Below are 144179 nucleotides of genomic sequence, written 5' to 3' on the forward strand. Positions count from 1 at the left end.
TGGCTCATTGGTAGCGCACTTGCCTAGCAAGTGTGAGGCACTGGGTTAGATTCTTGGCACTGCATATAAATAAATAAAATAAATTGCCCAGGCTGGCCTTGAACTTTTAATCCTTCTGCCTCAGCCTCTCAATAGCTAAGATTACAGGCGTGCATTACTGAACCTAGCTCCAGTGTTGAAAAATTGACAGGCAAAAGAATGGCATCTCATGGTTTAAATTCATATTTTTAATTAGAAAAATGTAAGATTTTTCACATATTTGTGGGACATTAGTATTTCTTCTTCTGGAACCAGGCCATTCACATTCTTTGTTAGTTGTCTTCTGTATTAAGCTTTTCTAAATGATTTATAGATACTCTTTGTATATTGTGAACATTAATCCTTTGTAATGTATTTTCTCTGTCATTTGTCTTTTAATTTTGTTGTATGATTTCACAATGTCCCATGGGTGTCTCTTCCTTTGACTTCTGTGTTTCATGTTATACTTAGGATTTATCTGAGAGATGATTCAGCTGCTGCTTAGACATTCTGAGAAAAAATGGCCACAACACTTCCAGTGGCAGAAAAACATGCTATTCAAAAGAAATTATTTATTTAAGCCAGGTTCAGTGGAGCATGCCTGTAATCCCAGTGGCTTGGGAGGCTGAGACAGAATCATAAGTTCAAAGCCAGCCTTAGCAATGGCGAGGTGCTAAGCAACTCGGTGAGATCCTGTCTCTAAATAAAATACAAAATAGGGCCGGGGATGTGGCTCAGTGGTTGAGCACCCCTGAGTTCACTCTCCAATTAAAAAAAAAAAAAATTATTCAAAAAATAAGAATGATCTCCCCTAAGCATTTATTTAAATATTAATATATAAGTAAAAATTTCAAAATGGCATAATAAGACTAACAGCTCTATATTCACAGATGGTCAGATGCTGACAAACAAGATCTATGTACATCAAGACTTGGTTGTTATGAGAATGCATATGAAGGCCTAAGAAATGGTCTATTTATAGGCTTTGGTGGCGCCATAATTCCCAATTTTCTTCTGGCCCCTGATGTTGCCTGAGAACCATGCAAGGCTGAACTGGATCCCATTATGTTGGCAGATTTACCTTTAGAAGATATCTTTCTGCATGTGGTAGTCCCCCTAAAAATGTGACAAAGGAAAAAAAAAAAAAAAAAAGAAGAAGAAAAAAAAAAGAAAATTAAAATGGTAAACAAAAACAAAAATGAACAGTCTTTTTCTTAACCTGCTTGGGGCCATGATCCATGATTTTCCTTGGCTTCATGTCTCTGTAACCCTGGGTAAGGTAAATTTCCTTTATTAAATATACAGAAAATTGAGGATGTGTTTTTACTACTACCGTAGCTAGGAGTAAAAACACATCCTCAATTTCTTGAAGGAAGAAAGGACCACTGCCCATCATATAAATTTATCCTAAATTTGTCCTTCTAAATGTCAAGGATTCTTTTTTAATTCTGTGATTTGTGACCAGGCCTCAGACCCTCTCTCTGCCTACTCCTTCTTCTGCCTACAATCAGAGCCCCTCTGCAGAGAACAGAGGTGAGATCCATACACCCAGATCTATTCTGATCAAATAAAAGAAATCTTTTTTTTTTTTTTTTTGGTGGTGGTACCCGATCCCAGGGGTGGTCTATCACTGAGCCACATCCCCTAGCCCTTTTTATTTATTTTTTTAAAAAATAATTTTTTAGGGGCTGGGATTGTGGCTCAGTGGTTGAACGCTCACCTAGCACCTGCAAGGCCCTGGGTTCGATCTTCAGCACTACGTAAAAATAAGTAAATAAAATAAAGATACTGTGTCCAGTTACAACTAAAGAATAAATGTTAAAAAAATATATATTTTTTAGTTGTTGATGGGCCTTTATTTTAATCACTTATTTATATGTGGTGCTGAGAATTGAACCCAGTGCCTCACACATTCGAGGCAAGTGCTCTACCACAGAGCTACAACCCCAGCCCGTGCTTTTTATTTTTTGAGACAGGGTCTCAATACGTTACCAGGCTAGCTTTGAATCTCTGATCCTCCTGCTTCAGCCTCCACAACAGCAGCTGGGATTATAGGTGTGGGCCACCATGCCTTGCACACAAAAATACTTTTAAAATCCCTGACCAAGAGATATCCTGGAATTATCATACTTGTTCAGTCTTGACCAAGGCAGCTTTGTGGGCAAGTAGAGATGAAGCAGAGCTGGGCTCCTGTTCATGGTCCTGCTACCACAGCCCCTTGGTTGGCCAGGAGAAGCAGGGATAAGCCTCTTCTCACCAGACTTAGCCCAGAGGAAGGCTGAAGATGTGGTTCCCTGGGGAGGGGCAAGCATCGCCTCACCCAGTGGTGTCTGCCAGGACCACATAAACCAGAAGCCACCTTGCTTACACTTAAAGATCTGCCAGTCTCTCCTCCTACTCCACTGCCCCTTAAAACCAGGGAAGAAGCCCCTGAAATAGCCTATTACAAAGTCCTTCCACCACATTGCTTCTCTTGCTGATAACAACTTTCTTTCCCCCAAATAAAATCCAAACCAAACAACTATGAGGTGAGGCCTGCATATTAACAGTGCAACACAAGCAGCATTACCTAGAGAAGCCCTTCCTGCTGCTCGGCAACCCACCCAAGTGCCAAGTTAGGCCCACCACTACTTCCGTGGCACCAGGGCAGGCGGTAGCCTCCCAGCTCTGATTTGGCGGCCAAGAATCAGGGCCACAGCCTCTAAGGGATGACATTCTCGTGGGGCTGGATGAAAAATGGTTTTTCAACATTTTAACTCTTGCTCTAGGGCAATTTTACTGCAGATCTGGCAAAGATCTGCTAAGGCAGCAGAGAGCAGCCTGAAGTTTTCCTATGCTGATTTCCTGCTGAGAAATTAAGCCCGGAGCGAAAACCTGCTGTTTATGTTGATTTACAGAATGAATCTGCCAACAGCAGCCTCCATTTCACTGGGGCCATCCATTTTCCTCCCACTCAGACATCCAGGAACACAACTGGCTCATTGTGTGTTATCCTGGAGATGTAAGACTTGGAGGGCAGGGTGGAGAGCTAAGGTCTCTGGCAAGGAGCCAAGTTTATTCTCTCTCTGTGCAGGGAGGGACTCTCAACCAGGTGAGCAGACTGGGAGCTGGGAAACCACCTCTCAGAGAAGCCAGTAGAAACCAGGAGAGTGGAGTGCAGATACAAAGAGGCGATGGCAAGGGGGAAGAGAGTTACAAAACGCACTGGTGTCAGCCAGTGCGGATTACAAAGAATCCCATCTTAAACACACAGGCTAATTAGAACCTAGCATGGAAACTGGAACTGGCTTTTGGACAAGTGTGAGTTTGACTACTTATTAAGTTAGGTTTGAGGTGACAGAGTAAAATGCTTCACTCTAAGAAACAAACATTGTGAAAATTAATTAAGGGAGTCAGCAGTGGTGAATAATATAACAGGGTTTTGCTTTGTAATAAGTAAAATAAGTAAAAAATAAGTAAAATTGAGAGACGAGATCATGCATGTTTTTGAGGAATGTCCATAGACTAAGTGCAGAAATGAAAGTCCTCTAGGCTGGCCTGGTCCTACTTCTGAAACTGAGACCTGGCTGGGCCTGCCTCAGGCAAACCCTCCCCACGTCAGCCAGGCCACAGCTTCCCTACCATAAACCCGCTGGGGTTGGACCAGAGGCCTTTTAAGGTCTTCTGTTCTGTGTGAATGAGGAAATGAGTATTTCCCAAGGCAGAGGAATAAATGAAGGAAATAAGAAAATGCCCTCAGTAAAGGATATCTGCCGGTCATTTGCGCATTAAAAACCACAAAATTAAACTAACATTTACTAATTCCTTCAATTTCTGTACTCTGGCAGAAGGATTAGCACATACAAGATGTTTGTTTATGAACTTAACAAGAAATGACAATTTGGTAACGTTTGCCTTCCTTTCTCTTCCCCCATTCCACTTTTGTTTTTTATTATCCAGAAGGAAAAGAGGTAGAAAAACCACAAAAGCAAACACAACAGATTGCAAAAGTTGACTGCAGACTGGTTGCCCTCTCTCTCGGCAAGCAATTCTGTTACAATATACAGTCATTTTGGAGTCACAATCAGCCAGACTGATTGGGAATGTTCATCCTGCCAGACCTTACCTACAAGGCAGAAGGTGGAGGTGCCCTGGCAGAAGTCAGGAAAGATGCTACTAAAAACTATGCATTATAAGCACGCTGTCAAGATATGACCATACTAGCTTTTGTTCTTTGCTTGGTATACAGACAGCCCCCAGAGAAGACACATCCCAGCAGAGCAAAGTGGGAAAGGAAGATAGAAGTCATTTATGTGGCCCCCCCCCAGACGCCTGGCTTGCTTGACCTTTTGGTTTCCCCACTGTGGTCTCTTCTCTGCAACTCTTGCAGTGGCTCATTGAATGGCAGTTAATGAATAGTAGGGAGCACCTGCATATCTCCAGGTGGAGGTTCACAGAGTTCTGCTGCCATGAAAAGCAGTGTAACAAGTAATGGCAGAAACATAAAAGCCAGAAGGGCACAAAACCCTTTTCTATTTATTTAACCAGAACAAGATTTATGGTACTTTTGGTGGAAAAATCTCTTAAGAAGCGCAATTATCCAAAAACAAAAAAGGTTTCTAAGGCAAGGTCAAAATTGGAGAAATTTTGTTGGGCACAGTGGTACAGACTTGTAACCCCAGCTGCTTGGGAGGCTGAGGCAGGAGGCCAGTCTGGGCAACTTAGTAAGCCCCTGTCTCAAAAAATAAAAAGGGCTAGGGGGCTGGGGTTGTGGCTCAGTGGTAGGGCACCTGCCGCCCATGTGTGAGGCCCTGGGTTCCATCCTCAGTACCACATGAAAATAAATAAAAATATTGTGTGTTCATCTACCACTAAAAAAAAAAAAAAAAAAAAAAAAAAAAAAAAAAAAGGCTAAGGATGTGGCTCACTGGTAGAGTTTCCCTGGGTTCAATCAAACAAAACAAACAAATTGGAGGAGCTGGATGGGAGGGAAAGGGAGGGTGCAGGGGATTAGCAAGGATGGTGGAATGTGATGGACATCATTATCCAAAGTACATGTATGAAGACACGCATTGGGTGTCGACATACTTTATATACAAACAGAGATATGAAAAATTGTGCTGTATATGTGTAATAAGAATTGTAATGCATTCCACTGTCATTTATTTAAAAATAAATAAATAAATTAGAAAACATTAGTCATAATCAATTTAGGAGTAGATGGTTTAAAAAGTCTGGAATTATGTTTTTGTTTTGGATCAGACCTTAACCCTCAGTTCATTAGCTGAAAAGGCAACATTTAACAATGGCTAATTTTAATAAATGCTTCAAAGCATTTATATATACTTGTCCTTTTCTCCCTTATACTCTATGCTGTAAAAGACATCAAAGAACATACCCCTTTGGCTTGAAACCACCGTAACTACTTTTTCTCCTCTTAGACTTTTGGGAGATTGGCATCTTCTTCCTCTTTCTTTCATTTCTGGTTTTATTTGTAAAGTAGTGAGAAGACACAGGTTCTTCCTCATTGAGTTCCTCGGGATCATTCTTTCTGGGGCCTCTGTTGCCTGGAAGGCTTACCCCTGGAGAACTGTCCTTGGCTACAAACGGGAAATGCAGACATTTACAGGTGATATGGAGCTGGCCCATGTGTTCTACTGTCTGTATGAAGATACACAGCTTCACAGTTCAGACACACAGATACACAGTTCAGTCAATCCCCAGCTGCTTTCCTGGTACCTTCCTGCCATATTGATTCAACAATTCAATCAGGTTTAGCTCATATTCTACCTTTTGCAGCCTGCACTCCTGTGATGAACTGGGCAGTTAATCCTGCTATAAATGTTAAACAATTTTATCTATGATTTTAAACATGCTGAAAAAATAAGCCCAACAAAAGGGAAACATAAATTATATTTTGCCTTGGCTTTGAACAATAGTTTCTTAATAAATGGGTATCAGAAAATTCTAAACCATATTTCTTCATAGACAAAAGCTACTTCTTTGCATAATTGTTGTGAATATTTCACATCTTCTGCAGGAAAAGGGCCTGTATGAAAGCACACATTTGCAAAGAATACCTATGGTAGTTTCTATAGGTATCTATATTTGAGTGCAAGGCATCCTTAAAGGAAGCTGCTCTGGTGTGCCCTCCAGGCCACCCTGCTGCCTGGTCGATGGGTAGCATGGAGGGCTTGGGATTCCAACCCTGGTTCATATGGGAAACAGATACAGTGCAGGGAAAGAGCACGTCATACTAGTTGTGTGACTCTGGAAAAATGAAAAGTTTCACTCTCCTCATCTGTAAAATGGGGGTTGTAAGGATGAGATGGTATAAGACAGGTGAAGCTCTTGTCACAAAGTGCTTAAGAAGAGGGAGTAATAGTCACCATGCTGTTGGGATGTTTCCCTGAAGCAGCCCAGTCTGTATGCACAAAAGCCCCTTCCAAACTAGTTATGACATGAAACAAATGTGATCATCAAATATAATTAGAGCATGGCTTTTATTTTATTTTTTTGTGGGGATGGAATCCAGGGCCTCACACATGTTAGGCCGGTGCTGTACCAATGAGCTACATCCCTGGCCCCAGAGTGTGGCTTTTAATGAAATAATTATCATATAAAGGAATTTATGAGGAACCTACTTTTTAGTACTTTGTTAATGGATAAAAAACATTGTGAAGTGAAAGCTTAAAATACATGTTCATTTATTTCTCTTTCTGCTCACCATTTCATTAGCCTGGAGAAGATTTTCCTTTGCTTATTACAGAAAAAGGAAAATGTTGAACTTGGCTGGTCTGTGAGGTCTTATTGAATGGCAATATGTTAGCGGAGGGCAGACATCTGCCCTTTTACTATTTCCTGCAACAAAATATTTCCTTGTTCTCTGTTTTTTTTTTTCAGTCAGTACATTCCACAGCCAGTGATGAGGCCCTACAGGACATGCCTAAAGCGACTTTTGGGAGCATCTGTTAATGATGCCCTCACTAGGGCATGTTCTTTCAATGACTAACAGTAGCATTCTGAAGATTTGTTCATTTTTTCCAAAACATTTGAACCTCTACATTTTATCTCTAGATATACTTGTTAGATAACATGTTCCTTCCTCAAATAAGGACACTGAAGCACAAAGAGGTTGCTGGTAGTTTGCCAAGGATCACAGAGTAAGATAGTGACAGATATGAGATGGGCACCCAGGGCTGCTATTTCTTGGTACTCACTTTACCAGAACCAGCAATGACTGGGCCTAACGTTCCCTTTTGGGCCCTATTAGCAAGTTTAATAACTGGCTAAACACTAGCGTCCTCTCAGAAGTGCCTCTATACCACTGGGGCTGTTCTGAGGACTTGAACTTCAGTGTAACAAGGTGTAAGAATCATTTACACAACTCAGAAACCACATAATTCTAATCCAGAGAGATGTATCGCTTAACATTAAAACAGGCTTTTATAAAACACACATTTGCTGAATACCGAACCTGGCAATGTCCACTCAGAGTATTTCTGTAATATTGGAATCACTTCTGCACCATATTTTTCCAGCTTGTCTTCAGTAACACCATCAATTTGAAGTAAAACCTCAGGATCAGAAGATAAAGATTCTGTGCATGGGTACAAAATTAGGAATTTAAATTACCACCCATAGAAAATCCACTGAATTCATGCTCATTCACTCTTTCAGTTCATGTCTGCTAAATGCCAGCTAATTGCAGAGCACTGGGCACATGGGCCGATTTTCTGTTTTCTTGCTGTGGTGCTGGATATTGAACTCAGGGCCTATGCATGCTAGGCAAGCACTCTACCAACTGAGTGATATCCCCAGCCCACACAGGCCGCTTTAGGCAAAGTTAGTACCACAGAGGCAGCAGACAGGCCCAAAGGGCAGAAGCCATCATCCAATTCCAGCAGGGAGGACACATAAACCAGGGCAGTGAGTGGGAGAGGGCCATGGGCTTGGGGGAAGCTGGAGGGTAGGATCTGGGCAATGTACTCAGACTTTAAACAGATTCTGCTCTTGCCACTGTTCCCACTGCCAAGATTTGCCCAGCTGCAAGACTGATGTCCCCTGTATTTGCTGAGAACACCCACATTTCTATTTCCAGCTCTGACTTCTTTCTGTCACTCCAGACTTGTACACCCTGCCCAAGAGACCTAACCAAATGCTACTGCCCCCAGCCCAAATTTGTTCTTCATCCAGTCTTTCCCATGTGGGATGGAGCAATGAGCAGGCAGTTCAAAATCCTCTACAGAGAGACAGCACATCCATCTTGCAACTGGACAAGTCTGTCATTTTAAAGGTCACTCTGGCTGCTGTATGGAAAATAGACTGTGAGGGAAAGATGGAAACTAGGAGCCTGGTGGGAGTCAGTGCATGAACAAGTAATGATAGAACAATCTAGAATGTAGGAGTGGAGTCAGAGAGGAGAGACTTGGTTAAGTTTTGGAGGCTGTCTATAGCGTCTATTGTTGTGTGGCTATGGGGAGTAAGGGAGTAATAATTCCTGTTTATCTGACTTGACCAAAGGATGGATTTCAGATCCTTTCCAATCTGTGATTTTCACATCATTCCTATGTTTAGAGGAAAAGCGATAGACTGTGGGACAGAACAGAAGGTTTATGAAGGGGGCTAGTGGAAGATGAAGTGGGAAAGGCAAGTAAAATGTAGACCCTTGATAGAATTTATATTTTATCTGTAAAGCTGTTGTAGTTTTAGTGGTTTTTGGAAAGATTAAGATGTACATAGTGCTCACATCTGGACATAAGGAGACCAGTTGAGAAACTACACTAATAATCTTGGGAAAAAATGCTGTTCTTCATTGATTCTAAGTCATATATTTTTTCACATAGTAGCATTCCGGAAGTCAAGATGCATCCTACAATTGCTGATGGCCATTGGCAGCTATCTTTTGGTTGTTGCTGGTCCAGGTAACTTGGTCCCAGCTATTAATACTGTTGGCAGGTTAACAAAGTCACTCTATTATTGGTATCTTACATATATAACTTTGCTACATAACATCTTCAAAAAGATTGTACTGTGATTAGCATTAAAAAAGCAACTATTAAAAAAAAACTATGAATGCAGAAAAGCTGGAGACACAGTAATGGGGAATAAATTTGGCATTAATTTACTGAGTCTTTGAGGAAATGACCACAATTTCAGTTTCTTTCAATTTTTTTATGTGGCCTAAAAAAAGAAGATGCCTAAGGGTTGGGGTTGTGGCTCAGACGAAGAGTGCTTGCCTAGCATGTGTGAGGCACTCATCACCACATGAAAAGAAAATAAAGGTACTGTGTTCACCTACAACTAAAAATAAATGATAAAAAAAAAAGAAAAAGAAAAAAAATGCCTAGAGTAGACGAAGTAGTATGACATTTTTGTTTCCAGGAGATGTGCAACCTTTTGTTGATACCTTCTGGTGGGCTGGGGTGTAGCTCAGTGGTTGAGCAGGTGTTTAGTATGGACAAGACCCTGGGTACAACCCCCAGTACTATAGCACACAACAAAACAAACCAGAATGAGAAACATTAGGACCTGGACACCTGACTGAAAGAGTGATTTGGCAGTAGGGGTAAGAATGGAAGAGAGAGGTGATGATTAAGAAACTCAATGCAGGAAGAAATGTGCACCAGTCAATTATATGAACAACTTACTTTTCAGAGACTTTACTACTGAAATTCTAGGTTGATCTATTTCAATCCATGGAAACAATCAGTAAGTACTTCTTAACTAAAGACACATCAGTATGCTAGATCCAGATTCAAAGAAACATAAAGCATGATTTCTTTTTATAAAAAACTTAGCTCTTCACAACACTGACTTTTGCACATGGAAATGAAGCTAAACATTATAAGGCAGGTAAATAATCAGCACAAATAATTGACACCTGACTTTACATAATACAATTAACCTCATCTTTTAACATCTAGCATTAGAGCAAAATATAAATTTAAAATCATACCACACACAATATGATATTTATATCAAAACACACACACACACACACATTTTTTTTGGCAGTGCCGTGGGTAGAATCTGACCACTAAGCTATCCCCTAGTCCTTAAAACTCTATTTTGTGTGTGTGTGTAAATCCAGGGTTTTTTAAAAAAACCACTAAGCTACATCCTCAGTCCTTTTTATACTTTTTGAGACAAGGTTTTGCTAAGTTGCTGAGGCTGTCCCCAAACTTATTATCCTCCTGCCTCAGCCTCATGGGTCCCTAGGATCACAGATATGCACCACTACACCTGGTAGAACTGTTTATGTCTTCAAGAATTATGATTTTATCTCAAGAATGAGTTTAAATGGTTAAAGAGCTTTCAAAACAGAGATTAAATAAAATAATTAAATAGACTGGACATATTTATCACTCAAGAAGTTCCTTAGTAAGGTGAATTTTACCTTATTAATCTGTGCCATATAATGAAAGGTACACATGCACCTACCTGCAAGCTTCTTGAGAGTAGCAGTATTAAAAATATTGAAGTAATGGACACCAAAAACTTTCCCCAGAGATTTGCAGACTTCTGTAAGTTCTCCAAGACATTTCTTAACCATCTCTTCCCTCTCAGATACTTTTGCCACTAAAGCTTTTTGTTTTTTCAAATTGCTGAAATTTTCCATTTCCATAAAATCTACCTTTGTGAGAAAGAAATCATAGGAGTAGATAAATGAACACTTGCTCCCAAATAGGGGCTTTATTCAATGATTAACTGCATTTATTTATTTATTTATTTTGTATTATTGTTCTTCTAAGTAGACAATAAGCCCCTTTGGAATAGGGGCTATGCATTCTCCATTTTTCTGTCTCCAGGATCTGGTATAGCATAGTTTCTTAAAAAATGCTTATTAAATGATTATAGGAAGATTTAGTGACCCCAAAACCCATTAAATTCATTTTGACAGATGTCAAATAACTTGAATTCAATTTTAAGCTCTTTCCAATTAAGAAGTTCAGAATATGTTCCTATAGGACAGCATCTAGAAATGTGGTATTGGTAAGCCTTGGGAGAGACACTGCAGTTTGCAGTAGTATACTTTGGTCCACTCACTGTGAGATAATAAAATAAAACAAACATTTAAAATGGCTTACCTTTAAATGCCCATTTAGTACACTCTGGGCTTTTGTTCCCAGCATTATATAGGCAATTGGTTGGTCATTGGCATTGATATATAAGTCTTCATCCAAAATCTTCTCAAGTATTAGCTTTTTAAAAAGTCTTTCAGCGTTGTGACGTGAATAAGCAGATCCCTTTCCAAATATACCTGACTGAATTTTTGCACTCTTACTTCCTAAAGGCAGAAGAAGTTAGATGAGTAAATATAGGTATACCAACACGCTTATAAGAAGCTTAAAAAGTCATTCATGAACATGTTTGACCAATAGATCATCTATTTCACAGGAAAGTCTGTGGTACAAATCAACACTCATTTCTGTATAAGAATATCTGAGTGAAATTCTAAAATTTCTGTGGTTGCATGTACTTTTTATTTTTGGTGCCAGGAATGGAACCCAGGGCCTTGCACATTCTAGGAAAGTGCTCTGCTACTGAACTACACCACTAGTTCTTTTTATTTTGAGACAGGGACTTGCTAAGTGGTAGAGGCTGACCTCAAACTTGCAATCTTCCTGCCTCAGCCTCCCAGGAACTGGAATTACAGGCATATGACATTGTGCTTGGCAGCTATCACTTAAAATGTTTTTATTTTCAGCCAGGGTCACCATTTGAAATTTATCTACTGAATCCCCACTATGAAAGACCATTTATGTTATTCCCTTCACTTTCTCCTTCCCCAAAATTTGTTAGTTATATCCTATTTATTGGTTCATCTTTTTTATTTGGTACCAGGGCTTGAACCCAGGGGCACTAAATTGCTGAGGCTGGCTTTGATCTTGTGATTCTCCGGCCTCGACCTCCCAAGTCACTGGGTTTAGAGGCATGCATACCTGGACATCTATTGATCGGTTATTTCTGTACCTTTAGAAAGAACTCCCCACAAACATCCTCCCCTCTATAAGAGGTTATGTGCACACGAAGCCCTTCCATACTCCTTTTATCCTACTTTTATTTTAACACGTTGAGATTAGCATTTACATGCTGGCCTGTCTGTAACCATGGTTAAGTCTATATGTGGATTCTAATTACTTATTTTATGACAAGTTTCTTCCATATTTGGAACAATGTCCTGGCTCTTATACAATCCAAAGGAAAATGTTTACTTCATCCATGTCAAATGGATTATTTTTTATAAGTTTTATCAATTATTCAAAATCAAGTTATGATTTCTTTTGTTTTATATCTGATCTTGGCTCTTATATAATCTCTCCCTTGGAGTTTCCAAACCCTTCTCTTTTGTTGGTCAAGAAGTAATGTTTGTGTTAATCACTATAAACAATAAAAAAAAAAATTGTTTTTTTATTCTTTCTATATACTGATGGAGACTCGTTATTCTTGACCTTCTGTTACAATTTGTACAGATTGCTACTGGCCCTATAGCATAGCCGTTATGATGGGATTTCTTCTCAGTGGACTCACAGGTCCGTGCCACTATCTAATGTCTTGTGATGTGTGATCATTTTGTTTAGTTTCCATGATTGCTGATAATTAATCTGACGTTAGTCTGGTTTTAGTTCCTGTTTTTTTTTTCGAAAGCTTAAGATTGTCTTTGACGAGGTCTAGAATATGCCACGGTGGCATAAAAATTATTTTGAGCAGAAGGCATTTGAGTTCCTGAAATCTTTTATCTGCTAAAAAGAGTCTGTCCAAAGAACCCGAAAGAACTCACTTGTTATCAATTCCCTCCCTGGGAAAAACCAGAGAAGGTTGATCTTATAAGCAAAGATGAGAAGTCTGTACACCATACTTAAATAGACATGGCCACAAAAAATGTCCTATTTCCCATCTAATCTCTGAAGGGCCCATTTACCTACCTTCCTTCCTTTGTACTAGGGTCTGAACCCAGGGGTGCTTAACCATTGAGTCATATACCCAGCCTTTTTTATTTTTTGGGACAGGGTCTCACTAAGTTCCTTAGTGCTTCACTAAGTTGCTGAGGCTGGCTTTGAACTTGCTATATCCTCCTGCCTCAGCCTATGGAGCTGCTGGGATTAAAGGTGTGTGCCACTGGTCCATTTACCTCTCCTTTTTAATTTTTTTACATTTTTTATTAGTTGCTGATATTTATTTCTTTATTTATATGAGGTGCTGAGAATCAAACTCAGTGCTTCACACTAGTATGGCAAGTGCTCTACCACTGAGCTACAACCTCAGCCCTCAGTTTTCCAATCATTTTGCTTGGATCTTAGAAGATTTTCTTGACTTTATTTTCCAACCTTTCTTTTAAATTTACTTTGTCAATTCTGTTAAGTGTTTAACAGCTCTTTCTTATTCTTTCTTTTCCATAATATTAAATTGCTATTTAAATCTTTGTGGTAATATTAATTTGGAATCTTCCCTTCTCTCTCCTTAAATTACTGCCTATTTTCTAAATTATCTCTATCTCCCAGGGAGAACTATTTTGCTTATTTATTTCCTTCTTCCTTCCTTCTCTCCCTCTCTCTCTCTTCTGTACTGGGGATTGAACCCAGAGCTACTCTACCACTGAGATACATCCCAGCCTTTTTAATTTTGACAGGCATCACTAAATTGCTGAGGCTCGCCTCAAACTTTCAATCCTCCTGCCTCAGTCTCCAAATCACTGGGATTATAGATGTGCACCACTAGGCCCATCTGAATTTTTTAGATGTTTAATTTCAATTAACTAAAAAAAATAAAACAGATGACTTACCCAGGAAAATATCAACCAGCATGTTCATAGTAAATCTTCCAGAAGGACCTACATGTTTTATATTTCTTGTTCCTTGTGATGAACTATATTCTTGAACAAAACTTACAATATTTTTCACATCATCAGTCACATCTCTTGTTTTATAATCCTATGAATAAAAAGATTACCTTCAACTATAGTTAATATAATGACAGATAGATTACTACAGTTTAATATTAACTGTGGTAGACTCGTAACTCATTTCTAGACCAAAACTAAGACTAAAAATTAAGGAAGTTTCAAATGTTTCTTCTTGCCAAAGTTCTAGTACAATTAGTATTTTATCTACTTTATTACTGTTTCACAGACATATCTTGTCTTTCAACTACCTGCCAGCACTCTGTGGGTAAGAAAAAATATGTAAATATATAAAATCCTTCATACCTCCTGAAACAGTGCTCTATTATTTCCCATCAGTTCACTGTCTCATTTCCCTCACATGCCCCAACCTTGCCCACTTTTTGAGTCCCCATTACTGATGGTCTTTCACTTCCACTTATCCTAGTTTTTCTATACTAGCAATACTCAGCACACTTGTAATTCTGAAAATCTACACTACTGTGTCTTTGGATACATGACTTCATGCATGCTCTAGGCAAGCACTGTACCATTGAGCTAGGCCCTAGTCCTCTCACTCCCTTTAACCCTTGTTCACTTGCCACTTTCTGACAACCTGAAGTTGAACAAGTTTCTTGTGTTACATCAACAATCAGTAGTCTTTCTAAGGTCCCATCCAGAAAAGTCCAGAGAAACCCCTCACTCTAATATCATCCCTGCCTTAATTCTTGGTGACTTCAGTATGCAACTTCTGGCCGTAGGTATCTGGATTTCCTCTGCTCCAATGATTCTGTCTTCCAACTACATCAGCCACTTGCTCTCATGTCACACCAATAATGGCAACTATTCATTCTCAGACTATCTATCCTATCTTTTAACTCATGCCATCTAGCATTCTGACTCCAACAAGCCACTGGGGCTGCCTAGCCAATGATCCTTCACCTCAGATGTCCTCCAAACTCAGCTTAAATTTCATAGCAGTTCTTATTATCATTACCTCATGTGCCATCCACCTGCTGTTTGGTCAGTTCATGGCATTACTTGGCAAAACACGTTAGGTCCAACACACCTGTACCTGTGTCTGAACTTAGCTGGACAAACACATAAATTATGTAGAATATCTTTATTTTCATATATGGCCACAAATCTCAATTGGACCTTTAATGTTGTAGGTAATTATTATATATCCCTAGTGTATTATTCCTCAATTTTTTTTTTCTTTTCTTTTTTTCCTTTGGTACTGGGTATTGACCCCAGGGGCACTCAACCACTGAGCCACATCCCCAGGCCTATTTTGTATTTTATTTAGAGACAGGCTCTCTCTGAGTTGGATAGGGTTTCACTATGTTGCTGAGGCTGGCTTTGAATTTTCGATCCTCCTGTCTCATCCTCCTGTGTACCACCATGCCTGGAGCTCCATTTTTTTTTTTTTAATATTTTTTTTGTTATACATGGTCACAGTATCTTTATTTTTATGTGGTGCTGAGGATTGAACCCAGTGCCTCACGCTTGACAGGTGAGCACTCTACTTCTGAGCCACATCCCCAGCCCCTAATACTCTTTTTAATACCTTTATTTCATTTGTTTTATTTTTAATGTGGTGCTGGGGATCGGACTCAGTGCCTCACGCATGCTAGGAAAGTACTCTATCACTGAGCCACAACTCCAGCCCAGACCTCCATTTTTTTAAACCATAGAAACCCACAAACTATGGCATATCATCTAGGTGTGTGTGTGTGTGTGTGTGTTTTGTTTTTTTTAAAATTTTTTGGTAGTTGTGGATGGACAGCATGCATTTATTTTATTTGTTTATTTTTATGTGGTGCTAAGGATCGAACCCAGTGCCTCACATATACAAGTGCTCTGCCACTGAGCCACATCCCAACCCCTGGATGTGTTTTTAAAAATAAAATTTAACTGGCACAGTCACAGACCATGACTGGAAAATTGATATATTTATTACAGATGCTTTTGGGTTACAATGGCAGAGTTGAATAGTTCTAGCAGAAATCAGGTAGTCATAAAGTCTGAAGTATTTTACTTTCTGTCCCTTAATATAAGTTTGCTATTGGCCGTGGTGGTGCACACCTGTAATCCCAGCTACTCAGAGATCCTGTCTCAAAAAAAATTTTTTTTAAAGTTCTGGGGATATAGCTCAGTGGTAGAGCACACCTGGGTTCAATCCTCAGAACAGGGGATAGGAGGTCACTTGGAGAGTTGTCTATATTCAGTCTCCAATTTTTGCCTCATTTTACTGAAAACGGTCAAGTCAAGATCATTAAGATTTCTGCAATGCTAAACCCTATGCTGAATTCTCAGTCCTTCCTGTACTTGACTTAGCAGCAGCACTTGACATGATTAGCACTTCCTCCTTCTTGAAACACTTCCTGTACTTGGTTTCCTTGGTTTTCCTCTTACTGCTGCTCTTTCTTGGTTTCCTTTCATAGTTCTTCCTCTTTTCCTCAACCTCTTAGGAGCCATGGTAAGTCTTTGGTTTTCTTATGTTCTGCCTATTTTTTTTAGTGCTGAGGATTGAACCCAGGGGCACTCTACCACTGAGCTACATTCCTAGCCCTTTTTTATTTTGAGACAGGGTCTCACTAAGTCACCTAGATTGGCCTCAAACTTGTGATCCTCCTCCTTCAGTTTACCGAGTAGCTGGGATTACAGGTGTGTGTCATTTTGCCTGGCCCTTCTGCCTAAGTTTATACTCATGAAGATATTAGCTGGTCTCGTGGCTTTAAGTATCATCTATTAATTAATGCCAACCACTCCCAACTTTACATGTATCACCAACCACTTAATAAAATTCCTGAATCAAACAGACCTATGTCATTCATGTCCAAAACTGAACTCTTGATCTTCCTTGCCAAATAGCCTTCTGAATTTTGGCTAAAGGTAACTCCATTCTTGTAGTTCCTCCAGTCCTTTAGCCTTCATTTTGCTGTTCTGGCCCTCCATTATACCTCTTCCTGTCAGAGACTCTCAACCCTGCTCAGACATGGGGCTTCCTGCGGTCCCTCTAGTGCTCCAGGACTACTCTCCACCTCAGGGCCTTGGCTCTGGCTAATGCTTCTGCCAATATGCTCATATTCAGAGGGCTGCTCAGCTAACTTTCATTTCAAGTTTTTGCTCAAATGGGCCAACTTATCTAATACTGCATTTTGGACCCCACCCATTGTTCCTGTCTTCTTACTCTGCTGAACTTTTCACCAAAGTTCTTTTCCTTAACATATTCTTGTTGTGTATATTACTTGCTATCAGCCTTCCCCTACTAGAATGCAAGCTCTACAAGGGCAGGTATTTTTATTTATTTTGTTCAATAATGTGTCTTAAATTCTTAGAAAAGTGTCTGCTATAGAACAGGTCCTCAACAAATATCTATTGATAGAGTAAACTGATTAGTACTGTTTATAGGGTAGAGTGGGAAGAGACAGTTGTGAATCTGCAGATTCTACTCTGAGAGAGTAAACTCCCCTGTTTTGGTCAATGCTGCAAATCTCAATTGCAGCAATTACAATTATATGAACACATATGTCTCTCCCTTCCAGACTATGAACTGGTCTACAATGTGTGCATTTGAGTCTCCAACATTTTGTAAACATTTTAAAAGATATGAAATGTGAAAATATTCTATAACCAGTCTTGTAGATATTAAAACATAAAACTGCCATGATAGGTACAATACGTACCTAATGATTGAATTTAACAACCTCCCAAGGTTATTTGAGGACAGATCATACTGAACTCAGAAGCCACTGCCATTATTAGTATTATAATTTTTTTTTATTATAATTGTTTTTAGTACTGGGAATTAACTGGGGTGCTTTATCACAGAGTTACACCTTCAGTCCTTTTAAAAAAAAAATATATATATATATATTTTTTTTAGTTGTAGCTGGACATAATACTTTTAGTTTATTTGTTTTTATTTTTATGTGGTACCAGGGATGGAACCCAGTGTCTCATGCATGCTAGTCAAGCGCTCTACCATTGAGCCACAATTCCAGCCCCCAGTTATTTTTTATTTTGAGATAGGGTCTCATTAAATTGCTGAGACTGGATTTGAACTCGAGATTCTCCAGTCTTAGCCTCCTAAATCTCTAGGATTACAGGTGTGTGCTACTGTGCCAGTGCCATTCTTTGTAGGTTAAAAAAAAAAAAAAAAAAAGAGTAATTTAAAGTACTTGAGTATAAACACAGTACCTATTAATGCTACTCTTTCAAGTTGTTTTTTTTTTTTTTTAATTGTATTTTTTTGTGGACTGGAGGTTGAAACCAGGACCTCACACATGCTAGGCAAGTGCTCTACAACTATGCTATAGCCAGGTCCATTTTAAAATTTTATTTTGAGGCAGGGTCTCACTAAGTTGCCTGCCTCAGCCTCCCAAGTAGCTGGGATTACAGGTGTGTGTCTTCCAACTGACTGAGATCTTTAAATATAGGTTATAGTTGATTTAAAATATTCTACCTGCCCATGTTAGATCATTTGGCATGTTTATGAATTAATGATATTTCTAAAATATTCTGTAAATATCAGTGCACATATGTAACCTCAATATTTTGAACAGGTGGATGTCTAGTATATTTTCTTAATAGTCTTCTAATTCTAAAAAATGATATTCTATAAAATATTTTAAGAGGGCTGGGGTTGTGGCTCAGTGGTAGAGTGCTTGCCTAGCATGTGGGAGGCCCTGGGTACAATCCTTAGCACCACATAAAAATAAATAAATAAAATAAAGTTATTGTGTCCAATTACAACTAAAAAATATAATATAATATGTGTGTGTGTGTATATATATATGAAGAATTTTTCTATTCCTAATTATGATATGGAGGACAAGCCCTTTCTCTTGTCTTTTGTGGCCCATATTCTGGATTCTGGGATCTAACTTGTGTTTTCTTTTTTAAGTTTTAAGAGAAAAAAAAAAAAAAAAGCTGGCAATTTCCTTAATTATTAAAGAATTAAAAACGAAAGTAAACTAAACAATAACTCATTTTACCTTTGTTTTACAGCAATTATCACAAGAAACATCCGGGTATTTCTTACAAAAATCAGGGTTAAATCCATTTTCTCCGAAGTAAGCTAAAAGCTGTATTCTCCTGCATTCTGTTATATTTTCACAGTAATGTACCATGCTATACAAATTATTGAAATGAGTCTCTCTTGTATGATGGTTTCCATCTTTTTCCACTAAAAGGGATGAAAAGCATAGTAAAACATACTTATTACATTAGAAATTTAAAGAATAGCACAGAAATACTTAGAATTATAGAACTTTAATACTAAGTAAGAAAATTGCTATTATTGGCATTCTATTAGTATAACAATTTCTTATTATAATTAACTGGGATTTGTTTATCTCAAGATTTTAATTTAATTTTATAGAATTACATTTTAGATTTTTGTTTTCAAATTGAAAAATTTTTTTGGTGGTAGAGACTGAACACAGGGTGTCCGTGTTCTTACCACTGAACCATATCCTCAGACCCTGAAATGGAAAGATTTTTTTTTCAAATTTTCATTATTTCCAATGATGAAGGCTAGACTTATATTTCCTATATTATCAGATAGGCATGTACTGAAGTTAATATCCAAAGAAAGCATGGCATAGAACTATGGCAGTGGGTTGTACACCTTCCTGAGCCTGTGAGGTCTAAGCAATTAAGCCAGTGGCTCCACAACTATATGCCGAGGGCTAGAGGTGTAGTTCAATGGCAGAGCTCTGGCCCAGAGTGCACAAGGACCCAGGTTCAATTCCTAGCACCACATGTAACAAAACCATTGTGCAACGAAGCCTGGAGTGCTGTAGTGAACTCTTAGGTGTAGGTTATTTTAAATTTAAGGCAAACAACAATAACTGACATTGTCGAATACCACACAAACAATTTGAGGTACTTCATGGTTTTAACATTAGATTCTGCTTTGCTTTTTCCAATAACATCATTATCTTTGTGAAGCTAAAAATTTGACAGTTGCTCTAATAAAAACAAGTACCTCAAGAAAAATGAATGTTATCTTGTTTTTTTTTGTCTCCATGCTGGGCTGAGGACAGAACCAAGGGCCTTGTACATGCTAGGCAAATGTTCTGCCACTAAGTCAAATCCCTGACTCAAGAAAATGACTGTGAAACAGAGTGGTAGTGCTCAATTTGATTCTAAAGTTTAAAAACAGCAAGTACTTACTTTCCATTAGTAAGTGATATAGTTAAGAATAAAATAAAAATCTGACTTCTTGGGCTGGGGATGTGGCTCAAGTGGTAGTGTGCTCGCCTAGCAGGTGTGAGGCACTAGGTTAGATTCTCAGCACCACATAACACATTTAAAAAAAAAAAAAAAAAAGTGAAGATACTGTGTCCACCTAGAACTAAAAAATAAATATTAAAAAAATCTGATTTCTTCCAGTTTATTAGTATTATTCTTCAAATAATTTAATATTAAATAATATTTCAAATAATTTAAGTCCTAATTATGAGTCAAAATAATTACAATTTAAATATTTATACTAAACTATTTGGATTTAACAATATAGATGCTCCCTGACTTATGAAGAGGTCACATCTTGATAAACCCATTGTAAATAATTTATATAGCTTTCATACCATTACAAAATCGAAAAATTATCATTTAATCTATCACAAGTAGGAGACTGTACGGGTTTTGTCTAAAAATACAAGTGGGCAAACCAAGTGTAAACAAGGGATTTTTTTGGGTTAATACCCATTTTGGTATAGTGTAATAATCTTGAACTTTGGCATCAGATGAAATCGTGCTCAGTTAGGGTTCTGCATTTATTAGTTCTGTATCTCATTTTTCTTCTCTGTATAATGAGAAAATAGTCTTATCTTTTAAGGTTGTTGTGAGAAAAAAAAATGAATTGATATGTGTAAAGCATTTAAAATAGCATGTGGCAAATGCTAACAGTATATTATCTACAACAATTACCATCCCTGCACCACAGTCACTATTCCTACTGCTCCTACTATTTTGGCTACTGCCTCAGAGACCTTGGGGCAAGTCAAAAAATCTTTCTGAAGCTTGCTTTTCTCATGAGTAGCTCTACCTAAAAAGTTAGATGTTGCTTATAATCCCAGCAGTTCAGGAGGCCAAGGCAAGAGGATGACAAATTCAAGGACAGTCTCAGCAACTTAGCAAGGCCCTAAGCACCTTAGAGAGATCCTGCCTCAAAACAGAATATAAAAAGGGCTGGGGATGTAGCTCAGTGGTTAAGTACCCCTGGGTTAATCCCTGATACCAAAAAAAGCTAGTTGTTATGGGTAAATAAGGTAAGACGATATAGAGTTTGACACAGTGCATGGCATGTACCATGCTGAGTATCTCTGCCAGAGTGAGAAAGTGATCTTAAAAATAGATATTTATAAAATATATTCAATTATCACACCTGAGTACAAAGATGGGCCCAGGATATAATAAAATTCTAAAATATGTATTTACTTTGACCCAAGAAAGACTTGGTCTAGAAATATTTCCTACATAAATAACTGCAAAAATGCCTAAAGATATCAGTACAAGGGTATTCAATACTTCGTTGTTGGCAGCAGTAAAAAACAAGAAATAATCTAAATATCTAATAAGAGGGGACTGGCTTAATAAACATGAAATTACCAGATTATGGAATTCTATGTAGCTAATTTATTCATATTAATTCTAGGGATAATTACAATCTAGTATTGACTGAAAAAAAGGGTATATTTATATATATATCTTTATATATATACATACATATATGTGTGTGTGTGTGTGCGCGCACCTGAGAGAAAATGTATAATGTAATTCCATTTACATTTTAAAATACAAGCATCTGGGAAAGGTAAACACAAATACAAGATGTTGCCTGCCTTTAATGGGGGAGGAGGGATGAGACAGGAGAGGGATATCTAGGAGACTATTGGTTGTACTCCCCCCCCCCCCCTTTTTTTTGAGAGAATGTCTCACTATGTTGTGCAGGCTGGCCTCAACTCCTGAGCTCAAGTGATCCTCCTGCCTTGGCTTTCTTGGTAGCTGGGACTATAGTTACGTGCCACAATACTTGGTATTGTTTTATTTCTTAAACTGGATGGTAGTTCATGAGAGTTTATTATGTTCTCCTTTTTATCTTTCTTTGAAATATGTATTACATGCAAGTTTAAATGATAAAATTGGGTCTAGAAGGATACAAAAGAAATCAACAACTCAAGTTATTTCTTGAGACAAGACCACAGGCATGATTTAGCAATTTCCTGCCTTACACATGTCTGTGACATTTTACATAATAAGCATGTATTACTTTTACAATAAAAGTGAACTAAAATAAAATTTCAATTTATATAAATACCTCTATTTCTCCATGATTATTTAAGGAAAACTGGACCCAAAGTACCACAATAGTAGGAGTGATTAATCTCATGACATGACAGAACATGACAGAACGTCTCTAGTAGAGCTCAGCTTACTCATTATAAGCCTCTTCAGTCTGGTCACATCATGATAGGTATAGAAAAGCAGGCAGTGAGATATTTCTCCATCTCGTCCAGCTCTGCCGGATTCCTGGTAGTAACCTTCCACAGATTTAGGAAGAGATGCATGAATCACAAATCGAACATCAGGTTTGTCAATCCCCATTCCAAATGCAATTGTTGCACAGATAACCTGATGTAAAGCAAAGGCCCATTAGATTCATAATGCATTTAAAGGAACATTTTAATAATGGATATTTCTAAAAGCTCTATCCCTTATTTTACTTTAAAATGCACTCTACTTGACAAACTTATGTCTTAACTTGGTTCCACTATTTAGCATGACTAAGACAAGATTTTCATACTGATAACTTGCAATTTTATTAAGCCCATGAAGAGAAAGAGAAGCTTAGTGTGGTTGGCACTTTCTTATGTGAGTTGGTTTCACTACATGAGAGATTAATTGCACTCATTAGCCCTTCAATGTGTTGTCAGTGTTTGTTCTGTTTCTGATATGGAGATGTGTGGGGGTTCTATTCATATTGCCATGATATCCAGGCCTGTGTACATAAGTAATACTATCCTCAGGGGCTCCAGGCTGTTCACAGGACTCTGGCTCTCAGAGGTCATTGCTGCTAGCTCCTTGATGATTCAGGACAATAGTGCTCTCACCTGCTTCAGTTTTACTTGTGTCACCAGCTGAAACATATGTTGACTCTTTTTATTCATCAGTTGATTTCAAAGTCAAGGTTGTGAAATTTTAATTAAATCTCATATGGGTAAAAGTCAGAGCAGCTTATACAGGAGGGGAAAAAAGAAAAAGAAAAAAAAAAAAAAAGGCCAGGGTCTATGGCTCTTGGCCCATACAAATCACTTAGTGGAAGCAAGGTGATGGTTAAAAATCAGTTTTCAAGAATATCCATTTCAGTTGCAAATTTAGGACCTATTTAACCCAGACCAAAATGCTATATCTCCAGGCAAAATTACATTATACAAATAAAGCTGTAAGTCTTTTTTTTAGCACTTAAAAAAAAAATGAATTGCTACTGCAAGAACAGTATTTCAAAAGCAATGAAAATATCTGGCAGCCAGACTGAGGCTAATGACATGATTTCAGTAACCGTGAGTTCCAGAAAGGAACTGTAAGCTATGGGGTACGTGGACAGCAAATGGGCACATTTATCAACATTGGGAATGGCAGTGGCCTGCACTCCAGATTAGTCATCCATCTAATTTATGGTACTTTGATCAAAAGGAAATCTCCTCAAAAAGTGAAAATCTATTGTGTCCTCTAGTGACGGAGAGCAGGCGGGCAAGTTGCTCAGTGAGATGTGCCTGCCCAGAGCTCTGCAAATATCATCTACCTTGAAGCCTGGTGCTTCTCCCACTGCGAGGAGGGCACATGGCTATGAAGCACATCCTGAAGGCTCTGAGTGAGGCCACAGTGATGCTGACTCTTTCTGAAAGCTCTTATTTCTTTAACTAGGAAACTGGCTTTGACACATTACACTTCCTTCCTTATTTTGGTGTTGTTTTTAAACGTAGATGGACAAAATATCTTTATTTTATTTATTTATTTTTATGTGGTGCTGAGGATTGAACCCACTGCCTCACTCATGCAAGGCAAGCTCTCTACCACTGAGCTACAACCCCGCCCCAGGCTACATTCATTCTTTTAAAAGAAAAACACAAAATTTTATTTTTATTCTTTTTTCCTCTATATTGGGGATGAACCCAGTGGTGCTCTACCACATAGCTATATTCTCAGCTATTTTTTTTTATATTTATTTTTTTAGTTGGACACAATACCTTTATTCCATTCATTTATTTTTGTGTGGTGCTGAGGATCAAACCCAGGGCTCCGTGAGTGCTAGGCGAGCGCTCTACCTCTGAGCCATAATCCTAGCCGCCCTCAGCTATTTTTATTTATTTTTAAAAATTAGGGCTGGGGTTGTGGCTCAGTGGTAGAGTGTTTGCCTAGCACATGTGAGGTGCTGGATTTGATCCCCTGCTTTAGACAGAGTCTAAGTTGCCCAGTCTGCCCTTGAATTTGCAATCCTTCAGCCTCAGCCTCCTGAGTTGCTGGATTATAGAAGCGTGTCACCACTCCAGTATAGATCTCACCAATTTTTAATTCTTCCCTTGTCATTTATTGTTTGTTCAAATCTTTCAGTCTATTTATGGATTTCTGTTCCACTCATCTATATATAATGTACTACAAACCAGTAATGTGCTATTTTTTTTTCAAATTCTTTTAGTTTTTTTCATTTGACTGTCTTCCATGCAAACTTTAGAAAAAGTTTATACAAAGAAAAAAACTGAAATGTGTAATTATTTCAGTGAAGACAAACCAGTTTTTCTAAACTTTTTACATATCTGAAAATGCCTTTATTGTTTTCAACATATATGACAGTGAGCTGGGTATGAAATACTTTTGTCCAAGTCTTCCCCCGCTCCCCCCCAGTATTGGGGACTGAGCCCAACAGCGCTCTAGACTTTTATTCTATTTTTAATTTTTGACAGGGTCTCACTAAGTTGCCCATGCTGGTCTGAGTTTGCAACCCTCCAGACTCAGCCTCCCAAGAGATTAAAGGCATGAGCCACCATGCCCAGCTACTCTTCCCTCTTCTGATTCTGAAGACTGTCCTCCTGTTTTTGATATTTTTGATTTCTATTTCTCCCCCGCCACCTTTTTTTGTGGTACTGGGGTTTGAACCCAGAGGTACTTTACCACTGAGGTAAATCCCCTAGCCCTTTTATTTTTATTTTGAGATAGGGTCTCACTGAGTTGCTTAGGGCCCTGCTAAGTTGCTGAGGCTGACCTTGAACCTGTGATCTTCCTGCCTCAGTCTCCTGAGTCACCTTTATACTCTAAATCATCTTCATTATGTTGTTTGGTAAGATAGAACCACAGGAAGCCATGGTAGACAAAATAGGCCCAATTTCTAGCCAGTCAGGTTTGTCACTGGGTGGATCCTATATTTGGCATGCAGAACTCTGATGGTGCTGAAGGGCTGCAGCAGTATGGCTCTACATTTAATATTCTTAGGCTGGATCCCTATTCCTTGTTGCTAATACATCATTCCTTGTTGCTAATACATCACATTTAAAAATTTTTTCTGGGTTGGGGTTGTGGCTCAGTGGTAAAGCACTTGTCTAGCATGTGTGAGGCACTGGGTTCAATTCTCAACACCATATATAAATAAACAAATGAAATAAAGGTCCATCAACATCAAAAAAATATTTAAAAAAAAAAAAAATTTTTTTCTCCCTCAATTTTTGTCTTTTATTCCCTCTAACATTCTCAAGTTAAAGTTATTCACTATATCCCTGATTGCTTCTCAGTTTTTGGGTTTTTTTGTACCAGACATCGAACCCAGAGATTCTTAACCACTGGGCCATATCTGCAGCCCTATTTATTTATTTATTTATTGGTACCAGGGATTGAACTCAAGGGTGCTTAACCACTAAACCACTTCCCCAGCCCTTTTTTTTTTTTTTTAAATCTTTTTTTTTTTAAATTTATTTTTTAGTTCTCGGCGGACACAACATCTTTGTTTGTATGTGGTGCTGAGGATCGAACCCGGGCCACATGCATGCCAGGCGAGCGCGCTACCGCTTGAGCCACATCCCCAGCCCTTTCCTAGCCCTTTATAAATTTTTTTATTTTGAGACAGGGTCTCATTAGGTTGCTTACAACTTCACTAAGTTGCTGAGGCTGGCTTTGAACCTGCGACTCCCCTGCCTCAGCCTCCTGAGCTGCTGGGATTAGAGGTATGTGTCACCACGCCTGGCATCCTTTTTATTTTTATTTTGAGATAGGGTCACACAAAGTTGCTCAGAGCCTTGCTAAATTGCTGAGGCTGGCCTCAAACTTGTGATTCTCCTGCCTTAGCCTCTTGAGCCGCTGGGATTATAGGTGTGGGCCACCATGCCTGGCTCCTTCTCAGTCTTATTTTGATGTTTTCTATCTTTAAGATAAAAACAATTTGCATTCTACATGCACAAGTTTGCTAATATACCAGAAAAGATTATTCCTTTTGTTTGTTTATTTAAAAAAATGTTACCTGGCAGCCATCCTGATTAATCCACTTGTGTTGCACTTCATCTCTGGCAGAATCACTGAGGCCAGCATGATAAGCAAGAGCAGCAAGACCATTCTTCTGTAAAGTGTCAGCCATTGTGTCACATTCCCGCCTGGAGAGGCAGTAGATTATCCCTGAGTCATCTGTCAAGAAACCAAAACGGTAGTGAGAAGTGAGGACTTTTAACATAAATAACAATACCATTTACACTATGTTTTTAAAAATGTTAAGAAATATAAACAGATTTCTGTAGTGCACTTAGAACACAGGATGATCACACAGAATAACTCAGGAAAAAAATTCATACAAAGAAATAAGATGCGACTTAAAAAAAAAATTTTTTTTTAGTTGTAGATGGACACAATACCTTTATTTTCTTATTTTTTTTTTATGTGTGCTGAGGATTGAATCCAGTGCCTCACGCATGTTACACGAGCACTCTACGGACTGAGCCACAACCCCAGCCCAAAATGCAACTTTTAATTCTATCCCTGCTAATGCCTTATGAGATGAACCTGGACTAATCCTAGGCTCTATTTCACACTGGCTCTAAAATGGGAAAACTCCCTTATACAAGCTTATAGAAAACACATGACAATATTTATCAAAGAGTCTTAAAAATACCTCTGACCAGCAAACTACAGTGATGCAGCCACATGAATGTTTATAGCAGCACAATTCACAATAGCTAAATTGTGGAACCAACCTTCAATAGATGAATAGATAGGGCTGGGGTTGTGGCTCAGAGGTACAGCGCTCACCTACCACGTGTGAGGTCCTGGGTTCGATCCTCAGCACCACATAAAAAATAAATAAAATAAAGGTATTGTGTTCAATTACAACTAAAAAATAAATATAAAAAGATAGACAAATAGATAAAGAAATTGTGGTATATATACACAACTGAATATTACTTAGCATTAAAAGAGAATAAAATTAAGGCATTTGCAGGTAAATGGATAGAGTTGGAGAATATTATGCTAAGTGAAGTAAGCCAATCCCCAAAAACCAAAGGCCGAATGTTTTTTCTGATAAGTGGATGCTGATCCATAATGGCGGTGTGGGAAGAGACAGGAGGAATGGAGGAACTTTGGATAGGCTAAAGGAGAGGGAGGAAAAGGGAGGGGAAATGGGAGTAGGAAAGAAGGTAGAATGAGATGGACATTGTTACCCTAGGTACATGAAGACACAAATGATGTGATTCTATTGTGTGTACAACCAGAGAAATAAAAAACTGTGCTCCATTTGTATACGATGAATTGAAATGCACTCTGCTGTCATGTAGAACAAATTACAACAAATTAAAAAAAAAACAAAAAGATACACCTTTGACCCAGTTTCCTTCTAGGAAACTAACCTAGGAAATAAAGTGATATATGGACTCACACCAAAAGTTTTGTTTATAATTTAAAAATTAAAAAAGATTTTAATGGGAAACATTATGGGAATAAGGTTGTGAAATAAAATATACTGTATCAAGTGTTTTTTTTCTTTTATGTCAATATCTTTATTTATTAATTTAATTTTTACGTGGTGCTGAGGATCGAACCAGTGCTTCACACATGCGAGGCAAGTGCTCTGCCACTGAGCTACAGCCCCACTCCCCGTATCAAGTGTTTTCTAAGAAAAAAGATAAATTGACCTATAACATCTTTAAAAAAAGAAGTGTTTTCTGAGTTATAAAAGGCATGCAAAAATGCCTTTTATAACTTTTTTTTTTAAAGAGAGAGAGACAGAGAGAGAGAGAGGAGAGAGAGAGAGAGAGAGAGAGAATTTTTTAACATTTATTTTTTAGTTTTTGGCGGGCACAACATCTTTGTTTGTAGGTGGTTCTGAGGATCGAACCCGGGTCGCACGCATGCCAGGCGAGCGCGCTACCGCCTGAGCCACATCCCCAGCCCCGCCTTTTATAACTTAAAAAACAAAAATGGAGCAAACTGTTATGAACTTCAGAATCTCATTTTATTTAATATAACTCAAAGGCAAACACATTTGGGAGAAGGCACTACAATAAAGAGTTATATTCATACACTGATAGAAGCCATAGAAAGCACTGAAACCAAAATGATAATATAAGTGTGTAGGAGGAAATATTTAATATATTTTTTTGTTAAAGTTTATTGTTATCTAACCAAATGAGATTTTATAAATTCTAGAATTGAAAGAGTTACAATATTCTGGTCTATAAATAACAAGTTAAGTATCATCATTAAACAAAAAGAAATGTTTAATTTGCTATTTTATTTATTCTATTGTGGTACTAAAGAGACACCTATTACTTTTAGATATCACATAACTGTACTCACATGGGTGATGCTTTTGGATCCATTCTAAGCAATCAAATGCTACCTTTTTAGGTTTTTTTGGTAATACATAGTATTTCAGATTATGTCTGTTAAAGCTCATGCTGAACCTAAAAGAAATGCCAAACACAAAATTTAGTTATTATGAAAAATATAGATCTAGCCATTGGCATGAACTGAAAGTATACCTCAAAATCATTAACCCAGATGAGATGTTATTAGAAGATGGGGCATTTGGGAGAGAATTAGGTTATGAGGGTGAAACCATGAATGAGACGAGAGCCCTTATAAAAGTAGAGACCTCACTAGTTTTAGGTGTGGCTATAATGAGAAAAGTACCATCTGCAAACCAGAAAGAGGGACCACACCAGATGGGATCTGCTAGTACATTGATCCTGGACTCCCCAACCTACAGAGCAATGAGAAATAAATTTCTCTTATCTCAGCTACCTAGCCTATGATATTCTGTTCAGTTAGCATGAACAAAGGCCAACATCTTCAAAAATTAAATACTGATTTTCCACATTCCAAGCCTAATTATCAGTTTGTCTTAAGGTGAATACTACCACTGGCAGCTTATATAACAGAACACTGAAATGGAGGTTAGATTAAAGGTTAAAGAAAAGAATGGTTGGTGAGTGTGGTGGCACACACTTGCAATCCCAGCAATTCAGGAGAGTGAGGCAGGAGAGTCTCAAGTTCTAGGCCAGCCTGGGCAACTTAGTGAGATCACATCTCAAATAAAAAAAGGGTTAAGGATGTAGCTCAGTGGTAAAGTGCCCCGGATTTAATCTCTAGTACCAGGAGTAGGGAGAAAGAATAGTGATAAGGAGGGAAGCTCTATGGCATTAGATGATAAAAAATTAGGATTATAGAAGAGGAGTGTACCTCAGTGGTATAGCAAAGGCTTAGTATGCACAAAGCCCTCGGTTCAATCCCCCCACATGTGTACACGCACAAAGTCAGACACATGGAGAAACATCAGTCAGAAGCCCAGTCTCCAAGGTGAGGCTGACAAAAAATGGAGATGATAATTAAAAAAACATTGAAGTGGGGCTGGGATTGTGGCTCAGTGGTAGAGCGCTTGCCTAGCATGGGCGGGACCCAGGTTCCATCCTCAGCACCACATAAAAATAAAAGGTATTGTGTTGTGTCCATCTACACCTAAAAAATAAATATTAAATATTAAAAAAATATTGAAGTGATTAAGAAAATTACAGAGGAAATACACACTTTTAGGCTACCAATGTTCCTAAATTTTGACTCATGCTAAATAACCTTCATGCACTTATATGAAAAGTTAATTGCAGGGCAACAGAAGGAGCTCTGGATCCCAAAGGGAACATGGCTGGCTGACACCAGTGCTCCTTCTTTTCTGGCCTACCACCCTTGGCACCCCATTTCCTCCCTCATGCTTCCTTAGGGAGCTCATTCTTTCCATTACCTTCTCTCTTATATTTCTCCTTTTGCTTTTCTTCCTAAGGCAAATTTCTCAGAAGATACTTATATCTCCAACCAACTAACCATAAACTGAATTTCAATTCTCATCACTTTCATGCTGACTTTTCTTTCTTTCTTTTTTTGATAGCAGGGATTGAACCCAGAGGCACTTAACTACTGAGCCACATCCCTAGCTCTTTTTATTTTTTATTTTGAGACAGGCCTTGTTAAGTTGCTGAGGCTGGCTTTGGAACTTGCAATTCTCCTGCCTCAGCATCCTGAGTTGCTGGGATTATAGGTGGATGCCACTGTGCCTGGCCAGCAATACTTTTCCATGCGTTTGGCATTTGTAGGGGTTGCTTTAGACCTCATTCTCTCTGATCTCTCCTTACTCCACCTTGTTGGCTAGCCTTACAGAAAACCCTCTATTAGCACTCATGACTTCACCTTCTGTGGGAATTTCAACGCTTATGTCTCTGACTTCTCCATCTTCTTCTCCTTATGCTTACTCCTGAAGTGAGAATCACCTCCCACCCCGCAATGCCTGGCTCTCTTCTTTTTTGCAATATCTCTTTCAGCAGTCTATTTTAAACTGCACCCAAATATTATTTCAATGAGTCCCAACTCTTGCCCTCAACTTAGACCTCCTTTCAGAGTTCTGAACCATATTCCAATATGATTTTAGATCCGTGATCTAAAATTGAAGCATGCATTCTCCTAGGAGTACACAAAGACTTTCTAAGGGTAAATGAGCAAAGATAATTTTCTCTCTGTGGTGCTGAGGACTAAACCCTAGGGTGCCTCACATGTGTGAGGCAAGTTCTCTATCACTGAGCTACAGCCTCAGCCCTGGAGCCTCAGTTTTTACATGCAGTTAAGACTGATCTGAGAATGCTTTTCCAGACCAGACATCTTGCAGGCTCATCCTTTTCCAGTCTTCCCTTTTATAACTGTCCTCCCAATTCCAAAATACAAACCAACCAACCCCACTTTTTACTCATTCTAAATTTTACCACCATGACTTGTTTCAGGAGGTTAAAAACCTCCAGGACACCAAAGCAAAATGAAATATAGTACAGATGTGGGTGAAATTTTCTTTAATCAAAGCACCAGAAATCTGGTGAGTCTTCTGTCTTTACGTTTTACCTATTTCTGTTAAGGGTAAAGAATAACATTGGAGGGCTGGGGATGTGGCTCAAGCGGTAGCGTGCTCGCCTGGCATGCGTGCGACCCGGGTTCAATCCTCAGCACCACATACAAACGAAGATGTTGTGTCCGCCGAAAACTAGAAAATAAATATTGAAAAATTCTCTCTCTCTTAAAAAAAAAAAAAAAAAAGGGCTGGGGATGTGGCTCAAGTGGTAGCGCGCTCGCCTGGCGTGCGTGCGGCCCGGGTTCGATCCTCAGCACCACATACAAACAAAGATGTTGTGTCTGCCGAAAACTAAAAAAATAAAATAAATATTAAAAAAAAAAAAAAAAGAATAACATTGGAAATGAAGCATTTTGGCCCTCATTGGAGTTCTGATTTCAAATAGACCGAGAGTAAAGTAGTGAAGTAAAGATGATCTCCACCTTTGGATGCTGTTTTATCCCTGACCACTGTCACTTTGTGACTTGTGAAACTAACCGTTAAACAAAACCAGCTTTTATTTATATGTACAGAACAGCTGGAATTCTTTTAGTGTTTCAAATGATAGAAGATTATGTAGCAGACTGGCAAAAAAAAAGATGATAGATAAAAGAATGATACATCCATTGGCCATTTTTTTTTTTGTTCTGGGGATTAAACCCAGATCCTCAGGGATGCTAAGCATGTGTTCCACCATTGAGCTACATACACCCTCAGCTCCTTCTAGGACTATTTTCATTATTCTTAGGCAATTATTTACAGTTGTTATTACAGCAAAGGAAACTGCAGTCCAGATAAAATTATGGCATAAAAGACCTGCCTTACAACAAATACAAATGATGAAGAAAAATCTTAAAATTTATTTGAGCTGATTTGAACTATGGTGTACAAGTATTCCTGTCCATATGAATACTGAAGTGACGATGACTTTCTCTGCACTTAAAAATAGTTTTATCTCAGAAAAGTGTTTTATTTAGTAAAATATTAAAAATAGTTTGGGTCAAAAGGAGAGATGAAAACATGTTTAAGAGAGCCTACATCCTGGGAGCAAATCTTTACCTAGCACACATCAGATAGAGCACTAATCTCTAGGGTATATAAAGAACTCAAAAAGCTAAGCACCACATACAAAGATGCTGTGTCCGCCGAAAACTAAAAAATAAATATTAAAAATTCTCTCTCTCTTTAAAAAAATAAATAAATAAAAAAAGCTAAGCACCAAAAAAAATCCAATCAACAAACGGGCCAAGGACCTGAACAGACACTTCTCAGAAGAGGATATACAATCAATCAACAAATATATGAAAAACTGCTCATCATCTTTAGCAATCAGAGAAATGCAAATCAAAACTACTCTAAGATTTCATCTCCAGTCAGAATGGCAGCTATTATGAAGACAAACAACAATAAGTGTTGGCAAGGATGTGGGGGAAAAAGGCACACTCATACATTGCTGGTGGGACTGCAAATTGGTGCAGCCAATATGGAAAGCAGTATAAAGATTCCTTGGAAATCTGGAAAAGGAACTGCCATTTGACCCAGCTATCCCTCTCCTCAGACCATACCCAAAGGATTTAAAAACAGCATACTACCAGGACACAGCCACATCAATGTTTATAGCAGCACAATTCACAATAGCTAAACTGTGGAGCCAACCTAGATGCCCTTCAGTGGATGAATGGATAAAAAAAAAAATGTGGTATATATACACAATGGAATATTACTCAGCAATAAAAGAGAATAAAATCATGGCATTTGCAGGTAAATGGATGGCGCTGGAGAAGATAATGCTAAGTGAAGTTAGCCAATCTCAAAAAAAAACAAATGCCGAATGTTTTCTGATATAAAGAGGCTGACTCATAGTGGGGTAGGTAGGGGGAACATGGGAGGAAAATGAATTCTAGATAGGGAAGAGGGGAGGGAAGGAAAGGGAGGAGGCCAGGGATCAGCAAGGATGGTGGAATGTGATGGACATCATTATCCAAAGTACATGTATGAAGACACGAATTGGGTGTCAACCTACTTTATATATAAACAGAGATATGAAAAATTGTGATGTATGTGTAATAAGAATTACAATGCAAAAAACAAAAACAAAGTACATGTATAAAGACATGAACTGGTGTGAACATACTTTATATACAAAGATATGAAAAATTGTGCTCTTTATGTGTAATAAGAATTGTAATGCATTCCGTTGTCATGTATTTAAAAAATAAAATCAATAAAAATAAAAGTAAAGAAAACATATTTAGAAGGATGTGGAATCAGAATTCTCATACTCTGCTAATGGGAATGTAAAATGGTACAGGTGCTCTAGAAAACAGCATGGCAGTTTCTTTAACAGGTGAAACACACAGCCAGGCACAGTGGTGCATGCCTGTAATCTCAGTAACTTGGAAGGCTGAGGCAGGAGGACCACAAGTTCAAGGCCAGTGTCAGCAATTTAGTGAGACATTCAGCAGCTTTTCAAGATCCTATCTCAAAATAAAAAAAAACTAAATGAAAGACTGGGGATGCATCTCAGTGGTTTAAGATCCCTGGTTTTAATCCCCAGCAACAAACAAACAAACAAACAAAACAAAAAGGCAAAACTCAGAGTTATCATAGAACACAACAATTCCACTCCTGGATATAATATACCCAAGAGAAATGAAAACACATGTCTGCATAAGAACTTGTACATTTATGTTCATAACAGCATTATTCATTTTTTTTTAAATTTTTTTTATTGGTTGTTCAAAACATTATAAAGCTCTTGACATATCATATTTCATACATTAGATTCAAGTTGGTTATGAACTCCCAATTTTACCCCAAATACAGATTGCAGAATCACATCTGTTACACATCCACATTTTTACATAATGCCCTATTAGTAACTGTTGTATTCTGCTACCTTTCCTATCCTCTACCATCCCCCCTCCCTCCCCTCCCATCTTCTCTCTCTACCCCATCCACTGTAATTCATATCTCTCCTTGTTTATTTTCCCATTCCCCTCACAACCTCTTATATGTAATTTTGTATAACAATGAGGGTCTCCCTCCATTACCATGCAACTTCCCTTTTCTCTCCCTTTCCATCCCACCTCATGTATCTGTTTAATGTTAATCTTTTCTTCCTGCTCTTCCTCCTAGAAACAAACCTTGAAAATATTATGCCAAGTAAAAGAAGAAAGTCACAAAAGATGACATAGAGTGATTCTGTTTATAGAAACCATCTATCTCCCCATAGAAGGTAAATCAGTGGTTGTCCAAGACTGGTAGGGAGATGTGAGGGGTAAGGTTATTGGACTGCTATTGGATAATGGGTTTTTTTGTACCAGGGATTGAACACAAGGGTGATTAACCCAGCCCCTTTTTATTTTGGGACAGGTCTCAAAATAGTTGTGTAGGGCCTTGCTAAATTGCTGAGGCTGGCCTTGAACTTGCAATCCTACAAGTTCAATTTTTTCAGATAGGGTCTCACTAAGTTGCTTAGTGTCATGCTTAGTTGCTGAGGATGGCCTTGAATTTACAAAAAAAGTCTCAGCCTCCAGAGCAGCTGGGATTACAGGCATGTGCTACTGTGCCTGGTGGGTAACAGTGTTTTTGAGGGGTGACAGAATGTTTTAAAACTGTGGTGATGCTGCACAATTCCAAATATACCACATACTACTAGATTGATTGTAAACATGTGGATGGTAAGATATGTGCATTATATCTCAATAAAACCATTATTAAAAAAGATCTGGGGGGCTGGGGATGTGGCTCAAGTGGTAGCGCGCTTGCCTGGCATATGTGCGGCCCGGGTTCGATCCTCATGCACCACATACAAACAAAGATGTTGTGTCCGCCGATACTTGAAAAATAAATATTAAAAAATTAAAAAAAAAAAAAGATCTGGAACATAATTTGAATTTTTTTTCCATTTGTGACATAATTCAAAATACAATTTAGTTAATTTAGATCGTGGGGATGGGTGCAAAATTCTGTGAACATACAAAAAAATCCACTAAATTGTACCTTGTAAGTTGATGAATTTTATCATGTGTGAATTATATCACATTAAAGATTTTTTTAAAAACCATCTGTATTCCACTGTATCTTGACTAAGTTTGTATTGAATGTTGCAATTAAATATCATCAGGTCCAGAGTATCAAATTTGTGTCATTTGAAAGTGAGGTGTGAGAAAATGCAGTCAACTTGTGCTCAGCTGCTGTTGCTTTTGAAACTGAGACAGTTGTCATAGGGCTGTTTACTAAAGAGTTTATGTGAATTAAATTAAAAAATGTTTTTGGATAGTTGCAGATGGTCAGAATGCCTTTATTTGTTGTTTATTTTTATTTTTTAAAATATATTTTTTAGTTGTAGATGGAACACAATACCTTTATTTTATTTTTTTATGTGGTGCTAGGGGGAATGAACCCAGTACCTCATGCATGGTAGGCAAGTACTCAACTTAGAGAGACCCTATCTGAAAAAAAAAAAAAAAAAAAGAATGGGATGTGACTCAGTGGTTAAGTGCCAAGTGCCCCTGGGTTCAATCTCTAGTACCAAAAAATAAAAGCATATCATAGCTGGGGATGTGGCTCAGTGGTACAGCATTTACCTAGAAGATATAATGCCTTGGGTTCAGCCCCTAGAGCGTGCGCGCACACACACACATGCACACGCACACACACACACATAAAACAGCACATCAACCATTGTGTCACAAGGCACGGAGGCACATCATGTAATCTCAGTGACTTGGGAGGCTCAGGGAGGAAGATTCCAAGTTTGAGGCTAGCCTCAGCAACTTAGTGACACTCTGTCTCAATTTTTCAAAAGGGCTGGGAATACAGTTCAGTGGCAGAGTATCCCTGGGTTCAATCCCTAGTGAAGGGGAAGTTAAAAAAAAAAAAGCATTAAAAAAAAATTTTATAAGGTATACTGAAACCAACAGGATTTTGATTTCCCTCTTTCAAATATATTAGATATAAGGTAGAGGGTTTTTATTGAAAGATTGACAAAAATACTTAATAGCCATTAGATAGTTCCTAGTAAAGACTTTTTAAAGGGTATATTTCCTGGAAAAAGTAAAGTGAATAACTAATGATTTTGCTTATTTTGCCCAATAGCTTCCAACTTTTTGCCTCCCACGAAGTTTGACAGACCTAATTGAGTTGTCAGCTAAAAGATCATTAGAAATAATTTTTGATGACATCATGATGTGCTATCATAAAATGCCTTCCATTTCCATCCACATGTTTATGTAAGCAACATTTCTCAGTCTTATAAGAAATAAAAACTGATTCAATTCATCCATAGATATGTGAACTGAAAAATAAAAAATACTGTCTCATTAGGAAACATATTATCAATCAAACTTTATGCTTAAGATTTTTTTTTTTAGTTGTCATTAGACCTGTATTTTATTTATTTATATGTGGTGCTGAGAATCGAACCCAGTGTCTCACACATGCCAAGCAAGCACTCTACCACTGAGCCACAACCCCAGCCCTTAAGAACTGTTTTAAAAATATATTTAAGGGGGCTGGGGATGTGGCTCAAGCGGTAGCGCGCTCGCCTGGCATGTGTGCGGCCCGGGTTCGATCCTCAGCACCACATACAAAGATGTCGTGTCCGCCGAAAACTAAAAAATAAATATTAAAAAAAAAAAAAAAAAAAAATATATATATATATTTAAGTTATCCAATCAATTATGAATGATGAATGATTTTATTTTATTTTACCTCTAGGGACTGAACTTAGGGGTGCATTACAACTGAGCTATATCCTCAGTCCTTTTTATTTTGAGACAGGGTCGGGTAAATTGTCAAGGATGGCCTTGAACTTGCAAAATCCTCCTGCCTCAGCCTCTCAAGTCATTGAGATTACAGGTGTGTTCCATTATGTTCAGCATGACTAATGATTTTAATAATTCAAACCAGATGAAAATTCTGGTATAAAATTAGAAGACAAATATATATATATAATTTTTTTTTTTTTACAGTTAAGAATGACAGAGTAAGTAAAAATTCTGTGGGGGAAAATAAAAGGAAAATATGAGTTCAAAGAGAAAATTAGAAAAGTGTAAAATACCTGACAAATAAACGGCAAACTTTTTTTTTCTTCCCTATTTCTTCTTCTTTTCTCCCCCTTGTCCTATATAGCACTGAAAACTTGGTTTATGTAACTGATTAAAAATGAACAAAACAAAACAGGGTTGGGGATGTAGCTTAGTGGCACAGTACTTGCCTAAAATGCCCATGGCCCCCACAAAAAAGAAAACCCAGAGACTGCATTTGGCATAATCAGGTAGAAAGAGCTTAAAAATAGTGCCTGTTAGAAAAAGAAAAAAATGCCAGGTATGGTGGCATATACCTGTAATCCCAGCAACTCAGGAGGTTGAGGCAGGAGGACTGCAAGTTCAAAGCTAGCCTCAGTAATTTAGCAAGGCCCTAAACAACTTAGTGAGACTCTGTCTCAAAAAATAAACAAACAAAATATAAAAAGACTAGAGATGTGGCTCAGTGGTTAAGTGCCCCTGGGTTCAATCCTGTACAAAAAAAGAAAGAAAGAAAAAAAAAAAAAAAGAAAAGAAAAAATGTTATAGATCAGCGTAGAAAAAATTTCTAGCATATAGTCTAATAAAGAACCTCAACTATATCTTAAATATAGTCTATAATACATAGAAATTATGGGAGCAAAATACCCCTCCAAATTTTATACAAACACTTCTCTTCAAGTGAGAGTAAATTAAAATACTGAATTCCAAATTTTGTGATCACATACACACAATTCTGAGGACTCTAAAATTCTTGCCCTTCAGTATGATTATTAGTACTATATGTTTTAGGCTGGAACCAAACAACTTAAAGGCTGGAAGAAATCCAAATTGCTTTGGGACCTGTTTTTGATCAGATAATTTAGAAGCTGCCAGTTTAATCTGCAAAGGCCCTTGCAGGTATCTTAATCTCATGAACCACTTCATATCCTTCACATGGAACTTTCAGTTCTGCTCTTAACTCTGTAAGAGATATTGTTGTTATTTTTATTTCTTACACTATTGATAGAGCCAACTGGTCTGTCTTTTCTTTTTTTTTTTTTTTTTTTTTTTAAGAGAGAAGGTCTTGCTATGTTGCTCAGGTTGGCCCTGAATTCCTGGGCTTAAGCAATCCTCCTGCCTCAGTCTCTTTGAGTAGCAGTATGTCATCATATCAAAATGTTATACACTCACAACACACACACACATATATATTTTAGACACTGATTGACATTTATTTTATTCACTTATTTATATGTAGTGCTAAGAACTGAACCCAGTGCCTCACATATGCTAGGCAAACACTCTACCACTGAGCCACAACCACAGCCCCATCTTCTTTTTTGAAAAACAGGGTCTTGCTATGTTGCTCAGGTGAATCTCAAACTCACGACCCCAAGTGATCCTTTTGTCTTGGCTCCCTAAGGAGCTAAATTACAGATGTGTGCCACCATGTCCAGTTTGTGTATTTTCAAATGAACAAAAGCTGTTTTCTGTTTTGTCATTACCTCTTTTGGCATTCCACATTAATGTCTATACCTTACTGAAAGCAATGTTAACAAATTAGAAGGAAAAAATATTTAACACTTTTTTTCTTTTTGGTACCAGGGATTGAATCCAGAGTCACTTCCCACCGAGCCACATCCTCAACCCTTTTATTTTGTGATAGGGTCTCAGTAAGTTGCTTAGAGCCTTGCTAAGTTGCTCAGTCTGGCTTTGAACTTACGATCCTTCTGCCTCAGCCTCCTGAGCTGCTGGGATTCCAGGAGGGTGCCACTAAGCCCAGCACCACAAACACATTTTAAATAAAATATTTGCTGAGTGAATGAACCTAATGAAGAATGCATGACTCATCAAACTCAGGTAGAAGTACAAAATAATCCAGTACAACTTGAATCCACACACAGGAATAACTTAACTCCTGAGCCACATCCCCAGACCTTTTTACTTTGAGACCGAGTATTGCTAAGTTGTCTAGGCATCACTGAGGCTGGCCTCAAACTTGCAATCCTCCTGCCTCAGCCTCATAAATTGCTGGGATTACAGGCATACGCCACTCCTCCCTGCTGGAATAATTTTTATAGTGGTTTTGGTTATTAAATAATTATGGATTTGATGGCAACAAGAAGTATGTTGTGGGGCTGGGGATGTGACTCAAGCGGTAGCGCGCTGGCCTGGCATGCGTGCGGCCCGGGTTCGATCCTCAGCACCACATACAAACAAAGATGTTGTGTCTGCCGAAAACTAAAAAATAAATATTAAAAAATATTTAAAAAATTCTCTCTCTCTCTCACTCTCTCTAAAAAAAAAAAAAAGTATGTTGTGGCTCAGATGAAGACAAAGTTAAAGGTACTTTATTACTGGGAGTATACCAGGGTCCATAGGTGCAACATGCAAATTACCCCCATTTCCAGAGTTGGTGTTGGGATAGAGTTTTACTTTTGCTAAGTGAAGAAAAGCCCTTAGGCCCTAGTTGCCAAACTGTTGCACATCGGAATCAGTTGAGGATTAAACAAATGAACCAAAAAGCCCAAAATACAAACAAAACAAATCCCACCCTGGCTTCCAGAGCCAAATATTCTGATTTAGCTGGTCTAGGTACAACCTGGGTACTGAGACTTTGGGCTTCACAGGTGATTCTAATGTGCAGAAACTCTGCTAACCACTGCCCTAAGGTTTTAAAATATATGACTTTAAGTTGTTACTTACACCTGAGGCCTCACAATCTTCAGCTGAGTGAGGATATCTTTCTGTACTCTGGGATTCGCTGTGGCAGTAAGAGCCATTACTGGAACAGAAGGAAACTTCTGACGAAGCATATTCATTCTTTTGTAATCTTGACGAAAATCATGTCCCCACTAGTTGAAAAAAATACTGCTTTTCAGATTATTTAGCTTTTCTTTATATAAAAAGAACACTAGTGAATATAAAGAACCACTTTATTCTTCAATGAAACAGTACAACAGTTCACTCAATGTGGGGTTTTCTTCGATTCTGAAGATATACAAATATATACTATTGGTAGCACAAATTTAATGATTTTCTAAGACATAAAAACAGTATGTAAGCCAGGCACAGTGGTGCAGGCCGGTAATCCCAGCAGCTCAGGAGGCTGAGGCAGGAAGATCAAGAGTGCAAAGTCAGGGCTGGGGATGTGGCTCAAGCGGTAGCACGCTCGCCTGGCATGCGTGCGGCCCGGGTTCGATCCTCAGCACCACATACAAACAAAGATGTTGTGTCCACTGAAAACTAAAAAAATAAATAAATATTAAAAAAAAAAAAAAGAGTGCAAAGTCAGCCTCAGCAAAAACAAGGCACTAAGCAAATCAGTGAGATCCTATCTCTAAATAAATTATAAAAATAGTTCTGGGGATGTGGCTCAGTGATTGAGTGCCTGGAGTTCAATCCCTGGCACCCTCCTCCGGCAAAAACAAACAAACAAACAAACAAAAAACAGTATTTACCTGACTCACACAATGTGCTTCATCAATAACAAAACGTGCCAAGAGCTTCCTCTCATACAGATTCTCCAGAGTGGAAATCAGCCGGTTACTGGCACAGACCTGGCCCAGAAATACACGAGACATTTAAACACAGCACTTGAATAGTTTTGCTAAGTTCCATTACAGTTAAGCAGTATTAAAACCCTGACATAAAATTGGCTCTTATTTCAATTCATGAAGAGAACAGCAAAAGTAATAGAAAATAGCAAATCAGATATTTTAGACATTCATCCATGTTTAGCCAACAGTTTACTTATTAAGTTACATTTTTCTGCCTCAATACATGGTCCAACACATGTTTACACTGTTAATGGGGTTACAGATATGTGTTATGTTTGTGCATGTTGTTTGGGGAAAAAAATCACATGTGTGAATATATTGTACATATAGATATAAGTATGTATGTATTTTGTAGCTTTGTCCATGACAAGGCCTAGTAGAAATGACATCCCAGTAGCAACAAGCACATGTAGCACCCACATCTTGAAAGGGACACAGGAAGAGGACATAGAAGCCAGCTTGATGGAGCACTCTCACTGGTCAAATCTAGGACAAAGAGAATGTCAAAATACAGAATGATAATTGATTGTAACCCACTGAATAAATTAAGAATCCATGAATTCATACTGATAGAAATAAATACGTTCAATTAAAGGGAAAGCTTTTCCTTGTGATACGGTACCTACTATCTAAATCAAATGTTTGAGGAAAAAAAAAATAGAAAGAATGATAAAGTAATTAGAGTGAAATGTTTTCCTTTAGGGTTTCTGGGTGAAATGTTTACAGGCATTCTTTTTTTTTTTTTTTTAAAGAGAGAGAGAGAGAGAGAGAATTTTAATATTTTATTTTTTAATTTTCGGCGGACACAACATCTTTGTTTGTATGTGGTGCTGGGGATTGAACCCGGGCCGCATGCATGCCAGGCGAGTGCGCTACCACTTGAGCCACATCCCCAGCCCTACAGGAATTCTTTGCAATATACTATACATCAAAAATGATGTCAAAGTTTTAAAAATATATAATTCTAGTGGCTTTAAATATTATATTTAAAAATAATTATATAAATACACAAACCTTCTCTGGAGTAACATACAGAAGTTTTATAATTGGGTCTTTTTTTGATAATTGGAGATAAATACTTGTAGCTTCTGAGTCAGTCTTATCACCTGTCAGATATGTAGCTGGAATCTAAGTGTAAAAGTAACAAACATTTAAATTTTATACATTCATCTGACAAAAGTTTATTTACTTTTAGGTTTTATAAATATTTTACAAGTCATATCAGATCTATCAAAGGAAATGTATCTCACTACAATAACAAATAATGAGGACACACATTTTGGAAAAACCCTTATTAAGTATAACTTACAACAGCCTTCCCATTGCTTATTAACTTTTCTTTTTTTTAAATACTCATTTTTTTTTGAATTTTTTAATATTTATTTTTCAGTTCTCAGCAGACACAACATCTTTGTTTGTATGTGGTGCTGAGGATCGAACCCGGGCCGCACGCATGCCAGGCGAGCGCGCTACCACTTGAGCCACATCCCCAGCCCTTAAATACTCATTTTATAGTTGTAGTTGGACATAATACCATTATTTTATTTATTTATTTTTATGTGGTGCTGAGGATCAAACCCAGGGCCTCACAAATGCTAACTGAGTGCTCTACTGCTGAGACCCAGCCCCAGCCCCAGCCCTGCTTATTACCTTTTCTTTGATTTACTTTTCACATTTGTAAATAAGATAAATATGAATTTAGTGTCCAAGAGATTTGAGTCCTATGTATGGCTATATTAATATGAAGAATATAGTAGAATGTAGTCATATATTTCCGTCAACTGAGCCCTGAAGAAAAAGGATATATGTATGTGGGCATGCACATATGCATGCACTTCAAGACACACTGGAAAGAGAACCATGCTGATCCGGCCACCGTAAAAAGAGAAATCTCTTTATATTAGTAAAAAAAAAATATATATATATATATATACTAGAAAATATAGACTAAAAGCTCTTACTAAAATAATTCTCATAAAAGAATAAAAGATTGAATTTTACACACCATTACCTGTATCAGAATTTTCAAATGCTTGTTTGTGTTTAACTGTACAACTTAACTGTTATGCTTTATTATTATAATTCATGAATTATTTAATAAAAAAGTTATCTAGTACACTGAAACGTAATTCAGTAGAAGGTATACTTTTATTAGTATTCGTATGTTATAACTTACATCCAAGGAAGTCAGCTTTTGGACTTGATCTATTATTAGTGATCTCAAGGGAGAAATGACAATAGTGACCCCAGGAGAAACACAGGCAGGCAGCTGGTAACACAAACTTTTACCACCTCCTAAAAGAGAAACGAAAAAAAAAAAAATTTGTCAGCAAGACCATACTTTCAGGGGTCATTTCTATAGTTTGTTACTGGAGAAGTTTTTCTGATCATGTACAGTACCAATAAAATACATCCTATGCCATCATGCTACATATACATTGTTTCATAAAGTGTTTTAATATTAAAAAAAAATCTGTCAGCTTTTATCTTGAGAGAACGAAGGTAAAAGTTATAAGGGAAACCACATATAATAATCAAAATAGTTGATAGGATATCAAGTGATATTGTTCATGGTCCAATTTGCTGTACCCCTGAGCCAAACTATTCAAGCAGTTAATTAATTAATTAATTTTGGTGCTGGGACTGAAACCAGAGATGCTTTACCACTGAGCCACATCCTCATCCCTTTTTGTTTTTCTATTTGGAGACAGAGTCTCATTAAGTTGCTTAAGGCCTCACTCAGTTGCTGAGGCTGGCTTTGAATGAGCAATTTAAATAAAGCATAAAAATGTCTTTTAGGGCTTCTTATACAAGCACGTGCAACAGCAAAAGCATGAATCAGGGCAAAAATACTTAAATACAATGGAATTACTTAAAAGGTCTACCTGGGACACTTAAACATAGCAAGTTTTTTTATTTCTAGCAATATAAGAGATCTCTAAAAACCATGATCCTAGGATTAAAATAATTTCTTCTTAATTTATTTATTTTTAAATATTTTTTAGTTACAGATGGATATAAAAACTTCATATTTATTTATTTATTTATTGTGGTGCTGAGGATTGAACTCAGCGCCCCACATGTGCTAGGCAGGCACTCTACCACTGAGCCACAACCCCACCCCCATAAAATTTATTTATTTATTTTTAATAAACACACACGCACATTTAGTTGTAGTTGGATATGATACCTTTATTTTATTTATTTATTTTTACGTGGTGCTGAAGATTGAACCCAGAGCCCCACATATGCTAGGCGAGCGCTCTACCACTAAGCCACAATCCACCTCTAAAATTTATTTTTTAAGAACTAGAATATAATAAAATATACAAAACTGAAAATCAAAAACACATTGATCAGTATGTCTCTATGATCCAGAAGTCACTTTCAAGATCTCAGCTTTTTAAAATCATTATGGGCCTTCTGACACTGACTGTCATAGCTTGAACTCCCAGTACTCTCATCAGTAAGAACAGTCCCAATCTCACTTTGAAATAAAAGGAGAGACTACATTTGTAGGTATGAGCAGAAGTTGAAAAGAAATTTCAAAAGACCAAAACAATTGTTGCTATGTAACTCTCACTCAAATCAACAGGACAGTAAACCAAATTATGTTTTTGTTTTTGCTTGCTGTGCTGGAGATTATGATAACAAGGCATCTGCCCTAGGCAAGCATTCCAGCCCAAAGTACACATTTCAAGCTGACTAAAATGATTACGTAGCAATTAATTTTCAATTTTACCTATCTACTAATGGCAGAGGCTGTTTTAGGACCTTAGCTTTTTTCAAACTATATATTATATTTCTTCTTTTTCATATGAATTTCATTTTGGTATATATGTAGAAATGTCAAGGAAACAAAAGGATACTGAGAATAAAGAGACCTGCTTATTAGTTTATTAATAATCATAGTTGTATGTGTGTTCATAGTTGTAGGACTATGAGATGCTATTTAATCTTACTTGTCCTCCCTCAATTTTATCAACTATAAAATGTACTAGATCAGTACTTAAAAAAACTATTTTTGTCTAAAAGAAACCTTATCTGAAATGTGTGTGTGTGTGCACGCGCGCGTATGTGTGCACATGTACATGTAAGCGAAGAAGTTGAAATTAAGGAAGGACCTTAATTTACTTTGTTTTTTTTTTTTTTTGTTTTTGTTTTTGCAGTGCTAAGGGTCCAACCCAGGACCTTGCATGTGCTAGGCAAGCATTCCTCCACTGAGCTACACCTTCAGTCCACTTAGAGGACTTAAAAAACATCCCCTTAAAACCTTAAAGGACCATAAAAACCTCTGAGAATCAGTGGCTTATACCAGGGTCCTTTCCAGTAATAGAGTTTTTTTGTTTTGTTTTGTTTTTAATATTTATTTTTTAGTCCTCGGCGGACACAACATCTTTGTTTGTATGTGGTGCTGAGGATTGAACCCGGGCCGTGCTTGAGCCACATCCCCAGCCTTCCAGTAATAGAGTTTTCAAGTACTAAATTAAGAATAAAATAGAAGGTAGAGTGACAACATGTTAATAAAATTTGAAATGCTGATTACTAAGCTTATATCATTTAAATTTCATAAAACAAGGCAAGCAAACAACAGAGGACTACAAGTAGGGACTGAAACTCCAAATTCTCCCTACTTCCTAACCTAACATTTTATTTCATATTCTTATATATATGGCTACAAATCATAGGACAGCTGTTATAGCTTTACTAACATAACGAAAAGTCTTGGACTTTTTGAAACTGGAGCCAAGAAAAAACAGCATTCAACGCTTTACATTTAATCTTCATGACACTGTGAAGCAAGAACTTTATTATTTATCCCTATGGATACAAAGGAAATGGGTAAAGGGGGTGAAGTGTCTTGCCCATGGTCATGCTGTTCATAAGCAAGAGCTACACTTTAATCCCAGGCCACTATACCAAACCTGATGAAATAAATTCCCAAAATGGTTCTGATTTTTTTTTTTTTTAGTCATAGACAAACATAATATCTTTATTTTGTTTATTTTTATGTGGTGCTCAGGATCGAACCCAGTGACTCACACGTGCTAGGTAGGCAAACACTCTACCACTGAGCCACAACCCCAGCGCCTAGTTCTGGTATTTGACGGTGATTTTTTTTTTTTGGTTCACTTTTCAAGTCTTATTTAGATTAGAAAAAAAGAAAAATTCTAGATCAAGTCAAATACAATAAATTTTAAGTTAAAAATGGGCATGGTGACACAAGCGTATAATCCCAGTGATTTGGGAGGCTGAGGCAGGAGAACTGCAAGTTCAAGACTAGCTTGGGCAACTTAGTGAGATCCTGTCTTAATCAATCAATCAATACGAAAATAAATAAATAAATAAATAAATAAAAAGGGCTGGGGATGTAGCTAAGTGTTAGAGCACCCCTGGGTTCAATCTCCAGCACCCATCCTCCTACTCAGAAAGAAAAAAGATCTTAAAGAGCTATAAACTTTATCCTGTCAACAACTAGAATAGATAGGAGGTGAAACACTTTCTTACTATGGCATGGGAGGTTTAAGAGGTCCCTGAACAATAGAAATACTGTGTAGGTGTTCTTTTTATTTCTATTAAAGGGCTTTCATTTAACATCTGCCAATGGATTCCTGCCAATTTATATCTAAAAATACATACCAGTGGGCATTAGGATAAAGCAGTCTTCACCAAGCAGTGTAGCATTGATCGCCTCTAGCTGATTAGTTCTAAAATTATGCAGGCCAAATTTTTTATGAAAAATCTTCATCATTTCTTTTGTATGAGAAAAACTGAGACCTTGGAAACGCTCGTGTTTCAGATTTGTAGATGCTAAATTCTGCGCCAAGTTGTCTAGAAAAACAATGTTAAGAAAAATCAGTGCATTCAGGTAATAACACAGTTTTAGCATTTACCATTCCCCCTGCAGGATCACTGTGCACCTAGTTCTCTCCAGCACACCTTAACTGTTCACATGGTTTCCTTTCCAAAGAGTGTGAGAAAATCCCCTGACACCCCCGGGTGCTCCCCGGCTTTTTTTTTTTTTTTTTTTGGTACTGAGGATTTAACCAAGGGGTGCTTTACCAGTGAGCCACATCCCTAGCCCTCTTTTTTTATTTTTAATTTTTAAAAATAATTTTTAGTTGTTGATGTACCTTTATTTATTTATTTATTTATTTATATGTGGTGCAAAGGATTGAACCCAGTGCCTCATGCATGCTAGGCAAGCGCTTTGCCACTGAGCCACAACCCCAGCCCTGTTATGTTTTATTTTGAGACAGGGTCTCATTGAGTTGCTTAGGGCCTCTCTAAGTTGCTGAGGCTGGCTTTGAACTTGTGATCCTCTTGCCTCAGCCTCCCAAATCCTTGGGATTACAGGTATATGCTACCACACCTGGCTTTCAGAAAATTCTTAAGGGAACAAATCAATTCTTTTATTGACTTCTACAGTGTCTATCCCTACTATTTATTCTCTTTCTCTTCTTTCTTGACCTTTAAGGTAATCATGAGTTTTCTTCTTGCTTCATTTTTATGTTTTGTGGTCCTGGGGCGTAAACCCAGGGGTCATGTACACTAGGCTAACACTCTACCACTGAGCTACATTGCCAGTCCTCCGGCATGTTAGGCCACTCTCTTCAACTGAGTTATATACCTTGAGCCCCTCTACTGGATTTGCATTCCCTTTTCTGACTCTAATTTCTCTTCTTATCTCTTAAATTTGGAAGGCTTCCAGGTACCTGGAATTTTCCTAGTCCTGTGATCTTAAACATAACCTACATGCACAGAAAATGCCTGGATGTCTTCTGATACCCTACTAAGTTCCTATCCTGCACGCATTTCCACTCATCTGCAAGACATTTCTACCTGAATGACTTAACAACACTTTAAGGTCAACCAATCTTAAAAATAGCCGTCCTCAGCTTTTCTCCAACCTGACTCTGCTTCCTGATTCCCCTATTTCTGTGAATGGTGTCATAGTTTTCTCAGTCACTTCAGTCTTGAGGGTCTGAAACCTCAGAGTCATCTGAACTTCTCAGATTCTTCTTTCACAACGTCTCTCACATCCACTCCTGGCTCTTCATCCTCTCTGTGGCAACTCTGGCTCAGTAGTGAACAAAGGTACTCATGCCAGCTCTGGCAGCTACCCTCACCCCAACACTCAACTGTCTCAAAGATGATTGCAAACACCAAGTATGACACATTCTAACATACCAAAATAAATCCATTAATGACTATTTTAAAGCTCAATGGCGTAACTGCAAGTACAACCTCCGAGTATTAAGTCATCAATGGCAAAAATAGGAAAGCTGTAGTTTATAAAACTCTGCACATGTACACTTGGTTCAGTTAAAAAGCACTATGTAATAACTTTACAGGGCTGATGTAAAGTTTTAAAATTAATTTTGGCTTTATTCTGGATCTTTAAAGTGGCTAAATTCACTCCTCCAAAAACTCATTAAACTGTTAGCTCCAAGAGGGGAGGAAATATTTGTTATCTATCTTTAGAGTATTACCAGACCCAGCACAGTACATGGCACATTGTGAGCACTTAACACATATTTGTTGAATGAATGAATGAAAAAGATTCTAGGCTGAAAGAAGTAATCTGATGGCTTTAAGAAATTTCTGTGGGGGGATAGGAAGGATAGTAGAATGAAATAGACATTATTATTACTATGTGTATATATGTGACTGCATGACCAATATGATTCTGCAACCTGTACACTCAGAAAAATGAGAAATTATATACCATCTGATTCAAATTATGATATGTCAAGGTCATTATACTGTAATGTGTAACTAATTAAAACAAATAAAAAATTAAGATACACATACATTTTAACATATAAATTTTTTCTTTATGCCCATAAAACTTGACCTTCATAATGAGCTTTATTGTTTTAGGGACTAAAGATGTTAATTTAAAGGCAAAGCACATTTGTAAATGATTTTAGGGCTTTACTACAATAGGTTATAATTATACATTTTATAAAACTACAGCTGCTACAGAGACAAAAGAGCATCTTGCTTTTGAAATTTCGATTTGTAATGCATATTATCAGTAGAAATTTGCATAGAAACAATGTAGTTTTCAGGCAATGATGACTTTTGCTATGTTTTTTCTTATACAATTCCTATTTTGGACAGTTTTGTTTTCCTATAATATTTAAGCATTCAATTTATTTTAAACTTACCAGTGTGATTCTGAATTGATTCTGAAAAGCTTTTATTTTCAGCAGTAGATGCCACTGAAAGACAGATTGTCTTGGCTGAAGAAATCTTCTCTGATACTGATTTAATTGGTCTACCTTCCTTGATAGGATGATAGGCAGCTATGGAGGATTTGCTGGCTGTTAAATTATGCATTATATTTTCCCAGTCCTCATCATCATCGAAGTCATCTATGTCAAAATTATCAATATCATAGGAAGCCTGGATTTCTCCTTCTAAGTCATTCTTTGAAGCAATGTTTTTATTCTGATTTTTTATAGCCGTGCTTGTAAGAACATTTCTTTCATTTCTTTTTTCTATCCTTGGTGTTTCAGCCCAGTTGCCACTTACAAAGGACTTCTGTAAATGGGAAGTGAATAACGGTCTTTCAAAGAGATTCTTCAAGGTGTCTGAGGATTCTGTCTTCTCTGGGGTAGTGGTCAGTAAACATTTCCCAGTGGAAAGAGAATTTGAGGGAAGGTGTGGAAAGTTTAACTCCTTAACAGAATTCCCCCTTGGGCAGAAATCACCCTCCACTGGGTTATCAAGTGAAGCAGGCCTGTGTCTCCACACTGAACCAAAAAGACTGACATCATTTCCATTAAAATCTGCTTCAGCTAGGAGTTTCCTTCTGAAGAGAGAAAAGAAAACAACCCATTCAATGTAAGTAGTTTACTATGGTAGGTCACAAAATAATTTTTAGTTTTCAACCCAAACAGAAATTGTGGCAAAATATCTCATTTTTCCCAGTCTCAAAAATTTGAATACACATGCAAAAGGAACAGTTTGAAAAGCAAACAAATTTAAAACACACAGAAATATGACAATTATCCTTATGTAATTCCCAGGTCAGAAAGGCTGGCCTGGCCCTATCCTTTTTTTTTTTTTTTTTTTGGTACTGGGGATTGAACTCAGGGACACTCAATCACATCCCCAGCCCTATTGTTTTTTATTAGAGACAGTGTCTCACTGAGTTGCTTGGTGCCTCACTGTTGCTGAGGCTGGCTTTGAACCTGCAATTCTCTTGTTTCAGCCTCCCAAGCCACTGGGATTACAGGCATGTGCCACTACACCCGGCTTTTTTTTTTTTTTTTTTTTGATGAGTAGTGGAAATGAATTTGGTATTTTTCAGAATGAGAAAAATCAAGATACCTTATATTCCGCTGTTGAAGCAGCTCATTCCCACAATTCAAAGCTTTCAGATCATCAACAGGAATCATATCAACTAATTTGCAGATGTGGTCCATCACATGAATAAGCTGCTGCTTTAAATTTATCTGTCTAGCTATAAAACAATTATGTTATTAATATTTTTTCTTAAAAACAATAAAGACTTAAACTTTTAAGTCACACATGTAAAATGTGAAACCATAAACAGCTATATAGTGTTCTAATATCTGCCTGTGAATTGAGATCAGATTATCTCCAATGAGAGCTCATAACTGTTTTCATTTAATTTCATGATAATATTTCTCTTAGGGTAGCAAGGTCATTGGAAGATACAAATTTATCAATTCACTATGATTTTTTTGATTAATTACACATATAAATGTCATTATATGTAGGTAAGGGCTGGCAGGCAAGAGCCCCACTTGTTTTGGCCTGCCTGATTGGTCCAGGCTTTCCTTGAATGCTCATAGCACGATACCTGGACTTTTTTGGAGGCCTCCTCTGTCCTACTCCTTCAGTGGGCATCTGCTATAAGGTAGCCCAAGGAGAATGAGCTCTGGAAATCTTTCAACTTTCACTGAGAAAGAGCACCTCTTTTCAACAAGCCTGAAATGCTGATGGTGGCCATCTTTGCTACCATCCAGGAAGGACAAACAGCTTGAGAATAAAATCTGCATAAGGGGGCTGGGGATGTGGCTCAAGCGGTAGCGCGCTCGCCTGGCATGCGTGTGGCCCGGGTTCGATCCTCAGCACCACATACAAACAAAGATGTTGTGTCCGCTGAAAACTAAAGAAAATAAATATTTAAAAAAAAAAAAAAAAAAAAAAATCTGCATAAGGGAAAGCAGAAAATAAAGATGAATGAGATGAGATATGGCTGAGATGGAGAGATGTGACAGAAGAGTAGAAAGAAAAGGCAAGTAAGTGTATGGGAGAATAAATGATGATAATGTTTGGAATTCAACCAGCAAGCTCCATGCGCTTTGTTTTTTAAAAAATAAATTTCAATTTTTTTTATTAAGCCATATAACTAGGAATTAGAATTTCAAAGGAGTTAATGGAAGAAAACAAATAGTCTAGGGTAGCAATAAGAAGCAAAGAAGATGTCTGCTCCACCTCAAGAGCTTGTGATATGTAGGAGGAAAAAAAAATCAGTTTGGGGGCTTTAGGAGAAATGGTATTTTCAGGGTACGAGGAAAGAAAGAGATTAAATGTTCAAAGAGCATGAGGCCACAGAGGCTACAACCAACAGCAGAAGCTGTTGGTGAAGGCTTTAAAGGGCAGGAAGGAGAGGAGGAGAGGAAGAGAGAACAGGGGAGGACAGAATAGTGTGGGGACAACCATCTGCATGAGAATGAAGTGGGAAATTTGGGTTTCTACTGGTGACTGTGAGGAAGTAGGGATGTGAGGTATGAGATGATAAAAGAAGAACTGCTCAATTCCTATGTAACTTCTGTTTTCTATGCAAGGAGATTGTGTACTGGTCTGAAGATAGTGAAAGTCAAGAAAGGCTCAAAGATAGACACAAATACCTTCCCAGTTGGGAAAGAGCTCGGTCTGCCTAGTGGACACACTACACCTCAGACTACATAGGAAATCCATAAGTAAGATCTCAGAGACCCTGTTGCTGATATAAGAGGCATCTAGTGAACAAGAGATGATGAAAAATTAAGGCAGACATTGTTCTAATTTTCAAAAAAATGTTGAAGGTGACTGTCAAAAGTTATAGGCTGGTGATCTTAACGTAAGTTCAACATAAAATTAAATATCTACCTGCTCTAGAGCTGATGCCCATCCATTGCCTCTTGCTGCCTTGACCTTTTTGGATTAAGACCTTGTCTTTTGCATTCCACGGAAAAGGAAGAAAAATATAATTGGAAGGTAGATATGTAACTAGTTGAACAGGAAGTGGTGATGAATGTCAACTAAGACAGAGGCCTATTCTAGTGGCATTCTGTAGGGCTCTGTCCATGCCCCTATCCTAGGAATGAATTTATCAGTGAAACTTAATGACACAGAGACAAACATAGTACAGTGGTTATCAGTGTGAGCTCAAAAGCCTCAAGATTGCTGGGTTCAAATTCCAGCTCTGCTGCTATCTAATTCTGTGAACATGTATAATTATTTAACTCTTCCGTACCTTAGATTCCTTATATGTATGATGAAGATAAGAGAACTATCTCCAAGGGCTGGTGTAAGGACTGAATTAGTGCTGAGAAGATCAGATATTTCAGGAACATCCCTAACAATAAATTCAGAGACCAAAATAAAAGACACGAGCAGACAGAACAGAAAACACTACAAACGTGCACATACACAGCCCCCATAAGAAAAAGTTCAGCATCTGTCAAACAAGAGTATTGCGCTTCACAGAAATATTCAGAGAACAAAAATAGCTCTGGGAAGTTGAGCTGATAAAAATGAAAAATTTCATAGAAAAGTTAGATAAAACAGAGAAAATCTCCTAAAAAGTAGAAAAGCAAGAGATGAAAGATAAGGTAATTAATGGATGTCTAACATACAAATAATAGAAATTCTAGGAGGATTCAAAGAGAAGAAAAAAACAATAAAAAATAAATAATACCAGAAAAACTTACAGAATAGAAGTACACAAATTTCTAGAATGAAGTGCCTCTGGCAGCTGGGGACAGTGGCACACACTTATAATCCTAGAGACTCAGAAGGCTGAGGCAGGAGGATCAAGGTCAGACCCAGTAATTTAGCAAAACCCTGTCTCAAAATTAAAAAATAAAAAAGATGGATGGGAGGTGGGGGGAAGGAGAAAGTGCTGGGGAGTGATAGTGGCCAAATTACATTGTTGTATTGTGTATGGTGTGTATGTTCAAATACCCCATTAGTATATACAACTATTATGTACCAATAAAAAAAAAATATGGGGAGAAAAAAAGATCTTTTCTCCATCTTTTATCCTATAAAAAGCTAAAAAATAGCTGGGTGCGGTGGAGCAGGAGGCTGAGACAGGATTGTGAGTTCAAAGCCAATCTTAGCAAAAGCAAGGCATTAAGCAACTTGGTGAGACCCTGTCTCTAAATAAAATACAAAACAGGGCTGGGGATGTGGCTCAGTGGTCAAGTGCCCCTGAGTTCAATCCCCGGTACCCATCCCCCACCCCCCCCAAAAAAGTTAAAAGATAAAAATAATAAAAGAAAATAAAAAGAAAGTGCCTTTGGGAAGAAATTAAGGGTGGAAAAGGGGACTGCTGTTTTTCAACTTATGAACAACTGGATTATTTATACTAGATATTTAATAGAAAAATTTTAAAAAGTAAGGCAGATGTGGAAGTGTACAGTTATAATCCCAGCTATTTGGGAGGCTGATGCAGGAGGATTCCAAGTTCAAGGCCAGTCTCAGCAATTTAGCCAGACTCTGTCACAAAATAATAGTTTAAAAAGTTGGGGATGTAGCTCAGTAGTATAGCATTTCCTTAGTATATGCAAGATTCTGGGTTAAAAAAATCCACAGACCCTACCACATGGCCCCCTGAAAAAAGAGAAAAAAACAAACAGAACCCCTCAGAAATAATTGAAGCAAATAAAAAAAAAGTACTACATTTTCATCAAGTCCAGGCTCAGAGCACATACAAGGGAGAACCAGGAGAATGAAAGGTCTAGAAATCAATATGTGTAAGAGTTAAAAAGATTAAACAGTATTTTGATTGGGGAGAGGGACTTCTAAGATTCCCTCTGTATTTATCTCACTAGGATTAAAGTTATAGGAAGGTAAATTCTGGAAATGTGAGATGATTTTTTTAACAAGCAGTATTTTCAAGGTAGAGATGAATCTTGTGAAACTATAACCTTATGCATGTTCAAGAAAATGCTAGTTAACCAATGAAGAAGAAGAATTCTATGATATTAGAACAAAAGGCACAAAAAAATTTGCCATTTTAACTATACAGGATGAAAATATAAATCTTAACTTTATAAACAAAAGTAAGTAGCTGAAATATGTGATATGTCTCTAATGCTTTTTGTACCATCACAGTCTTTATTAGTTTCTGGATTGGGCTCCTGAGTAGTCATCTTCTCTGGTTTTGATAAAACATCTTTTGATGTGCTGAGAACATCCTTCTCTCTGTCAGAGGCATCAAGATCCTTTAACATACTTAAAAAAAAAAAAAGTTAAACCAATCATACTGTAGACTTGACCAAATAAATGTATTATTTTTCCCCTAACAGTTTTCCTTTTTCTTTTTTGATATTGAGAATTGAACCTAGGGGCACTTAACCACTGAACCACATCCCCAGACCTTTTTAGTTTTTATTTTGAGACAAGGTCTTGCTAAGTTGCTAAGGGTCTCGCTAAATTGCTGAGGCTGGCTTTGAACTTGTGATCCTTCTGCCTCAGCTTCCCAAGCCACTGTGATTACAGGTGTGTACCACCACACCCAGCTATCCTAACATTTTTCTACAACTGGTTTGACAGTATACAACAGATAAGAAAAATTATTTTATATCTCCTCTATTCTAAAGCCTCTTTAGCTGTTCCTCAAAGTCTTTCTTTATCTGGTCCCAAGATACTTTTCAACTTTTATCTCCAATTATGCCCTTTCAGTAACACCACCAGGCTCCAATCACACTGCACCATTTATATTCCTTACAAATGCTGCATTATTTATTTTAAGGTTTTGCCTCTGTTCTTCTCTCAAATTAAAAAAAAAAAAACCTGCCATGGTAAACACTTTTTTTTAATATTTTTTAATTGTTGATGGACCTTTATTTTTTTTTTATTTGTTTATATGTGGTGCTGAGAATTGAACCCAGTGCCTCACGCGTGCTAGGCAAGCGCGCTACCGATGAGCCACAACCTCAGCCCAGTAAACTCTTTATACCAAGTAATAGCTGTTCTCATAGGTCCAGCCCAAGTGTTACTTCTGTTTTCTCCAGCAAGTGTTTACTAACATTTCTCTCTTCTGAGATTCCAAAGCACTTTATCTGGACTTCTTATATAATGCCAATATGTATGTATGTATCTGTTTTTGTATATATAATTATTTCACATAGAATATCCAAAAATATATCAACTATAAGCATGGTCAGTCTAATGGGATAGAAAAATAACAAAATAAATTAGAACTGAGTGTTAAGAAGAGGATACTGTGGAAACCCAAGGAAAGTTAACATTTTTTGGAGTTTGAGAAGTTTTTGTTGAGGAGATGGGATCTGAGCAAAACTTCAGACTATGAAGGAAAGATTAAAAAAAAAAGAGTATCTGTTCACTTGATATCCAGGAATCAACTGTATTTTCCTAAAGTAGGATTTCAAAATGCATTTTTCTAACGAAATCAAAACAGTGATGAATAACTTTTTATATTGCTTTTCAAATAACAATATATAATAAAAAAGGTCATATTTTTAGCAGTTCTTTCTTATTGGCCTAACTCATTAGTCTCACTGGAACTCTGGGTTATTACAACAGCATAATTGGAGATAAAACTGAAGGGAGTGGTCTCATGCCTGCAGTCCCAGACACTCTTAAGAGTCTGGGCAAGAGGATTACTTGAGTTCAGGAATTAAAGGTCAGCCTGGGCAACATAGTAAGACCTTATCTCTTTAAAAGAAAACAAACAGAACTGGAGTTGTGGCTCAGTGGTAGAGTGTTCAACTAGCATGTGTGAAGCCCTGGGTTTGATCCTCAGTACCACATATAAATAACTAAAAAAATATTTTAAAAAAAAGAAAACAAACAAAAAAACCACAGCTGAGAAAAGGTAATTTGAGATCAGAAGATAAAGAATTTTGAGGGCCAGCTAAAGAGGTTTTGAAATACAGGAGATAATACATGATCCTCTGTACTGTTACACTGTCCATTCAACCTCAAAATTCAGGTTATAATCAGCATTAAAAAATAAAAGAGGAAAAAAAGAATGCACATAAAATTTAAATGTATACTGTACCTAAAGTATCATTTGAGGAAATTCTATTTCAGTTTTACAAAAAATACAAATATGTATACTAGGTTACAATGGAAAATGTAGAGACAATCAACCTTGCAAATAGTCATTTTCCAATTGTTAAAAGTCTTGGTGAAGCTATTTATAGCATTACAACTCAATAAATTACAAAGTCATTCAAAGGATTAAAAATATGTAGCAATATGGAATATGCTTTTAAAATAATCTTTTGTTTTGTAATTTTTTAAAATTTTTAATTAAAATTAAATAAAATAATCAAAATTTTAATTTTAATTAAAAATAAAGTTTAAAAAAGTTTTTTAAACTTTAAAAAGTTGTAAAAAGATTATTTTAAAGCATATTCCATATTGCTACATATTTTTAGTCCTTTTAATGACTTTATTGAGTTTTAATACGATGTGAACTTTTGCTCGGTTTTGTAACTTTCTATACTTCTGTATGAATTTTTATCAGAAAGGAAAAGAGGAGGGAAGTTCTTAGGATTCTTTAGTTTTGTCATCAAATGGTAACCATACTTAAATCTCTCCCTCCTCTTTAAACATCCCAACACATCTGTTAAAGACAAACTAGGAGAACTAACCTAGGTCATACATAAAACATCTCATTCCTTCCTTAACTAAGATGATATACTACAGGGATCTGTTTCTCACCAAAATATTGATTAAATAATATGGTATATACTCCACTACTCAAATGGACTGAGATTTCAATTGGAGCAAGTTGGTAATAATGTTAATTAGTAATTTATGCTACTGAGCAATTGTGTCACTAATTTGTTAAAATTCAGTGAATGACAAATACAATGGTCAATTCTCTCTTATAGGATAAAGAGAGCAATATATTATATGCTGACTCATTCTCAAATAATGCATTAACTTAGTGTCAGTTCAGTCCAGGAGTTCAGAAATATATTTTTTTGGAATATAGTTCTCATGTCAAAATCAACTGCATAGCCAGATTACATACATACAAACATATACCTGTAATCCCAGCCTCTTAGGAGGCTGAGGCAGGAGGATTACAAGTTCCAGGCCAGCCTCAGCAACTTATCAAGGCCCTGACACAAAATTAAAAGCAAGCAAACTACATAAAATATTTTTGGAGGTTCCATATAATTAGTGAGAATGAGACTTGACATTTTAAGAACACTACTAATTGCTGGGCAAGGTGCTGTACACCTAAAATCCCAGTGATGAGGCTAAGACAAGAGGATCACAAATTTAAGGCCAGGGGGCTGGGATTGTGGCTCAGCGGTAAAGTGCTCGCCTAGCACGGCCGGCACCCGGGTTAAATCTTCAGCACCACATAAAAATAAAGGCATTGTGTTGTGTCCACCTACACCTTAAAAAAAAAAAATTTAAGGCCTGCCCTGGCAACTTAGTGGTATGATAGCCTGCCTCAAAATAAAAAAATAAAAAGGACTGGGGAGCTGGGGTTGTAGCTCAGTGGTAGAGCACTTGCCTAGCACATGTAAGGCTCTGGATTCGATTCTCAGCACCACATAAAAATAAATAAATAGAATAAAGGTGCTTTGAAGAAAAATTCTTAAAAAAAAAAGGACTGGGGATACAGCTCAATGGTAGCATGCCCCCTGGATTCAATCCTCAGTACCCACTTCCCACCAAAAAAGACTACTAGTAACTTAAATGGAGATTTTCTGATGCTTTGGCCTTGTATTTATGATCCTCTTGGGTAGGTGGGATTACCAGTATGTGCCAAGGCACCCAGTTCTTAAAATCACATTTGGTCTTATTTTCTCTTGTTCTTCATGTCCAAACCCAAATCCTTTCAGCTCTACTTTTTAATTTTTTCCTTTTTCTTGAGGTATAATAATAAATTCAGTGGTGCTTTACCACTGAGTTATATCCTTTTTTTTTTTTTTTTTTTTGGAAACAGGGTCTTGTTAAGTTGCTCAGTCTGGCCTCAAACTTGTGATCCTCCTGCCTCAGCCTCTTTAGTTGCTGGGATCACAGATGTGTGGCACTGTGCCTACCTTTTTTAAAAAATATTTTTTAAATGTCAATGGACCTTTATTTTATTTATTTATATGTGGTTCTGAGAACTGAACCCAGTGACTCACAAAATGCTAGGTACCCTGGTCTCTACCCACTAGATAGCAGCAGCACCACCTCTCCAAAATATCTCCAGATAACAGCAAATGTCTCTGGCTGGAGGGGAGGGAAGGAAGATGTAGATTTAGTTTGACATGGCTTTAGCCTTCTGAGTCCTGTTGTCCATGAGTGCTCCTTAGTAACCCTATCTCCCCATGTACTTTTCCAGCACACTATAAATCAACAAAACCACCAGAGTGATATGTGTAGCTTAGTAACCCTGATCTATCTCCCCATGTACTTTTCCAGCACACTATAAATCAACAAAACCACCAGAGTAATATGTGTAGCTTAGTAACCCTGATCTATCTCCCCATGTACTTTTCCAGCACACTATAAATCAACAAAACCACCAGAGTGATATGTATAGCTTTACCACAGGACGCTGGTACCATCAGTGTCAGGAATGTGCCCAACCTCCTCTTTTTTAAATATTTTTCAGTTGTAGATGGACACAATACCTTTATTTTTTATGTGGTGCTGAGGATCGAAACCAGTGACTCACATGTGGTAGGCAAGCACTCTACCACTGACCTACCCAGCCCTGTGCCCACTTCTTTGATCTTAGCTTGAGATAAATCAAGCACATTGCAAGTTGGCTGAAAGTCATGTTTGTCCTGACCACAATATGAGCCCCCTTTGACTCAAATGGTAGGGATCCATTGGTCCAGCTGCTGCCCTTGATAATGCTTCTGTCATGCTCTGTACAATCCTGGATCTCTCTCTCTCCCTTTGATCTCAAGTAACAAAAAATACATTTATGTAATAATGATAATAAAGCATCCAGAAAGAAACAATGTTTCTGATCATTAGCTAGTTTACCTAAAGCTTTTCAAAGAGGAAGAAGCACCAGAAATAATTTCTTCTTCTGGAGAAGGTGGAACAAAATCTATGTCGTAGTCATCATCATCAAAATCAATATGTGGAAGCTTCTCAGTTGAACGTAATTCAACTTCTTCTACATTTTTCTTCTTTTCACCATTACCTAAGGTAAAACAGTTAATAAACATAGGCTATTTTAATAATTAATGAGACAGAAAGAACTGGGCATGAGTACTTACAAGTGAATGCTTTGGGCAAGTCATAAATAATCACACCACTCTGTACAGGAGTCCTCTCCTTTCACACGGGAATATTTGCTGATTTCTTCATAAATAATTAGTGAGTCACTGGATTAAGTCCAATGAATGCTGGATTGAGGCTGAAGATTTGCTTAGGGATTTTCGTGCCTATCTCCAGTTAAATTTTGAAAGCCATGCTTAGTATCAACATTGTCATGTCTCTATTTTTCACTCATATTTAAATAAGGATAATGTGCAGTGAAAAGTCTAATAGCTCAAACACTGCTGCCTTTATGGATAAACTGCCTCTACTTTACCACAGAGCTTTCCTAGTTATTCAAGTAACACTTTCTGATAGGTAAACTAGAGAGCACTAATGTGATATGTAGTTGAATCTAAAAGAAGATACTTATTCTTTTTTGTTTTACTTATTATTATTTTTCAGTTCTCTCTTACCCTACAGCAACCTTGATGAGATTGATATAAAAAAAATTTTACTCTTGGGGAATGGTATACCAGTAGCTCTAGCTACTAGGAAGGCTAAGACAGAAGAGTTAAGTCTAGGAGTTTTGGGGTCAGTCTGGGCAACATAGCAGGACCTTTCTCTTTAAAAAGTTATTTTTTAAAGTCTAATATTTATAACCATATCATAAGGTGGCTTACTTCCACATGGTGGTTAATCTTAGCACATTTTGGACATCAAATAACTAAGACCTATCCAGAAAATACTTTGAACGTAATTTATAATATAGCCACATATCACATTATGTTTTTGTTCAACAACAGACCACATACAGGATGGTGGTCCTGTAAGATAAAAATGGGATATATTGTGTAACGGTGCAACTTATTACTCATATGTTTATGACGATGAGTACTATGCATTATATTTGGTGTAATGATAGTAAACAAACATCTGTTACTGGTTAATGTGTTTACTATGTTATACTTTTTTTTTTGAGACAAGTTTTCACTAAATACTGGACTCAAACTTATAATCCTCCTGCCTCAGTCTCCTCAGTAGCTGGGATTTCAGGTGTGCATCACTGTGCCCAGCCTACTATACTATACTTTTTATTGTTATTTTAGAGTGTATGCTCTCTACTTATTCCATTTGTGTTACTGTCCCTGAATACCTTCCAGTGGGACAAGAAACGGAAGTAGAAGACGTAAGTTACTATGTGTTTGCACCTTAGTTATCAACAAATGTTTAAAAAGTAAAAAGAAAGCTTACAGAGAAGGATAAAGCAAAGAAAACATTTATGTACAACTATACTATGTGCTTATGTTTTAAGTGTGACTACAAGAGTCAAAAAGTTAAAAAATTAAGTTAGTAAAATAAAATATTAGTGTGCTAAGATTAACTTATTATTGAAGAAAAAAAATTTAAATAAATTTAGTGAAACCCAAGAGTATAGCATTTATAAAGTCAATGATACTATAATGTCCCAAGCCTTTATAATCACTAGCCACTTAGTGACTCACCCAGAGCATTGTCAGGCTTATAAGCTCCATTCATGTTAAGTGTTCTATATAATACCTGCTTTTTTTTCTTTAAATCTTCTAGATCATATTTTATAACGTTTTCTATATTTTATATATTTTTAGATACATAGATATTTAGCACTGTAGTTACAATTATCTATAGTAGTCAGTCCATTAGCATGCTGTACAGGTTTGTGCCTAGGAGCCACAGGCTACACCTAGGTGTGTAGAAGGCTGTACCTTGGGTTTATGGAAGTATCCTCTGTGATGTTTGCATAACAATGAAATGGTCTAATATCACATTTCTTAGAATATATTGTCATTAAGTGGGCCTGGCTATACTTCAGTAGCATGATTAGATCATATTATACATAAATATTTGGTGTATAATTTATGGTAACAAGCCCTTAAGGAATTATATATGTAGGAAGGCTTAATCTCACTTTCCAGTTCTATCAGTAACTAGCCATTTTAACCTTGGTGGACCTTATTTTCTTCATATATAAAATCACAGACCTGTCGATAGTGTTAATATGAAAATCATATTAGCAGAATAAAACTTTCTAATTCATCAGTATGTCCTACCTTAAGAATGTAGCCAACAGATTATTCAACAAGCATCTCACTAGGTCCTAAAGTCCTTAAGGATAAAAGCTCTATCTATTCTTACTACTATTCCCAATGCTTAGCTTTTTTTTTTTTTAATGTTTATTTTTTAGTTGTAGTTGAACACAATACTTTTATTTTATTTATTTACTTTTATATGGTGCTGAGGACCAAACCCAGGGCCTTGCATGTGTTAGGTGAGCACTTTACAGTTGGGCCACAATCCCAGCCTCCCCAATGCTTAGCTTTAAATTAAAAAAAAAAAAAAAAGTCAATGTAAGTATAAATTGATAAAATAACTTTTACCTCTTTCATCTCCCAAATGAGTTTTCAAAGAGTAACTTTCCTGAGTATTGTCATTTATAAGCGTTTCAGAAACAGGGTCATCATCGATGCAGATCACACCACTACTTAACCATTCCGAGTCATCCTTCTGGTCCTTAGCCAAATCAATTTGCTGGCTTTCAGAGGATGAGGGAGTCAAATCAGTTTTTACTGTATTTGTTTTATGAGGCTGTGGTTTTATAAAGTTTCTCTTAGCCTTTTTTGATTTCTGAGCAGTGCTTACTCTAACAAAGTGATTTTCGGGTGGTGTAGAAAATTTTTTTGAAGTATCAAAGTCATCCATATCATCCCAATCATTCATAACGCTGAAAGAATCTGGTGAAGAACTAAATTCTAATTTCTTGAAAACAGCACTGCAGGGGGTCTTTATTGCTGGTGTGTTTTGGGTAGTACATAAAACTTCCTGCGGAATCCGCAACATATTAGGCAATAATGATTTTGAACTAGTAGCCTTGGTGTGCTGTCCTGCTGGAACATTTTTAAAGAAGTCATTGATCGTGGTCTGCTGATTTGGGTTGTGGGACAGAGACTCATTGAAGGAAAAGGCCTCTGACACATTCACGTCTTTATCACTTAACACAGGTGTTTTTGCTACGGACACGCTAGTTACAGAAGCTACAGATGCATCATTATCTGAAGATGATTTCTTCTTAAAAGTAAAACCCCTGAAAAATAATGGAAAAAAATGGATTAGATAAATTCATTGGTTGGTGGTGCTGGGGACTGAACCAGGGCTTCTTGTATGCTAGCAGACTTTCTACAACTAAGCTACACCCCCAACCTCCAGATGAATTCATTTTTAACAAACCCATTCACGCTACAATAGTCTATTTTATTATTTTTTTTACTAATTCATGACAAGTTATATTAATTGCACTACAAGTAGGCAAAAAATTTATTTCCCTCTGTAATTTTAAAATTTATTAGACAACAAGTTATAATTCGTATGCTCTGATTCTTCTCATTCAGGGGCTAATTATTTGGTTTTGAGAGTCCCCAGGCCATTTCCACACTCTATTCTTGGGCTACTAATCCTAGCACCTCCAAAAGGAAGGAGTAACATTTGTGTAAAGAGAACCAAATGTAGCTACCTTTTGCTACTCTGATAAAAATTTTGAGGGAAAAAGAATTATAAATTACTAGCTCTGATGAGATCTGAAGGAGAAATAAAGGAGGCAGGAATCCTGAATATCTGCTAGGTTTAATGGCATGAAAGTCTGTAGTGACTTAAAGCCAAGCACCCAGAACAGTGTCTGAAAATGGTAAAGGCACAGTATATACATAATACAAATTATTGTTAGTTATCATTAGGAGTGTAGATTATAGCTTACAAAACTGAAGAGCTGTAGTTTCATTATACATTCTTTTGGAAAGGAAAAGAAATTATATTAAAATATTATATATACCTATCACAAATTCACACAAAAAATTCATTATTTCTTTACTGAAAAAGTATAATGTGCCAGGAACTCTGTAAAGGTGCTACACAATTATTACTTGATGCTGGTAAAAAATGCTACCATTAATTTGCAAAATGGAAAAATCATTGAACCTCTCAGCTTCATTTCCTCATATGCACAATTAAGAAATTGAGGCTGGGGTTGTGGCTCAGTGGTAGAGTGCTCACCTAGCATGCACGAGGCACTGGGTTTGATCCTCAGTACCACATAAGTATAAAATAAAGATATTGTGTCCACCTAAAGCTAAAAAATAAATATAAAAAAAAAAAAAAAAGAAAAAAGAAAAGTGCTAGGGTTGTAGCTTAGTGGTAGAGCACTAGCCTAGCATGTGTTAGGCACTGGATTTGATACTCAGCACCAAATACAAAATAAATAAATAAATAAATAAACAAAATAAAGGTACTGTGTCCATCTATAACTAAAAAAAAATTGAAAAACGAGATCTTACTTGTTAAGACATGATGAGGGAAGGGGGGATAGGAAGGACAGCAGAATAAAATAGATTTTATTATTGCTGTATGTATATAGGTGACTGTATGACCAATGTGATTCTGCAACCTGTACAATCAGAAAAATGAGAAATTATATCCCATTTGATTCAAATGTATGAATTGTCAAGATCATTGTACTGTCATGTGTAACCAATTTAAAAAAAAAAAAGACACGATGAATTAGTGCCTATGACAGAAAAATAACCAACATACTTACGAAGACTTGGGTTTTGAAAGACTTAATTTACTATTAAGTTTTCTAGCTGAGTGACGCTCTAGTTGCTCCTGTAGATTATTTAGAGGGACAGCAGCCATGATCCTAAATGGTGAGGGGGAAAAAATGTCAGTGAAGTTAGGAATTTTACATTAATCATGATATTTATCAAGAGGAATGCCTTAATTCAAAAAGGCATTGTTCCACCTATACCCAGAGTAATGACTTTTTTTTTTTTTTTGGTCAACAATGTTTTGATATTTACATTTGGTGACATTTGAAATATATAATCTTTAATGAACTTGAAAAAGAAAATGACCTATTTTCCCCTCTTTTCCTCCATACACACTAAAATAAGCACACTAGATATTAAAACACCACCACCAATGAGTTTACCAGCAAGATACTATGCTTTATAATCATCTGGTTTCAACCTGAAAAAATACTCCTACAAGCACATTTCCATTCTTGTGTAACAAACTGTAGTGGTACTGAGCTATTATTTCCCAAGATAATGTACAGCTCAAGGCACCTTAAAATTACTCGAGCTAGCTGGGTGTTCTGGTGCATACCTGTATCCCTCTGAGGCAGGAGGATCATAAGGTCGAGGCCAACCTCAGCAATTTAGCAAGGCCCTAAGCAACTCAGTGAGACCCTGTCTCAAAATAAAAAATTAAAAAGGCTAGAGATGTGGCTCTGTGGTAAAGCACCCAGGGTTTAAACCCCAGATGAAAGAAAGAGAGGAGGGAAGGAAGGGTTGTAATCTATGCATAGAAAGACATTTTAATTTTAACTGATAGTTATAACCCTTTTTTCCCACTCTTATTTTTCTCTTCTTTCTTTCCCTCCCTCACTTCCTTCCTTCCCCAGGGCCTAGGCAAGTACTCTAAAATTGAGTTAAACCCTCACCCTTCCCACTCTATCTTTACCAGAGATCTACTTTTATTTTTATGCCATGTATCTTAGGAAAAAGGATTAAACAATACTAGATGACATTAATGGGAATATGAAGTTTTACAAAAATTGCATTTTACTCATTAATTATTAAAATAAAAATAACCAATGTTTACGAAGAAATGATAAATGTTCAAGGTGATGGACATGCTAATTATAATTACCCTGTTTGATCATTGTACGCTGTATATATTTATCCAAATATAACTGTACCCTATAAATGTATACATTAGTATCAACTTCCAAAAATAAATAACAATGTTTATTAACTGTTTTAATTTCCATGGTAGTGAGAAGAAAAATTTAGAAACTGAATACTCACTTGAGAAATCTCACATATTGAGTTGGATGAGGATGACTATGGTATAGATTTCCTCCTAACTTCTCCAGAGGAAAGAATTATTTCTTCTACTGTTTCTTCAAGATGTTTTAGGTAATATAACTAATTATTTAATAATCACTGAATAATTCAGCTTGGTATGTGAATTATATCTCAATGAAGTTATTACTAAAAATTTTAAAAAGTATACAGGAGAGTATTATGAATCCCTACATACCTATCACCCAGATGCATCAATTATCAAATACATTCAATATTGTTTTTCTAGGGGGTGGGGGTTACCGGGGATTGAACTCAGAGACACTGGACCACTGAGTCACATATCCAGTCCTATTTTGTATTTTATTTAGATACAGGGTGTCACTGAGTTGCTTATTAGTTCCTTGCTTTTGCTGAGGCTGGCTTTGAACTCATGATCCTCTTGCCTCAGCCTGCCAAGATGCTGGGATTACAGGCATGTGCCACCGAACCCTACATGCATACCCCAAGGTCCTCACTCCACCATTCTAGAAGCCCACCTATGAAAAGGGTGACATTTGTTGGCCATTTGTATATCCTCTTTTGAAAAATGTATGTTTAGGTGATTTGCCCATTTTAAAATGGGAATATTTGTCCTTCTTTGCTGTTGAGCTCCTTATATATCCTGAAAATTAACCCCTTGTTAGACACATAGTTTGCAAATATTTTCTCCCATTCTGTATGTTGTATCTTCACTCTGTTGATTATTTCCTTTGTTGCACAGAAACTTTTTAGTTTGATGTAATCTCACTGGTCAAATTTTGCTTTTGTTGACTGTGCTTTTGGGGGTCATATCCAAAAAAATCTTTGCCCACACCAATGTTCTGAAATGTTTCCCTATATTTTCTTCTAATAGTTTCAAAGTTTCAGGTCTTAAATATAAGTCTTTGATCCAATTTGAGTTAATTTTCATACACGATAAGGAACAGGGATTTAATTTCTTTCTTCTGTAAGTGGCTATTCAGTTTCCCCAGTACCATTTATGTTTTTTCCAGCACCATTTATTGCAGAGACTTTTTTTCCAATATATATGCTTGCTACCTTTGTCAAAAATCAATTGGCTGATTTTTGTAAGTGTGTGAATTTCTAGGTTCTTTTTTTTTAATATTTATTTTTTATTTGTAGTTGCTGTGGGTATTTAAGGTCTTTCGTGATTCCATATGAATTTTGTGACTCCCCCCTCTTTTTTCTAGCTCTGTGAAGAATGCCCTTGGTATTTTACTAGGTATTACACTGAATCTGTTCATCACTTTGAACAGTATGGACATTTTAACAATATTAAGTATTCCATTCCATGAACATGGGATGTTTTTCCAGTTTTTGGTGTTCTCAAAATTTCTTTCTAAAGTGTTCTGTAATTTTCATTATAGAGATCATTAACGTCCTTGATAAAATTTACTCCTGTGCATATGTGTGAGCACTTATGAATGGGACTGCTTTCTTTATTTCTTTATCAGCAATTTTGTTATTGGTATATATTTTAAAAACTACTATTTAAATCCTGTGACTTTAGTGAATTCATTCATGAGGTCTAACACTTTTTTGTATACCCCCGTGTCCCAAGAGGTAGTGACTTGCTATGTTTCCAGGCTGGACTTTAATTCCTAGGCTCAAGTAACGCTCCCAACTGAAACTTCTGAGTAACTGTGATTATAGGTGCACAAAACTGTGCCCAACTCCCCTCCCCATCTTAAAAACACTGGTCTTTTATTGAAGCATGCTCTCTCTAGAGTCCTGTCCAATGTGAAAGTCTTTCCCAGACTACAGCCCTCTCAGAATTTCAACATCAGCCAAACACTGCTGACAAACAGGCAGAGATACAAATAAATACATTCAGCCTCAAGGCACTAAGCAGAACAAAATGGTCCATGACATCATTACTTACTGTTTTCTACATTCCTTCTATATCTTAATTATTTTCAGATCAAAGTCAGCCATGGTTTTATAATAGTAGAGGTTTTCTACATTATATCATAGCATGATTTTATATGTATATTTATTCATCCCAGTAATATAACAGTTTATTAATTATCTCATTACTATACCTTAATCCTAGGAGTACCTTTCCCAAGTTTTATAATGCACTACTTTTTGGCCATTACTCCAGTCAAAGTCCTAATCAAAGTCATGGTAGTGAAAAATAGCATTTCCCTACTGAAACCTTCAGTGAGAATGCTTTCATGAAGTTGTTGAGTATGTTGTATCTTCACTCTGTTGATTATTTCCTTTGTTGTACAGAAACTTTTTAGTTTGATGTAATCTCACTGGTCAAATTTTGCAATAGGGTATGTACAGGTTACATATTCTATGAAAATATAAATAAAATTATTTGAAACACATAAAAGCTTTTCACCTCAAACATAAAAATCAATGATAAAATTAAAGGAGAAAAATTAACTGAAAACAAATCTGAATTAAACTCAACACAAGAATCATAAGTACAACTTGGAAAACGATTAAAATTTTCCTTTACATATAGAAAAGAAGTTATGCCATTGTAATAGAATATAAATAAGCAAAAAGCTGATTAAATAATACAAACCCTGTAATGAGTAAAACAAACCAAGCTAAAAAAATATATCCATACATTAAAAAACATAAATCAGTAAAAGATGGGATGAAAGAAAGATCATCCAGAGCTTGAATTTAAATACATACACAACACACACACACACACACACACACACAGCAAAAACACTCCTTGGAGTAGTAAAAGAAACCAATGGCAAAGAATAAATGATTAAAAGAGTTCTATCTGAAAAATGTCTTGAATTAATAAAAAGAACTTAGGCCAGAAGTTGAGAGGACCTACATTTAACAACTACATTAAGATAATAAGAGATAGTCTTATGACATTGAACTAAAAGGAAAAAAATTAAATCCTACAAGAAGTTATAAACAGGAAAAAAATCAGAATAAAAGTAACAAACAGAATTACTTCTACTTCTGAGCAATACAGAGAACATTTATAGGATTGTTATGGTTTGGATCTGGAATGTCCTCCCAATCAAAAGTTCATGTTTTGAAAGCATGATCCCTGATGCAACAAGGTTCAGAGGTTGGGTTTTTGGGCAATCATTAGGGCTCTGGCCTTATCAGTGAACCAATTCAAATCACTGGATTAATCCACTAGTATGCCTTGGACAACCCCTGTCCCAAGCCCTTTCCTCCCCTTGCCCCCTATCTCTCTTGCTTTCTCTCCCTCCCTTCCTTCCCTCACTCCCTTCTCTGCTTTCTGGCTGCCACAAGCTGAGCAGCTTTTCTCGGTCACACCGGTCACACCTTTCTGCCATGAAGTTCAACTTAGTGGGCTGACCAACCACAGACTAAACCTCTTGAACTGTGAACCAAAATAAATTTTTTCTCATTTAAGTTGTTCTTGTCAGGCATTTTGGTCACAGTGACACACAGAAGTCTAACACAAAGATAATCAGAAAGTGCAGTGTGGTGGCACACCCCTGCAATCCCAGTAAGGAGGCTGAGGCAGAAAGATCACAAGTTTGAGGCCAGCCTCAGCAATTTATCAAGATCCATCTCAAAATAAAAAAGTGCTGGGGATGTAACTCAGAAGTAAAGCACCCCTGGGTTCAATCCCTATATCAAAAAACAAAACCAAAACAACAACAAAAGACTACCAGGTAAAAAGGCCCAGGCAACTTTCAAGAGAAATATCTTTATGGAATTTAAAGGCGATAAAAAAGACTTTAGTCATTAGTTATATAGTAGGTTTCAAATGTTATCTTTAAAACTGGCTATTAAGAATTCTTCAGGGCTGGGGTTGTGGCTCAGCGGTAGAGCACTTGCCTAGCACGTGCGAGGCCCTGGGTACGATCCTCAGTACTACCTAAAAATAAAAATAAAATAAAGGTATTATGTCCAACTACAGCTAAAAAAATAAATATTGTTCAAATAGTAACAGTGCCCTAAAATTTTAAAAAGTCATATGATCTGAATTAACTGGATCTATTAAACACATTGTAATAATATTAATGGAAAAAAGAACTATTGCTAGGAAGTACATAATTATAACAAAAAAAGTAAGATATAAAACAACCTTTAAAAAATAGTGGTGGTAGGGGCTGGGGATGTGGCTCAAGTGGTAGCGCGCTCGCCTGGCATGCGTGCGGCCTGGATTCGATCCTCAGCACCACAGACAAACAAAGATGTGTGTCCGCCAAAAACTAAAAAATAAATATTAAAAAAAAATTTTCTCTCTCTCTCTCCAAAAAGATAAATAAAATAAAAAATAGTGGTGGGCCAGGTGCAGGGGTGCATGCCTGTAATCCCAGCAACCCAGGAGACTGAGACAGGAGGATTTCGAGTTCAAAGCCAGCCTCAGCAACAGCAGGTGCTAAGCAACTCAGTGAGACCCTGTCTCTAAATAAGATATAAAATAGTGCTGGAGATGTGGCTTAATGGTTGAGTACTCCTAAATTTAATCCCCTGCAACAACAACAACAAAAATACAGGTGGGCCAGGCATGGTGGCACATGCCTGTAATCCCAACAGCTGGAAGGCTGTCGCAGGAGGATTGCAAGTTCAAAGCCAGACTCACCAATTCAGCAAGACCTTGTCTCAAAACAAACAAACAAACAAACAAACAACCCCCCTCCCCCCAAAAAAGGGCTGGGGATATGGCTCAGTAGTTAAGTGTCCCCTGTGTTCAATTCCCTGAAACAATAAACAAACAAACTTGAATGAATGAAGACTATGTATGACATACTGTTGTCAAAATTTATCTCATTATTTCCCACAAGAAAAGAAAATGTATTAATTATTGGATATCATATGGTCTCCAAGCCCATTTTCCAAGGATCTTTCAGAGGGTTTTTTTTCCACATAGGTTTTAATTCATATTCTTTTTTCTCCCTATTTCCCCGCACCCAGCCCCCAGTGCTGGGGATTGAATCTGAAATGCTCTAACCACTTAGCTACACCCCCAGCCCTTTTTATTTATTATATTGAGACAGGTTCTCACAAAGTTGCTCAGGTTGGCCTTGCAACTTGTGGTCTTCCTGCCTCGGCCTTTTCCTCTCCTGGCAAAGGAGAGGAAAGCAATGAATAAATTATATAAGTTACAGATCTTAGAGCACAGAATAACAATTCAAAATTTGAGAGAAATGTGGGCTGGTGTTGTGGCTAAGCCCACATTGTGATCCTAAGCACCACATAAAAATAAATAGATAAAATAAAGGTATTGTGTCCATCTACAACTAAAAATATATTTTAAAAAATTTTGAGAGAAATGGCAGAAAAGATGAAGAAGATAAAGATAATAAAATGGCAAATAGTAAAATAAAATATAAAGGATGAAAGTAACATATAAAGAAATGAAATATAAGAAAAACAGAACCATAAATACCATAGTATATTAATGATTTTAAAATCTAAATTAAATAGATTTAAATCAATATTGACAAAAACAAAATGAACTGTCAAAACAGAAGAATTTAAAAATAGTTTTTAAAAAAGTACCAAAATTCATTCTATAAAATAAACATGATCTTGACCTTAAAGCTTCATTAAAACAAAATAAAAAACATGAATTCTTGTTTGCCAACCTCAAAGAAACCTGCAACTCTGCCTGGCAAAACTATGTTTCTCTGATCCACTTATTTTCTCTCTTTCTATAACCACTTTCTCAAAATTTCCTATTCCTCACTCTTAGCAGATGACTTCCCTTCTATGACACAGAGAAAGCAGAAACCAACACATGGAACTCCTTCATCTTCCAGCTGCCAAACATGCAAGACCACCTGATTCGGACCCGGCCTACCCTCTTTGACCACCTCAAGCTCTCTACGGAAACTTTAGGACCCATACAGATCTCCCATCTTTTCAAAAAATGTAATCTATTACTTACATTTAATACTCTTACTCTGTATAATTAGTCCTCTTTCTCAACTAGTTTTCCTTTTAGATTGTATATATATGAGAGACTCTTTAGGGGAAATAAGAAAACACAATACCTACAAGACTCCTTACGTCTCCTACACTTACTGATCTCTCTTTACTTGCACAGCTGAACTTCTTGAGAGGCTTCATTCTCCATTTCTCTAAGCCCAATGACTCTTCTATTATAAATCTGGCTTTAACCTGATCACAATTCTAACACCCTGAATAGGGTCAATATGATTTCCATTTTAATTAATTCAACACACTCTTTCAATTCCTATCTGTCCTAACCTCCTGGCACACAAAGCAGCTGACTACATCACCCTTCCTGAAACACATGCCTTCTTTCAGATGCTCTTCACAGTTCATTTCTACTCCTCCTTCCTTGTCAATTTAGGCAGTAGCGTAATGGTGGTTATGAGCATGAGCTCTGAGGCAGAATATGTGGGTTTGTATTCTGGATCTATCACTCATTAGCTAAGTGTCCTTGAACATATCATTATTCCTCATCTCTAAAATGCCTACCCACCTTATATAACTATCATACAAATTAAATCAATATTTATGAAGTGCTAAGAATGGTGTTTGGAAGATAGTAAGCAATATTAAGAGTCTGATAAAGAAAAGTTCCCCTATAATACACTTACAATAACGGTTTTCAATTGTACTAGCTATTGTAATTGCATTTTGACATTTATTGAATGAGAATTAAAAAACAATGTTAAAAAATATATAAAATATATCAAGGTTTTTATAACTGTGGTCAATTATGGCTTATCCAAGAGATGAAAAGCTGATACATTAAGTGAAATCACTAATAATGTATCAATTCAATAGTTTAATGAACAAAAATCAATACAATCAGATCGACTGATTTAAAAATATAATGTCCCTGCAGTAAAAGGCACTTAAGTGTGTGGCTCAATAGTTTCACTTACATATACAACTGAATAAATAACAGTTAAATCAAAGCAAAGAATGTTCTAGCACCAAAGCAGGCTTCCAGGTGCTCTTTCCTAGTTAGAGTTGCTTTACTCTTCTTAAAATTCTTGCACATATATGGAATCATACAGTATCTATCACCAATGCATTTTTGAAAGGATCAGATAAAAATCAAACCATTTTAAGCAAACACATCAAAACACAGAATTAGAAGTATTTAAAATCAAGAACCAATATAATATCTTATATTTTATAATGGGAGTGAATTCATTAAAATCAGGGGCAAGACTGGGAACAAGACTATTCTCTCATTTTCACTATCAAATTGAGCATTCTTGCCAATGCAAAAATGTTCAAAAAAGAAAATACTAGGAAAGACAAGATTATCATTACATGTGGACAACTTGATTATATACCAACAAAATCCAAAGAAAATCAGTCATAACAATGGCTAATTAAAACTTCAGGAAAGTGAAGTAAAAGATAAATATAAATTCTCAAAAGCTAAATGCATTCTCATGAAGTAATAATAACTAACTAGAAAATGCAATTTTTTAAAGGCATTCAACTAGCAATAGCAAAGAAAAATATTAAACAAGTAGTAATTAACTTAACAAAAGACATTCATAACTGAAAGAAAGTGACCAAATATTACTGAGAGAAATAAAGATGTGAACCGAGAAATATTTCATGTTCTTAAATGAAAGGTCTTCATCGTGTACAGCTACAAGACTAGGATCCTAATTAGAATAAGATATACTCCATGTTTGTATAAATATGTCAAAATATACTCCACTGTCATGTATGTCTAAAAAGAACAATATTACAAAAAGAAAAAGAAAGAAAGGTCTAAATATCATAAAGATAACATTTCTTCACGAATTAATTTCTGGAACAACAAAATTCCAATTAAAATGCCATAAGAATAATTCATAAAACTCAACAAAAATGGTTTGACTTTTATCTGATATCCTTTCCTTTGACAAAAACAAGAGACAAAAATTCTAAACACTGGAATGGGAACCAATATATATATATATATATATATATATATATACACACACACACACATACATATATATATATATATATACACACACACATATTTTTTTTTAAAAAAAGAATGTTATATATCTTTAAAAAAAGAAAAACAAAAACCTAGTCCCCAAAATATAATGTATAATGAAAGAAGAAAATAGGAAAAGGAATCAGTATTTAACGAATGTCTTTAGGATAGTAAGTAAGCAATATACCCTAGATCAGAAATGTGCAAACTATGACTCACAGATCAAATAAGAACTGCTACCTATTTTTGTAGTTTTGCATTTGTTCACATACTGCCAATGGTTGCTTCTGCATAACAAGTGAGTAGTTACAATAGAGACTATCTGGTACACAAAGCCTAAAATATTTACAATCTGATCCTTTATAGAAAAGGCTTTTTGACCATTGCCTTAGACTATTGCTAGAAAAAAAAAAAAAAGAAATTCCTAAATACATCAAATCTTTGACAATTTAAATAAAAAATGCTCAGGACAAAATCTCAATGAAATTGAGAACCCAGGAAGGTAAGGTAAGCTAGAAGTTGCTTCTGTTCTGAGGATATCTGTCTAATCCTGAGAACCTGAACATCAGTTTTGATAGCCTTGGTGGAAAAGGATGGACAGAAATCGAAGTTAGAGCCTTCCTATTGTGAGAAGTCTTCCTATATAAACCAGCAATGCCAAAGAACTATGTCTTTGGGGCCAAAATCAAATTCCACTTCCATTCCCAAGAATTTAGAAGAAAAAGTAAAGTTACTGTCAGGTGCAGTGGCATACACCTATAATCCCAGCTATCTAGGAGGCTGAGATAGGAGGATTAAGTTCCAGGCCAGCCTGGGAGGGAATGAGGGAGGGAGGGAGGAAGGAAGGAAGGAAGGGAGGGAGGGAGGGAGGAAGGAAAACAAAATAAAAAAGTTATTTGTTCCTGAAGGACTAACTACAGAAGATGCTGAAATCATAAACTTCTGAAACTTTTCAAACCAATTTTCATCACCTGCACAATTAAAAAAAGAAAGCAAGCAATGAATTTAGATTAAAATGAGTTTAACCTCAAGGTACTTGGCAAGTACAAAACTGTCTCTGGAGGAATATACCTTTATCCTATGCCTTAATTAATTATTACAAAAAAATTTTCAAGGACAGTGCATAGCCAAGCATGCATGGAAACAAGGTACCAGGAATGAGAAAGAACTAGTAAACATAGAGAAATACTTTGAGGTGTAAGAATATAAAGCAACTCTATATATTATGAGAGAAATAAAAGGCAAAGGCCAGATGCAGTAGTGCATGCCTGTAATCCCAGCAACTCTGGAGGCTAAGGCAGGAGGACTGGAAGTTAAGGCCAGCCTCAGGAACCTAGTGTCAAAAAAAGACCCTGTGTCAAAAAAAGGGTGGGGTAGTGAGTAGGGGTGTACCTTAATGGTCAAGGGTCCCTGAGTTCAATCCTCCGTACTGTGAGAAAGAGAGAGCAGGGTGGGGAAGAGGAAGAAAGGAAGGAAAGCCAAGCTAGGAAGAATATGCAAGATAGAAAAATAGGAAAAATTGGGGCTGGGGATGTGGCTCAAGCAGTAACGCGCTCGCCTGGCATGCGCAGGGCGCTGGTTCGATCCTCAGCACCACATGAAATAAAATAAAGATGTTGTGTCCAGGGATAGGAAGGACAGCAGAATAAAATAGGCACTACTATTGCTGTATGTATATACGTGACTGTACGACCAATGTGATTCAGCAACCTATATACTCAGAAAAAGGAGTAATTATACCCCATTTGATTTCAAATGTATGATATATCAAGATCATTGTACTGTCATGTGTAACTAATTAAAACAAATTTTAAAAAATGTATTAAAAAAAGATGTTGTGTCCACCAAAAACTAAAAAATAAAAATATTTAAAAATTCAAAAAAAAAAATTACCTTGCCAAAAGAATTTCTAAGCTAAAAAACAACCAAAATTAACAGAGTAACCAGATTACACAAAGCTAAAAAGACAGTAAGCTAGCAGAAAAGTCACATGAAAGCATTCAGGATCCTCTTTTTGTTAGTTTTGTATTGCTGTGACCAATACTCAACTAGAACAATTTAGATCTGGACACGGTGATGCACTCCTGTAATCCCAGCAGCAAAGTCTGAGGCAGGAGAATTGCAAGTTCAAAGCCAGCCTTAGCAACTTAGCAAGATCCTGTCTCAAAATAAAATTAAAAAAAAAAAAAAAAGGGAAGGGGATGTGGCTCAGGGGTTGAGTGCCCTTGCGTTCAATTCCTGGTGTCAAAAAAAAAAAAAAAAAAAAAAGTGAGAGGAGGAAAAGTTTATTTTGGCTTTCAGGGGTTAAGTCCATGTCCAGCCAACTCCATAGCTCTGGGCCCAAGATGAGGCAGAACATCATGGCAGAAGGGTGCGGTGGAGGGAAGTTGTTCAGTTCATGACAGCCAGGAAGCAAAAACAGTGAGTGAACATTCCCCTCACCAGGGACAAAAACCCCAAAGGCATGCCCCCAATGACCTACTTCCTCTAGCCACATACTATCTGCCTACAGTTCCCACCCAGTTAATCTATTCAAGTGGATTAATCCATTTATTTACAGCTCTCATAATCTACTAATTTCACCTCTGAACATTCTTCTTACATTGTATCATAAATGAGCTTTTGCAGGACACCTTGCATCCAAACCACAACACTCTTCCCGGATTTCTCACATTTCTACATTGTAGTCCAAGACTTCTGAGCAAAGGACATGTTTAGTGGCAAATGACCTTGAAAACTGAAGATAACAGTGATCACTCCAGAGAGATCTGGGGCCATGCATTCCCAAAGACATCCTGAGTAGTAACGACAAAGCCCTCTCATGTCTCCCAGGTGATATTTCCTTACATTTCAGAGAGGAAATATCAAAGTACCTTCCCCTTCAGAATCAGGAGAGATCTGTCTCCATTCCAGAGTAATGTGTAGTCTCTCTGAAGGGGAGGGCATGCCGATGGACCAGCAACTCCACAGAAGTTCAGAGTCTCTCCTGTTCTGCACTGAACCGGATCTGCACTATTCTTCGGTCTTCATCACAAAACCTTGTAGGAACTGGGACAAGGGAAAGTGATGTGTGATACTGCTGGTGCATTTTTATCTATATCTGACCAGGAGTCTTGTGTCTTGTCAGTGTGTGTGTGTATGTGTGTGTAAAAAATTGTAGCAGGCTAAATTGCTATCTTACAAGTAGAATACAATTCAGAACTTTTATAGTCTCTGATTTAATTGAGACATATGCAGAGACACAAAGACAACAGAAAATATGAGAAGAGACTTGGTAGAGTAAGAAAGTCTAACATAAATCTAGCAAAAGTTCCACAGAAAAAACAGGGCAGAATTAATATTGGATAATATGTTTGGGACTTTTCCAGAACTAATTAAATATATAAGTCCTCAGATTCAAGAAAGCCCAGAAATTCCAAGCAGGAGACATAAATTTCATGTGTGACATTTGGGCAAAATATTGATTTCTCACCTGGGGTAATAGTTCAGTAGTAGAGCATGTTCTTAGCATGTGTAAGGCCCTGTGTTGAATCCCCAGCATGCTCCTCAAATTTACTTTAAAAATTAAGGTAGGCTTGGTGGTGTATATCTGTAATCCCAGTGACTGACTCGAGACTAGGGCAGAAGGATCAAAAGTTCAAGACCAGCTTTAGCAACTTAGCAAGGCCCTAAGCAACTTAGTGAGGTCTCGCCTCAAAATAAAAAGGCTGGGGATGTGACTCAGGGGTTAAGCCCCTGGGTTCAATTCTTGGGACAAAAGTAAACAAATAAATAAAAATAAGGATATTGCCAGGCGTGGTAGCATACACCTGTAATCCCAGCAGCGGAAGGCGAGGCAAAGAGGATCACAAGTTCAAAGCCAGCCTCAACAACTTAGTGAGGACCTAAGAAACTTAGTAAAACCTTGTCTCAAAAAAAAAAAAGTCTGGGGATATGGATCAGTAGTTGAGGGGCCCTGGGTTCAATCCTTGGTACAAGAAAAAAAAGAAGAGCCAGGTATAGGATTCATACCTGTAATCCTAGCTGCCGGGGAGGCTGAGGCAGGAAGATTGAAAGTTCAAAGGCAGCCTCAGCAATTTTGCTAGGCCCTAAGCAACCCAGTGAGATCCTGTCTCTAAATAAAATATAAAAATAGAGATGGGGATGTGGCTCAGTTCCAGCCCTGGGTTCAATCCCTAGTAGTCCCCTCAAAAAATACTGAATTGTACACTTTTTCTTCATGGTGCTGAGTGTCAAACCCAGGGTCTCATTCATGCTAGGCAAATGCTCTACCACTGAGTTACATCCCCAGCCCTGCTAAATGGTACTTGATTAAACCCAGGAGTGCTTTACCACTGAGCAACATTCCCCAGCCCTTTTATTTTTATTATTAGTGACAGGGTCTCACTAAGTTACTTAGGGTCTTCCTAAGTTGTTGAGGCTGGCCTTGAACTTGTGATCCTCCTATCTTAGCCTCCTGAGTCACTGGGATTACAGGCATGCACCAGTGTAACTGGCTGAACTGTATACTTTTAAAAGGTGAATAAACAATCTCAATGAAGCTTTTGTTTTTTAAAAAACTAACTACAGGGGCTGGGTTGTGGCTCAGCGGTAGAGTACTCGCCTAACTCGTGCGTGCGAGGCCCTGGGTTGGATCCTCAGCACCATATAAAAATAAATAAAGGTATTGTGTCCAACTACAACTTAAAAAAAAAAAAAAACTAACTACAACAAAATCAACAGATAGTGCTAGTGAAGATGTGGAGAAATCAAAACTCTCTTACACTTTGCTGGTGTGAATGTAAAATGGTTCAGCCAGTTTGGTGAAGTTGTGTAGTACTCTAGGAGGCTACACATAGGATTACCATATGACAGAGCAATTTCACTCCTAAGTATATACCCAAAAGAATGGAAAACAAGCTGGGCATGGTTGTGCATACCTGTAAGCCCAGTGGCTCAGGAGGCTGAAGCAGGAGGATTGCAAGTTCAAAGCCAGCCTCAGCAAAAGCAAGGTACTAAGCAACTCAGTGAGATCCTGTCTCTAAAATACAAAATAGGGCTGGGGATGTGGCTCAGTGGTCGAGTGCCTCTAAGTTCAATCCCTGGTACCCGGCACCCCACCAAAAAAAAGGGGGGGGGGACAAGCTGTAACAGTTAATCTTTTTTTTTTTTTTTTTTTTTTTAAGAGAGAGAGAGAGAGAGAGTTTTTAATATTTATTTTTTAGTTTTTTCGGCGGACACAACATCTTTGTATGTGGTGCTGAGGATCGAACCCGGGCCGCAGGCATGCCAGGCAAGCTTGCTACTGCTTGAGCCACATCCCCAGCCCTGTAACAGTTAATCTTGATTGTCAACTTGATTAGATTGAGAAATATACTTAGAAAATTAATAAAACACCATGTTGGGTGTTTTCAAGGGTGCTTCCAGAGATGACTAGCATGTGAGACAGCAAATGGAAGAAGAAAGACACACCCTGAATGTGAGCAGCTCTGTCCAATAAGCTGGGGACCTGGATGGAACAAAAATGAAAGGAGGAAGTTTGCCAGCAGTACAAACTCAATTCTTCTTGCATAGGTGCATCTTTCATGGCTGTCATTACCCATGAACATCAGACTTCAACTTCTTCAGCCCTTCAACATGGACTCAAACCAGAAACTTTCCAGGGAGTTTCTATGCTTTCAGTCTGGGACTGGGACTATATCATTCATCTCTCTGGTTTTGAGGCTTCCAGCTTCTTAGACTGAGCAACTACTGGTTTCTCCTGCTCTCCAGTGTTATAGGTATCATTGTAGGACTATCCAGCCTCTGATCATGTGACTCAATTTAATATATTCCCTTTTAATATATAATTGGTTCTATTTGTCTAAAGAACCCTGACTAATATAGATTTATTTTCTGTTCATGGTTTCGGAGGTTTAGTCCATTTGGGCCTCTTGCTATGGGCTTATGATTAAGCAGGACATTATGGCCAGAACGGTGTAGCAGCACAAAGCTGGTTACTTCATAGCAGCCAGGAAGCAAGGAGAGAGACAAGCTATAACCTTCCAGGGCACAAGCAGTGAGCTACTTCCTCCAACTAGGTCCCACCTCCTAGTTTCTACCACCTCAATAGTCCATTTGATTATGAACCCATAAACATATCAATCCATCAATGAGATCAGAGTCCTCATGATTCAATCAGTTCCCTAATCCATACCTCTGAAGATTATTGCATTGTGGCCCAAGTCTTCAACACATGAGCCTTTGAGGGACATTCCAGATCTAAACCATAAGTATTCAAACAAATACACAAACGTTCCCAGGAACATTATGCATAATAACCCAAAAGTGAAAACTAGGCAAATAGCCCTCAACTGATGTGAATAAATTAAATGTGTATGTATACATAATGTGTCATTTGATCATATGAAGGAATATAGTACTAATAAATACAAAATGATAATTAACCTTGAAAACATTATGCTAAGTGAAAGAAGACAGTCTCAAAGAGCCATGTATTGATTCTGATTCCATTTATGTGGAATGAACAAGAATGGGAAAATCTGCAGAGACAGAAAAAAGAGTAAGATTGCCTAGGGTTCAGAAGGATGAGAGGATTTGGGGAAGAATGGCAAAGGGTGTGGGGTTCCTCTTTGGGCTAAAGACACTTAACTGTACACATAAAATGGGTGAATTTTACGATATGTGAAATACGTCTCCATAAAGCTATTATTTTGGAAGTAACGAGAAATAAAGAAAGACATTTTGAGATTCTCATAAACATGTACCTTGGGTTGGGAAAACAGCTCAGTGGTAGAGCACTTGCCCAGCATGAATGAAGCCCTGGGTTCATTCCCAGTATTAAAACAACAGCTTGCCACTGAGAGACCAGGCCATTTTATATAAAGGATTTGGACATCCTTGGATTTTGGAACCTAAGGAGTATCCAACTACAATCCCCAATAGGTACCAAGGGAAAGCTGTATTTTGATGCTCAAAACATCCTATTTGGCCAGTGGAAATACAGTTCCTTCAAGATGCCCCCCACCTTTTGTACTAATTAGTTATACATGAAAGTAGAATGCATTTTGACACATCATACATAAATGAGGTATAACTTCTCATTCTTCTGGTTGCCCAAGTCCTTTTTTATTGTGGTAAAATACACATAACACATGATTTCTCATCATTATCATTTTTAAAGGTCCAAGTCTGAAGTGTTACATATATTCATATTCACCCCAGAAGTTTTTCATTCTTGACACTGAAACAATATCCATTAAACAAGTAGTTCTCGTTACCACCTCCTTTCAGCCCCTAGCAACTATCATTCTATTTTCAATTTCTGAGTTAGACTTTCTAGACACCTCTTATAAGTGGAATCATACAGTATTTATCTTGTTGTAACTGACTTATTTTACTTAGCACAGTATCTTCAAGGTTCATCCATATTGTAGCAAGTGTAAGAATTTCCCTCCTTTTAAGCCGGGCATGGTGGCTGACGCCTGTAATTCCAGTGGCTCAGGAGGCTGAGGCAGGAAGATCCCAAGTTCAAAGCCAGCCTCAGCAATTTAGCAAGGCCCTAAGCAACTAACTTAGTGAAACCCTGTCTCAAAATAAAAAATAAAACTCCAGGTAGGGGCTGGAGTTGTGGCTCAGTGGTAGAGTACTCACCTAGAATGTGTGAGGCACTGGGTTCAATCCTCAGCACTACATAAAAATAAATAAATAAAATAAAGGTACTGTGTCCATCCACAAAAAAGGTGGTGGGACTAGGATGTAGCTCAGTAGTGAAGCACCCCCAGGTCAATCCCTGGTACAAAATAAAAGAATTTCCCTCCTTTAAAGATCAGTAACATTCTATTGTATACTAATATTACATCTTATTTATCTTTTCATCTATCAAAGGATGTCTGGGTTGCTTCTACCTTTGGCTACTGTGAATAATAATGCTATAAACATGGGTATAGTGTTTGGGGTTTTTTTTTTTTTTTTTTGAGATCTGGCTTTCAGTTCTTTTCAATTCTTTCAATAGCAAACAAGGCTTCCAACTTTTCCACATACTTAGGATTGAACTCAGGAACTTGTGCATGCATGCTAGTATATACCACTGAGCCACATCCCTGGTGAAATAAGGTCTCAATGTTGGCTGGCTTTGAACTTCCAATGCTCCTGCCTCAGGCTTGTACATACTGGGATTATAAGTGTGCACTATTGCACCTGACTTTGTTTTTAATGGTTGTGAGGTTGTATCTCCTGATTGATTTGCAATTCACTAATGATCAGTAAAAATGGGCATCTTTTTATATGCTTATTGATCATAGCATATATTCTCTAAAAAAAATGACTGTTTAAGACCTTTACCCACTTTTTAAGGCAATTATTTTTTTTATTTGTTGAGCTATAGTTGTTTATATATTCTATATATTAGTCCCTTATCATATATGATTAGTTGGAAGAATCTGAGGAGGATTAGGTTAAATCTTCTTTATTTTTTTTTTGGGGGGGCGGTGAGGGTGGGTAGGAGGATTACAGGGGAGCTTAACCACTGAGCCACATCTCCAGCCGTTTTGTAAAAAATATATTTTGAGACAGGGTCCCACTTAGTTGCTTATGGCCTTGCTAAATTGCTGAGGCTGGCTTTGAACTTGTGATCATCCTCTTGCCTCAGCCTCCTGAATTGCTGCAATTACAGGCATGGGCCACCATACCTGGCTTAAGCCTCCTTTAAATGTTGTTAAAAATCAGTGAAATCATTTGGTTCTGAGCTTTTCTTCATTGGGAGGCTCCTGATTTCTGATTCAATCTCCTTAAGTCACGGGTCTATTCAGATTTTTTCTTCATGATTCAGACTTGGTGGTTATGTTTCTAGAACTTATCCATTTTATCTTCTTTATCAAATGTTTTGGATATGTGGTATCTATTGTCTGTGCTATAAAAGATACTTGAGCCTAGGTCTTTTGTAAAGTTTTGTACTGGGTATTTAACCCAGGGGTGACACTGAGTCACATCCCCAGCACTTTTTTAATGTTTTATTTTGAGACAGGGTTCCACTAAATTGCTTAAGGATCTTGCTAAATTGCTGAGGCTGGCCTCAAATTAGTGATCCTCTTGCCTCAGCCTCCTAAGTCATGGAGATTACAGGCATAAGCCAAACCAGCCCACCTAAAGGAAAGTTTACACAGTTCTAGAAGCTGGAACATACAAAAACACAGAGCCAATATCTGCTAGGTTTCAGATGAGGCCCTCTTGGTGAAAGGGCAAGGGCGCATGTGCAGAGGAGAGAAAATGGAGCAGAAGTCCTATGAGAGAGGCATGAGAGCTCTGTCCCTAAGACCCAAACACCTCCTACTAGGCCCCATCTGTCAACACTGCCATGCTGAGGAATAAGGGTCTTTAGTGGACACCCTCAAATCATACTAGTTGGTATACAAATGCTCATAGTGTTCTCTTATAAACATTTTTTTATTTTTGGGGGGTCCTAGGGATTGAACCCAGGGGTGCTTAATCACTGAGCCACATCCCCAGCACTTTTTTATATTTTATTTGGAGAAAGGGTCTTACTGGGTTGCTTAGGGCTTCATTAAATTGTAGAGGCTTGGTTGAACTCACGATCCTCCTGCCTCAGCCTCCCGAGCCACTGGGATTACAGATGTGCGCCAATGCGCCCAGCTTATAAACATTTTTATGTATTAAAAAATATTATAGATCCAAGATGGTGGGCTAAGGGAGGCTGCATTCTGTGTCATTCTGAGACCTGGGATTCAAGTAGTGGGAATACTGTTACTCTGTGATTAGATGACCCCTGACAGCTGCTCCCAGGGGTCCCCAGGCCTCAGCATCAGCACAGGACTATCAGTCACTTGTCCACGCAGGTCCTCCAGGTGCCCAAGTAGGACCACTGGCATTAGCAACCATGCAGGATACACAGCTGCAACCTGGGCAAAGGAACTCCGGCTGCCACTCCCGTATGGACCACCATCTACCAGCATGGGGCTCCTCTAGTTGCTCCCTCTGGGGGCACTGCAAACACTGCCACAGTCCCCTATACATGGTAGCCTGCACCTGGGGGCACTGCACTGAGTCCGGTGACAGCCACCAGCCACAATACTGCATGCCACAGAGCTGTATCTCTGAACACGTTGCTCAACAACACGGCCTGGCCCTATCCTACGTGACACCCCAACGCTGAAAGCAGTCACCTCCATCTTGGGACACCTTCATCACCATCTTTAGTTGGGGCAACTCCCTTCTCTCCCTGGCAGCCGGTAACTCTGCACAGTGCCTCCGGCTACGTGTCCAGTCATTAGCTCACAAAACCAGGTCACAAAACTGGGTCCTAAACTGCCCAATATAAAATAACTTTCCGTGAGAGATGCACATCCCCCAGAATGCAGCCCACAAGACCTCTGGAGAGAAAGGTTCTTGATTGGGAAATAGAAAGGGAGGGGTGAGTGAAGTATAGTTTAGAGACTAAATTAGAGACCAGGAATTTCAAGGTCTATAAGAAGATAAGACCAGGCGCCGATATCACGCCGATATCACACGAGTGGGCCTCAAAGTAGATCCTTGTAAAGTACATTGCCCTTTGGCGATGGGCAAGTACTATACCCCACCTCCAGGAGCCATACCCCCAAGACCAACCCTTCCATCCTAATAACCTTCAGCATCCTGAGAGTGGAGATACCAGAAAACAGACAACCTCATCTATTGGATGAGAAGGGAACCTGGAAAGATACTCATCGCCAACAAAAACAATCCTTGTATCTTCCTTGAGATTTTTCTTTTCCCCTCTCACTCTCTTCTCCCACCCTCACATCAACATTTGTGAAATCAAGTACTTTTCATGAATTAGGCTACTGAGGACGGAGATGTTGGAATAGTATATTACAGTGGTGTTGTATATTTTTTTAATCTCCTATTTTTACATTCTTTACTTTTCTTAATATTTATGTTTGTTTGTTTGTTTTTAACTCTGCGTCTTCACACTTACTTATCTCCCCAAAATTACTTTCTCTTCTCCTGCTACTAACCAACTTCTTTAGATTCTCTTCATGCTTTCTAAGATCTAATAACTATATCCTCAACTCCTACCCCTTCAAAATCTCATCCTACAACTCACCCCCCATTCTTTGTCCACCATCAGAAACTGTAGACTCTTTTGGAACGCTACTGTTTATATTGTAGGTAATAATTGAACTTACCATTTCTGTATTTATTTATTTATTTTTAAATTTTTTTAGTTGTAGTTGGACACAATATCTTAATTTTATTTATTTTTATGTAGTGCTGAGGATCGAACCCAGTGCCTCGCACATGCTCAGCGAGCACTCTACCACTGAGCCACAACCCCAGCCCCCCATTTCTGCATATTGTGACAAAACTATAAACATCTAAATAGCAGCTGTTTGGTTTAAGGTTGTATACTGTTTGAATTAGAATCTGTTCACATTGTTCTCTTCCTTAAAGGAGAGGCATTGGAAATCTGCAGGGACATTGTAAGCCTATAGGGTAAAAACTGTAAAGCTTCAGATCTGCAGTGATAGTAGGGAAGATACACAAAAAACATAAGAAGGGAAGAAAGTGCCCCCAACAAACTAAGATATTACATTACTAGAATCCATGGCCAGCACAATAGAAGAAATGACAGAGAAGGAGTTCAGGATGTACATAATTAAAATGTTCTGTGAATTAAAGGATGATATAAGAGAGAAAATACAAGTAGCAAGAGATCATTTTGATAAAGTGTTACATAAGCAAATACAGGAAGCAAAAGATTACTTCAATAAAGAAATAGAGGTTCTGAAAAAAAAACAAACAAACAGAAATCCTTGAAATGAAAGAGACAATAAACAAAATTAAAAGCTCAATAGAAAGCATCACAAACAGATGATATCATTTGGAAGACAGGACATCAGACAATGAAGACAAAATATATATTCTTGAAAATAACATTGACCACACAGTGAAGTTGGTATGAAACTATGAGCAGAACATTCAAGAATTATGGGATAACAGGGCTGGGGTTGTGGCTCAGCGGTAGAGCACTCACCTGGCATGCGCGAGGCCCTGGGTTCGATCCTCAACACCACATAAACATAAATAAATAAACAAAATAAAGGTAGTGTGTCTAACAACAACAACAAAAAAAAACACTAATTATGGGTTAACAAAAAGATCAATTAAGAATTACTGGAATAGAGGAAGGCACAGAGTTCCAAACCAAAGGAATGAACAATCTATTCAATTAAATAATATCAGAAAATTTTCCAAACATAAAGAATAAATTGGAAAATCAAATACAAGAGGCTTACAGGACACCAAATGTACAAAATCACAACGATGCACACCAAGGCACACTATAATGAAAATGTCTAACATACAAAATAAGGAGAGAATTTTAAAAACCACAAGATAAAGGAATCAGATTAACATATAGGGGGAAACCAATTAGAATATCTGCAGATTTTTCAACCCAGACCCTGAAAGCTAGAAGATCCTAGAACAATATATATCAAGCTCTGAAAGAAAATGGATGCCAACCGAGAATCTTATATCCAGGATAATTAACCTTTAGATTTGATGACAAAAATGAAAACCTTCCATAGTAAACAAAAGTTAGAAGAATTTACAACTAGAAAGCCTGCACTACAGAACACCCTCGGCAAAATATTCCATGAGGAGGAAATGAAAAACAACAATGAAAATCAGCAAAGGGAGGTATTACACTAAAGGAAAAACTAATCAAAGGAGAAAGTAAGTCAAATTAAATATGAAATATAAACAAAAAATGACAATACAAACCACGTCTCAATAATAACTCTGAATGTTTAATGGCCTAAACTCACCAATCAAATTAAATTTAATTTAATTAAGCAAATTTAAAAAAAAAAAAGACCCAACAATATGCTGTCTTCAAGATACTCATCTCATAGGAAAAGACACCCACAGACTGAAGGTGAAAGGATGGGAAAAAACATACCACTCACATGGACTGCAGAAATAAGCAGGGGTTTAAATCCTCTTATCAAATAAAGATCAAGCCAAAGTTAATCAAAAGGGATAAAGAAGGGAACCACACATCAACAATTATAAATACATATGCCCCAAACAATGGAACATCCAAATTCATCAAACTCTTCTCAAGTTCAAGAGTCAAATAGACCACAACATAAAAATTCTGGGTAACTTTAACACACCTCTTTCACACTGAATAGATCTTCCATATAAAAGCTAAACAAAGAAACTACAGAACTCAATAATACAATAGAAAACTTAGACTTAACAGACATATATAGAATATTTCATCCATCAATGAGTGAATACACTTTCTTCTAAGTAGCAACAAATACTCTTTCTTCTAAGGTCAACAAATAAATGACCTAACATTACATCTTAAAGCCCTAGAAAAAGAAGAAACAAATCAACACCAAAAGCAGTAAATAATTAAAGCAGAAGACAGGAAATAATTAAAATCAGAGCTGAAGTCAATTAAACTGAAACAAATGAAAAAATTGACAAAACAAAAAGTTCGTTCTTTGAAAAAAATTGATAAACCCTTAGCCATGCTATTGGAAAAAAGGAGAAAACTCAAATTACTAACATCTGTGATGAAAAAGGAAATATCATGATGGACACTACAGAAATACAGAAGATAATTAGAAATTATTTTGAAAATTTGTACACCAATAAAATAGAAAATATCAAAAGCATTGACAAATTTCTAGAGTCAGATGATTTGCCCAAACTGAATCAGGATGATATACACAATTTAAACAATCAATTTCAAGCAATGAAATAGAAGATACCATCAGAAGCCTACCAACCAAGGACCAGGTGGACACACAGCTGAGTTCTACAAGACCTTCAAAGAACTAATACCAATACTCCTCAAATTATTTCATAAAATAGAAAAAGAGGGAACACTTCCAAACTCATTCTATGAGGCCAATATCATCCTGATTCCAAAACCAGACAAAAATACCTCAAAGAAAGAAAACTTCAGACCAATACCTCTAATGAAAATAGATGCAAAAATTCTCAATAAAATCTGGCAAAGGGCTGGGATGTGGCTCAAGCGGTAGCGCACTCGCCTGGCATGCGTGCGGCCCGGGTTCGATCCTCAGCACCACATACAAACAATGATGTTTTGTCCACCAAAAACTAAAAAATAAATATTAAAATTCTCTCCCTCTCCCTCTCTCTTTAAAAAAAAAAAAATTCTGGCAAATCAAATACAAAAACATATCAAAAAGATAATGCACCATGATCAAGTGGGGTTCATCCCAGGGATGCAAGGTTGGTTCAACATAAGGAAATCAAGAAATGTAATTCATCACACCAATAGACTTAAAGAATCATATGACCATTTCAATAGATGCAGAAAAAGCATTTGACAAAACATAGCACCCCTTCATGTCCAAAACACTAGAAAAACTAGGGATAACAGAAACATATCTCAACATTATAAAAGTTATCTATGGTAAGCCCAGGCCAACATCATTCTAAATGGAGAAAAATTGAAAGCATTCCCTCTAAAAACAGAGATGCCCTCTTTCACCATTACTATTTAACACAGTTCTTGAAACTCTAGCCAAAGCAATTAGATGAAAGAAATTAAAGACATATGAATAGGAAAAGAAGAACTCAAATTATCACTATTTGCTGACGATATAATTCTATACCTAGAAGATCCAAAAAAATTACACAAGAAAACTTCTAGAACTAATAAATGAATTTGGCAAAGTAGCAAAATATAAAATCAACACCTATAAATCAAAGGCATTTCTGTACATCAGTAACAAATCCTCTGAAAGAGAAAAGAGGAAAATTTCACCATTAACAATAGCCACCCCCACCCCCTGCAAAAAAAATATTTGGGAATTAACTTAAAGAAAGAGGTAAAAGATCTCTACAATGAAAATTCAGAACATTAAAGAAAGAAATTAAAGAAGATCTTAGAAGAAAAAACTATCACATATTTACTCATTTGCACAATCCTGAATTACAGGAAGTATTTCAGAATTGCTAAACTCTTATCACTATATAAACCAAAAAACCTACTAAGAATAGTTCAATTTCAATTGAATTTCATACACACACACACTTTCAGTTGTAGTTGGACACAATACCTTTATTTTATTTATGCTAGGTGAGCGCTCTAAACTGAGCCACAACCCTAGCCCAGATTTCTTCTTTACATTGTGGTTATATAATCAAATTATTATACTCAAAAGTTACTTGATTAGTCCTTTCAACCCATTTTCAGTGTGATTATGTTAATTACTTGAAATTGATTTATTAGTTTGTGTTTATACCCTTCTTGTGGATTTCTGTGTGTGTGGTACTGGGTTAACTTAATGTTTTGATACATAAAGCACTGATAAACTCTCAAAATTCAAAACTACATAAACAGATTTTTTTTCCAGAGAAGCAGCCTCCCCATTCCTTTCCTTGTCTACCTCCTTAGGGCTATCAATTTCATTAATTTCTGGTTTAGTCTTTAGAGACAGCGTCTAACTGAGTTGCTTAGTGCCTCCTAAATTGCTGAGGCTGGCTTTGAATTCGTAATCCACATGCCTTTGCCTCCCTGGTATTACAGATATGGGCCACCAAGCCCGGACTTAATTTTATTTTAAGACAGGGTCTTGCTAAGTTGCTGAGACTAACCTCAAACTTGTGATCTCTCCTGCCTTAGTCTCTAATAAAATACAAAATAGGGCTAGCAATGTGGCTCAGGGGTCAAGTGCCCCTGAGTTCAATCCCTGGTACTCTAAAAAAATAAAAAAGGCTGGGTATGTGACTAAGTGGTAGAGCACCACTGAGTTCAATACCCAGTAGTGCAAAAAAGTTAATTAATTAAAAAAAAAAAAAAAATATATATATATATATATATATATATATATGGAAAATTCCTGCAAGTGGAATTGCTAGGCCAAAGTGTATATGCATATGTAACTTGTAAGATATTACCAAATTACACTCTTATTACTACACAAACAAACAAAAAACTACAAAGAATAGCTCAAATTTAATTGTATTTCTTTGCTAAAACCAAAAAAGGTGGGCTGGGGATGTGGCTCAAGCGGTAGCGCGCTTGCCTGGCATGCGTGTGGCCCAGGTTCAATCCTCAGCACCACATACAAAACAAAGATGTTGTGTCTGCCGAAAACTAAAAAATAAATATTAAAATTCTCTCTCTCTCTTTAAAAAAAAAAAAAAATTTAAAACCAAAAAAGGTTTTATCAGTTTACATTTCCCATAGTCTCACACTGCTTCTTAAATTTTCTAATTACTACAAATCTGATAGGTAAGAAATGGAAATATTTTCATGAAAAGGGTTTTTGTAATTTATTTCAACATCTAAAAGTCTAATCTCTGTAATATTTTTCTCAGTGTTTTCCCTAGCTGCTGCATGTTTTCTTCTTCCTATATGAACTTTGGAATCAACTTACCTAGTACCGATATTTTATATTGATTTAAAAAAAATTTTTTTGTACTTGTAGATGGACACAATACCTTTATTTTATTTATCTTTACGTGGTGCTGAGGATCAAACTCAGGGCTCACATTTGGTAGGCAAGCACTCTACCACTAAGCTACAACCCTAGCCCTATACTGGTATTTTTACTGAGATTCTAGAAATGTTACTTTTATGATGTTGTGTTGACCTATCTTGGAAGTGTGGATGTCTTTTTATTTAATTAAGGCAATTTTTGTGTTACTTAGAAGTATTTTAAACATTTCTTCATTTAGGTTCTACATGATTTTAAATTCCTAAATATTTTATTTCTTTTAATTGTCACTGTAATGGGATTTCCCCCTTCATTATATATTGTTTATCTGTATATATTAAGACTACTGCCTTCTGAATGTTAATTGCCTATTGTTAGCTTATGACATTCTTTCTTTTTTTTTCCTTTAATTTTTATTGTTGGTTGTTCAAAACATTACATAGTTCTTGACATATCATATTTCACACTTTGATTCAAGTGGGTTATGAACTCCCCTTTTTACCCCGTATACAGATTGCAGCATCACATCGGTTACACATCCACTGTTTTACATATTGCTATACTAGTGTCTGTTGTATTCTGCTGCCTTTCCTATCCTCTACTATCCCCCATCCCCTCCCCTCCCATCTTCTCTCTCTACCCCATCTACTGTAATTCATTTCTCCCCCTTGTTTTTTTTTTTTATGACATTCTTTCTTGCATTGCTTTTCTTATTGATCATGTGTAGTATTCCAGATATATTACTATATCATCTGCAAACAGGGACAATATTACTTTTTATTCTCTAAATCTTATGCCTCTGATTGATTTCTCTTATCTAATTACATTGGCTAAGACTCCAGTGCAATGTCAAATGATTGGAATTGATATCTTTTCCTTTTCCTTGATCTTAATAAAAATGCCTCCAGTAATTATATACCATGTCTTGTGAGACTTGTCAACATGGCAAATAGTATCAATGATTCTAATAATGAACCATCTTTTCATTCCTGGTATAAATCTTACTTGGTCATGAGCTAATATTTTTATAATGTTATACAGGATTTTATCTGGCAATATTTTAGAACTTTTTCATAGATATTTATAAGTATGATGTATCTTTAGTTTTCTTTTTGTGTATGTGCTATCTTTATCTAATTTGTATATAATTTTATACTTGGTTCACAAAAACTGATGGAAGAATAATTATGCTAAAAAGAAATGTGATTTATGTGTAAAAGAAATCAAATTTTAAAAAATCTTCTATGATTTCATTTATCAAAAACTATAGTGACAGAAACCAGATTAATGACCAGGGGAAGAGGAGAATTACAAAGAGATATGAGGAATCTTATGGGAGTGATGAATGTGTTCATTAACTTGATTGTAGTGGTGATGATAATGCATGTGTGTAAAATGGATCAAAATGTATGCATTAAAAATGTATATACTTTACTATATACATTTATATCAAGTTAGCTGCTTTAAAAAATAAACAAATCAGGCACAGTGATGCCTGCCTGTAACCCTAGCTACTAAGGAGGCTGAGGCAGAAGAATCACAAGTTTGAGACCAGTCTCTGCCACTGAGGCCCTCTCTCAAAACAAAAATAAAACTTAAAAAAGCTGGGGGGTGGGGCATGTTATATAGTTCAGTAGTAAAGTGATCCTGGGTTTGATCCCCAGTATAAAAAATTAATTTTCAAATTAATGAGCAGAAACTAATGAAGTTAGAAAATGAAAAAATACACCTAATGAAAATAGAAAAAAAAAGGAACTTATAGAAAGAAAAGTAAAATGTAATAAACATATAACAGAGGAGATTAATAAACCAAGTTTGTTCTGTGAAGACTTATCAAAACCAACAGAAAAGACACTAGTATGGTTTGGATAAGTATCCCCTAATTGTCCCTGTGGTTTAGCCTTACTCCCCAGTTTGATTCTATTGGGAGGTGTTACAGCATTTAAGAGGTGGGACCTAGTGGAAGGTCTTAAGGTCACAGGGGACATGGCCTTAAAGGGGACCATGGGAACCTAATTGCTTTCATGTTTTTGTTTCCTGGCTATGAGCGAGCACTTTTGTTTTGCCACATTCCCACCATGATGTACCACCACAGGCCCAAAGAAACAGGACCAATCAATCATAGATGGACCCTCTAAGATTAACAGCCACCATAAACCTATTTTCTTCATAAGTTAATTATCTCAATTACTTTGTTATAGTGGCAGAAAGCTAACAAGGACATACACAAATAATTTAAGGATTGAAAAGAATCTTTGCATACAGCATAGATATGAACACATAATAATTGGTTGTTATGAACAACTGTGGCAATAAATTTTAAAATTTATATGAAATGGGTAAATTTTTAAAAGATTAATTTGTAAAAACAAACAAAAAGAAACAGAAACTTAAGAAGTCATATCTACAGTAAAAAAAAAAATTCTACCCATAAGGATAACATCAAGACCATATATATTATTTTTTATGAACATTTATGGCAATAAAAGATTCCAATTTTACATAAACTACTCCAAAGTTTAGAAGAAGGAACTTCCCACCTCAATCTACAAAGCTAGCACGATCTTGAAACTGAATCCTTCAAGGGCAGTTCAACTGTGAAAAATTCCAGGCTAATTCTTATTCACAAAAATAGATGCAAAAATTTCAAACACTAAATTAGCAAACCAAATCCAGCATACATAAAATAAGCCATGACCAAGTTCTGTTATCTCAGTAATGCAAGGTTGGTTCAGCATTAGAAAAAAATCAACTAATAAACTCATCATAATATAAAATGAAAGCAGAAAGTCATATAAATATCACTTCCAAGATCTACAAAATAAACAGAATAATTAAACATCCATTCACAATGAAATCCATTCATGACGAAAATACTTATTGAACAAGAAATAGAAGGGAACTCCCCTAACCTGACAGAGGGATATATATTTTAAAATATAATAATCTGCAGTAAGGTGAACTTTGGAAAGCTTTTCCTTTTAGATCAAGAATAATACAAGGGCTGGGGATGTGGCTCAAGGGGTGGCGCGCTTGCCTGGCATGAGTGTGGCCCAGGTTCGATCCTCAGCACCATGTACAAACAAAGATGTTGTGTCCGCCGAAAAAACTGAAAAATAAATATTAAAAAATTCTCTCTCTCTCTCTCTTTAAAAAAAAAAAAAAAAAGGAATAATACAAGAGCCCCACACTGAAGTCTCTTTGAGGCTGGTTGGGCCTGACACTAGGCATGCAGTGTACTGTCTGTCCACTTCTAGGGCAAACCCAGGTAATGTGGAGAATCTGTGGTCCTGAATTTGGGGAATCCCCAATTGACAAAGAACATTACCACAAGCCTGTGACTGAGCTCACTGAGCAAGAGAAATATGACCAGGAGCTCAAGAAAACTCAGCTCTGCCCCAATGACAAAAACAAACTGTGTTTGAAGATGTAGTGATCAGTAGATTCACCAACATGATGATAAAAAGAGGAAACAAAGTACTGGCCAGATCCCTCATGAACCAGACTCTGGAATCTGTAAAAAGCAAGCAGTTTGAGAAGTACAATGCCACTTCTGGAGAGGAACAAGCAAACATCAAACACGACCCCTAAACCATCTTCCATCAAGCACTAAAAAACAATGAGTCTGTGACTGGGCTGGTACCATCCTTAAGGGTTGCCATTCTACCAGGTCCCCTTGCCCCTAGCCAACCAGTGTTGTTGCTTCCTAGCCATGTAATGGATGATCACTGAATGATGGAGAGAATAAGCGCTGATGCTGAAGAAGCCGTCACACAGGCTTCTGCAGGCCTTTCACAACAAGGGCCCTGTGATCACGAAGCACAACTCGTACAAGAGGGCCAAGGCCAACTGAGCCCTGGCTCACTACCATTGTTGGTAGAGGGAGAGGAAAGGTTCCCAGAGGAGCCCAAGGCCCTCTGCCACACACACACAAACAAAAAACCTCATAAACCACTGCACTGTTGAAAATTACCTGGGGATTAAAAAGTAGTTCATTTTTTAGAAGAATAGAGCTGCATGTTTATTGCCTATAAAACCTTCTTTGGGTCTAGAACTGGCTCTCCCTGTGCTATCTCTTTGTAAAGAGGTATGATTTCTTCCAAGAAACTCAGGGCCCAGTCTTCTCCCATCTCAGAGTGGGCCTTTGGATGCTATGAAAAAGAAGCAATTTTAGTATTAGAGAAGATTTATTAGAAAATCTTCACCCTGAACTTGTATAACATATTACACAATAACTACCATTCATTAAAACTGACTAGAGGAAAGTTAAAAAAAAAATTCAATACAAGAATCAAGAATGCCCATTATCACCACTTTTATGCACTGGGAATCCAAGCCAGAGCAGTAAATAAGAAAAACAAATAAAAGGTACAATAACTTTTGGGCATGGTGACACATAGCTATAATCCCAGCCACTTGGGAGGCTGAGACAGGAGGATCACAAGTTTGAGACCAGCCTTGGCAATTTAGTGAGACCTTGTCTCAAAATAAAAAATGAAAAGGGCTGGGGAAGTAGCTCAGTGGTAAACTGCCCCTGTGTCAATCCCCAGTGCCAAAAATGGGGGAGGGGGAGTACAATAATTGAAAAGAAGCAAAACCATTAGGAATCACAAATGATATGACTGTACATAGAGAGATCTAGAAGAATCTTCAGTTTAATTATTAAAATTCTTTTGTGTTTGTGTGTGTGTACCAGGGATTGAATCCAGGGGTACTTAACCTCTGAGCCACATCCCCAGCCCTTTTTATATTTTATTTGGAGACAGGGTCTCACTAAGTAACTTAGGGACTCACTCAATTGTTAAGCCTGGTTTTGAACTCTCAATCCTCTTGCCTCAGCCTCCTGAGCCACCAGGATTACAGGCATGAGCCATTGTGCCTGGCTAATTATTAAAATTCTTAAGTGAGTGTAAATGGCTGAATAATGCCCTGGAGCCTATGATCCAAAGTCTACATAATAACACTTCAAAGCTGTGAATAAGTTTGGTTATGTGATAAAAGCGAATTATTATCACAGATGGAATTAAGGCTGCTAAACAGCTGATCTTAAAATAGGAAGACTAAATAACACATTTTTTTCATTTTTTAAATTATACTTTTTTATCACTTCATTTATACTCATGGTAATTAATTTTCCTCTTCCAAATTTTGGTTAGCATTTTCTTGAACTCATCGGTTTCATCATTAGAGTTTTGAAAAATTCTTACCCAGTCCAAAGTTATTGGAAATCTGTATTTGTCACAATACTTTTCAGTTTCTGTGAACCTCCTTTATGGCACTGCACTTTTAGATATAGCTTTTGATGCCAGGCACAACGGTACACACCTATAATCCCAACAGTTCAGGAGGCTGAGGCAGGAGGATCTCGAGTTCAAAGCCAGCCTCAGCAAAAGCGAGGCACTTAGCAACTCAGTGTGAGACCTGTCTCTAAATAAAATATAAAATAGGGCTGGGGATGTAGCTCAGTGGTCAAGTGCCCCTGAGATCCCTGATACCCACCCCCCTCAAAAAAAAGATAGTTATTTACAAAACCTTCCAGAAAGGCATCAGAATAAAGCAATTTAGCTGTGGCAAGACTAAAACAGCCATGATTAAAGATCCAATGACCATTCACAAAGGATAAAGAAATCGTTATTTCTGCAGCATACAATAATTTAACATTACAATTATGACACAACATACAGTAAGATAGCCAGGGGTGGTAACATATCTGTAATCCCAGCTACACAGGTATATGAGACAAAAGGATCATCCCAAGTTCCAGGTCAGCCTGGGCAATTTAGGAGGACCCTGTCCCAAAATAAAATAAAAAGGGCTAAGAATGTAGCTCAGAGATAGCATGCCTTCTGGGTTCAATCCCCAGTATTGAAAAAAAAAAAAAAAAAAACATGTATCAAGAAAAATGAAAATTTTAGGACTCTCATACAATTTTGAAATACATATTAACAATGCATTCATATGGGACTGGGGTTGTAGCTCAATGATAGAGCACTTGCCTAGCACATGTGGGGCACTGGGTTCGATTCTCACCACATAATGGTTAAAAATAATAATAATAATACATTCATACATGCCAGGTGTAGAGGCACATGACTATAATCCCAGCAACTCAGGGGGCTAAAGTAGAGGGATCCCAAGTTCAAGGCCAGTCTCAGCAACTTAGAGAGACCTATCTCAAAATAAAAAATCAAAAGGGGTGGTACACATCTATAATTCCAGCAACTCAGGAAGCTGAGGCAGGAGGATCACAAGTTTGGCTAGCTTCAGCAACTTATCAAGAACCTAGATCAGAGGCTAGGGATGTAGCTCTAGCGGTAGCGTGCTCGCCTGGCATGCCTGTGGCGCTGGGTTCATCCTAAGCACCACATACAAATAAAATAAAGATGTTGTGTCTGCAGAAAACTAAACAATAAATATTTTAAAAATTCATATTCTCTCTCTCTCTCTCTCTTAAAAAAAACAAAAATAACCTAGATCAAAATAAAAAATAAAAAAGACTAGGGATATGGTTTGGTGGTTAAGTGCCTCTGGGTTCAATCCCCAATACCAAAGAAACCCAATGTACTCATACGAATGTAAGTGTAATACATGCCTTTGACGAATGTAAGTGTAATACATGCCTTTGGTACTTCCAGGGCCCCTATGGAAATCCCAAAGTTAGCTCTCGACTGAAAAGACTTAATTTTAGAATTTGATTTTGGGGGCTGGGGATGTGGCTCAAGCGGTAGGTAGCACGCTCGCCTGGCATGTGCGGGGCACTGGGTTCCATCCTCAGCACCACATAAAAAAAATAAAATAAAAAATAAAGATGTTGTGTCTATTGAAAACTAAAAAATAAATATTAAAAAATTCTCTCTCTCTCTTTAAAAAAAAAAAAATTTGATTTTGGGAAGTTTGTCAAGCATAGCAAAGGTATTTAAATATTTATTTAAGTAGGATCAAAATGAAATAAAACCAAGGCAAGAAAGAAAAACAGGAAAACTATACTGAATTATGCAGTTGGTCCCCATATAATCATAAGTACCCTTTTAAGTGGGAAAGAGAATCATGTGACAGAATCAGAGATGGCAACTTGAGAAGGATTCAGCCCAGTGTTGACTGGCTCTAATAACAGGGGGAACAAGACAAGCTAAGGGATGTGATTAGCCTCCAGAAACTGAAAAGGGAAAGAAAGTGCATTCTCCCCTAGAGCCCTCAAAAAGGAACACAGCCTGCCAACACCTCAATTTTAGCCAGTAAGATACAGTCAGTTTCTAAACTACAGAACAGTAAGATAAATCTGTGTCTTTTTAAGCCACTAACTTTGTGGTAATTTGATACAGCAGCTATTTATGAAAACTGCTAGATATAAGATCAATATACAAACATTAATTCTATTTTTATATATCAGCAATAAACAGCTAGAAAACTTCAGAAACCTTATTTATAATAAAATCAAAATTTAAATACTCCCCAAAATATACAAAAATTATGGCCATTATATCTATTCAGAAAACAGTATATCATTATTTTTATTAAGAAACAAATAAACAAATGAACTATATTCGTGATTAGAAAACAATACTGTGAAGATGTTAATTCTAACCAGGGAGGGTGGCATATGCCTGTAATTCTAGTGACTTGGGAGATTAAAGTAAAAGGTTAGCAATTTTTGCCAGGCATGGCAGCCCTTGCCTGTAATCTTCGCAGCTCAGAGGCTGAGGCAGGAGGATCATGAGTTCAAAGACAACCTCAGCAAAAGTAAGAAAGGTACTAAGAAACTCAGTGACACTGTGTCTTAAAATAAAATACAAAATAGGACTGGGGATGCGGGTCAGTGGTCGAGTACCCCTGAGTTCAATCCCTGGTACCCCTCCCCACAAAAAAAAAAAAAAAAAAGGATAGCAATTTTGAAGCTAGCCTGGGCAACTTACCAAGACCTTGTCTCAAAATAAAAACCGAAAAAGCGGTGGGGATGTGGTGCAATGGTAGAGCACCCCTGGATTCAATTCCCAATACCAGGGTAAAAAAAAAAAAAAAGATGCAGTTCTCCCAAGTTGATGTATGACTTGATGCAATTCCAATCAAAATGCTAACGTTTTTTCCAACATGAACTTAATTGCTAAGTTCAGATTTATATGGAGATGCAAAATTTCAAAAACAACCAAAAAGCAAGATTATATAAAGTCTAATGAAAAAATCATTTTAAAAACATTGAGGTATGCCAGGGTCGTGGCTCAGTGGTAGAGGGCTTGCCTAGCATGAATGAGGCACTGGGTTCGATCCTTAGCACCACATAAATATAAAAAATAAAAATACTGTGTCCACCTAAAACTAAAAAAAAAAAAACATTGAGGTATTGCTGGGCGTGGAACTCAGGAGGCTGAGGCAGGAGGATTGCAAGTTCAAAGCCAGCCTCAGCAATTTAGTGTTTCTCTAAGGAACTTTGTGAAACTCTGCAATCCTCCTGCCTCAGTTTCTAAGCAGCTGGGACTACAAACATGCATCATCATACTCTTGTTGTCAACAGTTTACATTTAAAACACACTTCCTCTAGGGAGGGGCGCGCAGGGAGGTGCTAGAGATTGATTTAATCACTAATGGCCAATTACATAGTCAATTATGCCTAGGCAACAAAGCCTACATAATAACCCAAAAGGATGAGACTCAGAGAGCTTCTGGGTTGGTGAAGATGTACAACTGGAGAGGGCATAAAAGCTTAATGTCCCTTTCCCACATTCCTTACCTCTTCCATCTGGCTGTCTGAGTTGTATTCTTTTCTAATAAGCTGTAATCTAGTAAGCAAACTGTTCTCCCTGGAGTTCTGTGACCTGTTTTAGCAAATTATGGAAACCCAAATGGGGTTCTGATTTATAGTCAATCTGGACAGAAGTTGTGGATAATGTGGGGATCCACCACTCATGATTGAAGTCTGAAGCAGAAGCAAAGAGTGCAGGAGGTACAGTCTGGTGGGAATGAGCTCTTAACATGGGGGCAGGGGGTGTCTACAGTGACAGAACTGAGTCAAATGGTAGATGGTCAGTGGTTACCGGATGGAGACATGAAGAATTACTGTTGTGGGGGAAAAGTTCATTGCTATTCATAACATAATCATTATGTCAGAAATGAACTTTTATGTGGTTATAGAAGAGAGAGGATATGGGATTTCTCTCTCACCCAGAACTAATATCCCCAGCCCTTTCTAAAAACTTTACTTTGAACCAGTATGTCTATCAAGGCTGGCCTTGAACGAATGACACTTGTGCCTCAGCCTCTGAAATCACTGGGATTACAGGTATGCCCAGACCCCAGGATATGGGATTTCCCTTGCAGTAGTATACACATACAATAGAATTTTTTTTTCAATAAATAATGTGACTTCTTTTTTAAAATTATTATTTTACTTATTTATATGTCGGTCTGAGAATTGAACCCAGTGCTTCACACATGCTAGTCAAGTGCCCTACCACACTGAGCTATAACCCAAGCCCTGGAGTGTTTTTTGTTTGTAGTACTGGAAATTGAACCGAGGGCCTCTCGTACACTAGGCAAACACTACACCACTTAGCTACAGCACCAGCTCTTTTAAATTTTGAGACAGGATCTCATAAGTTGCCCAGGCTGGCCTTGAACTTGTGATCCTCTTGCCTCAGCCTCCCAAAGTAGCTGGGAGGACAAGTGTGTACCACTATACCTGGCTACAATGGACTATTACACAGCCTTATAAAAAGATGGAAATCCTGCAATATGAAACAACACAGATGAACCTTGAGGTCATATTGCTATTTGAAATAAGCTAATCACAGGTCAAATCCTACATGATTCTGTTTGTATAAGGTATCTAAAATAGTCAAAATCAGAGAGGTGAAGAATGGTGGTTGCCAGGTGTGCTATAGGAGGATGAGGGAATAAGAAGTTGCTAATCACAGAGTATAAAGTTTTAGTAAAAGAAGATGAGTACTGGGCTGGGGATGTGGCTCAAGCAGTAGCGTGCTCGCCTGGCATGCATGCGGCCCAGGTTCGATCCTCACCACCACATACAAACAAAGATGTTGTGTCCACCGAAAACTAAAAAATAAATATTAAAAAAAAAAAGATGAGTATTTCTACAATGAATAGTACAACATTGTGCCTGTATTGTATTGTTCATTTTTAAAACAGCTAATTATTCATGGTAGATTTGATGTTACCACAATAAAATTAAAACAAGTAGACTTCAAAAAAACTTGCCAGTAGTTGGATTATTTTAGATACCTCATATAAGTAGAATCATGTAGTATTTGTCCTGTGACTGGTATATTTCAAATAATAATAAGACTTGAAGGTTCATCTGTGATCTTTCATATTGCAGGATTTCCATCTTTTTTAAGGCTTAGTAATATTCCATTGTAGCCAGGTATAGCAGTACACACAAGTACTCCCAGCTATTCAGGAGGCTGATGTAGGAATGGAAATGTAATGAAATATTTAACAGCAATAAAAATAAATTAAGACATATTAAAATCATAGAAAATATTTAAAATGAAAAAACTTTTATCTATTCTAGGAATACATACTTCTGAGGTATTGATCATGTTCTATTTCTTTCTTTCTTAAATATTTTTTTAGTTGTAGATGGACACAATACCTTTTATTTTTACATGGTGCTGAGGATGGAACCCAGTGCCTTCCACGTGTGAGGCGAGCACTCACTGAGCTACAACCCAGCCCATGTTTTATTTCTTGATCTCACTGATGGTTACATGTAATTATAATTTTAAAATTAGCATTTATATTTACTATTTGTACAACATATTTTTTTTTAGAGAAGCGTTTCTGAAAAACCTGCTAAACAAATTCTAAAAGAGTTATGATTTCTAGGGGCTGGGGATGTGGCTCAAGCGGTGGCGCACTCACCTGGCATGTGTGCGGCCTGGGTTTGATCCTCAGCACCACATACCAACAAAGATGTTGTGTCCGCAGAAAGCTAAAAAATAAATATTGAAAAATTCTCTCTCTCAAAAAAAAAAAAAGAGTTATGATTTCTAACTGTATCATGTTGCTCATAATAAAATTTTTAAAGGGGCTGGGGATGTGGCTCAAGCGATAGCACGCTCGCCTGGCATGTGTGCGGCCCAGGTTTGATCCTCAGTACCACATACAAACAAAGATGTTGTGTCCACCGATAACTAAAAAATATTAAAAAAAATTCTCTCTCTCTCTCTTTAAAAAAAAAAAAGAGAATTCACTTAAAAAAATAAAATAAAATTTTTAAAAAGAGAAATTACATACAAATAACAAAGGATTAATATTAAAAAATATGTGGGCTAGGGATGTGGCTCAGTGGTAGAGCAACTTGCTTCGCATATGTGAATCCTTCCTTGAGTTCAATCCTCATCACAAAAAATAAAAATAAAAAAATGTTAAGATCATCCAAGTATCTATGAACAAATGATCAAAATAAATAAGTAAATAAACGCATAGTTCACCAGAATTATATAGACACTAAATAAACTGATGGAAAATGTCTGACTTTTTTTAATAGCATGAGGCACCATTTCACACCAAGAAGAATTTTGTGATAATTTACAAGATAAGTGACAACCAGAAAGACTGAATAGTTACATAGAATAATTTAATACTAAAAAAAGGAAAATAACAAATTATGAGTACACTATGAATATAGCTACCTAAGAAAATATGTACAGCTTATTTTATAGCTAAAATGTAGAAAGGATTCATGAAAAATGAAAACAGGTAATGTGAGTGAACGATTGGATTATGCCAGAAATGTTTTTCTGAAATGATACTGAGAATGTTTCAGTAACATAGAATTTTTAAACAAAGTAAACTCAAATATTTCCTTGCCATTCTAGAGAACAACATAAATACGTCATTCAACTTCACTTTTATTTTTCATTCAGCTAATATTTACCCAGTAACTTCTTGGTTCCAGGCAGCCCAGTAGGCATTGAAGTAGAGAAGAGCAAGACATAATTAATGCTTTTAAACTAGTGGAAATAGACATGCCAACAAGTAATTACAATGTAATGGGATAAGTCTCACAATAAAGTCTTTAAAAGCATTACGGTTTCTCAGAGGAAGGAAAAACAGAAAAATCATAGGGAAGCTTTTCAAAGAACACTGAATAGGATCTTAAAACAAAAGTGGAACCTTCCAGACAAGACTGAGTTTGTAAAGAGTAGTCTATGCACTATGTGCACTTAAAACGGAGATGGCAGAGTATGTGGTTAGAGAAACAGACTGCTCAAAGGCCTAATCTATGCTAAGGAGTTGAGATTTTATCCTACAGGTTATTGAGATCCCCCCAGAGGCTTTGAACACTAAGTTCCCAAAATTATTTTTCAATTACCTTGGACCTTTTTATTCTATCCCTTCTTCCCTTGAAAAAAATAAATATACAGGGGCTGGGGTTGTAGCTCAGTGGTAGAGCCTTTACCTCATATGTGTGAGGCATTGGGTTCAATCCTCAGCACCACATAAAAATAAATAAATAAAATAAAGGTACTGTGTCCATCTGCAACTAAAAAAAAAAAACCTTAAAAAAGATACATATACAAAAGTATGAAAAACAGAGTGATATTCATGTATCTTCCAACCAAACTTAAATTCAGGGCTGGGGTTGTGACTCAGTGGTAGAGTGCTTGCCTAGCAGGCGTGAGGCACTGGGTCTGATCCGCAGCACAAGTGAAGGTATTGTGTCCACCTACAGTTAAAATAAATAAATAAATAAATATATAAAAATTAAATTCTGTCCTATTCCTTTTTTTAAGTTGTAGATGGACACAATACCCTTATTTATTTATTTATTTATATGTGGAGCTGAGGATTGAACTTCATACTTTACACATGCTTGGCAAGTGCTCTTACCACTGAGCCACAACCCCAGCCCCACTATTCCTCTTTTATTTTTTTTTTATTTTTTATTTTTTTATAATATTTATTATTTTTTAGCATTTGGCAGACACAACATCTTTGTTTGTATGTGGTGCTGAGGATCGAACCCGGGCCCCACGCATGCCAGGCGAGCGCGCTACCACTTGAGCCACATCCCCAGCCCCACTATTCCTCTTTTAAAGGCAAAAAACATTTCAGATTTTATGAAATCCCACTCCTTCCCATCCTTAACTCCCATAGTTAATACTGATTATTCTTAAGTAGAAGTACATATTTCCCCTGCATATTGTTCTTTTACTACACATTTAATATGATGGTCTTTGTCTAATTTTCAACTCTTAATCAGTAAAATGAAGGCAATAATTACCTTTCTGGGTTACTGGTAGGATTACAAATTATATGGATAAGGTGCCTGTTTTGGTGATTGGCCTTGAAAGTGACTTAGAGCATGGTGGTACATACTGGTAATCCCAGCTATTCAGGAGGCTGAAGCAGAGGATATCAAGTTCCAGGTCAGGCTCTGCAACTTTTCAAGACCCTCTCAAAATAAAATAAAAAGGGCTGGGGTGTGGCTCAGTGGCAGAGGGTTCAATTCTCAGTACCACCATCACCCCTCAAAAAGACTTAAGACCTAGAAATCTCGTTTCCTCCAAGTAAACTATAAGCAACTTTCTGACAGTATACCAGCCCATCTAACAAAATGCTGATTCAACTGAATCTATTCTCCAAAGTTCTACCTGCATCCTTTGTTTCCTGATCTCTCACCCAGTCTCTCATTCCTGCCCCTTAGACTGTGGTACATGAGTGCCTATTTATCTAAATTGGTGGCATCAGGCGCTTCCAGGTGCCTACTTCATCTCATACCAACATTTAACCTTCTGATTTAAAGGCGGAGGGGTGTGGAAGAAAGCCTGATGATGTGAGTTTGATGCTTTGGGGTCAGGCAGCTTTTAGTTCAGATCTCTATCATTTATGAGATCATCTCTTTGTGGCTCAAATTCTTCATGCCTAAAATGCAGACAAATTTCCCTACTTCTGGGTAATAACAGAACCCTTACCGTGTTCCAGGAACTCTTCGAAGCATTTACTGCATATATTAAATCATTTAATCCTAATAAAACTTCAGGAAGATCATTTTTTTCCCTTGTGACTGACGGAAACTAAGTAACATGTGAATAGAGCTAGTGCGTCAAGAGCCAGGATTCAAACCCTGGCAATCTGATGCAGTCTGTTCTTAACCACAACGCTTTGCGAGAGTGCAGTAAAGCTACAATTGCACGATAATGGGGGCGAGGCACATGGCACACAATAGACACTCAAACAGAGCAAGGCATTTGAATTTCCCCTCGGGAGGGAAATGGGGGCAGTGCCAGACTCGGGGTCAAGATCACGCCGCGGTTACTCTACGCAATTACTGTGTTAGCCACGGGAGTACGTGGTCAACAGGATGCGTGGTAGGCCCGGCTCTGCCACCGACGCCGGGAGGGACCCGGCAAGGTTGGCCTCTTCCCCGGGCCTCTGTTTCGGTAGGCCTCGGGGAGCCTAAGAGAACCGGTAAACAACAGGGGAAGCAGCGAGGCCTCCAGCTCTGAGCCGGGCTGCCGGGAAAGGAACTAGGCCCATGAGAGCCCACACGTAATTTCACAAGCGGCTCAAGGCACTCACCCCTCACGCACGATACTGCTGGGCCGAACCAGAATCCAAACTCCGCGCGCCGCCACCACGGCCTCCGCGCCGGGCGCCAGCCCACTGCGCGCCACAAGTCGGAGGGTCCTGATTGGCTACGTCCTGAGGCAGTTGACCAATAACATTGCCACTGGCAGTTATTCCCGCCCCCTAGGGGGGGGGATGACTGTAGGAAACCCAATCAGAGTCCAAAAAGGAAGGTCAAGTGACAGTAAATCCCGGGCCTCTAGGGCTGGTTGTGGAGTCAATGTTTTTTTGTGTATTGCTTAGTATTGGTGAAGGGTTTATGTGGAACAAGCATCTGGGATCCGGACTGTGACAGGATTGAAAATCTCAGCGTTGGCTGGGTGTAATGGCGCCCGCCTGAAATCCCAGGACTCTGTAGGCTGCTGCAAAAACGATCACAAGTTTGAGGCCAGCCTCAGCAACTTAGTGAGGACCTTAACAACTAGCGAGATCCTGTCTCAAAATAAAAATATTGCATGATCTTATATGAGAAATATAAAAACTAAAAAAAAGCTCAAATATACAGATATAGAGAAAACACTGGTGGAGTGCAGAGAGGTAGTTCAGAGGATTCAAAGTAGCAGATACACAGAATGAACACATCTAGAGGTCTCATGTACAACATGAGCACTATAAGTAATAAATATATTCCATATATTGCATTCATGCTTAGTAGTTTTTTAGCCTCTCATCGCAGAAAGAAAAAAAAGGGTTAACTGAGATGATGGATATGTTTTTTTCTTGAAGATAGTAATCTTTTTACTATCTGTATATATACACAAACATATGTATTATGCCTTAAATATACACAATGAAATTTATTTTTCAAAAAGCTGATCTGGGATTGGGGTTGTGGCTCAGCGATAGAACATTCGCCTAGCGCTTGCGAGACCCTGGGTTCGATCCTCAGCACCACATAAAAACAAATAAATAAAAAAGTATTTACAACTAAAAAAAAAAGCTGAAAATCTGCCAGTGCAGTGGCACCGCTGTAATCCCAGTGGTTTGGTAGGCTGAGGCAAGAGGATCACTAAGCCAGCCTCAAAAACATAGCAAATCCCTAAGCAATTTAGTAGACCCTGTCTCAAAAAATTTTAAAAAAAAAGGGGGGGGGGCTGGGGATGTGGTGCAGTGGTCAAGCGCCCCAAGGTTCAATCCTTGGTAGAAATAAAACAAAACCTGATAATCCTTTCAAATACACAAGAGGTTGAAGCAGGAGGATTGCAAGTTTGAGGACAGACTGGGCAACTTAGACCCTATCTCAAAATAAAAAGATTGGAGGAAGTAGCTCAGTGGTAGAGCACCTGACTAGCACATGTGAGACCCTGTGTTCAATCCCCAGTACCACGAAAACAAATAAAAAACCCCACAAATATGTTTCTACTTTATTAGTGACATTTTCTATGTGAAATCTGTCAATTTTTTTCCTGCCTTTTCTTTTTCCTAGTCAAGCATTCTACCACTAAGCCATATCCCCAAACCTTTTATTTTATTTTACTTTATATTATTTTTTAGGCTGTCCTCAAACTTTTAAGCCTCCTGCTTCAGCCTCCAAAGTAGCTGGGATTACAGGCATGTGCCATTACACTTAGCTAAAATTAGCATATTTTTAATAGCAAAATAGCCAAGCAAGAAACAGACTATAGACAAGGTAAAGGTAAGGAAATCTACAAAAAGAATAAAAAGTCCAGTGATTTGAGTGGCTGAGGCAGGAGGATTGCAAGTTTGAGGTCAACCTGGGCAGCTTATTGAGACCCTGCCTCAAAATAACAATAAAAAGAGGTAGGGATGTAGCTCAGTGGTAGAGCTTCACTGGGTTCAATCCTCAAGAGTGGAAAAAAATGTATAAAGATAAATTAATACTGGGCGCCTTGGCATATACCCATAATCCCAGCGACTCAAGAAGCTGTGGAGGAGGATTGTGAGTTTAAAGCCAGCCTCAGCAACTTCACAAGGCCCTAAACGACTTAGTGAGACCCTTTCCCAAAATAAAAAATAAAAAGTACTGAATATGTGGTTCGGTGCTTAAGCACCCCTGGGGTCAATCCCCATACCAAAAGAAAAAAAAAAATAAGATAATGCCAGCAGAAAACAGAGTTTCATTTAGAGGTTTATTTGTCAGGCTGGAATTTTGAAAGAAGCTGTTTGAAGAGACTACTGTGTCTCTCAGTGAAACCAGCTATTTGGGACCTCTTAGAGACATAAAAATTCTATTGAATGTCTTTTCCAAGAGCCCAACATTGTAAATTTTGAAAAGAGAAACAAATATCTTGGTTCCTCCCCGTAATGTCAGTAACTCCAAAGGGAACAAGGAGTGTTTTGTTAAGGGCTTGTATTTTGGCCTCAATACATGCAGAGACATCTTGTGATTCTGATTTAAAAGAGTGTGAGACAAGAGTTCTCAGTGTCCTTTACCTTGAAGGAAACAATTTTAAGGTAATGGTCCAACAGTTTTTAATAAATGTGAAACGGGATATTTGCCGACCAAATCATCCCATACTAAGAGGACTGCTAGAAGTTTGGCCTAGTGTGTTGATACTTCCATGTTGCTCTTTATCAGGGATGTCCTGGTTAAGAATTGGAAAGTAGCAACATTCCACTGAGCTCCACCACATGTGACGCCTGGCAGTGGGATTCATATTGTCTATGAGTTCACATTGCTGTTCAATCCTTTAATCCCAAGGAGGCTTCCAGGTAGCCAAGGGATCTGCAGGAGACTGAGTTTCTCCAGCAGCATTATATCTGGCAAGGGACTAAGGACAGAGGAAGCCGCTGTTAGGTCGGTGGCGACTTGGTGGCGACTTAGTGGCAACTTAGAGCAAAGCAGCCCGTGCCAGAAAAAAACATCAATCAGATGCCGTTGGAAACGCCTGTCAATCAGCCAGATCTCCTGACTAACGCCTGTCAATCAGTAGGACCCCCTGGCCAATCTTGGAGTTCAGCCAACTCCCCTGACCAACTTCAAGGGGGCAAGGGACCCTAGAAACACCTTTTCCTGTCCCAAGCCCTTCCCTTCCTGCTGTAAGCCCCATAAAAGTCCAGTCCGGTCGAGCTTCCACGCGGTTTCTCCTCAGACCCTTCCCCTGTCCCCTCTGTGGGTCTGATTGAGTTCCACCCGGGAGTGATATCTCAATGATGCTTCCCCCACCTGATCTGACAGCCACCAATTCCTGTAGGTGGAATGTAATACTATAGGGTCCAGGTTGGGCTTCATTCAATCTTAAGGAGGCTGTGCTGAGCTTGTGGGGTACAGTTTCCATGATCTGAAATATACTAGGCAGCTAGGTATGGAGGGTCACAGGCTCAAGGTCTGCAAGTGCCTCTATTTCCAGGAGAACCCAGTATGGAGCTAGTTATTTTTGATTTAATGATATACAGCAGGAGGCAAAGAATGTAAGTAGTTTCTTGCATCAGAAGCCCTGGAGCAACTTCTGGTCATCATATGTGGTTTGGAGATGGCAGGAGGCCTGAGAAGAGGTTGCCAAAGCCTCTTCAGTACAAGAGTTTCTGACGGTACTAATGGGATTGCCTGAAGATTTTTAATTTGAAAGTGAAACTTGTAAATGAACAATATGCTGCTACGAGAAACCCCAAAAGATGTTGGATTTATATGTTTATAATGGGTGGGTCAGATAAGTTTCCTTGAAGAACATCATCAGTGTAATGTCACACCTGTGCTCCTGGAGAAAAGCCAGTGCAGTCAAGATCAAACTGTATGTGGTGGTAAACTGTACCCTGAGCTTAGAAAATGGACATTGTGTTCCTTCAGAGACAAAGGCAAATTACAGCTGAAAGCTTGTCGAAATAGATCCTGAACATATCATACTAACCAAAACTATAAAAGCAAATTATTTACAAGTTGGTGATTGGTTAGATTCAGTAATTTTAGTAATATTAGATACTAGGTGCAGGAGTCCTAATGAATGGGAACACAGAAATAAGAATGTAGTAATCAACCAGGCATGGTGGCACACAACTGTAATCCCAGCAGCTTGGAAAAGGCTGAGACAGGAGAATCACAAGGTCAAGGCCAGCCTCAGCAATTTAGTGAGGTCCTAAACAACTTATGAGACCCTGTGCCTCAAAAAAAAAAAACGTTTGGGAATGTAGCTCAGTAGCAAATTGCTCCTGAGTTAAATCCCAGTACAGAGAGAGAGAGAAAGAAAAAGAGAGGGAGAGAATGTAGTAATCCATTAAAAAGCAACCACTATGAACAAACTGTTTGTGTCTTCCCGATTTCATATGTCAAAATCCTAGCACCTACTGTGGATTTTTTTTTTTAAGATACTGCGTTTGAGGAGCTAATTAGGTTAAGTGAAGTCATAAGAATGGACCCCTAATCTGATAGGATTGTTTTTCTCCTAAGTCTGCACCAAAGGTAGAGATCAATGAACCTTCCTTCCTTTCTTTTTCTTTCTTTCTCTATTTCTTTTCTTCATTCCCTCCTTCCTTCCCTCCCTCCCCCCCCCTCTCTCTTTTGTAGTGCTAGCAATGGAACCCAGAACCTTACACATAGAGGGCAAGCACTCTACCACTGAGCTACACTCACAGCCTAATATAAGATTCTTTTAGGGTATTGGGTACCATGACTGGGGAATTTAAGCAACACTACAATTTAAGTGAGGTACATCCATTCTTTTTTTTTTATTTTTTAGTTTTCGGCGGACACAACATCTTTGTTTGTATGTGGTGCTGAGGATCGAACCCAGGCCGCACGCATGCCAGGCGAGCGCGCTACCGCTTGAGCCACATCCCCAGCATGGTACATCCATTCTTTACATGAAGTTACCTTTTAAATTTTTTTAAGTTTAATTTATTTTTCTTCTGCATTACTGGGAATTGAAATTGGGGCATTCCACCCTGATCTACATCCCAATTCCTGTTTGTTTTCTTTTGAGATGGGGGTCTCACTAAATTGCACAAGATAACCTCAAACTTGGGATTCTCCTGCCTCAGTCTTCAGTGACTTTGGTATTACAGGTGTGTGCCATCATGCCTGGCTTACATACGTATTTTAAGACTATAGGGGGCGTTATGTTTAAATTTGGTGAAATACCCATACAGGTATAATATGCATAATTATTGGGGCACTGTAATTTGTGCCCGAATATTGATTAGCCCATAAAGTTTTGTCAATTGGTACTTTTTAGGAAAGCTAAAGTTAACTTAGAACCTAGGTTGTAGAGGAACAAAAGCTAAACAGTGTCCCCTTTTTTAATCATATAAATTCAGTATAGAAATATTATTATAGGAATTTTGGATTTCCAATTGAATCAAATTAAGGGTCTCTGTTTTAATGTAGTTAAATGTTGTCAAATGACAAAATTACAACAAATTAAAGATCTTAATTAGCCTTTTTTTTTTCAATTCTAAGATCCAGCAACAGTTAATTCTATAAAATTGAATGATTGTAATCTCAGCGGCTCTGGAGACTGAGGCAGGAGGATCTCAAGTTCAAAGCCAGCCTCAGCAATGGAGAGGCACTAAGCAACTCAGTGAGACCTGTCTCTAAATAAAATACAAAATAGGGCTGGGGATGTGGCTCAGTGGTTGAGGGCCCCTGAGTTCAATATCTGGCACTCCTGCCTTCCCCCTCCCCAAAATTAAAAGAATGTTCTAATGGGCCCAGCAGAAGAGGCTGTTTTTTCTTCAGAAGACTAATAATGGAACCACTATATGATCCAGCTATACCACTCCTTGATGAAGAATTAAAGTCATCATATTATAGTGATACATGCAAGCCCATGTTTATAACATATGGAACCAGTATTCATCAGTGTATGAATGAATAAAGAAAATGTGGTAATATACACTCAAGTTTTATTAAGCCATAAAGACAAATATTATGTCATTTGTAGGAAAATGGATGGAACTTGAGAACATTATGTTAAGTGAAATAAGCTATACTCAGAAGGTCAAGGGTTGTATGTTTTCTCTCATATGTGAAAGCTAGAGAAGAAAAAGGAAAAGAAAGTTGGGGAGATCTCATGAAAACAGAAGGGAGATTAATAGAGGAAAGACACAAGGGAGGAGGGGAGGGAAAGGGGAATACTGGAGAAAGATATTGATCAAATTACATTGTAATATTTTCTGCATGTATGAATATGTAATAATAAATTCCACCATTATGTACAACTATAATGCACTGATATAAAATATGGAAAAAAATAAAAAGTTGGTTTTATAGATAGAGAAAGACTGAAGAAAGCAGAAACAAACAACAAAAAGTGGATTGGTCTTTTCAAAGTAAATTTCCTTGTAAGGCAAACAAAGAAATACAACAATAGAAAAGAAGCTGATTCATTTTAACATCAGGTTACCTCAGATTATTTTTTGTAAGGATTAAAGGATTAAAGGATGAAAGCAGAGGGAACTTCAATTTCATGCCAATTGAAATTTGCCTGTTTAGGAAACTTGGCTGTTTCTCTTTCTCTCTCTTTCTAGCGCTCTGTATTTCCAGGAAAGTCAGACATAGAACCTCAGCATGAGTGACTTCATTTTGGGGCCCAATGCAGGAATTTACTCTGTTTCCTGTAATTTTTATTTAACAATGTCATATATAGAGAGAAATTATATGTGATACATGTGGGTTACAAGTATGTATCATGTATAATTTATTCTGTGTTTATGTTAAAACAGATATTATATACATACATGATTTTTTTACTTTTTATTTTCTCTTTCTCTACATAGGGCACCCCACACACACAAACACTTTTTTTCTTCCTATCTTAGCCTTTTATCAGCCTGACAGGATGGTTTTTAGTTTCTGTCTCAAGCTGATAAGAGGAAAGGGGAGGGGAAGGGCCTGGAGCCACAAGATGCCAGCTTCTCCTGAAGTGGCCCCTATCTCCAACGTATTCTGTCCTCTTTTTTTTTCAGTCTTAAAGAAAATCTATTTTTTAAAATATTTTTTTAGTCGTAGATGGAAACAATATCTTTCTTTCTATGTGGTGCTAAGGATTGAACCCAGTGCCTCACACATGGGAGGCAAGTGCTCCACCACTGAGCTACAGCTCCTTAAAGAAAAGCTTTTTTTTTTAAAGAGAGAGAAAGAATTTTAATATTTATTCTTTAGTTTTCGGCGGACACAACATCTTTGTTTGTATGTGGTGTTGAGGATCGAACCCCGGCCGCACACATGCCAGGCGAGAGCGCTACTGCTTGAGCCACATCCCCAGCCCTCCTTAAAGAAAATCTTTTAGAATAAAAACAAAAGTTTTTATTCCCCCCACTCCAACTGTCACTTTTTTCTTTTGGTCTCCTGTCTGTCCCCAACCAATTCTTCCTCAGCTTCCCTTTGAGTATTTATTTGATAAGCTCCAGTTTGTTCCAAGCAGCCTCAGTGGAAAGCATTCTATATCCAAAAGAACAATGATGCCATAGCCTCATTTGATGACAATTTGGCTTTGTCAAAAGACTCACAACAAATTTAGTTTTAACTTTAATTGGTTTTTAAAAATTAGTTGTTAAGCAAGGCACCGTGGCATATACCTATAATCCCAGTAGCTCAGGAGGCTGAGGCAGGAAGATCACAAGTTCAAATCCAACCTCAGTGACATAGTAAGGCCCTAAGCAACTCAAGGAGACCCTGTCTCTAAATAAAATATAAAAAAGGGCTGGGGATGTGGGTCAGTGTTTAAGTGCCCCTGAGTTCAATCCCCAGTACAAAAAAAAATAAAGTGTCCATGAATATTAATCATACAAATTAGCCAGCCATGATGACACATGCCTGAAATCACAGAGACCTGGGAGACTGAGGCAGGAAAATCACAAGTTTGAGGCCAGTCTCAGCAACTTAGCACGACCCTCAACAATTTAGTGGGTCTCACTAAGCATGTTTCAAACTAAAAAAACTAAGGATTGGGGCTGTAGCTCAGTGGTAGAGCACTTGCCTAGCACATGTGAGGCACTGGGCAATCCTCCATATCATATTAAAAATAAATAAAATAAAAGTATTATGTCCATCTACAACTATAAATAAATAAATAAGCAAACAAATAAATAAATAAATAAGAAAAGAGGGTTAGAGATGTAGCTCTCTGGGAAAATACCCCAGGGTTCAATCCCCAGTAGCAAAAAAAAAAAAAATTGTACAAATTAGCGAATTTCCTAATTGACTTTTTAATTCAGAATTCACAAATAAAGCAGCATTCTACAGAACTAAATGATGGCTCCCACCGGGCAACAGCAGAATGATAGGTTTTGTAAGGTAGGAACAAGGAAAGAGAACAGTAGAAAAATAATTGGTTAACATCAGGTTACTTTGGATTACTTGTTGTACTTTTTGGTATTGGGAATGGAACCCAGGGTTGCTTACCCATTGAACCACGTCCCGGTCCTATTTATTTATTTATTTATTTAGGTGGTGCTGGAATTGAACTCAGGGACTTAGTGCATGCTAGGCAAGCACCCTACCAACTGAGCTGTATCCTCAACCCCCTTTTTATTTTTTGAGACAGGGTCTCACTAAGTGGCTTAGGGCCTCAATAAATTGCTGAGGCTGGCTTTGAATTTGTGATTCTCCTGCTTCAGTCTCCCAAACCACTGGGATTACAGGCATGCATGGGCTACTACACTTGATTTGGATTCCTTTTTGTGAGGGTAAAACCGAAGGGACTTCTTCATTATTCTGACTCAGACTTTGCCCTCATGAATAAATTGATGCATTATCACCGAAGTGGTTTAATTATCATAAAAATGGGTTTGTTATAAAAGTTAATCTGGAGCCTGTCCTTGTGTTGCCTGCCAGTAATCCCAGCAATTTGGGAGGCTGAGACTTGAGTTCAAGGCCAGCATGGACAACTTGGAGAGACCCTAAGCAATTTAGCAAGACACTGTCTCAGAATAAAAAATAAAAAGGGCTGGGGGCTAAGTGGTTAAGCGAGAGTCCCTGAGTTCAATCTCCAGCACCAAAGATAAATAAATAAATAGGGCTGGGTTTGTGGCTCAGTGGTAAAGCACCCCTGGGTTCAATCCCCAGAAAAAAGAAAATAAGTGAATTTGGCCCTCTCTTGTTCTCTCTTGCCTTCTTTCCCTTCTGCCATAGGATAAGCACTCAACGTATATAGGCCTCTTGATCTTGAACTTTCCCTAAACTAATTATTGTTATCCCTTCTCTTCTTATCCTAATAGATTTATAGTTTAAAAAAATACTTTACTATAAACTACTTTAGCAGGGGTTTGGAGGGAACAATCTAGATGTCCATGTTTAATGTGCAAGGAACTCCTGTACTTCCTAATTCTTAAAAATGATTTACATAACATTCCCTGGAAACTGTTCTCATTCAATATGTTAGCAGCTTTCTGTTGGCCTCTCCCTCATTAAAAGGCCTCAAAAGAGATTTCTTAATCTGCCTTTCTTTGTCCTTAAGGGCCACAAAGCTGCTAAAATAAATTACAATTATGCTTGTCCCAAGCCCATTACTTGGACATGATAAATCAGTGAAAAAGAGACACTCACTTTCTTCTAGGGAACTAGCTATCCTCAAAGGACCTGGGCTCACCACAATTTCACAAATGCCTTTCACCTTCTTGGACATGCCTTGCCTTTGCTGACAGTCAATATTAAAATATATTTCAAATACAAGACCTCTATTACATTTAAAAAATTTTTTAGTTGTAAATGGACACAATGTCTTTATTTTATTTGTTTATTTTTATGTGTTGCTGGGGATCAAACCCAGGGCACATGCTAGGCAAGTGCTACTACCACTGAGGCACAACCCCGGCCCCAAAACCTCTATTACATTTTAACTCCAGCTAACAGCATTAAATAATAGCCTTGGTCTTAAAACCTAAGAAGTTTTTTCTTCACTTTAACAAGTCCTTGCAATCTGAGCAGTAGGTATTCCTGATTACAGAAAGGACTTTGTTCTTTTCTGCTGTTGGAAAAAAAGGGGGGCGCTGGGGTTGTGGCTCAGCAATAGAGCACTCACTTACGACATGCGAGGTCCTGGGTTTGACCCTCAGCACCACATAAAAATAAATAAATAAATACATAAATAAATAAATAATGGTATTGTGTCCAACAACAACAACAACAACAACAAAAATAAATAGATATTTCTTTAAAAATATTTTTTAGTTGTAGATGGACACAATATCTTTATTTATTTATTTTATGTGATGCTGAGATTGAACCCAGAGCCTCACACATGTGAGCATGTGAGGCAGGTGCTCTACCACTGAGCTACAGCCCCAGCCTTAAAAAATAATTTTTTTTTTAAAGGAGCTGGGCATGGTGGTGTAATTCTAGCTACTTGGGAGGCTGAGGCAGGAGGATCACAAGTTGAAGGCCAGTGTCAGCAACTTAGTGATACCCTGTCTAAAATAAAATGGGCTCAGTGGTAGAGCACCCCTGGGTTCAACAATCCCCAATACAAAAAAAAAAAAAATTTAAATTGACCTTGGTCATACAGACCCAGACTAACAGAGCAACTCCCTATTACCCCCTTGTAACTTGCCCTTTTAGCATCTCCTGTGCCCTCAGTCTATGTTCTGTGGTGAAAACATCTATCCTAGTCCACTTCCCATTAGTTCAGTTTTCTTCCTGGATCCCCTCTAAATGGGCCTGCTTACCTTAAGTACATCTTTTCATCTAAAAATCAAAACATGTGATAAACAAACTTAGAGGTAAATTAACAGCATGGTTATCTTAGCCATTGCTGTCAGTTACCTTCAGACAAATATCAAAAAACTTATGATAAATTTTGTATTTCTTTGCACTGTATGATGTTTTTATGTATTAAAAAAGAAAACAAAAAGTTAAAAAAAAACAAAACCACAATTCTTATCTACTGAGTAAATAAATATTGCATTTTACTCATCTTTGCTGATAATAATATCCTTACGCAGGCACCAGATAAAACCAGCATCTTTACTGCTAATGCCAACTTATTAAAAACCTAAAAATTGTTTTGCAGATTTTTTCATATACTTCTACTTTCACATATCTTACCCCCTTTTGTTGGGGGAGGAGAGGGAGAGGGAGAGAAAGAGAGAAAGAGGAAGGAAGGAAAGAAAGAAGGAGGGAAGAGAGGGAGGGAGGGAGAAAGGGGATGAAACCCAGGGGTGCTCAACCACTGAGATACATCCCCAGCCCATTTTAATTTTTTATTTTGAGAAAAGGTCTAGCAAAATTGCCTATGCTGGCCTTGAACTTGTGATGCTCCTGCCTCAGCACCGGGAGCCACTGGGATGACAGGCATGCAGGCCACCACATTCCCATCTTTTTTGTTAACAAAATCCTGATTTTTGTCTGGACATCTATGTTCCCACCTCCAACTGAGGCTATCCCCAGCTAAAGGGCAAGTCTTTTTTGTTGGTACCGGGATTGAACTTGGGGCACTTTAACCACAGAGCTACATCCCCAGCACTTTTTGGTATTTTTATTTAGAGACAGGATCTCACTGAGTTATTTGCGACCTCACTAAATTGCTGAGGCTGGTTTTGAACTCACAATCTTCCTGCCTCAGACTCCTCCGAAGCTGATGGGATTACAGGCTTGAGACACCATGCCAGGCAAGGATTGGATAGGCACTCTCTCCTGGGTGGGGATTAGTCCAGCCTAGACATGTGATATGGTTCTAGCCAATGAGATACAAGAGCAATCTTATAGTGAGGCTTCCAAGAAAAGCTCCTACACTTCCATAAACAGACTCCCATTCTCTTTTTCTGATCAATGTTGGGTCTGAATATTGTCCCTGGAGCTGTAGTAGCATTCTTGTGGTTAGGACAGAATCTAGTCTGGGGAATATAGAGGAAAAAAGACAGGACTCTGGGTCCTCCACAACATCACTGAATATACCAGCCATGGGTATGCCCTGTGTCAGGAAATCTTACTCAATGAGGTAATAAATTGCACTGGTTTGTTTATTTATTTATTTATTTGGTATCAGGGTTGGAACCCAGGGGGGCTTAAACACTGAGCAACATCCCCAGCCCTTTTCATTTTCTATTTTGAGACAGGGTCTTGCTAAGTTGGTGAGGCTAGCTTTGAACTTGCAATCCTCCTGTCTCAGCCTCCCGAGTCACTAGAATTACAGGTGTGTGCCACCACACCCAGCTTGCTCTAATTTTTAGAAGCCAAGTTGAAGTTGAGAATTTTATACACACACACACACACACACACACACACACACATATATATATATATATATTTTTTTTTTCTGTTTGAATCTTTAGATTCTCTTTCCACTCCTTCCAAGAATTGGTAGGTTGGATTTGGCCAGTGGCATGCATATGCTGTAGATCAAAGGGTAGGAGCCAGGTCATGGTTCAACACTGACCACATCTTTGACCAAGGTTTAAGCTCTTGCCAGATCCCCTTTCTAGTATAGTTATGCATCTTAGTTTGTTTTATGTTTTCATAACAAAATACCGGAGGCCGGGCACTTTATAAAGAGATTAAAGCTGGATGAGGTGGCACATGCCTGTAACGGTAGCTACTCAGGAGGCTGAGGCAGGAGGATTGCAAGTTCAAGGACTGATGGCAATATAGTAAGACCCTGTTTCAAAAATAAAATAGAAAGGTCTGAGGAATAGTTTAGTGGTAGAACACCCCTGGGTTCAATCCCCTGGGGAATGGGAAGAAAGAAAGAAAAGAGGTTTATTTAACTCACAGTTTTGGAGCCTGAAAATCCAGATCAGGCAGCCTCAGCTATTTGGCCACTGGTGAGTGTCCCATGGCTATGTCACAATATAGCAGAGAAGTCGAAGGGAAAGAGCCAAGCCATGGTGTGGTCTTTATAACAACTTGTCCTTGTGAGAACTAACTCTGTAAGGACCATCACTCATCCCTTTTGAGGATCATGCTTCCATGATCTAATGACTTTCCCTCAGGCCCCACATCTTAAAGGTTCCACCACCTAAATTCTGCCACAGTAGGGATGAAGCCTCCAGTACACGAACATGTGGGGGGACATGGTCAAACCATATACCAATCATAGCACTGTCCTTCTCATCGGATCCCAATAATCACTCCTTTCCTTTACCCTGTCAAGTGTGGTGGTAGCTTTTATCTATGACCGGTTCCATCCCTTTTTGATTCCTTGACCCTTTCTATGTATTTATAAATAACCCCTTCCTCAGGGGAAATGTCTTCTTTTGAGTGTGTCATCTGTTTTCTTCTAGGACCCTGACTGGTATGTTGGATTACTGTCCACCTGACTGAACCTGTACTGGCTTTAAGGTCATCTTACAATCATCTTTTACATATATGGATCTGTTCCTTGGTTTCAGGTCATGAGATTTCTTACATTCTGCACAGATGGTGAATTTATTGCTTTCATCAAAATATGTACCCTTCCAATAAATCTGTCAATATTTTTATTGATTTCAACTATAAATTTTGGGTTGCTCATGCTTATGGGAAAACAACGAGGAGAAACAGAGCCCCAAATATCTTTGGATTCATGACTTTTACATGCCTATAAGTGTATTCTAAAGAAGCCTTCTGAGATGTCCCAGATGAAAATAGATCGACTAGGGTTTGATGATGACATTTTAGATATGACATCAAAGACATGATCCATGAAAGAGAATGGACAAACTGTGCTAGGTGTGGTCATGGTGGTAGAAACCTGTAATTCCAGCTAGGCTGGAGGCTGAGGAAGGAGTATCACAAATTCAAGGCCAGCCTGGGCAAGACCTTGTCTCAAAGTAAAAAATAAAAAGGGCTGGGGACATAGCTCAGTGGTAGAGCACTTGCCTAGCATGTGTGAAGCTCTAAGTGTAATACCTAGTACTGTTAAGGAAAAAGAAAGAAAAAAAAAATTCGGGCTGGGGATGTGGCTCAAGCGGTAGCGTGCTCGCCTGGCATGCGTGCGGCCTGGGTTCCATCCTCAGGACCACATACAAACAAAGATGTTGTGTCCGCCGAAAACTAAAAAATAAATATTAAAAATTCTCTCTCTGTCTCTCTCTTTAAAGAAAGAAAGAAAGAAAGAAAGAAAAAACGAATAAGCTGGACTTCACTAAAATTAAAAACTTCTGTTCCAAGATCCAGACTGTATGCTCTTATAGTCTCTGATATTGAGGAGGCTGAAGCAGGACAATCACTTGAGCCCAGGAGTTGCTGGCCAGCCTAGGCAGTGCTACAAAAAAAAAAAAAAAAAAAAAGCTCCTTTGTGATAAAGATACTGTCAAGAGAATACAAAGACAAGTCACAGACTGGGAGAAAATATTTGCAAAAAACATATCTGGTATTAGATTGTTATTAAAAATATACAAAAAGGGTTGGGGTTGTGGCTCAGTGGCAGAGTGCTCATTTAGCACATGCAAGGTCCTGGGTTTGATCCTCAGCACCACATAGATTTAAATAAATAAAATAAAGGTATTGTGTTCAACTACAACTAAAAAATATTTTTAAAAAGTATACACAAAAAGCTTTAAAAAATAACAAAAAGAAAACAATCTGATTTTTTTTAAAGAGAGAGAGAGAGAGAGAATTTTAATATTTATTTTTTAGTTTTCGGCAGACACAACATCTTTGTTTGTATGTGGTGCTGAGGATTGAATCCAGGCCACATGTATGCCAGGCGAGCGCACTACCGCTTGAGCCACATCCCCAGCCCCACAATCCGATTTTTAAAATATTTTTTATTTTAATTTTTCAGTTGTAATTGGACACAACACCTTTATTTTATTTTATTTATTTATTATTATGTGGTGCTGAGGATTGAACCCAGGGCCTCGCACATGCTAGGTGGGCGCTCTACTGCTGAGCCACAACCCCAGCCCCAACAATCTGATTTTTAAAAAGGCCAAAGACTTTAACAGACACCTCCCCTAAACAGATGGCAAATAAGCATATGAAAAGATGCTCCACAATATATGTCATAGGGAAATGCAAATTAAAACAATAATAACTACCACTACATACCTATTAGAATGGCCAAGATCCAGAACACTGACGCTACCAAATGCTAGCAAAGATGCGGAGTTCATTCACTGCGGCTGGAAATGCAAAATGGTACTGTTACTTTAGAAGATAATTTGGCAGTTTCTTTTCTTTAGTTTTTTCTTTTTGGAGGGAGTGTGTGGGTTGGGGGAATGAGGATTTAACCCGGGGGCAATTTACCAGTAAGCTACATTCCCAGTCCTTTTTTAAAAAATTTGAGACAGGGTCTCCTAAGTTGATTGGGGGCCTTGCTAAGTTGCTGAGGCTGACATTGAACTTGCAATCCTTCTGTCCCAGTCTTCTGAGCTGATGGGGCTACAGGTGTGCACGACAGCTTCTTTCTTCTTTCTTTCTCCTTTTATCTTTCTTCCCTTCTTCTCTTCTCTATTCTCTTTTCTTCTTCTTCTTCTCCTCCTCCTCCTCCTCCTCCTCCTCCTTCTCCTCCTCCTTCTTTTTCTTCTTTTGTACTGGGAATTGAATTCAAAGATGCTTTACCCCTGAACTACATCTCCAGTTCTTTTTATTTTTTATTTTGAGACAGAGTCTCACCCAGTTGCTAAGGCTGGCCTCAAACTTGTGATCCTTCTACCTCAGCTTCTTGAGTTGCTGGGACGTTTGGTAGTTTCTTATAAAACAAAACATAGTCTTCCCATACAATCCAGCAACTATATTATTATTTCATCCAGATGAAAAAATATTGATCATATAAATAGAAATGTATGTTCAGTGATGTACAGAAATACCACCATATGCAAAATAGAATATGCCTTTGTCATCAAAGAGTTGTTAAAAGTTTTCATACCTCAGATTTGAAATAGCCTGTCCTTTAATGTAACTGGATGTACACTTAATAGGTCAAACAGGAAAGAAAGTCTGTGAATCCCCTCAGACATAATAAGACTTTCACTATACATTCAGCTAAGGTGGGAGGGAAAATGACAAAATAGGATTTTGAAAATTAAATTGGTTAAGTAACCTGATTCAAGCAGCCTAGATCTTGCCCAAAGCCCCTGCAAGTACAAGATGCATATTATCAAAGGGCCAAGACTTTTTCATCTTGAAATATTCATAGATTGGCCCACGACACTTCCCCACTATACTCCCTGGGGAAGCAACTTAAAAGAAATCACATATTAAATGACAGTCTACTAAATTACTGCAAAGCATTTTTTAAGAAGTGTGTCAAGGGCTTCTGTCCCCAAGTCCTGCTGTAGCAAATGCTGTTGTCACCCCTTTGCCCCTGAACCCTTTTACCACTTTTGCTCTGTTATTCTCCAGCTTCTGGGCCTTTTGATTCTTTTCCTTTTCACTCCTTTTCTCTCCTTTTCTCTCTTTTTCCTTAGTGCTGGGGACTGAACCCAGGGCCTCATGCACTGAACACTTTGTTTCCAGTGGCTTTTGTAGCCTTGGGCTACTTTGCTTTGCACACCAACACGCAGAGGAAGCTGGGATTGCCTGAGAATTTATGGGCCCAGCCTCCCAGTGTCCAGGCCCAGCTTCCTTGTTCAAAATGGAACAAACTCTGAAGCGTAATAATCCCTTAAAAGCTCCCCCAACCCCAATCAGACTGAGGTTAGGACTTGGCTAACATCATGTCCTTACTTGGTTTCTTCCCTTCTTCTACTTCTTTTCCCCATTCCTTTAATTGTGTCTCTTAGGAGCACTTCCTTACCAAATCATTTACACATGACTGCTGTCTCAATATTTGCTTTCAAGAACCAAACCTAAGAAACCAACCATCCCAGGTAAACCTTGCTGCTGTGTAGCCTAATGCTGGTATATACATCAAAGTTCTCCAGGAAGGAAAAAAAAAAAAAAAAAAAAAAGGACTTCGTTGAAACTATACTATAGGGATCTCTGACCTTGACTCCATCACTGCAAAAGGACTTTTGTTCCTATATGGGGAGCGGGGAGTGTAGAGGCAGCACAGTGTGCTTACAGCTTTGCCCCTAAAAAGCAAAAAACAAAACAAAAACCAAGAGCAGCTGGGGAAACAACCACTGCTGTTATTTGTGCTTTGTGAGGCGCAGTCACCAGGGGCTGTCCGTGTGCCTTTACTCTTCCTTATTGCTATGGATGATCCCAGATCTTTATTTCAACTTCCAATTTGATTGAAGAGGATTTGCAACCTCAAAACAAAGATATTTTTGCCAGCCCAACAAGTTTGTGAAAAACCACTGTATCCTATAGTGTTGGCCACCCACTTGGTTATAATTCTCATTTTTCACTCATCACCTCATCAAAAAAAAAAAAGAAGAAGAAGAAAAAAGAAAGAAAGAAAGAAAATGATGCTTTGCTTTGACTGACATACCAGCATACTAAGAACTTTGACATTTCTGCCTGTGTGTGCATGGGTGTGGTACTGGGGGTTGAACCCAGAGGTGCTGTACCACTGAACTCTATCCCCAGTCCTTTTTATTTTTCATTTTAATACAGGATCTCACTGAGTTGCTGAGGGTCTTGCTAAGCTGGTAACACTGGCCTCAAACTTGTGATCCTCCTGCCTCAGTCTCCTGAGTCACTGGCATTATAGTTGTGCACCACTGAGCCAGGCTATACATCTTTTCTTAGTGGCTGTGTTCACATAGGACTTACAGTTCTTGGATTCCATGACATGAAATGTAGACATTTTCATATAACAAAAGCTGAAATAATTAATTCTTATCAGACCTGCACTATAAGAAGTGCTAAAGCTTGCTCATCAGGCTGAAGGGCAAGGATAATACAGAAAAACTTGCATCCACAGGAAAGAATAAAAAACATCATATATGGGTAATATAAAGCACTGTATATTTGATATTTTCTTTAAAAGATACCTAACTATTTCAAGCAAAAGTAGCAACTATTTATGATAGGGTTTAAAACATGTGAGAGTAAAACATGTGACAATAATAGCATTGCATAAGGAAGTGTAAATGAAATTTTTTGTTGTTGTTACTGAGGATGAACCCAGGGTACAGAGTATTGAACTCAGCGGCACTCTACCACTGAGCTACATCCCCAGCCCTTTTTATGGTTTATTTTGAGACAGGGTTTCATTAAATTGCTGAGACTGGTCTCAAAATTGCAATCTCCTGCCTCAGACTCCTGAGCCACTGGGATTACAAGCATGTACCACTGTGCCTGCAATGGAATTATTATTCTTTTTACTTACTTATTTATTTGTTTTGTTTGTTTGCTTGTTTGTTTGTTTTTCTGTGTGTGATATTGGGGATTGAACTCAGGAGTGCTGTACTACTGATCTACATCTCCAGCCCCTTTAAAAAAAATTTTAAGATACACCCCCCACCCCGCCTTTTTATTTTGAGACATGGGTCTTTTCTTTTTCTTTTACTTTCTTCTTCTTCTTTTTTTTTTTTTTTTTTTGTGAGACAGTGTCTCCCTAAGTTGCTGCAGCTGGCTTCAAACTTGCAACCCTCCTGCCTCAGCCTCTTGAGTACCTGCGATTACCTGGAAGAATCATTCTTTTTTAGGTTATAGATTTTATGGAAGTTGATATAAATTAATTGTAAGAAGAATGTGATAAATCAAGGGTTAATACTATAATCACTTATTGCTAAACTGATAATATTATATAAAGAGTTGGAGCTAAAAAACCAATAGAGAAAGTAAAATGAACTCTTAAAATATTTGATAAGTTGAAAGGAGGAAAAGGACAACAAAAAAATGTGAGGCAAGTGAAAAACAAATATCAAGTGGTAGATTTAAACACAATCATATCAATTGTTGCATTAAATGTAAGTGGTTCAAACGCTTAAATTAAAGGACAGAAGATTATCAAACTAGATAACAATAATCCAAATCTATTCTGTCTTAAGGAACTTATTTTAAATATATAGAGGCAGATAAAGTGAAAATAAAGTATGTTATATAGACCTAGTACAGGAAATAAAGAAATACAAAAGAATGAGAACAAATAAAAAATCAGGTGTGATTATATTTATATCAAATAAAGTAAGCTTCAAGATAAGGAGAGAGTTTTAATATTGATAAAAGGGTCAATTCACCAAGAAGACTTAACAATTATTGTGTACAATTATTAACTGTACTAGTTTTCTAGGGTTGCTATTACAAAGTACCACAGACTGGGTGGCTTCACTAACAGAAATTTATTTTTCTCACAGTTTAGACACTTGAGACCGTGAAATTGGCAGGGTTGGTTCCCTCCAAAGGCCGCCTTCTCCCTGTACCTTCACATCTTTTCCCCTCTGTTGTTGTCTGTGTCCAGATTTCTTCTTCTTATAAGGATACCAGTAATACTGGACTAGAACCCATGCTAATCATCTCATTTTAACAATTTTCCCCCCAGTACTGGGATTGAATCCAGGGGTGCTCTACCACTGAGCTACATCCCCAGGCCTTTCATTTTTTTATTTTGAGACAGGGTCTTGCTAAGTTGCCCCAGAATGGCCTTGAACATGCAATCTTCCTGTCTCGGCCTCCTGAGTCTGAGTTTACAGGCATACACCACAGTGCTCAGCTTCATTTTAAACTTAATTCCCTCTGTAAAGACCTTTTCTCCAAATATAGTACAAATGTACTTGGATTTAGGACTTCAGGAATTTTTAGGGAGGGCATTATTCAGTCCATAACAGTAGTGGAGCTTCAAAATACTTGAGGCAGAGGGGTTGGAGGTGTGGCAAAGTGGTAGAGCACTTACCTAGCATGTGCAAAGCCCTGAGTTCAATTCCTCACAACCACTAAGACAAAATAGACAAACAAATAAATAAACAATAACAAAAACCCCACAAGATATGGGGTTTTGCCCCATGTGAGGCAAAAACTAACAAAACTAAAGAGATAACTAGACAATTCCAGAGCTGTGATTGGAGATGTTAACATTGTCAGTAAGTGATAGATCAAGGAAACAATAATCAGTAAGGATACAGAAGACTTGAAGAACCATAATTAACCAGCTGTTAGGTTCAGATATGAGGTGTCCCCCAAAAGCCCTTTTGTTGATGCAGGAATTTTCAGAGAGGAAATTATTGGATTGTGAAAGCTGGAACCTCGTCAGTCCCTCTTAAGTTTAAATGGACTGGGTGGCAAATGTAGGCAGGTAGGATGTGGCTAGAGGAGGTGGGTCACTGGGGTGTGCCCTAGAAGGGCTCATCTTCCCTGTGGCCTCTTGTCCCCTCCTTCCTCCCTGCTTCCTGGCTGTCATGAACAAAGCAGTCTCCCTCCACCACACCCTTCCTCCATGATGCTCTGCCTCACCTTGGGCCCAGAGCAATGGAGTTGGCTCACCATGGACTGAACCTCTGAAACCATGAGCCAAAATAAACTTCCTCTCCTCTAAGTTGTTCTTGTCAGGTATTTTGGTCACAGCAACACAAAGCTAACACAGCCTACTTGACATTTACAAAAAATATATATATATGCTCAATAATTGTAGAATGTACTCTTTTTCAAAGACAAATGAGTCAATATGCTGAACTACAAATGAGTCAATAAATATTAAAGGATTAACATTTTATAGATTATATTCAAAGACCATCATGAAATTATAGTTTCAAATAACAGCACACATCTAGAAAAGCCCCAAGTATTTGGAAGCTAAACAACACACTACTAAATAACTAATGGGTCAAAGAAGAAATCATAAGGAAAACTTAAATATCTTAAACTAGCATGGTAGCTCATGCCTGTATGTTCAGCTACTTGGGAGGCTGAGGCAAAAGGATCACAAATTCAAGACCAGCTTAGACAACTTAGTGAGACACTGTCTCAAAATAAAATAAAAAGGGCTAGGGATGCAGCTCAGTGTTTCCCTAACATTCATGAAGCCCTGAATTCAATCCCCAATACTGGAAAAAACAAAAACAAAAACAAAAACACTTGAACTAAAAGATAATGATAATATATTATGCCCATATTATGGAATGCAGGTAAAGCTGATTTTAGAAAGAGGTTTATAGCTTTAAATGATTATGCTATAAAAGTTTCAAATTAATGAATTTGATATTTCACCTCAAGTATCTAGAAAAAGAAAAATAAATTCAAAGTAACAGGGGGAAAGGAAATAATAAAAGCAAGGGCAGAAATCAGTGAAATAAAAATCCCAATAAGATTAGGGAAAATAAAATTTGGTTCTTTGAAAATTAATAAAATTCATAAACCCTAGCAAGACTTAGAAAGAGAGAGAGAAGTGAGGGGTGGGGAGGGAGAAAAATAAAAGTAGGACCAGCACAAATGCTCTTCAGTGGTTCTTTGTACTGTTATTGCAATGTTTCTGTATGTTTGAAATTATATAAAAATAAAAATTTAAACAAAATGGGCGAAATGTGCAAACCTATACTATGATAGGCCTCCAATTTTGATCAAAGAGATTATCTTTTTCTGCTAATATGAAGACAGGAGTGGGAGAAGCGTGGGAAGGAGTTATGGTTGAAGAATTAAGAGGGCTGGGTCCTTAGATGCACCCCAGCCATGGCGGGGACTGATTTCATTCCAGTGCACAGCCTTCTGACCTGGATGCCTACATCAGCCAGGTGCGGCCCTTGCCACATGGAGTTTTCTGAGCTGCATTAGGGTTCCATGCCATTTGCATTCTCTCCTTGAAGTTTCTTAACTTAATGCTTAAGTTGCTCCTGCAGATCTAAACATCATGGAAAGCCAATTTTTTTTTTCTCCTACAATATTATGGAGGGAGAGGATTAAGTTTTACAGGGGGAGAAGGCAGGCGTTTAAATTTAGACATTGTGGATGAAAGCAAGTCTCATGTTGCATCGGAATCAGAGACAAGGCAGAGCCACTTCTTTATTCTAAAAACCAACAGCTGCTCAGAGACGAGCAGATTGAACCACTTCCTCCCTGCTCAGAAATTCTGGGAGTACACACACACTCACACACACACACACACATGCACACTTACATACACATATGGTTAGAAGAACAAAGAAAAGGAGCAAAGAGAAAAATAATTCATTAATGATGTCACTTGCAACTTCAGAGCACAGTTCTGTATCCCATATCACCTGATTTCCTGCAAGGTCACCCACTTTATGAGTCCAGGCAACTCTATCAAAGCAAGAAGTTAAGGATTATATTGCACATAAGCATCAATCAATGAATCAAGATGAAGTGGTTAGTGGAGAAAAAGAAAACTTTTTTTATGAAATATCTCAAACATGCACAGAAGAATAGTGTGACAGACCACTCATATACCCACCACCCAGACTCAACAATCCTGTTCCACTGAGTGGGAAAGAATTATGAAAGAGGAAGTCTGCAGTAGGATCTACAGCAGGGCAGAGTTAAATTTAGCTTTACTGGGAGCTTGCTTCGACTCGATTAGTCAGCTAATCAAAGCTCTTTGTTTAATTCATTTTCCTTATCAGTAAAGAAAGGCTATTCACGACTCACCAGCTGCAGCAAGTTTCATAGGTCGTGGTCACATACTTAGGCCCTGTTCAAGATCCTTTGTTTTAGTTGATCCCTTTTTAATCAAGAGAAAAAAGAAGGCTTTGTATTATTTTCTACATTTTTCAACAAAAGCGAGACTTCTATTTTCTAATTCTATAATCTGCTGTGTTTAAGACGGTGAACAGGGCATCCACATTGGGTAAATAGATCCATAAACCTGGATCACAAGGGAGAGTTCTGGGATTGGAGGTCTCTTAGAGGTGATAGTTCAATAGTCTGTATCAGGTGTGGTGGTGCACACTGTAATCCCAGCAATTCAGGAGGCTGAGGCAAGAGGATCACACGTTTAGGGCCAGTCTCAGAAACTTAGTGAGACCCATCTCAAAATAAAAAAACAAAAAGGGCTGGGAATGTAGTAGTAGTAGTAAAGCATCCCTGGGTTCAAACCCCACTTTGGAGACTGGAAAAAAAAAGTGCAGAAGGGGAGTAAGGCCTAGGTAGACCCCTGGGACACTCCCAGTCAGATTAGAGGAGGGCCGTGAAAGAACTAGACCACGGAACACATGGTCCTGGGAGAAAGGGGAACTAAAGAGGCTAACCAGAGAGAGAGAGCAAAGGTGCTGAAGTCTCTCAGAATGAGGCAGGAGAAGAATTGGCACAGCTGGGTGTAGTGGCATATGTCTTTAATCCCAGTGACTCAGGAGACTGAGGCAGGAGGATTTCAAATTGGAAGTTAGCCTCAGCAACTTGGTGAGGCTCTAAGCCACTTAGTGAGAACCTGTCTTAAATTAAAAAATAAAAAGTGCTGGAGAGTGATTCAGCATACCTGGATTCAATCCCTAATACCAAAAACAAACAAAGAGCTTGGAACAAACAGGATGGGACAGAGGTAAAAATCTGATTTCTTCCAGCTTGCCTCACCCTTCCCCCACTTGCCTGGGGCAGGTCCTTTCTACTCTGGAATCTCTTCCTTCCAATCCTTTTTTTTTTTTTTTTTTGCAGCATTGGGGATTGAAATTCAACCCAGTAGTGCTGTACCACTGAGCCGCATCCCCAGCCCTTTTTATTTTTTATTTATTTTTTTACTTATTTTTTATTTGTTCTGATTAGTTATGCATGACAGCAGAATGCATTCTGACACATCAGACATGAATGGAGTATAACTTCTCATTCTTCTAGTTGTATATGATGAAGGATCACACCAGTTGTGTAGTCATATATGCACATAGGGTATTAATGTCTGATTCATTCTACTATCCTTCCTACCTCCATACCCTCTCCCCTCTGCCTAATCCAAAGTACCTCTATTCTTCCCCAGCACCCTCACCCCTTTATTGTGAATTAGCATCACATATCAAGAGAAAACATTCTGCCTTTGATATTTGGGGATTGGCTTATTTTGCTTAGCATATTCCCTAGCTCCATCCATTTACTGGCAAATGCCATAATCTCATTCTTCTTTAAGGTCGAGTAATATCCCATTGTATGTGTATGTGTGTGTGTGTGTGTGTGTGTGTATATATAATATTTTCTTTATCCGTTCATCTGTTGAAGGGCACTGAGGTTGGTTCCATAGTTTAGCTATTGTGAATTGAGCTATTATAAACCTTGATGTGGCTGCATCAATGTAGTAGGCTTATTTTAAGTCCTTTGGTATAAACCAAGGAGTAAGATAGCTGGATCAAATAGTGGTTCCATTCCAAGTTTTCTGAAGACTCTCCATACTATTTTCCATAGTGGTTGCACCAATTTGCAGTCCCACCAGCAATGTATGAGTGGGACTCACCAAAATCCTCATATCCTCACCAACATTTATTGTTGCTAACATTCTTGATAATTGCTGTTTAGACTGGAGTGAGATAAAATCTTACAGTAGTTTTGATTTGCATTTCTCTAATTGCTAGAGGTGCCGAATATTTTTCATATATTTATTGATCAATTGTATTACTTCTGTGAAGTGTTCAGTTCCTTTGCCCATTTATTGATTGGGTTACTTGTTTTTTGGTGTTCAGTTTTTTATGTTCTTTGTATATATTAGCAATAACAAAGCAATCTAAATGCTATGTTATACTAACATAACAAGTTGTGCTTTATAGGCTGCTATGAGATTGCATAGTTGGAATCCCCAGTATAGAGTAGTGTTATGGAAGACTTCCCAGATTAAATGGTATTTGGATTGAGACCTGAAGAATTAGTAAAGATAAAAACAGTGGGGAGAGAAGATATTCTAAGCAGAGGAAAGTCAAAGATCCAGATGATGTATGTTCCTCCAAATAATTTTGCTCTAAGTTTCTAAGGCATTTTATGCACAAAAACAGTAGGATCTAAGTACTATCCTTAGGGGAAAAATGAGAAAAAGTGACTCAAATAATTTTCCATAGGACTTAATTCTCTTACAGAACCCTAGTTGAGGAAAGTAGGGAGAAGAGCATGATGTGTTTGCTTTTGAGGCATTTGTTGGTGGTTCTTTTGTTATTGAACCACTCTTCTCCTCTTACTTTGATACCACACCCTTCTGGATGTTATGCCTCTGATCATTTCTCATTAGACTACTTCAGCCATTCTTCCTCTTCTGGCCACACAGAAGTTTTGTTCCTCTGACTCTGTCAGCCCTCTCACTTCTCACTCTACTTACCCCAGATGACCTGGTTCATACCTTTTTTTTTATAGATGGGTGGAAGTAGCGAAAGCTTCTCAATATGTAGAGCTAGCCAAAGATCTGCAGCTAGAAAACTCAACTCCTCCAGATTAGACTGAGAGAGCAAGGGCCAGAGAAAGCCATGCATTTTCCCCCACATCCTCTCCAACCTGTGCTTTAAGTTTTTCTTCTTATTTAGGGACCTTCCTCTTATAGAGAGGAAAGGTTCATCTTGGCTCAGTTTCAGAGGTTTCAGTCTATGTTGCTGGGCCCTTTTGCTTTGGGAGCATGTAGCAGAGGTGACTCATGGCAACCCGGAAGCAGAAAAAGCCCTCTTTATTTTTTTTGAGACAGGGTCTCACTAAGTTGCTTATGGCCTTACTAAGTTGCTGAGGCTGGCCTTGAACTTGCAATCCTCCAGCCTCAGCCTCCCAAGTTGCTGGGATTATAGGCATGTGTCATTACTCCTGGTTCTTCCAATCCTTTTATCATCTCCTTCTCCCACACTCCTCCTGGACCAGCTAATTTCTACTCATCTGCTACACCTCAGCCTAAAAATCTCTTCTCTGGCTTCCAGTCAGATCAGAGTCCACTGTATACACTCTGTACTTTTCCTCCATCAATCATCTCAGTTGTCATTGTGTATTTTTACGACTCTGACTCAACAGTCTATCTCAGTGTCTGGCCCAAGTTGTGCTCTATAAAGATATTCTGAATTAAGGAGTGAATGAATGAATGATATACAAATGAATGAAAGTGAGGAGATTCTGACACATTCCCAGTGTCCAGGTACTCTTTCTGGAACTCCTCAGAAGATCCATTTTATCACCTACAGTTCCCACTAATAACCCTGGGTGGCGCCAACTGCTACCATCCCCTGCTGCTGCCCCCGTGGCCGGTTCATCCAGGGGTCTCTCTGGCCTCCTCCTCTCCAACCTTAGCTCAGCTTGCTGGAGATCACTGGCCATCTTAGTGAAAGCTGTTTCCAGGGATGGATGAGGGAGGAAGCCAGACTGGAAAACTGTGGGAGGTGAGGAAAAGAAGACCGTAGATCCAGACGGCTTTTTTACAAGTTTGACTTCGAAAGGGAGGAGAGATTAGGATGATGGCTGCAAGGAGATTTGGGGTCAAAGTAGTTTTTTTTAAATTTCAAGAGAGATTTAAACATGCTTGAATGTCAGCAGGAAGGTTCCAGTTAGGAGGGAGAGGTTGAATAAACAGGAGTGAGAAAGAATCCTGAGAGGAGAGGAGGTGCCTCTAATGAGCACTTAAATGTTAGCATGAGCTTCTTTCTGGTTCTTACTGCCTTGGAGTTGGCTGAGGCCCCAGACAAGTGGGCAGCCCCTCCCCAATTTCAACGCAGGATGCTAGACCACCTAAGCAGGATCTGGAAGGGAAACAGCTGAGAGCTCGGTTTGAGTCACTATCTTGACCACCCACCTCCAGCTTGTAAAGAGGCTGGATCAGCAGCCATGAGAGAGACACAGAGACCATAAAGTCAATTTCTTTTGGAGAGACTTGGATGGTGGGGCTCATCCCCTAGCCACTCTTGTGGGAGGCATGCTAGGGATGTTCCTCAAATCACTGGAGAGGAGGGCACCTGGAGAACATGAAGGGTGGTGCCTAGACCCAGGGAGTCCCAGGGTGTCTCACCCACACCTGGATATTTACAGAGATGACGTGGCTGTGGCTTCCTGTCACAGCCCACTGGCTTTGAAAAGGGATCTGCTTGAGAGATGGGTGAAGATCAATCAAATGCATGCATTTCCCATGGAGCAGATGTGGACCACAAGTGCAGGAGAGAGTGGGGGTGGAAGTTGATCCGGAGCATTTGTTTCTTACCTAGGGTGATTTTACACCCAAGGAGACATTTTGCAATGTCCAAAGACATTTTTGACGATCATGAATAGGAGGTACTACTAACAGGGGTCATCTAGTGGGCAGAGGCCAGGGAGGCTGCCAGATATTCTCCAGTGCACAGGACAGGGCAGTGGAGAGGGGAGGAGAGTGTAGGGTTTGTGTCAGTAAGCTAAAAGAATCCTTTTTTAAAAAAAAGTACTTATGTTTTAGTTATAGATGGACACAATATCTTTATTTTATATTTATGTGGTGCTGAGGATTGAACCCAGTGCCTCACACATGTTAGGCGAGTGCTCTGCCTATGAGCCACAATCCCAGCCCCCTGAAAGAAAGAGTCCTTGAATGATGGAAACTTTTTCATGGCACATAGGCTCATCTTCGGCTGGATGTGGGGATGGGAGGACCCTGGGGGCTTGAGAAAACAAAGAATTGAAATAGTCATTTTTAGTAGTAGTAGGGGAGCTAGATGACATGTGGTAGGGCTGCCAAAGTGTAGTGATGGCCACAGACAACATGTGAGAGAATGGAGGGGTGGGGAGGTGGAGCCAGGACCGATTTCTGAAGATCATCTGGGGAGGGACCTTCTATGGGACCTCATTGCAAAACCTCTGTGTACTGGTGTTTATCACCCAGGACCCTCAGCATAGCATGGCTAAAACTGGAGTGCCACTAAGGGTTCTCTCTGTTAATAGTTTCATCTTCTCTTGTTGAAGGTCTGAGTTGTCACTAGTCCAACTTCGGCATCCCTCACTAGCCCACATCAGATGAGTCAGTTCCTTGATTAGTGCTAACACAGTCACTGCAGGGGGCCCTCAGCCTCCTTTCCTTCATTTCTGCCTTTCCAAAAGGGGAGACCTTCTGATTTGCATCTCATCAGTGACATTGAACATAGCTCTAGCTCTCATGTTCCCAACTGCTCCTGCATAAGTCTAGATGCAGCCGTGGGTGCCTTCTAAGGAAATGGAACAGCTTGATGTTGGGGTGGTAAGCAATAGACATTGAACCTCACCACAAGGAAAACTAGCTGGAAGAATGCGGAGTCCCTCATAAAATTAAAGAACCTGGTCTAGAAAGAACAGAGGAGGTCCCAAGGACCCAGAACCAGGAGCTGACAGTCCTGTCTGGCCACCTATAGGGACATGCTAGCTCCAACTTCTCTGCCTTTGCTTCTTTCCATTAGCATGCCTAGATGGGTCAGTGCTAACCCCACCCCACTTCCCCAGAGAGGACAGACAGAGCTTTGGATTCCTATAGACAATCAGAATGCCGTTCCCAGAATCCAGGGAAATAGAAGCAGGACTAAGAAAACAAATGTACAGGAAGCTCACGGACTTCTTTGACTTTATCAAAAGAATTCTAGAATGCTTGTCTCCTGGAAGACCTCCTACCATTCCCTATAGCCTCCTTCCTCCACAATGGAATTAAAAAAAAATTAACCCATTTTTCATAGCTATAATGAAATACCTGAGTCTGTCTGGTTACTTTATAAAGAAAAAAAGTTTATTTGGCTCATGGTTGTGGAGGTTCAAGAGCAGGGATGCCAACAATGCTTGGGCTCTGGTGAGGACCATGTGGGGGATGGTAACAGTGGTAAGAGTACATAAGATGGGGAAGGAGAGATCACAAAGACAAACAGGAACCAAGAGACTGGGGTGTGGCCAGGCTTGTTCTTTTATGACAACCCTCTCTCAAGAACCAACTGAAGGTCTCACAGAACTTCCTTAATCCCATCGAAGAACAGCACCTCCAATGACCTAGTGGCCTTCCACTAGGTCCCACCTCTTCTTTTAACATTGCCACACTGGGGACTAAGCTTCCCACACATGAACCTTTAGGAGATAAACTACCTCCACCACAGCAGGAGATCACTAAACTCTGAGTTTTAGACACCTTGGACGAAATCAGGACTGCACAATAGTTTCAAAGGCTCACTGCATCCTTGGTCTAGAATCCCTCCTTCAATAGCCTGTCAACTGCAGGTAACCAGCAGTTTAACTCTTTAACACTCTCTGATAAGCAGGACCCTAAGCCTCTTCTTAACCTTGTGTTTCTTTTTTTTTTTTTCCCCTCTAAAAGGGCAAGACACTATTTTAGTCACTGTTTTGCAGGGAGAAAAAAAAAATCCTGTTTGTCCTTATGATTCATTTTGGTGGTTTTTGGGTGATGTTGTATTGATTCATGACAACTCACTCAGCATCTGGTATGAATTAAGTGGGACTTTCTCTTGGTGGCAGTAAAACGAAGATTTTAAACAAGGCTAACATTAAGCAGAGGCCTGGTGGGAATTTAGGAGTTTGAGCAATCTTTAGGGCCTGAGTCAGTTCAGTCAGATGCTGTACCGTCTCAGCAAAGTTAGCCATAAGCGACATGCGGCTGCAGGGTGGTGCTGCTTGTGACATAATGTCTGCTTCTCACTGTCACATGGATGACTCCTTGCAGGTCAAATAGCTTCCCATAATGAGGTTGTATACTCTGCAGCCATTATCTCAATTAGACAAATGGAGAAACTGAGGCAGGAAGTTGTGATGAATTTCACATCAGGAGCCAGATTTTCTCTGGTTTATTCCAGGAAGTCTTCCACAGAATCCCAGAGGACATTCAGTGTTTTTTAATGAGGGATGATTTTGCCAACCTGAGGGGCACAGGGCAATGCCTGGACACATTTTTGGTTGCCACAGCTTGGGAGGTGCAGCTGGCGCCTAGTTTTGTGTAGAGGGCAGGGCTGCTGCTGGTCATCCTGTAATTCAAACATCAAGCATTATTAAGCCCACAGGTCAAGAGTGCTGGGATTGGCAAACCTTGCTCTAATCCAAACTGACCCCAAATCCCAAGTGATGTGATGATTGTCAGGCCACTAACTGACTTAATGGAAAGGTATACCTACAGTGAAAACATGAAAAATGATGTGATTTTATTCTGTTTAAAAAGAATATGTGTCTTGCCTAGACCTCAGTCTCTAAACACTGTTCTCCACTAAAAGGAACCAGGGCTCCTGAGCAATGGCTGAACCAGGCCTGGAACCAATGAATGACGAAGGCATCAGAGACCACAGGGCTCTGTCAAAAGGACACAGGGAGCTGGGTGCAGTGGAGTATGCCTGCCATCCCAGTGGCTCAGGAGGCTGAGGCAGGAGGATCATAGGTTCAAAGCCAGACTCAGCAATTCAGCAAGGCCCTAAGCAACTTAATGAGATCGTATCAAAATAAAAAAAAACACAAAGGATGTGGCTCGATGGTTAAGTGCCCTAGGGTACAATCCTTGGTAGCAGAGAGAGAGAGAGAGAGAGAGAAAGGACACAGGAGTCAACATGAAGGGGTTTTGTCTCTGGCCAAAGACAGAATTCCACCAGGCGACCAGCACACTGGTTTCATTAAAGAGGTTCGTGGCATAAAAGTTAACTAGTGAGATAAAAATAAAACACACAGACTCAGTTACCTTTTTCTATGACCAGGTCCAAGACGGCTCTCACCTCTCTGGTTCACACCTTGAACCACCCGGTAGGGCAGCAAGGCTTACTCAGGGCTATCAGGAGAGAGAAAGAGAGAGCACGCCAGGGAGTGGCCTTTTATTGGGGAACAAGAAATTCAGGGGAAAATTCCATCCAATGAAGGTCGAGGGGGGCAGCATTCCGAGGTCAGGGTCAGTGATTGGCCTCAGGGTCAGTGGTCAGTCACACCCCCACACGGACAGGCTCTCGCACCTGGAGAGGGTGGGGAAAGCTGGAACACAGTTTAGCCAGAGCGCCTCACACCCAATCTGGGAGGTGCCCAATCACGTGCGAGAATGACTTCCCACACAGAATGATTTGAGAAGCAAGAATAATGCAACAATGTTTTAAAATCCAAGTCTGCAAATTGAAAGAGGAGCTTGTGATAAAAAGGTGAAAAGCTACCTCAGAATCATATAACCTGTAGACTGTTTCCTTTATTAAAAAATAATGCTTCCATTACCCTTTTGTTTTTATTTTTTGGTACTGGGGATTAAACCAGAGGCACTTTACCATTGAGTCACATCCCCACACCTTTTTATTTTTGAGATAGGGTCTTGCTAAGTTGCCCAGGTTTGACTTCAAACTTATGATTCTCCTGCTTCAGCTTCCACAGTAGCTAGGGTGACAGGTGTGTACCACCATGCTCGGTTCCCTTTTAAACATAGGTAGTCTCATTTTTCTTCAGTATTATCAACAATGGAGGGAGTGAAGTCTGTATTGCCTCTGTTGAGCTCATGTAATTAGCTTCTCTGGAAAGGAAACCAGAATGAGGATGCACATTGATCACGTAATCACTGTCAAACCATGATTGAACACATACTCTGGGATAGTTGCAGAGCTAGTGTGGGAAAGAGAAAGAAAGAGCCAGATCTGGGAGAACAGATGATTGCAGCACAGATGGACACTCCATGATAGGCTGCTTCAATTGGAATCTTCCCTTTATAACTGAAAACCCAACTCAAATAAATTTAAACAATGAAGAGAAATTATACACTCATATAGTCAAGAAGCCAGATAGTGCTACTCAAAATATGGTCCTCAGCCTCAGTGGCCCACAAACTGTTTTTCCTCCACAATGAGAAAACTCCATTGTTGAAATATCCATTGCATGATCATCTTTCTATAAACTTCCTTTCCTCCATTTTTGATAATGCTAAAGAACAGTGAAAATACCTTCATTTAAGAGGTGATGGGAGTGGATTAGGCGGAGGGGAGTGAAGGGAGGAGAGGGGGTATGGAGGTGGTTAAAGATGGTGGAATGAGACAGACATTATTACCCTATGTACATGTAGGATTGCACAAATGGTGTGACTCCGGAAATAAAAAATAAAATCACTATTATCACAAATAGTTTAAAAAACAGTGGTCCAGGGTGGTTGGGCTGCACATTAGAATCCTCTGATGAGCTTTGACAACTCCTAATGTGGGGCTCCTTCCCAGAGATTTGGTTTAATAGGCCTGGTGTGGGGTTGAGGCATGGCTGTTTTTTGGAAGCTGATCAGGTTCTTCTAATGTGTAGCCAGAGCTGAGAACAAATGGTCTGGATTCAGGGTGCCCTCAGAGAAGCCTTGATCCAATGGTCAGGAATGTCATCAAGGCCCAGTGTCCTCATCACACTAAATGATTATACTAGAAAAGAAGAAAGATCTCAAGTCAATGCTCAGCCTCTACCTTAAGAAACTAGAAGAAAAAGAGCAAATTAAATATAAGTTAAGCAAACAAAGAAAACAATAAAGATCAAAGAAAAAAATCAGTGAAATGGAAAAACAGAATAATTGAGAAAATCAAAGAAACCAAAAGCTGGTTCTTCGAGAATATCAATAAAACTGATAACTCTCTAGTTAGACTAATTAGAAAAAAAAGAAAATACAAATTACCAATATCAGGAAATGTGTTAGATTTCTGTCACTGTGATTGAATATCTGAGATAATCAACTTGAAAGAAGGAAAAATTTATTTTGGTGCATTGTTCAGAGGTTTCAATCTATGCCAGGTGCAATGGTGCACATCTTTAATCCCAGCAGCATGGGAGGCTGAGGCAGGAGGATCCTAAGTTCAAAGCCAGCTTAGGCAATTTATCAAGGCCCTAAGCAACTTAGCAAGACTCTGTCTCAAAATAAAAAGGGCTGCAGATGTTGCTCAGTGGTTGAGGATCCCTGGATTCAATCCTTGATTCAAAAAGAAAAAAAGAAGTTTTAATCCATAGTCACTTGGTTCCATTGTTTGGGGCCTGTGATAAGGCAGAACATAATAGTGAGTACTGAGAAGTGAAACTGGGGACCTTGGACTCCACTATTCCCTTCAAGGGCACCCCACTCAATGACCTAACTTCCTTCCACTAGGCTGAAACCCTCTACTGAAATCTTCCCAGTAGCACCAGTCTGTGGGCTTTCAAGAGAACATATAAGATTCAAACCATACCAGGAATGAGAGGGGAGACATCACTACAGATTCTACAGATATTGAAGGAATAACAAGAAACATAAACAACTTTATGTCAACAGATTGATAACTTAGGTAAAATGGATATCTTCCTTGAAAGACTCAAACTACCAAAACTCATTCAAAAAGAATGCCCTCTACTTATAAAGAAATGTAATTTGTAGTTTTTCCCCCAAACTGTCATTGAAACAAGTATTAACCAAGACACCAAAAACAAACACATTCAAGAAAATATATGGGAATTCTTAAAATCCCACTACCTGCTAAAAAGGAAACAGTTCTTAAGACATTAATCACTCATTGTTTGCCTCCACAGCTGTTTTTTGTTTGCTTGTTTTGTTTTGTTTTTATGTGCTAGGGACTAAACACAGGGCCTCCTCACACATGCTAGGCAAGCATTCTACCACTGACCTACACCTCTGGTCCCTTTTCAGATTTTTTGAAAAATAATTGTCCTCACTCATAACCTGGCCCTTTAATAGCCTTAAACTATACTGTATGATCTCTATGGTTCCAGGTCTTTGAACCCAAGGGCAGCCATTTAGCCTCTTTCTGGAGTTTGGCTTGAAAAGGTGTGCTGGAACTATTCAGATACTCTCTTAGAAGGTTGGTCTAAGAGATGCAAAGTGAAGGAATAGTTGACTATAGGAGCTGAGGATGGAGACTCTTATCAATCAAGTAGCTGTAGCATTGGAACCATGAGGAGAATAGAAAGGTCTGAAGAGATGAATGGAGCAGATGTATAGGTACGGGCAGAAACTGCCTGAGAGAACAAACTCACTAAGGATTGGGGAATACCTCATGGGTCTGTCTTGTGAGGCCTAGGGGTTGAGATTCTCTTGAATTTATTCTTTATAACTGAGCTACACTGTGAGGACTTTTTCTTATAGCCAAAACCACCCCGACTAAACCATTTCCCTTCCTGCAAGTTAAATCCTTGGAGTTAGTTCTCAGCCTAAGGATACCATGGACTACCTTCTTCATTCCTGAAGGCCTCAGAGATTTAATTGGTTTTTCCTTTCTTCTTCCTTCCTCCCTTCAATCCTTCCTTTCTTATTCTCCTTTCTCTCTCTTTCTCTCTCTTTCATGTGTATATATTTGTTCATTTAGAAAAATTTAAAATGGAGGCATAACATACACATAGTAAAGTACACATATCTGAAATTCATTATTTCAAGAATTTTTACGTACATACTACTGTGGTTTGGATGTCTCCCAAAAGCTCCCTGTGTTGATGCAGAAATGTTCAGAGGACAAGACTGGATTGTGAGAGCTGTAGCCCCATCCATTCATCCTACTTTCAATGGACTGACTGGGTGGTAACTGTAGGCGGGGGTGGGGGTGGTGGCTGGAGAAGTTGGGTGGTTGGAGAGGTGCATCTTCCCTGAGGCCTCTTCCCCCCTCCTCCCTCTCTCTGCTTCCTGGCTGCCATGAACAGAGCAGCGCTCCTCCACCACACCCTTCTGCCATGATGCTCTGCTTCACCTTGGGCCCAGAACAATGGAGTTGGTGCACCATGGACTAAACCTCTAAAACCATGAGCCAAAATAAACTTTTTCTCCTCTAAGTTGTTTTTGTTAGGTATTTTGGATCACAGTGATGAAAAACTAACACATGCATGTGCATGTGCATGCACACACACACACACGCACAATTTAAGTACCACCCAGACAAAACATTTCCAATACTTAAAGGAGGGTTGCTCTTCCTTTTCTCTGTGGAATTGCAGATCATATTATAAACAAGTGGTTGGGTTATCCATTCACTATAGACTGAATTGTGTTCCCCAGAACTTCATATGTTGAAGACTTAAGTTTCAGTGTGACTTTATTTGGAGATGAGATCTTTAGGAAAAATTAACTAAGGGGCTAAGTATGGGGTGTCCTTATAAGAAGAAAAGAGAATCCATAGGATTGGTATCCTTAAAAAAAAAAGAAAAGAAAAGCCAGCACTGTCTCAAGGAATACACAAAGGAAAAATCATGTGAACACACAGTGAGACGGTAGACATCTACAAGCCAAGAGAAGAGGTCTCAGAATGAAACCTAACTTGCCAGCACCTTGACCTTGGGTATCCCTGTCTCCTGAGCCATAATAAAATAAACCATTTTATTTAAGCCACCCTTTTAATGGTATTTTGTTATGGCAGTCTAAGTATACTAACACACCATGTGCCCTATATCAAAAAGAGAGGAGAAAGAAATATGTAACATAAAACTACCCTTGCTGGGAGCTTGGGCATCTGACCCACAATCCACGCTGGTGATGGGTACCCAGCATGGAGTGGGAGGAGAGTGCTAGTTGACAGCCTGGAGGGCGGGCAGTAGAAGTCCAGTCCACTTCCAGGCTGACTTGGACAGATTGTAAGAAGATGTTTGATCCATTTGGAACTGTAGTTAAATGTCAACCAACAGCCTCTCACCCATCTGTCCTTGAGGAAGTGCTCCAAGACATCCCAACAATCCAATAGAGCCTCATTTTGCATTCTTGATCCAAGCGTGAGCCTGGTGGGTAGACCCATCTGAGCACTGACTTGTTAGGAAAAACTAACCCACACCTTGGAATGAACCACAGTAATGTACCAGCCAGCCAACAATGAGCCTTTGAAAACAACGTACTGGTATAGCCACAGCTCTCCCTGGTATTAAATAGCAGCCTCCCTTACCTGAATATTGGTAAAATTTTGGACAGAAGTATCTCAGAGGGGTGAATCTTGGTACAGCCCCACCTCCTTACTTCTTCATTGTCCTGTGGGTTATCCCCTTAGCAGCTTCTGTGTCCTAAGAAAGCCCTCTCCTCCCAGACTTGTCACTCCAAACTTGTCACTGTGTATTAATGTACTAATGATAGAAAGCTTTTCATCCCTTTCTCTGCAACTACATGTATTTTTATCTCTAAAGTGGAGTTTTCATTTCTTTTTTGTTGTGTCCATGATTCCTCTTATTTTTCTGCAATGTTGCAATGTAGTCTATTCACTCACCTGCAACACGATGCCCCAAATATTGGTCAGCTTTTTGTCTCTGTGATGAAATACCTGAGAAAATCAATTTAGAGGAGGAAAGACTTATTTTAGTTCATGATTTCAGTCCATGGTTGTCTGGCTTCATTGTTTTGGGCCTAAGGTGAGGTAAGACATCATGGTGGAAAGGTGTGGCAGAGCAAAGCTGTCACCTCATGGTGACTGGGCAGCACAGAATGAGTCAGGAACAGGGACAAGATATATCCTTCAAGGACATGCTCCCAGTGATGGATTTTCTCTAGCTAAGCTCCACTCACTAAAGTTTCTACCACCTCCCAATAATATTATTAGGCTATGAATCCATCACTGGATTAATCCTCTGATGAAGGTAAAGCCTTTGTGATCCAATCACTACTCAAAAGCCCCACCTCTGAACATTGCTACATTGGGGACCTTCAACACATGAGCCTTTGGGGGACATTCCAGATCCAAACTTTAATACCCCCCATGGAGGACTTCTTCTTGTGCTGCCGTGGTAAGACCAGGTGAAAGGATGCAGTCAGGGAGACATTCTAGGGGCTTCAACTCTCCCCCTAATGTTTTCTTTAAATGGGGTGACAGGGATTATGTGGGTGTTATTTATTTATTTATTTATTTTGGTGCTGAGGATTTGAACCCAGGACCTTGCATATGCTAGGCAAGCTGTCTACCACTGAGCGACCTTCCCAGTTCTCTATTATTTTTTATGCCTCTTTGTATATCATATTTAATAATAGCTCTTACCAGGTGTGGTGGCGCATGCTTGTAATCCTAGTGGCTCATGAGGCTGAAGCAGGAGGATCGTGAGTTCAAAGCCAGTCTCAGCAACTTACTGAGGCCCTAAGTAATTCAGTGAGACCCTGTGTCTAAATAATATATTTTAAAAAAGCTACGGATGTGGCTCAGTGGTAAAGCACTCCTGGGTTCAATCTCTGGTATAATAATAATAATAATAATTCTTTAAAAATTAATAGAAAGAAAAGTCAGTGTACAAGAATATCACAATGTTAAGCAACATTCACATTGTATTATGGTGCAGAGACCATCATCTCTCTAACTTGGCCAGGTGCTCCTCCTCTCCTCTCCTCCCAGGGGGGCCATGATACCAACAGGGGCAACTTAAGATTGGGTCCTTTGATGCTGCTGGAAACTCTTGGCAAGTGGGTTCAGAGTCTTGGGAAATGCAGCCCCTGGCACAGAGAAGGAAGCTTGGGCATTTGCTGGAGTCCATAGTCTCCATCAGAAGTGTAGTGGGGCCTCTTGAACCCATCAAAAAGGAGGTCTGTGGTGGATATGGGGGGCCTGGGAAGAAGCGAAGTAAGCAACAAATAACAACAAACAAAAACTCCAAACCTGTCCCTGATCCTTGGGTGACAATGGAAGAAAGGGAGCCACCCTACTCTACCTCCCTGGTCAGTTCTTTTTTATTTTTATTAATTTATTTATTTTTGGTACCAGGGATTGAACCCAGGGGACCTTAACCACTGAGCCACATCCCCAGCCCATTTTAAAAATATTTTATTTAGAGACAGGATCGCACTGAGTTACTTAGTACCTCGCTAAATTGCTGAGACTGGTTTTTGAATTCACAGTCCTCCTGCCTCAGCCTCCTGAGCCTTTGGGAGCACTGGGCCACCCCTCCACTGGCCCTAGTCAGATCTTTTCTCTTTCCTCACAAAAGCTTTGCAAATCTCTTAGCTCAACCCTTGCCCCCACCTCTCTGAGCAAACACTCCCTTTCCCATGCACCGAGCAAAGAGAACCCCTCTGGTTCTTTCCACTTCTCCTCTTGTCCCCACCCTGCACTTAATCCTCTGTACCTACATCCTTTTCTCCCTATTTAAGGCCAGTCCCTCCCCTGAGTTCTCCCATTTCCTCCTATTGGTCTGGGACCACAAAACCAACATGTCTCTCCCATGTCTTCAACTTCTTTCCTCCAGACAGTGTCCTTCTCATTTGCATTTAAACATGCTCAAGTCTTTCCCATCTGGGCTAAGTAGCCCAGAATAGCCTGAAAACTTTTGAAAATACCCCATTTATTATTGTTGTTATTATCATCATCATCATTATTATTATTTTATTTTGTGACATTGGGAACTGAACCCAGGGGTGCTCTACCACTAAGCTACCTCCCCAGTCCTTTCTATTTTGAGACAGGCCTTGCTAAGTAGCCCAGACCAGCATGAAATTTGCAATCCTCCTGCCTCAGGCTCCTGAGATGCTGGAATTACAGGTATGCACCACTGTGCCCTGCTCCCTATATTAATTTTGAATAAATATGCAAGACATGTCTTTGTGAGAAAGAGTCATACATATTGTGGAGGGATTTTGAATCATGATCAGATTGTTCTGTTTCTTTTTCAGGGAGAGGAAAATCAAATAGTTGCATAATGGTATCACCCAGGCTTTGGGCTTTTGGAGGAAAATTTAATCAAGGCCCTCCTGGGATATCTTCACAGTAATTTCTAGAAAGTTTTGTGTCCTTTGTGCTTTTATGTATCTCCTATTTTTTTTCAGTCCATTCATGCTGCTAGAACAAAATACTATAGACTCAATGACTTATAAACAACAGAAATTTATTATTCACAGCTCTGGAGGCTGGAAATGAGATCAGGGTACCTACACAGTCAGGTCCAGTGGGGATCCTCTTCTGGGCTTCAGATTTGCTGATTCCTCATTGTATCCTCACATGGTGGAGAGCAGAGGGAGGAGGAAGAGAGAGATACCTGGAATCCTTTAATATGGGCACTAACCCCATTCCTGAGGGTCCCATCCTTATGACCTAATCAATTCCGAAAAGTTCTACTTCCTAATACCTTGAGGTTAGGATTTCAATAGATGAATCTGGGGAGACAGGAGCTCTCCCCTCAGGCCCTGCCAACTCCTCACAAGAGCCAGCAGACTCTCTTCAGTTCTCATCATTCTCAGCCTCTTTGTACCACTTAAATTTTGGGTCTTTTCTCCCTTGAAATCTTCCCTTTCCTCTCCATCTATGGATCTGCTCTCTCCGGGCAGCTCACACACACAGGCCTTAGATGGCTTAGACCTCCTAACCTTCTCTTTCTACCCCATTCTGGGGACCTTGTCCACTCCATGTCACACTGGCACAATTCAGCTAGGGGTCCCTATCCTCTTGAAATCTAGGGAGTCACCAATCTCACAAATGGCAGAACTCAAGGCTTCTCCAGGTTACTTCTGATTCCTAGGAACTCGGGCCTCATCTTCTCTTAGTATCTGGCTTCCTTGTGTGCTGCCTGTTTGCACCAGATTGAGTCTGATGGACACCTCAACCTTTTCTTTTCTTTTCCCACAATTTAATCACACTCCACTGTGGGGTCATCAGATTGTGCCAAGGATTTTGGAGGAGGGTGGCATTCCAAGTCTGGAGGTCTTATTGGGCCTTGCCCAGCCTCCCACCATCTTGCTTTCTTTCCTTCCAAGTTTCTCTTTCCTACCTTTCATTTGTTCTGGCAACTCCCAAGTCCTCCCCATCATCTGAAGCATCTTCATCTCCTCTGAATCTCAAGATCTGACTGGGCCCCTGGAGAGTGGGAGTTTCACCATCTAAAGCAAGAGCTTAGCAAACTCTTAGCACGACATTTCCCACACAAAGTCAATTTCTTAACAGAAGTTCTGAAACCAACTATTAATTAAAAAAAAAAAAATTCTCCACCTTGTTTCAGCCCTTCTTTTTTTTCCCTTTCAGCTCCAGCCCCACATATCCCACAGGAACCTCAGGCTCATCTTCCTTCTGTCTAAGCCAGACTTTTCTCCTTCACTCTCATGATTGGCATTCCCCTCTGACCAGATGCTCGGGGCTCCCTGACTGCCACCTCCAGGCCAGTGTCATTTCTTACCCAGGTAACCGTTTCTGGGCCACCCCTCCCATCCATCCCCAAGGGGTACCATAGGCCTCCCCAAATACAAATCTGGTCTCCACACAACTCTGCATTCTCCTCCTCCAGGTTCCCACTTTTCTAAGCGCAGGTGACTCCCTGCTGACCTCCCAGCTGTCGCTCACTGCTCCCCAGCCACTGCCTCCCCTCAGCCTCCTCAGGAGACCTTGCTTTCCTGCATTCTCTGGGCCTCTGCACTGGGGTCTCCTCTTTTGCTCTACCTGTCCATGCACCCTCCCCCCATCCTCTTGCTATCTTAGGCTTGCTTGTTAAGCTCACATTCTCTGTCACTTGTTCTGGAAATGTGTCCCTGATTGCACACTTAGGGCTAAGTACCCTACCCACGATGGTGTCTGTGTGTGTGTGTGTGTGTGTGTGTGTGTATTAATAGCACCTTC

The 144179-nt window shown here is 38.4% G+C and overlaps 1 protein-coding gene and 2 pseudogenes across 2 annotated transcripts; 2 read left to right on the forward strand and 1 right to left on the reverse strand.

Annotated features, from left to right (window-relative positions):
- Positions 1 to 209: 209 nt before the first annotated feature.
- On the reverse strand, positions 210 to 104237 carry Blm (BLM RecQ like helicase). Of its 2 annotated transcripts, XM_046437940.2 has the most exons (22): positions 104166 to 104237; positions 63941 to 64042; positions 61734 to 62437; positions 59098 to 59260; positions 54227 to 54354; positions 50212 to 50344; positions 49044 to 49690; positions 46510 to 46701; positions 43046 to 43164; positions 41884 to 41997; positions 40771 to 40869; positions 40016 to 40164; positions 28727 to 28833; positions 26403 to 26563; positions 22333 to 22528; positions 18883 to 19073; positions 13784 to 13931; positions 11088 to 11287; positions 10441 to 10633; positions 7475 to 7597; positions 5396 to 5597; positions 210 to 1134 (listed from the first exon to the last, which is right to left on the reverse strand). In XM_046437940.2, the coding sequence occupies exons 2-22, from the start codon at positions 64036 to 64038 to the stop codon at positions 957 to 959; spliced, it is 4245 nt and encodes a 1414-aa protein (XP_046293896.1). In that variant the 5' UTR covers positions 64039 to 64042; positions 104166 to 104237; the 3' UTR covers positions 210 to 956. The 2 variants fall into 2 exon arrangements, with proteins under 2 accessions (XP_046293896.1, XP_058433358.1); XM_058577375.1 differs by lacking the exon at positions 104166 to 104237 and having other exon boundaries at positions 63937 to 64043.
- Positions 43201 to 43278, forward strand: LOC124089508 (small nucleolar RNA U3; annotated as a pseudogene).
- On the forward strand, positions 83027 to 93504 carry LOC124089421 (small ribosomal subunit protein uS7m-like; annotated as a pseudogene).
- Positions 104238 to 144179: the final 39942 nt, after the last annotated feature.

The sequence above is a fragment of the Marmota monax genome, unplaced genomic scaffold (genome assembly GCF_021218885.2).
Source record: "Marmota monax isolate L192 unplaced genomic scaffold, Marmota_monax_Labrador192_F-V1.1 WCK01_AAM20220418_F8-fsc00005, whole genome shotgun sequence".
Classification (NCBI taxonomy): domain Eukaryota; kingdom Metazoa; phylum Chordata; class Mammalia; order Rodentia; family Sciuridae; genus Marmota; species Marmota monax.

Bases quoted from the DNA above. Each gene is read 5' to 3' on its own strand.
- Blm (XM_046437940.2), bottom strand. From the start codon at position 64,038: ATGGCTGCTGTCCCTCTAAATAATCTACAGGAGCAACTAGAGCGTCAC. The intron at 13,932-18,882 runs GTAAAATGAGTT...TTTTATTCATAG, and splicing joins ATAATTGCTGTAAAACAAAG to GATTATAAAACAAGAGATGT. The intron at 11,288-13,783 runs GTAAGTCATCTG...TTCTGCCTTTAG, and splicing joins GCTGGTTGATATTTTCCTGG to GAAGTAAGAGTGCAAAAATT.